We start from the raw sequence: 144,179 nt of genomic DNA, 5'->3' as shown, positions 1-144,179 counted from the left end.
TAAAACTGAAGAATGCTATTTACATTTCTGACTATGTATTTTGGGCTTTTATGTTAAGGTAGCAGTAACAACAGAGAGAAAAATATGTTTGATGAAGTTTCTGTACTGTTTTGTGTTGCATTCATTTGTAAAATAAGGCCAGAAGTCAGGCAGTCTGGTAAATGTTGTTAGTGGGAATTTTTTTAACAAATGCCACTTGTAATGGTTGTCTAGATCATCATGGACTGTGTGAAAATAAACCATTTTATTTTCTATGCATGCTCTCCTGCTCAGGTTTTCTGCTATTTTAATGCTTTCCGAGTAGCCACTGCCTTAGCTTCTTGTTCAAACAGAATATCAAACTCAAAGATTAAACAAGCAAGAGAAATGAGCTCCTCTTTCATCTCTAGAACAAGCTCCCACACACTAAGGCCAAGGCTCAAGGAGTGAGGTGAGAAAACTAACAATTTACCGCATTCATTGCACTACTGAAATCTTTGTTACTATTATATATTTTTCTAATCATTACATGCATGATTTGATAATTTAAACTTTTAGAGGTCCTATTACACAATAATTATATAGAAAAGGAGACTAACAAAGAAAGAAAAGAAAAGGAGAGAACCAAGGAGTCAGTGACAGCTGAATGTTTTAAGACATTTGCTTCTGAAATAATCTGTGGAAGCAATTTGATATTATTGAGTATCAGGGTAAGCTACATGACTTCTGATCTGCCATGCTATAGAATTAATTCCCAAAATAGGTTGAGGAAATTTTACTGCTGAGACAGAGTGAACACAGAAGAAAATGTAATGAAAGAAATAATATTGGCAGGAAGATAGAGGAAGGATAAAATTTAGTCTACCATAACTTACACATCTAAAACTTAAACATCTAAGACTGAACTACTCACCCTAAGCTCTCTTTATAGTTGACAAGCAGAAATAGGCAAAGACAGATTCATTTCATGTTCAGATAGCGACTGAAAGACAGGTCACAGGAATCACCTTGTTGCTAGCTGCTGACTATAAGGAAAAGCTAAAATGACTAGCTCAGACTGAAATGTCCATCTTTTAGACATTTAAAGTTAAGTCAGATGACTCTTAGCCTAGCTAATCAATGGTCTTTTTTAATGAAACAAACCTTATTTTAGTGAACAGCTTGGAGTTTGTTGAAGCAATAAGTGTTTATAAAAGAGCAATACAGTCCCTTCTGCTGAGCTTTTTTTCTTTTGATACTTCTTTTTTCTCTAGTTACTTTAATTTTAAATTCAAGTTCAGTAGTGTTTTGGGATGAATTAATATGCCTATCACTACTAAACTGAAGTTGCTCAGTGTCATGTATGATACCCACTCACGGAGCTGAAAATTTAACTTGACTTAGCACACTTGCATTACACCATTTGGGGCAACTTAGTTTGTGTAAGTGTAGCTGTACAGTGAGGCTTTCAAACTATCCAGAGTTGTTTGGTTACCAAAGAGGTCAGAGGAGCAGGGTGACTCCAGCTAGTTAATGAACTGTTGTTGCTTAAGCTGCTGTGCCACCCTTGCATTACTATTTGACTAAAGCCCTTCTGTAACCTCTCCTGAAGCCCCAAAGCTATAGGCCATTGTGCAAAAATACAAGCTACACTGGAGCAAAGCTAATATTTAGAGCTCAAAAATGCTGTCACATGTGCATTGCCCCATTTTGCCATAGTCAAGATCCCACTGGATAGCCCACTGAGACAATAGCATCCTCTATGTAATTCTTGTCAGGCCACAATAGTTTTCACAGAAATTTCTCTGTATGTTATCTCCTGTGTTCAGCAAACACATCTCAGTGTATAAAAAAACCCAGAAAGTTCTTCTGACTGAAGAGGTGTTTTAATGTCTAAAAGGTTGTCCATATTTTCTAAATATATCAGCTTTCTGTACACCTTGCTCTTATGTCTTCACAGGTGCTACATCACAAGTACTACTGCAACTCTTACTGCAAATCTCATAATTCATTATTGTTCTTTTTAAGGCACAGGAAAATTAAGCCTTTCATTGGCTTTAAGAAAATCTCATGGGGTAAAAATCATCTCACCCTAGGAAACCTGAATTTGTTTCCTAACTGAAACTTTCGTTCTTGCTTACTGAAAGCAAAATTGTTCTGTAAGCACAATTCCGTCTGTGCTGATTTGAGTGAGAATGAATAAATCCCCAACACTGCAGAGCAAAACAGCTCACAGCAGCAGGCTGACATGTTATGTGTCTCCAGGCAAAGTAAGAAAAGTCTTATGACAGTTCTAAAAGTTCAGTACATGGTTCAAAACATTACTGTAAGTATAGTAAATAATCCATTAAAGGAAATTCCAAACTTATCGTTTACTTAAACTCTTAATACAGCTTAGCAATTAATACATTCATTCTTTTCTATTGCTCAGTGGCTAGAGCACACCTCACTGAAAACAGAATAAGCAGAAATAGCAATCAGGTTGGCCCAATGGGAGCAACTATTTCTTTTGTTGTTTACGGCTTTTTTTCCTACAGCAGAGATAGCCTCTTAAGAAAAGAACGTCATGGTGTTTTTAGGATGAATCCCAAAAGATTTGGTCTTCTTTCACTCGCCCAATGGGTCCTAGATTCGCACAGTAAGCATTTTCCCAGTTTTCTAGGATTTTCAGTTTTACTGATGGCTGAGGGCATCTTAGTGTTGCTTCACTTGTATGGATCGGGTTATTCTGAGAAACCACGCTGGATACACTGCTTTTCCTGAGCTCAGTTAGTTACTGCTGAGCTCTGGGTGAGGCTGGAGGGATTCCAGCACGCTGCGCTCTGTACACCTACCGCGCCAGTCAGTACTGCATCAGGTGCTGAATCGCAATGCGAACCTGAACATGCACCCTTTAAAGCTTGAAAGGTCTACACTTCCTAAGCCTGTGGCTATTTGTTTAATAATATATTTGTTTTATCTCTGTTTTCGCACATCTCCCGATAGCTGCCTGCTGAGTTGCTTAGGGAAATGAAGCCTGGGCTGGTTACAAAGGTTGTGAACTACAAGGAATTATTAACAACAGTCAACTGAGTCTGGAGCCTGTGATTGCTTGACTTTCGGCCTGCGGCACGTTCCCGTGAGACAAATAGTGCACCCCAGGAGTACAGCGAGTGACCTGGGATGTGAGGAGGCATGACAGATGCGCAGGTGCCATGTGTTTTTTGTGACACGTGGCAGCTCTGACTGCCCTTCACCTACCAGCAAGATGCGAGACCTAGAAAAACAATGACTCTCACAGATTTTGGGCCTGATGCCAGTTGTATAGCTGAGTTTGAAGGAACAACTTTTCCCCTTTCACCAGCTGATCTCCTGACCCTACTTCTCTCTCACCCTCTACCGCTGGAGAAAGTGAAAACAAGCAGGCATTTCTCCCCTTTTCTCCACATTGCCAAACCTTCCAAAGGTTCATTTCTCTGGACACAAATCAAAATTTTCCAACACTTGCCATAATACCTCACCCTGTGTCCTCTTTTCACTTCTTCAGTCTTCCAGCTCCGTTTTTTGGTGTGCAATGTTTCTCTCTGCTAAGATGAATTTTACCCTGTTGAGCATAACCCAGCTAGCACCCTGCGGCTGCAGGGACAGTCATCTGATGTCCCTGCTTTTTCTTGGGGATAAGGGGAAGTGCTGCCCAAGTAACGTGCACAGGCAGCCCAGACACCTAGGCCAGTGTGAGGGGTGGGCACATCTCTTTTTCTTGCATGATTCTTAGAAGGTAATAAGAAGTTTGCTTGCATGAGAGAGAGCAGAAAACAGAAGTAGTCTGGCAAAGCTCTGAATTGCTGCTGCCACTGTTGCAGTGGGAGAGGAGTTGGAGGCAAAAGGGAGCCCCTTAACCTGGGCTCAGCCACTGCCAGTCAGACCTCCTTGTCACTCAACAGGACTACCAACAGTTGTAAAATAAGTCATAGATGTTTTTCATAGATGTTGAGGAGGAAATTCAACTGAGTGAAATCCCTCCCATCTCGTTTATTATTGTTTGTCGTATTAACATTGTGTATGCTCACGTCCATCCACTAGATTCCACCTTCCTTTTCCACTTTTCTCAGAGAATTTTTTGTAGCTGCCTTTGGACCTGAGAAAATGTTTCATTTTTGCAAAAGTGTCATTCAAAAGTGCACATTGTGGAATGTCACTAAAGCAGGCATCTGTGGTACAGGCTTTTACAGATGATACCATGGTGGCCTAGAGTGCCCTGGTCATAAGAAGCCCTCTAAGAAACCTCTCACATGTTTTCATAGAAGAAATAAACCTTTTCTTGTCTATATAAATCAAATTCAAACGCAAACCACTGAGAGCTTTGTTGGCCTTGAACTAGTACATTCAGGGTTCATACACTCCAGTACTATATAAATAAGAACAAGATTTGAATGTCCTATTTTGACTGCAATGGCCTTCAAACATGCAAGCAATACTTGTGAAGAATGTGCCTGGCTTATTTACTTCTGCTGAGATTCCTGGATAAAGCTTCCCTTTATTTTCTTTTCCCAAATTCCACTCCTCATCAACTTTCAGATGCAGTATTCTCTTTTTTTCCCCATTGTCTTCTGAAGTTGCAGAATAATATTTGTGACATGCTTTGGAGATTTGAAGTGCACTGTATCATTGTTCAAGTCTATAGAGAATGAAGCAGCATTAAACAAATGTTCATGTCGGAAAGTAGTGCACTTAAAAAGCAGAAAATGGTAAAAAATACATGTACCTCCACAAATATAATTTTGCTCCATATACATAAGCATCAAAACACTCTTTAATAACATGTTCACTCCCTGCCATCCTCTTCTGGATTCCTGCCTCCTCCTTCCAGTGTTAGTTCTGGCTGGTGCAAAATAAACGTAGAGGCAGATAATCATGTTTTATCCTAATTATTCTTCATTCATTGTGTTCAGGACAGGCTCCAGATCTGCTTTGTTCAATGACTAGTAAGTGCTCTCTGTTTCATAAGAAATGCAGTAAAACAGGAAGATTAACCAGGAAAGAAATAGCTAAGGGGAAAGTAATGCAAAAATGTATTTTACCCAGGAAAATACAGTAACAGAGTTTACTGTCCAGGGTTTTTTTTCTAGCTAAAAGAAAAAGCAGGATAGCAACTGCTGGTTGATGGGTGATATTTACTGAGATAAGCCATACAGCTGTTTAATTGGAGGGAGGCAGCATACAAAAGTAGTAAGTTAGTTCATAGTTATGCATGCTTGATTTACTACAGGTCACAGATCATGCTGTGCACAGGAACATGTCCTTGAAAGGGCAAATAAATTCAGTCAGTCTTCTGATTTCATTCTGGCATAACAAACTATTAGCTGTAGTGAGAGATTTTGAATGCATCTGTACTTCCTTAGGGAACAGTCTGAATTTTATTTTATCTGCTTCTGGGTGATCAATACAGGAGCTGGAAAAGAAGTCTTTCAATATCTCTCTAGTTTTTATATATGGGCATGTTTAAGAAATAAAAATATCTAAATCATAGTGGAATTTTATTTTTTTCACATAAAATATTAATCACTTGAGGGTGATACTTAGAATTTAACATTCTCAAGAAGTCAGACGTGTGCGCTCAGTTATAATACAGAAAATATTTTTTCCCATTGATTTATTTAGAAATGTGAGCAAATGAAAGTAGGTATTAGAGTAGAACTGCAGGCACACTATGTAACTTTTGTCACTGCATATGCTTTTACATTTCTTATTCATCTACATATGGAAGAGAAAATGAAAAGTTCTCATGAATGGTTTTCCCCACTGTGGGAGTGGGGCAAGCACAGTATTCAAATAATGGTTAAAACCTGAACCCTTTCAGATGACTAGCTTTTCAGGTGTTGAATTTTCTTCACTTGCCTAGGAACCTAAAACTAGGTTGGAAACTCCACTAGGTAACAAGCACTGAAGAGTACTTGACCCCAAAACCTCGAATCTAAGTAAGTGACCTTTCAGAAAATATAGGCCATGTCTAGGTCTCAGGAAATTACAGTCATGAAATCATTGTGTTTATTAACTTTCATCTGAATTTTGTTCTTCCTGGGCTTCAAGCCAGGGTAGTTCTGGGGGAATTCCATATTTGGGCCGAGAAGAGGAAACACTTGTCTATATTACACATCAAATAAAAGCAGTACAGGAGAACTATGTTAATCTGTCGCAAGTCTGGAATACTCTCTCTCTGAGAGAGATAAATTGGTATGCAAAAAGCAAATACATAGGCAAAGGTACAGCAGACTAAGTCATATATATCTTCTACCTGACACATCCTTGAATTTCTGCAGAGGAAGTCCCTATTGCCATCATTAAGAAAATAAGAAACAAACTCTTCACGTATTTATCTTCAAAGGAGATACCAGTTCACACTCAATGTCACTATGCAGAAAGTGTTTTGTGGCAAGACACTGATTTTTTCTAGTTGGAAGATGACTGTTGTTGAGGTATTTTACCTCATATATGGACTGCGGTCTGGGCTTAATTGCTGCTTCAGTAAAGAGTTTCTTCACAAAATGCTTTGTTCCCTCTCTGTGAAATGGGGATTTCTCACTTTGTTTAGCCTGAACTATTGAGAATGGAAAACAAGACTTTTTCCCCAAGTGTACATAAAATCCCAAGAACAGGACTGAACTGGACTCCATGTCAACATGTAAATAACAATAATATTTTTGTTTACGGTTGGCTGGTTCCTCTGAATAGATTTTCCTAAGGACACAGCATAATACACCCTATATTTACTTAGAGTGCTTCAAATGATCCCAATACGGGGTGAAGCGGGAGGAAAACTAATAGTCATTAACTTCCTCTTAAAAATCACCTTTAACTTTGACTCACAGAAACCATAAGGATAGATCCTCAGTACTCCACTGCGATGCCCTTTTAGGCATGCTACTGATCTGAATCACCTTTTGTGTGAAAGGTTGAACTGGTAGCAAATATACAGCACAAATTTAGGCTATACTTACTCTCTGTTCTTTTTTCTTCCTAGAAAAGCAGTTCATTGCTGGCCAAACCACCACAGGACTCAAGCAAAGACGACACTATTTTTGAAGTTTTTTCTATAGGCATTATTTCTGTTAGGGAGGTATGAGTACTTTTCATTGCTGAAACTGAGTTTATTATACCAAGTAGCAAATGGTACATTTGAAATGGATACTAAACCTAAACGTTAAATAAATATTATATTCGCTAATATGCATAAACACTCAAAATATGTTAAGAACATTTAATCTAGGGTTTTAATATTCTATGGTGGAGATTCTGTCTCAGTTTACATCTGCCTGTAAATCTACCAAATTCACTACAGAGGTCCTGTATAACAGTATAACTGAGAGAAGAATCTGACCTGTTTTGTCTGATTTTGGGGACTGTTTGTAGCCTTGAAGTCCTCAGAACACAAATATGCTCAGATTTAGACTAAAAAACCAGATTAATCCATTCCTCAATCAAGAAAGATTAACACAACCTTCTGGCAATTTTCTCAATTGTTCTTTTTGTTGGCATTGTCAGATGTTTGCAAGATGTCTGTGAAGTTAAGAAAGTCTCTCTGTGTGGTGGCCATCCTTCCCTGAGCCACTGGATCATCAGCTGTGGAAGAAAAAAAAAGAAATATAAAAGCTGCTTGAAGGGTTTGCCAAATACAAGATACATAATATACTTGCATCATATCTTTTGAATAGTTTGTGGGATTGGAGCCAAGCTGTGGTTGCGTATATTTAAATTTAAAGTGATAAAAGACAATGCATATCTCTCTTGATATCAGTTTCCTCATTAATGACAAGTAAAGGACAGTTAACAAAAAGAGGAAGAATCAAAACTGGGAGGAAACTACCTAGGATTTTCTATAAAAATGTTACCACTCCTTATACAGATTATAGCCTGAATCAAAAACACCATCTGGTTTAGAGTTCAATAGAAGAGAATAAAAGTATTATTTTAGTCTTGTTTTCTGTTTTTGCCATCCAGGGTCATCTCACAGAAGAGAACACAGAACAATGAAAGGAAAGATGTTCTCTAAAAAAATAGCCCCACTTTTTCTCCTTTTTTTTTTTTTTTTTTTTTTTTCTCCTGGTGGTGGGGGAAGGGGAGATTGCTTTTCTGTTGTGCTCTCTCCTTTTCTGAGAAGAGAAAGTGACATTATGGAAATTAAGGAGACAAAACACTATAGTACCCATAGTAGAGTCCTGTTTCAGGAGAGAAGCTCCTCTTCTGCCTGTCCCTTAGCAGTCTTTTGTTTCTCCTGATCACCTGACTTACCCACAGGAATGAGTAAAGGCTTTTGATAGATACTACCAGTGATTCACATGATTAGACAATTCTTTTCATTTCCACAACACAAAACAAAATCCTCCAAATGATTAATCTTGTTTACCTACTTGGCAAATGAATCTGAGTGAAGGTGCAAATTTGAAACAGCTCTCTGACACTTAATATTTTGTGTTTATTTTGTAGCCTCTGAGTAGTTCCCAAGAGAGAAATAGATAAGAATAGGTTTGTTTCAAGTACCGTCCCTAAGTTTTCACTCATTATAACCCTGGTTTCAACACAATAATTAGCTGCTTCTATAGAAATTTGATGTTTGTTGGCAAAGCTATAATCTAATACAAGAAATACTAGCAGGATATGAACCTTGGTGTAGGATTTAGCTCTCAAATCAAGACACCAAAACTGAGTTGTGCAGGCATTAAATATGCATCTAAACTCTCCTTGTAAAGAATTGGGATTTGGTCACTACTGTCAATGGAAACTTAAGAGCGATTAACCGAACTTATGTGTCTAGGTGACATCTTGGATGTTGACATACCTAAATACAGGTGTTTTCCTTTGTGATCTGAATTCTGTCCTTAGGGTGGGATTCAGCTACCAAAGCACGAGCATACAGTGTTGTTTCTCTTGCATCAGGCTATAGTTTTTGGAAGAAGATTGTCTCTTATAGGTCCTATGTCACATCCAGCTGTCACTGACTGTCTAAATGCTGAAGTCTCAAATGGCATATGACAATATTTTGAGGCAACTCAGTCAAGCCTTTCACAGAGTGAAGTTAGTGACACTTGTGCAAAATTTGGAAATTATCAAGATAAAAATTGTTGGATGCACCCCAGTATAAAAGGATCCTAGTTTTGAAAACAATTTTCATAGCTTTTGCTCCATATTGCAGCAATGTCTTATATAGTTGAAGCTTGGGACTAACTCCAGACTAGGGGGTTTGACAGAACTGCTTAGTGTGATAGTTCTGTCAGCCTTGTGTAACCAACCCATACATAGACTGATTAAATTTTACACTGACATTTAGGATTTGTTCAGCCCCTGCCTTCCTCATGCAGACATGTTGTTGCCAGCTTGGGACAGCTGAAACTGGCACAAAATTCAGAGCAATCTGTTTTGAATTGTATTTAAATTTCTCATAACTCTAATTATCATTCTATCACTGCTACTATGCAAAATCCCTTGTTTGTTTTGGGTTTTTTTTTGTTTTGTTTCCCTCAGACATTTATCTGCTGTTTTCTTAGGATACAGTGTTTAGTCTCCCACTGGCATTTAGTCTTTAATGACACTATGAGCAAAACATAACAGTATAAAATCCAGTGCAGAATAATTCATCTGAGAATAGATTTCATACACGGCAGATAAGGCTAGCTAGGGCAGTGTCCATCTACTGGCCTGCATTTGTTTTCAGATGGTCACCAGAGGTCAGTTCAACAATGTCCCCATTGAACCCTTTCTATCCATTTAACTTTCACTACTACAAGAACAAAATTCCAAACACACACACAAAAGAGAGAAGGAAGAATGTGCTCATTGTGGTTCAACCGGAATTCACAAGCACAGAAAAGATCTTCTCTATTGGCTGTTTCCTCCTGCATCTCGACTTCCGAAATAGGGCTACCCTTTTGTACAAGATACAAAAACAGAAATGCAAAAAAATCCCTCCAGAAAGCATGTGACTTCCAGAATTGCCTGTAGCTTTCCTGGCACTGGGTTGAGAAATATTTCTTCATCTCATGTTACATAATCATCCTTGACGCATTGTTTGTTCCAGCTCAGTGATGTTTTCATCAGATAGGAACCACAAATCTAATGGAATACAAGGAGTGTCCCCCTGACTGTGTACGGAGGACTTTTTGCAGCTTTTTTTTTTTTTCCAAGTTTCATAATTATGAAAGGTATTTAAAAATATGTGCTGGAACAAATACTTTTTGAAACCATATTTCTTGTTAGCTAATGTTCTTCTTCACAGTGCACGTTTCCTGTCTTTTTCCAGTAAGCACAGTGTTTACAGCACACTGAGATCCCATTTAAATGAATGAAAGGAAAAACGAATAAATGAATGAATGAATGTATATTTGACATAACAGACCCTTAGGTTAAATTCAATTTACTGTAATAAAATTACACCAAGGATTAATTTATCCTGTAATGTTTCAATGGCACACTCTAAGGGATTTACTCCAAACCACATGAAGTCAATGTAGCTTTTCCATTGATTTCAGTGGGTCTGGATCAAGTTTCAGAAGGATTAAACAACTGCTTATTACTACTTCTTTTTTATTTTTTATTCACAAAGTGAATAATTTTATGCAGGTAAACCACCTCACTGGATAATCACTCCTTGAACCTTGGCATCTGTCATTGCTATCTTTTCCAACCTCTGCAAAGACATCTCTCCAGTCTCCCTATCAAACTGTGACTTCTTTCTGTCCAGTTTTCTGTAAAGTTCCATTGCTCAGACATATCCTCACTGTTAAACTTTTTCTTTCTTAGGCTAAAACTAAGTGAATCCTTTCCTTTTGCTTTGTGGAAGAGAACACCACAACCCCCTTCACAGCTCACTTTCTGGTCCTTCTGATTTCCCTAATGTCTCTGACCTCTGTCCAATATTCAGGGTTGGATCTCTGTCCAACATTCAGTATATATTCTTATTTTAACCCCACTCTGCAGTCAGGGTTGCTCCAAATTTCATTCAGAAAACCTCCCCTTACACAGGCTCAAGGAGCCTTGCAATATACTTCATGTACTTTCATTTAATTTTCTAATGTTGATTTCTTCATCTTCCTTGTCACCATATCACAAGCTCTATTTAATATCTCATTGTATATGATTTGATCCTTCCATGAAAAGACTTACACTGGACTCCATTGTATATCTAGTATAGCGGCTGATCACACTGGTTCAGAAGAACATGAAAAGCCAAGTTGCACCTGAATCATTGTCTGACCACTGGTTGTCCTCTTGTTTCAAGGGTGGAGAAAAGTAAATTAGCTCAATTTATAAATTATCACAGATTGTTCTCTCACCTTCATGTTCACCTTTAAATGTAAGGATGCATTTTGTGAAGCTTATCAAATGTGTGTCTTGGGCCTGATACTTGATATTTTCACTAAAAAAATCCTGAATGACAGAAAAAAGAGTATGTTTATTAGATCTTGAGACAAAATCAGATTGGAAAGGCCTGAAAGCACTTTTGAAGATAGGACCAGAATTCAAAATAATTTTGATTATTTGAAGAAATGACCTGGAGAAAAAAATGTCATCCCTGTAAGAACAAGACCAAAGTTGTACTGTTGGAAGGAATAATCTAGACAAGGGAGGAAGGGGTAAATAGGTTGTTCTTTATAAGAGGTGGTAGAAATTGCATTGAGTTACCACCTGAACTTGAATCAGCAGTCATGCTATAGGAAAACAAAATCAGACAAACAAGAGTGTGATCTCTAAGATGAGGGAAGGCTAGCACTGGCAAGGTCTTGCTTTGAGTATTCTGTCCAGGACTGGACAAAACCCTTCAAGAGAGGGGTGGAGTAACTGAAGGCCATCAGAAGGAGAGCAACAGGAATGAATAATTGGTTAGAAAACATAGTTTAGGAGGAAAAATTGAAAGAACTGGGGCTATTTAGCCTAGATAAGGGAAGAGAGAGGAAAATCTTAATAGTAGTCTTCAAATACTTTAAAGTCTGCCTGCCCAGACAACATGTTCCACATGCATGCCATTATGACCAAACACAATGGTTTTAAATTTTAACAAGAGAACTTCATTTAAGATGACAAGAAGAGTTTCCTAACAATAAAGTAGTGAAATACTGAAATAGATTGCGTTGGACGATCATGAAATCTCCAGTTTTGTAGGTCTTTCAGAATAAATTAGATAAACTGTCAGGAGTACTATAGATAGAGCTGATTGTCTCTTGGGCAAGGATACAGACTGAATGATCTTTCAAGGTGTTTTCTAGCTCAGTTATGTCAGTTATGCCTAGGACTGTTCTCACCTGGCTATGCAGGCTTTTGTGCTGCTGAATCCAAGGCTTCACCTACATCTTCGTGCTGTCCAGTCATGTTCCATGTATCGGTGTGAGATAGGCAAAAAGAGCTATTAAAAGCCATGATATTCAGACCTCCAATTTGGGCAGGATGGAACCTTAATCAGAGAACAAGTTTAAATATAATTCTTAAAAATATTTATTAGTATTTTACATAAATATTTAACAATAGAACACATAAGGGCAGAATATGTTTGATTGATGCAAACCCACTGCAGTAAGGAAAATAATATGATTACCAGTCTGGTGAAATGTTACATCTGTGGAGTACTCCATTGAATATTATCTATTAATGTTTTGCCTACAGTAAACCCCTTGTGCTTACATTTCTAAAAAAAAAGAAAAAAGTCAACCCAAATAGCTGAGCTGTAACACAGTGGGCATATATGGACATAAGACCATGTATGAAGACCCTTCATTCACCTTCATGCTGACAAGTCTGAAGTCCCACATAGGCTGGAACTTACCTTACCAAGGAAATGTAACTCATTTATTGTCTCTGGGAAAGAGAGTTACTATTTTTTCCCCATCTCCATGGTAAGGGAAATAATGGTGTTGGAATTCTCTCCATTTCTTAAAAATAAAAATCCATGTCAAAAAGAGATACACGTTAGGGTTCAAATTTGTACTGACTTGCAAGATTAAGAGAATCTTATTTTAAGCAAACTAAGCTCTCTGTCCAGAAGCATGGACAGAGTTTAATCCACAAGATAAGCCAGTCGTGGATATGCACAAACCTTTGAGTACACAGGATCCCATTTGACAATTTGAGGTGGTAGCTTTGTTCTGCTTTTTTGTGAAACCTAATGGCATATCAGAAGGAGAACTGGTAAAATCTAGAGAAGCTCAGGTCCTCTTTTTAGAAAAAAAAATATGTTGAAGAGTATGTAAGCAGACAGACAAGTAAGAATTTTGGTCTGCATCTCAGGTGTTAAAAGTTGGGAACTGAAGACCAAACACTACTTGAAAAATACTATGAAGGTATGAAGGTGTTTTACCATGTAGTGGAATCATGAAGACACAAATTTGAGTAGGTCAGTGCCTCTTTTTTTGTTCCTTGAAATATATTATTTTTACTCAAGATGGTATGGTCCATCTTTCCCACTTTACTATAGATATTTTCTTTATGTAGCCGGATACCTGAAAGAAAAAGCTGCTGGTTTATAGGCAATTACTATGGCTATATTCAGATTAGGAGAATACTTCTATAAAAGATATTTAGGTCTTACTAGAGGGTGACTTTTCTGAACTGCTCTTTCAGTCTTGCTCTTGCACAGTTACTGTTCAAGGGTACATTTTTTGCCAACGATACAAGTAAACTGAAGAGACTGAGGGTTGCAAAGGGAATCGTATTGCAACGGGTGTCATCAGAAGGAATTCTGGCTGAGTCATCCAAGGTTTCTTTTGTTGCTTTCCAGGGTGGATGTACCAAAACCAATAGCGTCATCACCCTTGGAAAGGGTCCTCAGCAGTTTACACCATCAGCATACCATGCAGCCAAGCTATTCATCAGGGACTATCGCACTGGTTTTGGACACTTAGCCAAAGAGCTAACTTCAAAAGATAGGTTCTCAAAACCTCTACATTTGCTACCCAGCAATGACTGAAGTCCCTGGGCCTCAAAAGTTTGTCTAGATAGTGCAAGGCAGTGTCATATGGAGATACTGATGATGGCTTTAGATGAATTCGCTCAGGTGCCAGCAGTTTTATGATCCATAATTTTAACCCAATCAGAACTTTGTACTTACTTGGGTTGCTCCCAGTATCCAAAATGGATTGTTTAGTTAGCTCAGGTAATTGTGCACAATACTGCATTATTTCTACCACTAGCAAGAAGTTGTGCCTGCTACCCTTTTCTAAGAGGGAAAGAGCACAGTATGTGTTCTCTGAACTGTGTATAATCTAGAACAATGTGCAGGACAAAATAATAAATTTTGCTATCAACACTATTATTTTCTAAACAGTCCTACAAAATTATGATTAATAATAGACTGATTCTGATTTACACACACTGAACACCTGAGCAATATGTCCTTAGATAGGGCAAAAATTCATTTCCAAAACCCATTAAAATCACATAGTAAGGTCATTTCCACATAAATAAATGAATTAAAGAAATGTAAGCAAATAAATACAGCAATATACCAGGGCAAGAGACCTACAAATAGTGATAGCCTGGGATGGATTTTAAGCCAGACTTCAGCTGTTACAGTCATGTTGATGAATTTAGATGCTAGAAAATTGATCACAATGACTATTAACAATATTAACCAAACTGTGCTCCAACCTGCAAGCTCTGTTCTGCTCCTGGCGAGTACACACTGACAGTAAGGATGTCAACGTTGCCCCTGTTACCCATGGGAGGAAGTTAAGCAGTGTCTAACATGTAAATTAGAATAGTTGCATGTCATGAGGCTCAGTTTCTATAGGCTCTTATGTTTACTTCTTTTACTGCACCAGTTCAGAACTGCACAGCACAGAGAAATGCAGAGGAGAGGTTTTGTAACCTCTAATTAATAAATAGAGGTTATGATAAATAAATAACCATGAAATAAAATGAATAACCAGTGGTTAGCAGTCCTTATTTCTAAGCTTATTCTTTGAGAAGGAGGTTTGTATGCTGTCTGTGGGGCAACACTTCTCCTGGTCAACAGATCCACTTTTCCTCTGAGGAGAATCATGTGCAGCCTTCAAGCAGAGTTAGAAAATCAAGTCATCTCTCTGATATTAGAACATAGTGGAGGGGAGGCCTCAGAAGCAAGCCAATTTTATTTGCTAAGCTGACAGCATGATAGGAGTTGCTGTTAAAAGGAGCCATTGGATGATAAAAAAAGGTCCTCCACATTCCCTGCCAAATCCTCCTATCAGGCTTCCATGAGTTCATATCAGGTCACCATGGGATTCCTTTCATCTCATAACACTGAATTCATTAGTTTCCATGACCTATCTGAAACAGTAGCATATATGGAAAAACCCCTAAATTTAGATGTATGACTAATCTGCTTTTCTTTTTCCTTTCCGGGATCCTTTCACACACAAAGTGGAAGTTCAACTTTGCTGCAAAACATCATTTTGTTTGTTATATTTCTAGAACATTGGCCTTATATCTGGTGTTCTTTGTGCATATTGACACTAATTGATAGTAACAGGGCTGTGACACTGCAGTAAGTTTTCCCACAGTACAGGCAAAGCCACTGCAGGTTGGGCTGCCAGCCAAGCCAGTCAATGCTTCCCTTTGCATTCCTTTCAGCTCCCCAGAGAAAAGCCATCTTACTGACACCTGGCAGTTAAAGGTCCAGGACATTATTGCCTCTGTTGTTGCTGCTAAAAAACTTACCTAGAAATGGTGTCACTGCACAATCCTATTTCAGAAGCCGTAACTCATAAAGAAAAAAGGATCTGAAAGGCTTCAGCTACATAATTTGTCATTAAAGCTTTAAGTTAATTTAATTAAAACTATAATTGACCATTTTAAAAAATGACAGCAGATATATTGCTTGACCTAGGGCTGATAAGACATAGTAATGGGATGAATAGAGTATATTCTGTGTGCAGATAACAACTCCACGCAATATCAGCTGAATATATGACAAACTTATTCTTCTGGTTTTTACTGTCCCTGCCTGTACTGCAGTTCCAAGACAAACAAAGGGAAGTGAGAATAATTGAGTACCTGGCTCATACAGCAGTTAATGAACTTGATGTGCCCCATTTCATGTAACTGCACTTGTTTATTAGTCACTGCCCTGGTATCTGTGTATACAGATTTGTGTGTGTCCTCAGAGTAACTCTAGTGGAAAAAAAGTCTCAAAGCATAAGCATCAAGTCATGTGATGCCTTTTTATTTTTGTTTTCCCATCCCTCAGATCAAAATTTGAGTATATATAATTTGACCTACTTTTTTTCTGCCTGACCTGAAAAAGCTTTTACATACACAAACCAGACTGTTTTCTCCCAGACAATCAAACTCTGGATAAGTTCCCAAACACAAATACAGAGATTCCTGAGATTATAACATAAATATTGACATAACAATTAATCTGCAGAGGAAAGGAGTCAGAGGGGTCCATATTCAAAGGTCAGTCTTCTAATAATCCTAAACCACACCACTCCCAGAAAAGGCACAGTAGGTAATAATTAAAGCAGAAAACTGTAAAATCAGTTCCAGGTTCTATACCTGTTCAGTGGGGGAAGTAATTTTCCTCTTTCATGGCTTTTAGACCCAAGGCTACCCTTTCAGCACCAACATGCAGAAATCAGGGCAAGTCAGAAATACTTCTAATAGAAGACATGAACAGTTCAGAGATAAAACTGAGAGCAAAAATAATAAGAAAAAAATCATTCACCTTCTCACCGTAGAAGACATTTGCTCTGTACAAGCCTCCATGTTTGACTTTTGTACTCCTTGGGTGCCAAGGAATACATGTACAGACTGCATGTACAAACTGTGCCAGCACAGAGCGGCTCAGTCACTAATGCTCCCTGAAGCATTGCTGGAATATAACTACTAGTCATTACTTTACCTAAATATTTTTTCTGGTGAGGTGGGGGGGTGTCAACCCAGTAAATGGGCTTTGAACATACCCATACTGACAGAATTAAGCTTCTCAGAAAATGCATCTGCAAGCAGCACCTCTTCAAAAGAGTGGGTGTTGGGACAGCCCCTCCAACGCACATGCATGCTCATATACATGCACACATGGACAGGCTCCCTATTTCCCTTTTCTAAAAGTGCCAAATTATCTGAGATTTGTCTGTAGATGTAAGCCAAATTCTTTCCTCAGGCAGACAGGGAGCTAGTTGTGCAGTTCTGCATTCTACCCAGTTCACTGTAAAATATGTGAGCCTGTGGGGAGGGACAGGGACCCCAGGCACACTTCCTCCAGGGTAGATACTTAGATCCAGCCAGCCTTGCACTCTTAACTCTCACTAAGTCCTGCATTCCCACCTGAGAGGTGGAGGCTATCCTCCCTTAGCATTTGTTCACAGTTGAGATTATCCTGGGAGAAAGGAAATGTAGGAAGACCTAGAATATCAAGCTGGGCTCATACTGTCACACAAAACAAACTCAAGCATGGCACTGCTAGTCATCCTCACTACTTGCCTGTTAGCATAGCCTGGCTCACCTTCTATGCAGTTTAGACAAGACCACATTTGCCCACATCTTCAGTCTCACGCTATAAAGACACTGCTCTGATGGGTTGCACCACTACTCCCCCATTTATTCAGGCACTTCCAGTGGGAAAAAAATAAACTTCAATAGAAAAGATTCCATGTAGGGTTCTAGGAATACCATTGTCAGCCAAAGAAGGATGCAGAGCCAAGTGGTATGTTATGTGGACATGATCAGTCTGTACAAGTTGGTCTCAGAGACAGATAACAGTCCCATGCCCTGCTTTGCTTTGTGGTCTAGACCTGGTTGATGTCTCCCAGTTCTGAATGAGTGCTCCCACCCTGAAACTATCACTTGAAAAAGAGCGCTGCATCCATCAGCTGCATCTCTTTATAAGAGCAATACCTGCCTGGTTCTTTGAAAGGACAGCTGACCATGTGCCTACTCTCTAGAAAGGATGAGATAGAAAGAGGCACTCATGACTTCCTGCATCTCCAAACAAGGAGCTCAGTTTCTGAGGAGGGATCAGCTTTCTCTATTTGCTAGCTGTAAGCAAATTCCACCTTAGAGTGAACTTTATTCTGAGGTGCCTACCTTGACTTCTGCATTCAGTCTAGAACCTTGGTGCCCTTAACTGGGTCTGGGTCATCTTCTCAGCCTGACTACTAAAATACTAGTTGCCTTAGTGTTCAAGGTTAATGCAATCAGGTCTTTCATTGGGTCTAACCTTGCAGAGAACACTAGGAAACGGTCACTAGAAACAGTAGGAATAAACACTAGGACAGTAATGTTTTGGTTTCACCAGCTTTCCTGCTGCTCTAAGCATTGCTGACATCCAGCAGCCACTTAGAAGTGAGTGTGCAGGTGGCAGCCTGACAGAAGATAATGGGTGGATTCCCCCCACCTGCAAGCCAAAACCCCAGGGGTTAGGAGGAGGAACCTGTGGATTGGTAAGCTGTATCTCCTCTAACGGCCATTTCCTCTTCAGCAGGGAAATCCACAGCTTCACAATTAATGCATTTTTCCAGCTCTTGTGAGCAGCCAGAGTGATTTTTTTGGTCTCTTATAGTGAGTGTTAATTAATTCTCCTCTGCAAATATACTCTTCATTTTATTTGGGGCTTTTATTGGGTTCTTTTTTTTAGCTGTCTTTCCCTTATCTCCTTTACCTCCACTACTTTTGTTGCAAAAATGTTGTTCCTCCTTGTAGTTGTTACTGATCTATTTGTACCATCCCAGTGTTTGGGAAATGTGTAGGGTGTCTAGGTAAATATATTGCAGAATTCCCATGAGGCCTGTGTCTGTTACATATATGTCATTCCACCTCCTCTCAGTATCTTAGTCCCTGGATTATGGCAGTGTCACATGGGCACTTGTCCCTCCACCATGTTGCCAGGCCTGCTCAGCCATGAAACAGATATGCTGGAGAGACAGGAATGAGGAGGAGGAGGTTCTACACGTTGCTTCCTCAAGCATAGAGTTGAGGCTGCAAACTAGTTGATTCATCTGGAGTACACAGAGTCATCGTCTATCGGATCCATGTGAAAGCTTGAGGGAAATTCCTTTTTTGAGGAAAAGGAGGAATGCAGTCAAATTCAGAATCTGGTTCTTTTTACCAGGTGTGTGCTGATGAGCAGGTGTTAACACAAGCTCTTCTGCCTTCATGGTCATCTGCGCCTTCTGGAAAACATCCATAATTCTATATTTGAATCTCCTACAAAGTTTATAGTCTTCAGCAGAGGAGTCTAAGAGGAAGAGGTAAATTCACCAATGCTTTGGTGTTATTTGAAATACAATGGTCTTTCCTGGTCACAGTGGGTCATTGTCTTCATAATTTCTCAGGAAAGAATAATAGTATAGTCTATTGTAATAGACTCTACTACCTTGACCCTGGATAGAAAGAAAAAAGCAACGGGAAACTGTGTGACATGCCCTTGGTACACATATTGTAATTCACTAAAAATGTCAAAGTGGGATCCATCATGGAAGATATAACCGTCTTTTAAAATTTGTGGACGTCCTGGGGTTTTTTGTTACGTTTCATGTTTTTTGAGACTGAGCTTTGTTCCAAACTAGCTGCTGATGGCAGTGTTTGGAGAAGTCATATTTTACTCAGCTACCATAAAGAAAGCACAACCACAAAAAGAAAAATGAGCATGACAAGATCCTTGCTACTGCACAATTATTAATTTATTTTCAATTTGTCAGAAAACAGTGTCATGGCAAAAAGAAACTGGGGAGTGTGGCAATAAAATGGGATAAGCCCAGGAAATTCAGGAATAGAATGAGATCTTATGTATTTGTGTTTGCCTTTAAGGCTTTTTAATTTGCAGGGAGATTACTTCCTTCTCAATCCAATGCAGAAAAGCAGTTATTAGTGGCTAACAGCCATGGGCCAAAAGTGTCTAAAGGTTTTTAAGTACTTGGCATAATGTTTTTCAGACTTTTAATTTTACATCTAAGTAATATATTCTCAAGTAGATCAACATTATTTAGAAGTATGTGTTAACATCTGTTAAATAAATTTGGCTTTTAAAATGTTCCTTTTCTCTTAAAGTTACAATGCTTTATTTCAATATTTTTTGAAAGATACATTTCTATTTTTTATTTGGACATGCTTCATTTAGAGTTTGGAACACTGAACAAGAGTAAAAAAAATAATAAAATTATATAAAAATTTTAATCTACCTGAAACCATGCTCACATCACTATTATCAATGATACATTAAGGAGAGGTTCTGCAGGGTAAGGGACTAAGCTTGAATTGGGATGCCCTTTCCCAGTCAATCTTGTTGCCGGCGGCTGCAGCAGAGAAAACCAAGAAGTAGGGAGTTTTTAGTCATGATTATTTTGACTTAAGAATATTTTTTTCCCATTTGTGAAAGCAAGATGAAATAAATGCTCTATTTAACAATTCATTCTTGTTTGCTATCAAGAACGGCAAGTTCATTTGATTAACCAACAGTTTCTTCCATCAATACTCAGATTCAAAGCAGCAGAAAACAAAAAAATGATAAATTATGAATCAGGAGAGTAAGCTTTGTTTACACCAACAGACTCACAAAATAAGTTTCCTCTTCCCTGCTGTAAACTTCAAGAAAAGGATAAGTAAATACATCAATGTATCATTTATCTTGTGCCTGAAATGAAAATTAGGTTTAATAGGAAAAACAAACCTACCATCTTCTGCTTAGGAAGTAAAAAACAATCCATTATAGCATAATGTTATTTGTTTGAGGATTATGAGGCAGTATAATTCTTTAACAAGATCATGCTGTGCACTGTTGATGTGGAGAACATTGCTAATTCCATTTTGTCTAGTCTCCCACACAACATAACTTGTGACAAAGTATTGTGTTGTCTTTTTTTCTGGAGAAGTCACTTGTTGGTATAAGTTACTTTAACCCTTCAAGCAATAAAAGCAAAAAAATACTGATAAACCTCTGCCATCTTCTTATGAATAAAGGAGAGAGCAGTGTCAATAATGCCATATCATCAGCCACGGGAAATTTGTGTGATCTCATTATCTATATTTCCATTCCATCAGGGTTTGTGGTGAAAGCTGGCATGAAACTTGTCTTTTCAATCAAAATGCAACAGGAAAAAAGGAACCTGTGCACTCAGGTATACTCATTATGTGTCCCACAACTGGAAAATACTTGTAGCAGTTTCTAGAACATGCATCTTTGCCCTCCCATAGTGTCAACAAGAATCATTTTCCGTGGGCTATTTCTTGAGTACATTTAATGATCATGCCAGAGGTGAATTCATATAAGCCATGCTGGCAAGAAGGCACTGAAATGCGTGCAGAAGTTCTAACAGGATGCAGAATGCAAGCAGCTGTATGTCAACACACTGTTTCATAATGCTTCTTTCGGTCTGCTCATGCTCCTGTCAGGATTTTTTACACCACACAGACGCTTTTCAGTCAGATCTGAATTGCTATATTTATTTCCTTGATACCTGAAGGAGATTTAGGTCTAAATCCCAAAACTGAAAATAAATATGATATGCACATTACATATCTGATATGCAAAACTGATAAGCACATTGCTCATCAGTCCTAAAAAGGCATGCAGCCAGCTAAGAAGTTCAGAGTCAGAACTTCCAGAAAAACAGTTTGAAGCGGAGGGGTTTCTTCCAGCCTTGGAAAAGTCAAGCAAATGCGACAGAAGTGTTTCTTCTATGTATATGAAGACAGACTTGTAGAAACTCCTATTAAAGGGTTGCTGTCCATTCCAGAGTCAGGTGGCAAATACCCTCCTGTGGTTTTTTTGACATCAAATTACACATTCTGTAAGTCTTAAAGATAGGTCCTGCTCCAGTACAGCTGCTGACTCAGACTGCAGGGAGATAGGGTTTCTGTTTACAGAGACAACGTAGATCTGATGGGACGACCCAGTGACATATTGAAGTTCATCTGGGGGAGGAGGGCTTGAAGTGACATTGCATGTGTTAAACTGCCATACTGCAGATCTTAAAAATAGAAGTGCTGTGAAGCAGATGGTTTGCTTCCACCACAGACACCATTTTGATAGGCACAACTGAGAAGTAGCTTCTGATGATATGCACATATATGCATATATACACACTGTGCGTATGTGTGTGTATGCTAGCAAGTATACCTTGAATATAGGCTATGATACAGCATTTATGCCTACTCTTGTATTCGTTCATGGCATACATGTTTTTTTAGACAGAATATGTCTTTATGAACAGTTGTTTTCAATTTCAGCCATACACATCTTGCAAAATTTCCATTCTCCCACTACTCAGCAGCATACATGTTAACCACTTGTGAAAACCCCTTTTCTCATCACCTCAGCTCAGGGCAGCAATCCATGACCTTTGGAACAAACCTCAAAGAAAATTCAGGGATTTTTGAGTGGAGGTGCACGGCCACAAAACTGTTGGCAGTGGAGGTCGGGGTATGGCTGGCAGGAGGTGGCTAGGAGGCCCTAGGAGACACAGGCTTCCTCTGCCCACCATCAAGCTGGGGAATGCTTTATAATTTTTTATTGAGGTACCATCCTCCTCCTCCTTCTCCTCACCACAACTCCTGGTTCACCCTTGTCAGTCCTTTCCTTTAGCACCTTATGGGAGCAGAGGCCAGGACTTTGCTGGAGAGGCAGTATAGGGATGGAGAACAAGGGAAAACTTTGAGAGTTGTTGGGTTGGAACAGATTGTGAACAAAAGAGTTCCCCAGTTCCCAGCCTGCTTTGTCCTACTAAGGCAGCAACAAATGACACAAAGCATTAATGTAAGGTGTATTGATGGAAAGTTGAAGCATGAGAACTTGCTTTAGTTTGTTTGGCTGTTTTTACTTTTAGCTTGTTTGGCTGGTTTTACTTTGTCATGCAGTGCAAGAGTAGTAGAAAAATCACTTAGCACTCAAAATCCAGGTAAAGAAGCAAATTCTGTGGGTGTTGCCTCAGCCACGTATGTCTATTCCTTGGACCCAAAATGAAGAAAAGTAATTAATTAATAGTGAAGTTTGTTATAGAAATAGATTTCCTTAAAAAGTAATATTGGCAGCTAAAAAATCAAAACATGGACTGAAAAGCCACCATTTAGAATTATTTTGCAAAATGAAATTTTGAAAATGCTTCATTACTGGTCATTTGACCGAAGCATAAATCAAAAGCATCTTGCTTAACTCTTTTGTGGTTAAAGTTTTATACCTTTGAAGTTTAAAATAGCAACCAATCTCTAAATGAAGAAGAGTTAAAAGGGAAATAGACTTTAAAAAATGCATTTTTCTGATTTTTTCTCCAAATCAAATTTCATCAACACTGACATGTTTTAACAAAAATCTTAGTTCTCTTAAAAAGACATTTCTTATGAAAGCCAAATTGCTAAACTTAGAAATTTAAGGCCATGTCTACACTGAAGATTATAAATTGCCCCTATACTTACAAGGAGATGTTCAAATTCCTGACTGGAAGCTGTATGATGGTTTTTGGGTGATGTTGTACCACTTTGCCAGGAACCAGTCAATATGTCAAGTCAATTCATTTGATCAACTTTATCTCGTATCATGTGATCCTAACAGCTTGTATTTTAATTTCCTTGGGGCTCTCTCTGTTAACACAGTTACTTGCTCTCTCCCTCCTCAAGTATCAAGCTACCTGTCAAGCAAGGAGCATCCTGTGGGTTTTGCTGCATAGGTTGCATGTGCTTATCCTGGATTAAGTTAAGTTCTTTATCACGGTGAAACCCATTCCCACGTGGCAATGCACATGTCCCTGTAAGGACACACCCTGCCTTTGCACCCCAAGCCCATCGGGCCACGTGTGAGGCAGCAGCTGGTAGCCCTCTGACACGGCACTCACTGGAAGTTGCACGAGGACACCGGCTGCCCAGTAAACAGGCCATCTTATGAAGCACAAGATCCTTTGAAGCTGTGATGGGAATGAACAGGGAAAGCAAACAAGTGCAGATATACATCTGCTCCGGGAAAGTATGCAGAGACTGCCGGGATAATAGCCACATTCCACAGACACCATGATGCATTTCAGAAATGCTCTGCGTGCGTGCTCATGGACAGTCGTGCGTCTGTACCAGCAGAGTCACACAACTGCAACTTGTCATGATAACCCAATAAATCTTTAGGAGGCCAAGATATAACTTTGTTTCCTGATCTATAATTACAAACTTTCTCCAGTCATGCTGTGTCTGTTCAATAGCTGGATAACTTGTGTTTATTTTCAGCACACAAGAACTAAAGCTATACCTTGGGGTACTTATCTCAAATTCCATTCATAAAACATTTTTGAGAAATCACTCCTGGATATAATTAAACTCCCTTCCTGCATACACAGACTGAGGTGTAAGATTCAGAATACCTGGACTTAGTGTTTGACTTTGTTAACAAGCTGAAATCAATGATATTGTATGTATGACTTCGTTGTGGGTCTTTTTCTTTCTAACCTTTGTCTTTTGAGGAGCTGTTGATATTGGTCTTTAGCATTTATATATAGATTGAGTCTAGCTTTTAGCAAGAAGGGATTTTTTAAGCAGGAAACTTCCAGGCTGGAGGGGACTTTCAGTGTGGGAACCAAATAAATTCTGTGACTTCACTTCATATAATATGCAGCCTCATGATTTTAAGATACATACTATATTATGGTGCATAAAAGTTGTTTGGAAAGTCAATTCAGTCCCTTGCAAGGAAAATTGCTCTACCTCTGCATTACACTATACAGATCAGATGCTGACTGTAGCTTCCCAACAGAAGCTCAGGACAGGGTATCTAACCTTCTCATTTGCCCAGTTCATTTATACTTTAAGCTTGATCTAGACCATTTAAAATATACTTAAGTATGACTACATGAACTGAAGTCACCCCTTTGAACTCCATTGCAGACATACTCTGAAGAATATAAACAGCCAGCTACAGAGAGCTTCTTAGGCTGTGGTAGGTAACATTTCTGTAATATACTGTAATCAACAGCAAAAATTGGTGTGGGGAAATAGTTGGGTTTGGAATTTGGAAATGTATCAGACTTGGGACTGCAGTTTCCTTTTTATAGTAAGCCTTTCTCTGGTCTTCAATATTGAAATTAAAAATTATTGCATATTTCACTTTAAACTGTCATATAACTATTTTCTTTATGATTTCACATAAAACACTCATGGAAAAACATCAATCATTAGAATAGAAAGGTAAACATCAATCCATGAATTTTGCTTTTTTTCTCCGTCTACCTTACTTTCAACCAACTCAGCAAATCCTTTATATTTTTATAAACTGCATTCTAGCACCAAAGAAAATAAAGCACTATTGTAGGAAATTGTGAAAATGGAAACTGTAATGACACAGGCTTGACCTGGCTCTCAGAAGAGGAATTAAATTACTCTGAATATTTAAGAGCTTATGTCATACTATTACATAAAACTATATAAGGAACAGAGTTTCCACACTAGGTTTCTTATGACCACAAAATAAAGATAAAATTCTTGTCCCATAAAGATTATCATCTTGATTTCCAATCAGATGCACCAGGCACACGAAGGGGCAAACAAGACAAGATAACAATGCAATATGTGTTGTGGGGAAGGATCTCAGTCCAACATCTGTTTAAATTGGTATATACAAGAGAAGTTAGGCCAGCACTTCACAGCCCCAAGGCAACTGCAATCAGTCTGTGGATAACTGCACCCATATTAGGGCTCCTATGGAGCCAGACAAGTGCTCGTGAGTAGTTTCAAGTGACTTCAGTGTTCCTATGGCACATTCACTTTGGCCTCCACTTCAAGTCCTCCAGAATAAATCAGAGGGCCACCAGGCTGTGCTGCCCAGAGACCAGAGAGTGGAGCTGGGAGCAGCATGAGAAGTGGGGAATGACAAAGGACCTTTAAAAATCCTTTGGAAGCAACCTCTTGATCAACACTTAGCAGGGCCCTTGGATCCAGAATCTGGACCCTTATGTCCACAGAAAAAGAATTCTTAACCAATTTATTTTATTACATTTTATGTAATAAAATTTATTCCATAAATTTGATTCTTGGCATAATCTGCCAAGGTTGGTAGCAATTTATTGTTTTTCTGAGGGATGCTTTTCTTCATATTGCTAAGAGTTTGTTTTCCCTGAAATTTTCAGACGAAAGCACAGTTCCTACAAAGGGATTTGAAAATATGACTCGGTGTTCCCCAGTCTAAATGTTTACCCAACAATATGCATACAAAGATTGCCTATTCCAGCTATCTCTACCTCAAAAGATCTCGCTGTTCCTACCACAAGTACATGGCAATAGTATAGATCAGCTGACTGTGCTTGAACAGCACTGGCTCGGGCTAGAAGTAGCTTGCTCACTGGATAACATTAACATTGACATTTACTGGTATCTTGTAACTCCTGCTCTTTCATTCCAGCTTTGTCTGAGCTAATAGCAACTGCAGAAAATATGACCTGGTGTGTGAAAGTCAGTAAAAAGCAGTCACTGAAAGGAGTGTGGTAAAGGTTTTGAAAGACCTGGTCAAGACTTCATACACAACTTTCTCTATTTTAAGTAGGGGTAGAGCATAGCTGAACAATTCACCTACAAGTTTCTTGCTTAAATTTCTTCTTCCTGTACACCTGTGTGTACAAAATATTTTTGCAGTCAGAAGGAAAAACCACCTAAACTTAAGGAGATAAAAGAGAGGACAGAGATTAGTAATGCTGTTTAGTTATATGCCCACTGGTCTGAATATGACTTCTTCCACACATCGTATGTACGACTGCTTTCCACAGAGCACCAGATCAAAAAAATTTAATTTATCATTTAGGCACAAGATACTAGAAAATTTTGTCTCTGGAGCTCTTGAAGCAGGCCTAAAATTATCTGTGAGGTATTGGCACACAAGAAATAAACAGATATTTTGCCTCTGAACAATGAGTTTTCTTCCTAGAGACAGCCCCACACTGTGAATACTAAACTGGGTTTTCTAGGTTAATGGAGGAAGGTCCTCCATTTCTACTGAACTCACTGGAAACTATGTGTAGACTTTGTTCTACAAACTATGAGATTTTTGATCAAAATACACTGCAGTGACGTGTTTTCTCCATACAAATGCCTCATCTCCTCAATGTTATTCCCATCACAGGGACTGACATATTTTGCTGTTGTAGTGTCTATATGCAGAACCTCTCTAATATACTGGATTTCTGCTCCATCCATGGATGTCTCTTACAGTCAGTGGAACCAGAGCCCAAATAAGAACCCTAGATATTTATCTCAGCCACCAACTTCCACCACAATTTTCAGCTGCTTGCATCTAGTTTAGACCAAACCACCATTTAAAAACCTGTTAGTAGTTTTGTTCTTTACCAAAAGCTATAATTTATTGAATTGAAAATCCTGGAAAACTGTTAAAATGTGACAATGACAAAACATGGCTGGAGCATAGTAAAATCTTTGTTCTTACTTGCTTTGGTTTCTTTAATTGCTTAAAATGTTTGGGACTGCAGCTTGGTTTTTTACCACACAAACCAGCAGTCTTGCCATCCACCCAGCACTGGGTTAATGTTGACTTCACGGAACAAATCCTGACTCAGTCACCACCAATGAATTATTGTTTCACTTGGGGATTTCCTCTGAATTGTCCCACTCCAAGTCATCATGAAAAAGACATTCTACTCCTTTGATATTATAAATAAGAATCAAGCCAAAAGAAAAGAATCAAATGATACATAGTCACTACAGCATAGGATATCTGCCCAGTTCTTGAATTTCAATATCAGTTTTACAAACTACAGTACTTTCTTTTGTGGCTTTTTTTTTTTTTTTTTTTTGAAAGGAACAAAGGCTTTTTAGAGCATTCACTTCGTGTGACAGTTTTACAGATCACTTTAATCACTTCAGAAGTTGTCCATTTATATAAGCTATAATTGTTCTCCCCTTAAGCAGTAACACTGCTCTCTGAGGTGTGCTGTTAATCGATCCTGCTAAAGACATGAATATTTCTGCTAAATGCTAATCTGGAAGAAGTAATTAGATCAACAGTGGTAAAGGTGGGGGTCTGTTGCCGGGCAGAAGCAAAGCAAGAAATGAGGGCGCTGATATAAAGAACAATTAGGAATGAGCAATGTAGGCAGCAGGAACTGTGGCAGAGAGAGGCAAGATGAATATTTTGGCCAATGCACGGTATGGGGAAAGGCAAGGACAGTGATTTACAGATAAAAGGAAAGAGAGAAGAGTAAAGGGCAATTTGGATGGAACAGACACCCTAGAGTTCAAAAACCACTCAAAGAACTTATGTATTGCTAAAACAGGAGAATGAAGTGTTTTCTACTGCATTTATTATTATTATGGACTATAGATTATCTGGGGAAAGTCTGTAGTTTATGATATTTATATAAAATTGAATATAACATAGTTGCTGATGGTCTACAACATAGCACAGCATAGCTTGGAAACGTAACATGTATTGATAAAACAACATACTTTTGCTAAAAAGCCTTCTGTAAGGGCAATTTTCTAGTTCTGGCTCAGTAAAGAGTTGAGGCAATCCTAGCAGATCCTTTTTTGGGCACGTCTCTGTCGGCCCAGGTTTCTCTGTATTTTGCTCTGTTGCAGAATAACAACATACCCACTGAGAATTTGAATTGTTTTTCCTATGTGTGTGACTATTAAACAATAAGGTAAGTAGAATGCTAGATTCTTGAAGTTTTAAAAAAAAAAAAATTCAATTCTAGTTCTGTAACTTTTGGCAGCTAGCAATATGACTGAGCTTTTATACCACTGTTTATGCTGAACACACAGTGCCCCAGCATGGTCCTAATGTGAGGAATGGGAGACTATATGCACTATGAAGTAATACCTAATAGAAATATCAAATTTTGAGGTTCTTATATATATGTAATTGTTACATATTACATAACAATATAGTATTTAGTGGTTGGCTTTTGGTTTTGTTTTTAGTTTTTTTTTCTCAAGGGAAGTGTCAAATTTGTTCCTGTTTGCTTAACTGATTTAGAATAGGAGGTCAGATCATGCTGAATTTCCAAACAATACAAAGCTAAAGGGGTTGTACACAACCAAAGGCCCAGGGTTAGCAAACATGACTGGTTCCAGGGAAGCCAGTGGGCTGGCAGGAGTCCATGAGTTACCTAATGGATGAATAATCCAAAGCAGGGATGCCCGGTGGAGTGGAGCTGCTTGGTAAAATGTTGCATTATGAAAGCAAATTGGAAAATGGTTAGTAAACTGCAATTTACTGTCCTATGCTAAACGTAGTGCTCTCATGAAACAACCAATAATATCATGGGGTTTGTGCAACCTGGAGTATCAGAGATGTTTATTTTTCTACAATTTTAGCATAAAAGTTTTCATTTTGGTCTCTTACTTTTTACTATGCCAAATAGAAAGAAGCTCTTAACCTGATCTAACATAACCAATCTTTAAAAATGCAATGTTTTGCCTTTTCTTTACAACCTTAACTTTTTTTTTCCTTAATAGTAAAAAGCAGCAATAAATGCATAGCCAAGCAACAATCCATTTTCCAAGTCATTAGTAGATTCCAGTGGACAAATTATCACGAACCAGATTTTCAGTTTGTATGAATTTCACATGTGTATCCAGTGAGACTCTTTTAAAGGCTGCCTCCATTTTATCAAGGATGTGCAAGAAGCCTTTAGCAAAATAACAGAACAAGAAACAATATCTAATGCCAGCTCTTCTGCTGATGAAAATTGTTTTAAATTAGTGAGAACTTATGTTCAAAGTGATTTGTAATATGGCAGGTACTGGTAATATATGTGGCAAGACTTTTATTTCTTGATTGTCCAGAAGGGATTGTAGGCCGATTGTCTAAATACAGCAATAACCAATTAAAACTATTCAGAGATATTGTAGCCTTTAAGGTGTGGACACCCATTGCAAGTTTTCCTATAGAGTCTACAGCCTAATGAGAGCTTCTGACTGTGCTCCATGAAACTAGGTTGGCCACCCCTCTGCTATGCTGACAACTTTCCTCTACTTTGCTCTCCACCCAGGTGCTCCAACAAAAAAGAAAGGTTCACTTTGGAAGAATCCTGCATCCAGCCAGAAAGGGCAATGACATCTGGTCATAAAGCAGCAGAAAAACTTTTTCATATGTAACTCAGTTCTGGCTATGTGTAAGAAAATTGTGATGTTCAAGGAAAATACTGATTCCAATCACCAGCCAGATAGATTTAATAACGCTAGTAAGTAGCATTGAACATTCGGGACATGGTTTAGTCTAGTCTACCGTTGATTGGCTTAGAGTAGACTTGGTAGTGTAGGTTAATGGTTGGACTGGATGATCTTAAAGGTCTTTTCCAACCTAAACGATTCTATGATTCTACGATTCTATGATTAATGCCACAAGGGGTATTCCAAGTCTGTTACAGTTGGTACATGTAACTTCCTGCAATTATATTAAGCCTTGATTAATAAAACTGAAAATATAATTAAAAGAAATAGATTTTTTTAAATTTTTAAACCTGTTTCAGACTAATTCTTTCCTTTGTCTTTTATTTCAATATGAAACTCTCTAATATTGCAATTTTTAGGGAGGTTTTCTATTTTTCAATATTCAGATCCTATGACTACAGGCAGGCAGCCTTTGAATCGGACAAGGTTTGGTCTTCTTTTTAATGTGTGTTCCTTAATTATGCTACAGAAACTGGTTTTCAGTTAAAGTAGATTCAAGCTTAGTAGCAGGGTAATCAAGTGAATGTTACACCAGGTTTGTCCATCTTACTTTCAAACAACAGAAACAGAGCTTCCCAAATGATATTGCAATCATCCCAAGGCTTAGACCAGTTGCTAATACAGTGATGAACAAGTTGCAGCCATTCTGCAGCACCCGCAGGTGTGAACTGGGACTCTGGGAGAGACATTTCTTCATACTCTATTTAATCAAAACCTTCTGTAGCTGAAAGCAACACCTTCAGCTGTTTGGGTCAAAATAGGTGCAATCATTTTGACCACGCTTAGCCTGGATAAGATATTTGAGCTAACTTCCAGTCAACAAACACAAGACTACATTCTCAGCTGATGTAAACTGACTTCAGTGGAGCTACATCAATTTATATGAGGTGGGGATTTAGCCTGAGCTTTTGTTTTCTCTTCAATCAAAGTCTGACGAAAGACAAAGCCAAAACCTGATCACATGGACTCGGAGCTTGTTGACATTCTGTGTAGGTGTTGTCTCTTGTGACCGCTATATTGTCTAAATATGAGACAGAGCAAGAGTGCCTCTGTGTTTATTGACTGTACTTGTCAGCAGTGTCGCTGCACAGATACAAAGCTAGTCAGCCTGTTTGTCTATAGGCAAAACAATGTGTATCTTGCAATAAAGCTCACACAGGGAAATAAAAGGGAAGTGAACATGACATGTGATCCTCTGACGCAGTAGCTGAGCTTTAAAAGACTAAGGATAAAGCAATCATGCTCGATTTCATTAGAGATCAAAAAATTATCAATTTTGTAAATGGTATGAAATGGAAGTTATTCTGTGAAAATAAAAATTTTTAATGGAAGAGAGTATGAATGTCTTATTAAAACCTCAAAAAAAAAAAATCTACTTGGAGAGGGAGGTCATTTCATTGTGACCAACATATTACTCAATAAAAGCCAGAATCAACTATACAAAGTCCCTCTTGAGATCACTGCAACCATTTACTAAAGCACACTGATATGCAGACTTGCTATCTAGTTGATACCAGCAAGAGATTACTGTCAATCCATCTCATCATCATTAAGATATGCCAGCTGAGCAGCCTAGAAAAAGAGCAACCAGGAGTGTAGTAACGTATTTTGCAGTAAAGTAGTTTAGCAACTGAAGGCAGAAACTAAAAATTAGTTTAAATCATGTTTGATTCATCGTCCAACTTTGACAAGGCCATTGCAACAAGTGTCTGATTGTGCCCTGGCCAAGGAGTAGCAGCAGTTTGAAATCCATCTTCTTGTACCTGTGAACGCAGTTACTGACCTTGGGACCATGCATCAACAGTTAATGGCCACTCACAGAACTATGAAAAAGTTTCTGTCATCCCAGAGAAACAGTGTGAAAAAGCGTTACAGCTTCATTTTAGACCACAATAACCAAGGAAAGAAGCAGGGAAACAGCAGTGTGCCCATCCCCTGTTCTGAGGAGAATGCAACCTGTGCATCCTTCCATCCTCAGCACTGTGAGCTGAGAGACATTTGCATTGTGATAACCATTTTATTTATCTTTGAAGAGTGTTCTAAGGTTAAAGGTATTATACAGTGACAAATTAATACTTGTGATTTTTTTAATGAAAAAATGTGCTTTTAACTATAGTACTCTCGCAAAGTGAAAATTTCTGTCCATACATTTTGGACCAAAATCATATTTTAAGACCATCTTAATCTATTTTCACTTTTGAAATTTCACTCTATTTTGCATTTTTAATTTGATTTCTTTCAACTCTTCTGCATAGACACATGTGCAGGCTTGTGTTTGTGTGCATGCATGCATGTGTATCAGGATCTGTAAGAAACTTCAGAAACTCCGTTAATCAGAGAAAGTAGCAGCATATGCTGTGCCATGAAAACCTGAATTTGCATTTGCCAGTATTATTTAGGGAGTTGTTTTAAAAAGAAAAATAACTTCAGAACCAGAATGAGAACATGTGATCTTAAAATCCTGCACTCAGGTTAATTCAGTTCCAGTAGGAAGAGGCTCATATGTCACTTTTAGTCCCTCTAACAGTAAAAATAGCCAGTCCCTGTCTAAATCACAATTCAGTATCTTTAAATGAACTACAGACAGAAGGCAAAAGCTTTGCCTTGTGAAATTAGTGGTAACATCTGAATACTGTTTCACTAGCACACCATTAGATCTCTGCTGAAAGGTTTAAGAGACTCATACTCGGGTCGTCTTGCTTTTCCTAAGAGATTCAAGATATCTCATCATCCAAGGTCCCTTGTCTTATCAGATGAATATCAGCATTACTCTTTACTACCTCTCCTTGCAGGAACAGTCCTCCAAGGCAACACAGGTTCTGCATCACACAATGCTTTGAAATCCCCATGCCGAATTTCTCTCTTGCCCACAAGTCCTCTTGGGATAATTTAGACAAGTTACCATAATGATGTAAATCAACTACATTTCTCCCAAATTCTTATCAAAGCACGTGCACTGCAGAGCAAGGTTGGGTGTCACTAGCTCTGCTGCCAGATCTCAGGAAAATCTGTGATCTTTGCTGCAGCAGAAGACTTCACTGATTTCTTCCTTATAACAATTGGGGGTTTGAATGATCTAACTGTCCTTGGGCAAGGGCATCTGCCCAAGAGCAGAGAAACTGTGGCTCAAGTGCTCACAGCTATATAGTTCAAGAGCCAGTGGGACACTTACAATCCAGCCACAGCTCACAGATTACTATTGGTAGCCAGAGCTGGTGTGTGGTATGAAGCCAAAGGATGATTTTGTAGCAAGAATTTGAGAGAGCGGGAGCCCCGCAGCCCTGTCTATTCCCCAGCCTTATGGTATGAGGACCTCAGGCAGCCCCTGGACCACGGCTTTGCTTGCATACTAGCTGTGCATGTAGCCTGTGTTTAGGCTGTCTCTTCTGTAACAGAGATCAATGGTTTTCTGCAGTTATGCCAAATGAAGAATGACTGACATACCTACTAGATTTAATATGACCCAATTTTCTTTCCCTGGCAAAGCAGTACATTGCACCTTCTCACACACTTCAGCTGACGCCAGGCAATATTGCCACAGTATTTGCAGTATTCCCTAGGAATTCCCTGTAGGCCAGAAATAGCATAGCAACACTAGCTGCTTATCAAAGGAAAAGTGGCGAGGTTGGAAAGCTGACCCCTGTAATAGAGAACGTCAGATTCTGGTCTGCAAGCAGAGTGCCATGTGTCACCAGCACTCAACACATAGGTGTACAACCCCTAAAGCACAAGCCCTAACAGAAGGAGCTAAAAAGAGAGTCTGAGGACAGCCTATTGCAGCTGCTTGCACCTCCCTGCAGCGCTGGCTGTGGCAAACCAAACCAAGCGGTCACATGCCCTGGACCATGGAAAGAATGTGTGATGCCTGGGACAGAGAAGTGTCACTTCGTGTGACTCCCTCACAGATGGTGTTTGACAGTGGTTAACAGAGCCGTCTCCCTAGCTGACCCCTGAGCACGAAGGTGTCCTCAATAGATGCAGTACCCTGCCTGCTTTTCAGAGTTCATCTCTTGAATGCCTAAGGTGGTTATTTGATGCTAAACAGCAGATCTGCAGGCCATATTGGAGTCTGGTACAGGGACCCTCAAGCTACCACGAAGAGTGGTTCATTAATTCAGTGAAGGGAACATTTGCCTTGAAATGCAGCACAGTCATGTTAGAAAGATCTTGCACCCAAACACATCAGTCTGGGCAGACTGCCATGGTCATAATATCATGGAAAATAAGACAGAAAGGACCTCAAGAGGTCATCCAGCTCATCTCTCTGCCCAAAGGCAGGATCAGCTCTGTCCAAATAATTTCTGACATACATTTTTCTAGTCTGTTTGTAAAAGTCTCCAGCGATGGACTTCCCATAACTTCCCTGAACATTCTACTACATCATTTAACTGTTCCTAATATGCTACACATTGGTTCAGCTTAGCTTATTATTTCTCATTCTAGAGATGGCAGACTTGGCAATATTTATTTTCCAGTTTATTTCTTGATTTTCTACAGCAGGTTTTTTATATACCTGGAGATTACCATCTCCCACCAATTTTCCCAGAGTAAGCATCACCGGGTGCTTCAACTTTTCCTTCTATGGCAGACTCTTTTAGTCAATAACCTGTGCATCATTGCCACCTCCTTCTTGACTCTCTCCCATTGTTCTCACACTGTTTCTGGTTTCAGATAGAGCTTCGTGTAGACAAACCCTTAAGTGTTCTCTTAGGGAACATATCATGAATATATTTTCTCTGGTTTTCAGTAAGATAAGCAGAGGGGAGCTAGTGAGCACTTAACAAAAGTTTCCAACTGGAGTTTATAACACCTATGATTCGCTGTCACTGAGATGTCTGTAGTTTTGTCAACTAAAGCAATTTAAATGACCTATGTAGGAGAGTGATAGCTGCCACAAGGGACATAGCTGAGACTAGCCACCTAAGCACTTACACAGATCGTCAGGAAGCTTTCATAGTAAATAGCCCACACTATCACATCTGCCTTCCTCCCAGACCACCAGTTCTAAAGCTCAATTGGCCATGACCGTACAAGTGTCTGTCCTGTTTACATTAGGTCCATTCAGTGGTGCTGAACAGTTACACAACTGTGCAGATTCTCTTCTGGTGAATAGATATCTGAATTTTTTAAAAAAGAATTTTCTTCAGCCATGTTCACAGCTATTCTGAGGTTACCTTGTGATCGCTGGAAATGATCCCATTCCCGTACATTTGTTGAAAAGGAACAGTTAAGTGTCTACGATTCTTTGTTCTGAAAATACCTCACACTACATCAAATGAGAAGTGGTACTGTGCAATATATAAGCCTGAGCTGGCCAAGCAAGATAACTCAGATACGGACTATTCACAGTAAATCCTTAATTCAAAAGAATGGCAACAGTGGAAAAAAAAAAAAAAAGAGAAGGTACTTCTTAACTTCTTTTTTATTTGACCAATATACACATTCAGAACATATCACTTCCATCCTGCTCTGAGAAGTCACACAGCCTGGACTGAGCCCCATATCCTTGGGGCTGGAACAAGTCTCAGGAAAATGCCCACTTGTGTGTCAGAGCCACACTCATGCATGTGAGAATCACACCAGGTTTATTGCCTAAAAGATCAATCATTGTGAGCATGGAAGTGGATGCTATGTTTAGCTACAAATGAATTTGCTTCAGTAGAAGTATTAATTAGATAAATGGATCAGAATTGTGTTACATGTCAAGGTCCAATTCCTAGATTTACCTGGAGCAATGGCTATAATTTATGTAACAGCAATACCACAATGTAGACTTACCAAAAAACTTCATGTTATTCTAACAATGTAGCCCTAATCACATGTATAACATTAGGGTTTGAGAATAACACTTCTTGTCCTTAGACAAAATTCTTCCAATTCCTTTCTTATCTCAGCTTATCTCCTCTCTGTTAAAGGCATATCCAAACACTTTCTGCCACATTGTTATTTATGTTATAGTTAAAGACTCTTAATAACTTCTTAAAGGGAGTGTTCTTTTTCAGTTCAGTATGTACTCAGATGACTGCTCTCAGAATGAATGCAGTCGTACATGGTTACACAAACACCTAAATACTCATGATTATATTCTCACTTCTGATACTTGTTTAATTTCTTATCATTCCTATACCTTCACCATTGTTCTCTGAAAGCACACAAAGGGTTCCTGACAAAATCACTTATATTAACAGCATCTTTACAATGCTCTTGTTTTTCAGAAAACAAATGTACTTCAAATAAGCATATAGTTAAAGGTGAAAGCTTTACTTCTTGTCCTGTTTTTTCAGAACAATTAAGCATCTGTGAAATAGTCTGATTTCAGTTAGAGATATGACTAATCTGTATTTAAATATATATGTTTGTCAGGCCCTGCAGATGTTTTAGTCAGAGACACATATATGGAAGCAAAAAAAATTTTTTTTGCATGCCTCAGGATAATGTCATAATCAACACCACTATGAGAGAAATGTGCTTGTGATAAAAAATAATTCTTACTGGGGAAATAGCAAGTATAGGTAGGTGACATTTGGGCAATGATAAGGAAGGCTGGAGAGACAATAGCTTCCAGCCAGTGTCGTCCAGAGAGGGGAACGTGAGTCCAGGCATGCTGTATGTCTGCAGGCACACAGCTTCTCAGCCCACACTGTCTTGGCCCCTAAACCAAGTTGTAAGAAGTGATCTGCTGTTTAGAGACCCTCTCCAAGTGATCTGCCAGCTCTGCATATAATAAACACAGTTCTGTGATCAGCTTCAGACTCTTGAATGGTGGTTAACTCAGTGCAGCACTCCTGGGATTAGTTTGAAGTAAAGGCATCAGCAGAAAAATTAAAATTAAGTTATCCAATATGTCATTGGTTCTCAAGCTGTGGTCTGAAACCATGATGGTTTGCGAGAGAGCCTATGGAGCGCTGTTAAGCAGCAAAATTTACAAATGGGTTGATTAGAAATGTGATAGTAGACGTACACAGTGGCCCATGAGAAATTACAAGGGTTGGTCCAACAAGTGAAAATTACTGTCACAAGAATACAAAAAGCTTCTTCAGAAAAATACTTTTTCATCAGTAGCAAGCATGTAAGCAAGAAGTGCTATAGCTTTCCAAAATTCCTCCAAAGATTGGAAGCTTTTATTTTATTGTAACAATAGCGTGGGAACAAACATTTGTTTTCTTTCTATTTCTAGAGCTACCCTAGTGCTTGGGTGGGAATGGAATAAAACCCATGTGAGAGATCTGCAGTTAGTTTTGTTTCTGGGCTGACATGAGTTCAAATTATGGTGGCTTGGATTTGAACCCAACAAATTATCACCTATATCTGAACAAATCTTGCTTCCTTTACACCAGAATGCATTCCCCATACGTACATGACTGAGATGTCTAACCATACTCCAGAAAAATAAGCAGGCAGATAATTTACTAGGCACATCTTTACAGCTAAAATGAAAATCTGCAGAAGGAAAAATAATCTTATACTTCAGACAAAGCACTTATGCATGATGCAGTTGAAAAGAGATAAAGGGTTTAAAAGAGGTAAAGGATTTAACTAGTCCCAAGATGTTTAAAAAAATTGTACAAGGCAAAGAAAGGGAGGCCAATGCTAGAAGTGAGTGATTGCCCCACTGGGGCCAAAGAACTGTCTTGTCTGCCACTCCCACCACGGCCACTGAGGTTATGCCTCTAACAGTGAATAAGAGAAACCAAGGCATGTTTTTTGGCCTTGTAGTCAAAAGGCACAACACAACTTCTGTCAGAATAGCTAAGTTCTCTGGACTTGGGTCTCTGCTCTGGCTCTATTTAGTTTACTAGAATAAATGTAGCCTAATAGATTAAGGAAAGAATATAGGAAATAGATAATTTCTCCTCAATCATCTTTTCCAGTTCTATCTATTTAATATCTGCTTGTATAGAAATTGTTCTGTAGCACAGTTCATCCGTGTTACCCTCCTCTGTGCTCCCTAGGTCTATTGCAGCCTTTTAGAAATGGATTACCCAGAACCACATTTATTGTTCAGATATGGGTGTACAATGGATTTACACATCCATCTGAATTTTTTAATTCCTCATTCTTTTCACAATAATACCTACTTTAATTGCCACTTTTTTCTTGCAGAAGACACAGCAACCAAACATTTCACTGTTTTCAGGGACTTAAGGTTGATTTCAAGAGTAGTAATAGCTAATTTAGAGTCCATCACTATGTATGAACCATGAAGGTTATTTTTTTCTCAGTGCATGACTTTCCATTTATTGACATTGATTTCATCTGTCATTTCATTGCTTAATATCATAAGACTGTTCTCTCACTCCTCACATCTAGCTTTTGCTTTTACTATCCTGATTAATTCTGTATCATTACACAAAAAATCACCTCTCAGCTCACCACCTTTCACAACATTTATGAATCCAGATCTCTGGAGTGTTAATGGTTCCTTGCTGTGAAAAATGATTACTCACCCTACCCTTTGTTTCCTGTCTTTCACCAAGTAATCTGGGAGAGGGTTTACCCTCCTAACCCATGACAGTTCATTAATGTTGTTTCTCTCTCTTTGAAAATCCAAGTTCATAAGTTTGAATCAACATTATCCAAACAATCCCTGACTCCTTCAGAGAATTGCCATGGTTTTGCAAAGCATGGCTTTCTTCTACAAAAGTTGTTCTGATTCTTGCCCAATATATCATCTTTACCATTTTGTCTACTAATTATTTGTTATTATAATGTCTAACAATTTTCCTGATAAGCACGTCAGACTTACCGATCTGCTGGAGCAAAGAAGAGCCCTGTTTAACAGCTGATTGCCCATTTGCTACTTTCCATTATTTTGATATCAGATTGCTAGGTATTAGTCTCTTCTATTACCAGTCACACTGACACAGTCCTTGGGTTTTTTACCTATAAAGAAAATTTGCAGTATAGGTAACTCTTTAATCTTTCCTATAATGACCACTAATGCAAAAAAAAAAAAAAAAAAAAAAAAAACCAACCAAAACCCAACCAAAAAACCATCAATAGTCTTGTACTAGGTTCTTTGTTTAGTACAGTCCTATTCATCAATGAACTCTGCCATTAGCAGACTTCTTTGTTTCCAAAATATTTGAAATACTTTTCCCTCTTGTCTTTTTCTTTTTGGGATAAACTTTGTTCCATTTCTGAGGGATGATTTTTTTTTCTTCTAATAATGCCCTGTCCTCTTCTGTTCAATCACTAGTTTAGGGAAGAAAAACTGAAGAGCACTGTCTTTTTACAAGTGTTTCTGATGAGTAATGCATGTTCTCCAAGCTTCTAAGATGGTATAAAAATATAAGAATTTTACCCTTTTAGCTAGCTATTCCTTTTAACTAGTTTTCTCAGTTTAATGCAATTTTATTTTTTAATCATAAATATTACAAGGGTGTGATGAGATTTTTTTTGGTACATTTGTTCATTATTGTTATTGTGGGTTTTTTCACACTTAAAAGGATGTGAAATTTGAGTATTCTTTTGTCCACTATTGCATGGCAGCTCTTGGGTAACTGTTATCTTTAATCAGATACTGTGCATTAAATCCTGAGATATAAATCTAGAGATAATCTTTATTTTGAGGTTTTTTGACTGATAATTGCAATGTGCAGTCAGTTACAATGATGTTCATAGTGAGTAAAGTTTATCAAATGTGGCTTTGAGTTTGTTTTTAATAATCTAGACACCTCAGTTGTGCTCTGCTTTGGATGTCTCTTCTTTATTGGATCTTGGTTTCTCTGTTCTTTAGTTCTCCATCTGTTAAATGGGAACAATAGCACATATCTGCATTGCTTTGGTATTAGGAAGACAAATATACTATAAATTATGAGATATAATTGGGACATGCAATGATAACAGAGTTCATAGAAGCAGTCAAGATAAAAAGATGAAACCTTTCAAAAACACCTGGTTTGTGCATATGGTCCTGTACCAAATATTGTACCATAATCAGCATTAATGCTTATAGGTTGCATGTCTACATCTCTGTTAATCTTCAGTATTTCAGTAATATGCAAGTTGTTAGGCTTTATAAATACCTTATGTGAATACTTATCGTTATAGAAAAATATACATACTAAGAATAGGAACAAAGGCAAAAATATACACGAGATATATTTCATACTTTGTTCATTTTGTTTTTTCATATTGTGAATTGATGACATACCCTTACATGCACTTCTATAAAGCAATTTTTATTTGGTTGAATTTTGTAACCATATTGACAAAAGTTTGTATTGAGAAGCAATTTCCAGGAGGAGGGAGCTGCAGGCCACATCAGGAGAAGAATCCCAGGTGAAGAGTTTTTCTTGGGAGACAGTGCAAATGGAAGACAGAAAAATTAATGAAGAGAAAAGTGGATACGGAGTCACTGGTGTAGAAACAGGGATAAGAACAACTGAGCAGAAGAAAAGAATGGTCACGGAGGAAAGGGATGAACTCTGTGGAGACCTCAAGGCAAGGCACCGATTAGATGCACCAGTGAAGCATAAGGCACTGAGAGAAATAAAAGGGAGTTGAGTCAAATGGATGAGCCAGACAGCCCACAATGATCTTTTCAGTGAGGTGAACTGGGGTAAAACAGAGACATCTCAGCGCCGGCCTCACTAGTGAACAGGGCTGAAGAGCCCACAGTGACAGGGTGGTGGCTTGTTGCAAGAGTCAGGAAGATGCATTTATAGTGTATTAACCATGTAGCTAAGTGTTTGCAGAACCAGCTAATACTTAGATGACCAACATAACTATGGAGTAAATAGTGTTACAGTCCAGGTGATTTGAGAAATTGTAAAATATTATTATGTCATGTACAATCCATTATTGTATGTCCTGATATGTAGTGAGCAATGACATAACCCAACGGTTTGACATATCTGATTTAGGAGGCTAACTTAAAAACCAACTGTTTTATTATAAAAGAATGTAACTTAACAATCAAAAAGATGTGTTGTGAAATACTTTTCTATATCAAAAAGAACATCCTAAGGTAGCTTTTACACAACTCATAATTTCAATATCCTATTGCACAGGACTGGAGAGAGTTTCATAATATATACGGATTAAGTTCCTGCATCTACAAATTTTTTTGTCTTATTTTATCAATACACCATAAACTTCTGCTAAATCACAATTTTTATCAGTCATTAAGATTAAAGGTATGAATTTTATGGGCAGAGGGAAACAAAGCAACATATAAAGAAAACAGATGCTTTTGAATCATTCTTAGCATTATTTAATAGTCTGAAAATAGTACACTTATGTTTGTAATAAAAATCAGGTACTGTCTAAAGTTTATTTGGGTTCTTTAATCACTCTCAGAAATTGACTTAAGATTTAGTTATAAGAAGTCTTGAATAAATTCTTGCTCTATGTTTTATCTATCTCCCCTTCTGAAGAAACATACTGGAGGCATTTGTCTCACCTCATTTTACACAACTACAGTGTCAACAACTTTACCTGACCTATTTGTATAACTCCCTATTATTTTCAGTAAGATATATGGGCATTTCCAGAATGCATCTCATCCCAATGAAGAGATCTAAAACGAGTCAGATGAGTCACAGTATGAGTGTCTATTCCTGTGAATAGCTGCCAAGGGGAGCCTGGATGAGCAGTTCAGGTGCAGCCATGTAAATATGTGTAAATAACTTAGCGGAGATGAAACCCATTCAGGAAAGCTGGTGACACTAGTAGCCAAAAAAAAAAAAAAAAGACGTCATTAGTAATAGGAGACTATAGCAAGTAGGATAGACAGATCTTCATGTGACAATAAGAGTTACAGGAAGGAGCAAATCCAGGAAAGAAAGTTCCTGAGAAGCTGATGGACAGGAGCTCAAGCCACAGATGCCAAAAGCAGAAAATGGCCAATAAAGCTTCATGTCAGGCAGCGGTGAAAGAAAGGAAATGAGGAGCCTATCAAAATGCTCAAAGAAAAATGGGAAATTAAAAACATGGGATAAAATGGACAGGTCTCCCTTTGCTGACACCAGGGAGAGTGGGCATACCTTCTCTTTTCCTTCTTGCAGGGAAATGATTTGCGCTTTTCTGTCAGGTTTATTGGGAAGGAGAAAGCAAAGAGGCCGAAGCACCTCTGCCCCATCGACACTGCCTGGTGAAATATGTGAACTCACAGGCACAGGGCAGGGTAGCAACTATGATATTATGCAACTTCCCTTCCAGTAATGCTACCACCTCTAGCCTGTAACCCATGGTCACTTTAATAACAGCCTCAGCTATCTGATTTGCTCTAAATCTCCTTATAGTCAAAGGGTGTATTTTTTTCCTTTGGCTTTCTCTGTGGTCAACTACGTTATTTCTATAATAACAGTCTTTATCAAGATCCTGATTTTGATCCAAATTTTCTGTCACAGTCATGCACTTCTTTGCTTATGTGGCTTTATTTCACATCCTTAACATTAATTAAATGCAGAGGAGTGGTTTTTTCACATTAATTTTCTTTTTCTCAGATTTGTTCCTTTCTTTTTTTCTCAGTAATTGCAGTAGGATTAACTGCATTGTTAGAGTTAGAGTTCTGAATACAAATAAGAGGGCTTTTCCCTTTCTCTTCCCTGACTACATTTCTATTACTGCAATCACAAGTATTGTTAACAACATTAAAGCCTACAGCAGATGTGAACCAGGCTATAGTGAGAGAATATTTTGATTCCACAAAAAGGTTCGGTGCTGAAACATAATGTTCTTGCTTCCCAGCTATTACAGGGCAAACTAGCATGAACTTTTGAAAGTTAATGTCTAATTTTCTAGATGCCTGCTGCCAATTTGTTTTCATGCTACTTCAGTATAGTAGGCAATGAGAAGGGATTTTGCAAAGATTACTACTGGGCTCATTATTATTGCACTAGTAGTTCTGGAAAACAAAATACCAAAACTCAGCTGATGATGACATAGTTATACAACAAAACCGGCTGCCGAGAACTCAGAGCCTGGAATGAGCCCCTGGAGGAGTCCCCGGGCTCACACCCTACAACTTAAGTAACTCCAGCTTATCTTTTATGCTATGGACTTAGTTTTATTGCAAAACTGGATTTATGTTAGGAGCTGAAGGGCTATGTGGTCTTTAACCTCTCTTTTTGCCCAGTGTTTGGAATACAAACTAGGCCAGGAGTGACAACTGCAAGCTACTGCCATCTGATGGCTGCAAGGGAACCCGTGCAGAAAAAGCTGCCTGCAAGCAGGTGGAAATCTTACAAAGCAGTTACTGCCACTGCACAAACTAGATCCCTTTCAAGCGCGCATGGCAGAGAATATCAGCGATTGACTGGTCATGGCGGCTGAGGAGCTATCCTCACAGCCTGGGCACTGCTGCCCGCAGGCTCCTGATGCTCACATGCACCTTGTGTTGCATCTTCCCTCTCTCCCTACTCACCCCCTCAGCTATCATGCAGGCAACGAATAAAAACAAAAAGGGAGTTGACTTTTGTAACATTGTAGGGATTACCAATATATTTGTACTTTCAGAGTGATTTGCCTCTACCAGTTGAGACAAATGGAGCTGTTTGTTCCAGGACAGAAGAAAGGACATTCCCTTTTCCCTGGAAGATTTCCTGCAAAAAGTGGAGGTTGGCTTGGTCCCTTCTGTTGCTAGAGGTGATTTACTAAATATGACTTGGAACTATATTTGAATTTCAAGTTGACAAAATCTTTAAGTTTTATATCATATGTAGTATTTTGGTTTGACTATATTCCAGTTCTTATTCAGCCTTAATCATTTGATTACCATAATACCCATCTGAAATGTACCTCAACCTTTCAAGGCTGAGGTTAGGACAATCGTGATTAACCAGCAGTTAATAAAGAGTAGGGAGAATTAAGAAAAAAAAAAAACAAACAGTGTTAGAAACCCATTCAAAATCTGGAAAATTGCATGAAAGGATTGCATGAAAATTGGTCCAAGTTTAAACCATAAAAAGCATTCTGTAATACCTTCTCTACCACAAGTGGGTATAAGGTAAGCATGTTCAGTAGCCCTGAAATGCTGTTTCCTTTTCTAATTAAGGAAAATACCTTTCTAGGGATGTCTACAGAATAATACAAGATGCTCTGTTTGTTTCCAGTGTGAGTAGAAGCACTTGAGATCCTAGTTGCTTAGAGGAACAGAGATATCAGATGCTGGCACAAATGCTTTCTGTATTTCTTCAGACAATTCAGCAACCCTAGATATTTTACTCTAGGCCATTTTTTTTTTAAACAATATTGAAATCTAATGAATTTATTAAAGTCCAGGATCTCTGTGAAGGAAGACTTACATGACCACAAACAACCCAGTTACTGTGTTTTGAGGAGATACATTCCCCATTTTCAAGAGGAGCTGAGCCAGCTGAATGTGTGCATGCTTCCTAGTCCACTGCAAAGCAAACAGGCATTGATGGGTCTTTTCCCAGTTTTGACAGTGTGCTTTTTGCAAATTCTCAGTTATCTTACTTATGACATGGGTGTAAAATGATTTTTTCCTTCATGTCGGATAAGAGATATCCATTAAGCAAAAGTGCTTGTGAAGGACACAAATACACTTGCACATGACAAAGGAAGACCTGGGAATTGAAATGTCTGATTTCCGGATCAGTAAAATTTCTTTAACTGGAGCGTTATGTAATAAAGACCATCTTTCTAATTCTGTATTTACCTACCTCCATTCATTTCCCTCCTCGCCTCGGAATGTGTTTTATAATGTCAAGCTTCAAAAATAAGTACAATAAACATCCAAATACATGAGCTGAAAGGATAAAGGAAATGTAATTATGGTTGCTGGAAAAAGGGGAGGAAAGGCATGATCCTCAAAAATAGTAGTATTAAAGCTTTGAAGAAATAATCAATAACATTTTAAAAGCTCTCCTACTCACAGTACATTTGTTTCTGTAATTGTGATACACTAGGAAATTCAGTGCTCAATTGCCCTGAAACTCATTTGCAATCCCTTGGTAGCAGCTAAGTAATTCCTGTGCATTCCCAATGACAGAGAACATTTTTAACCTACATTTCCATATTAATCCGGTAATGCTTCCATACTCTTTCAGGGAAAATGCTGCTTGCTCTGCAAGGTCAGTCCCACGAGAGCAGCTCAGAAGTGACAACGACATATAAATGTACTCCCTGCCCCTGTGCACCACTTGTCTTGTTCTTACCATTCCAGCACATCCTAAGAACAGATGAGTAGCTGAGTCCCAAAAGTCAGAGAGTGAATTATGCAAATACCTAGGACTTTTTATTAAGGGTGGAGGACAAAACCTTCTTCCAAGTAAATTCTTATTGCTGAGTTTGTTTGCTTTTTTTTTTCCCCACAAGTTCATACTTTTTTATCAAGATTCTTCAAAACGGAAGGGAACAGGAAATCTGTGGTTGCTGATCAGAGAAACCAGCCTGTTTAAGACATCTCCTTCTATTTTCAGAACTTCTACTAAGCAAGAAATCTTTACTCGTCTCTCTGTTGAACCTGTGAGTTAATTTTAGAGCTGTTATCCTGGAAGTCCCTCAGTGCTGGAGTTCATCGACAGCAAACACACAGCTAAGAAAAAAACCTGTTCTTCTATGGGAATGTTGGGAATTACACTGTGCACTTAATGGATCCCCTGGCAGCATTTATATGACCCAGCTTAGGTAAAGTCAGTGACTCTATCACTGGAAAGAGGACATGCCTAGGTAGCTAAACTATTACTCCGTGACCTGTATAATGGAAATGGCATGCCCCCACAGAGTAGGCCAAATACCTTTTTTTAAAAAAAATTCAGAGAGCTTCAACACTCAGCAGCTGTATCTTGCTGCTGTAATCTAGACAGTCCTCTTTGATATCAGATGACTACTTTTCTTTCATATGTCTACCCCTCCAGGGCAGAAGTTCTCAATTCTTTGGTCCATGGAGTACAACAAGGCATGTCTCAGTTGTCAACTCCTGATATTTAGTACAAACTGCTTCCTACCCCAGATTGCTAACTGTAATATAAAAATTTTGATTGATTTACCTAATAGTCAAATGGTTAAAACCTCTATTTGCTACTGCACTATACTATTTTCTGCTCACAACTATTTCATGCTGGGCTTTGCTGGATTTTTCTTCAGCTTTCACTGAACCTCAACCAAACTGATGGGAGCCATCAATTTTGGGAGCCGTCTGGGGAGCATGAAGGAGAGTAAGTTTCTCAGTCCCTGGCCACCACCTAAAAATCAATGCATTATGTACTACAGTAGATAATTTCTGAATGCTTTCTTGTAAAGATTTTGTCATAGTATTTGTTTCCTATAGTCAAAAACCTATTCAAATAGATCATCTGCACAAAATATGACAGGATGTCAAATAAGTCTGTGATAGCAGATATTAGACTGTACCCAAAGACTTTTCCCTTTCAGAGAAAAAAGCTCATTTTTATATTGAACTACAAATTATGAGATGAAAATATTTCTAGGGAGAAAATATATTGTGCCTGTCACACAAAAAAGCACTACACGGTGACTACCAAAGATGAGGTGTGGCATTCAGGTATTCAGGTTTATTGAAAAAGCAGTCCATGAAAGGAAGGGTTGAAACCACCTTTCACTGCTACCTGTGCAAATGAAGAAATGTCCATGTAAATGAAGTACTTTACTTCTTTCTATAATAAATGTGAGAGCAGAATAAAGCACAAGATGTGTCCCTCCCCAAATGAAGATGCTTCAGAAGGCCCATGAGCTTTTTATCTCCCTCGCATACACTTACATTTTTAATGCCACAAGGCGTACATTAAATTAAGGATTCTTGTATATGCAATTAAAGCATTTTAAAGAGTTTGTTCAGCAGCTGTTGAAAATAAGTATCAGCCACTCCGGGCAATTAAATTTCATAGCTCAAAACGACAGAAGGAGCATTCTCCATTAGCACAAGCGGTAGGGAAGCAGATATTATCTGAACTTGGAAATTATTCTTGCTAAAGAAAAACTGAAAAGGCCATTGTCACTTGCCAAATAAAATTATTACTTTTAAAATAAATATTAATTAATGTTATACACTAGAGGGACAAAGAGTTGTTGAAACCATTAACTGCTCTGCTTAGCTGTGTTGGATATCAGAACATTTACCTAGGTTTTCAGGAACAAGGACTTTCCTTTTGTCACTTTTTTGTACCATTCCCAGTAGAACTGAACTGTAGTACCTGTTGATGGACCCTATAGTCTATTACAAGACTGATTCTTTCACCAATATAATGGTAGAAAAGCTAATATGGCTATTGTGTTTTCTTAGTTTTCATTTTCACAACGGAACAAGAACTTCAATGAAACTAACCAGACCCCAAGAACATTCCCACCTTCCCTAAATCACAGGTTGTCTAAACATTATATATTGTTTAAAATTATTTGGTTAATCATGAAAACAAAGTCACCATATGTTTTTCATATTCAATAGATCTCCAGATGGTATGATTAACAATGTACTGTAATTACATGATGTACAAAATTGACATTATTTACATTAATTGCATGAAACCATAATTAATAAAGGAGAAGGTGGAAGAGATGCTTTATGGCATCAGCTACTATCTTGCCATCGAGAAAGACACGTGCAATATCTGCCCAGCTTTGTGTACAGTTGCAGGTGAATAAATAGTGTCACATCATCTCTTGGAAAATATGTAAGGCATACACAAAAGATACGGCATGCACAGTTTGAGTCACAGGCAAGGTGGGATCTTGAATGTAAAGCTACCCTAAAAGTAAAAATAACGTAAAGGATCTCAGCCATTGCTCAACCCAGGGGATGTGGGGGGTGGGGTGTAGGAGGGCTCTGTTAAACGGTTAGCCATAAATCAGGAATGGCAAAGCCCAGCAGTGGTAGAGACTACACAAGTAGAGCAACATGTGCCCCAAACCCAGGGTGATACTGGAAGTCTTGAGCTTCATGAACTGCTCTTGGGAACAGGCTATACAGAGGCAGGGGTGCTTAACACATTTATCTTTATTCCTTTAAAATTTTTCTGTAACGTTGCTTTCCATAGACTAAAACTATATCCTGCAATATATATGGAGGAACCAGGCTACCTCATGTTAGTATACTTGTGCCTTCCCATCCCTTCTGCAGGACACTAGGGTGTGCCAGCCCTGAGCAAGAAGAGCTTGGTTCACTCACCACCCCCCCCGACCTTAAATCCCAGAGAATTCCAGCTCCTAAAGTCAGTACCTATGGCACATCATCTGAATAGAACCTTTTGTTCCGACTTTTAGCACACCTTCAGAATAACATGCTTTCAGCTAATATCTGCAATGCACTCTGGCACTGCCTGCCCATGATAGGAGTACAGGGAGAAACATTCTCTATTGTACTATTTTACCTCTTATTCTTACAATTTATACTTTTTTCCATCTGCCGTGCTCTGGGCATAAAGATCAAGCCCAGAATATTTAATTTCTTACAAAACAGTTCCTTTTTGTGTTTTCTCTATAATTTCAGGCTAATAGCTATTCTGCAAAATTTACTGGTCCATTCTCCACGTGCTATCTTAGGATTTGCATACATAAGTCTTATCTCTGTTAATGGTGCTGGGAAGGATGTGCATAAATCCCCACATAGAGAGATGAAATAATGGGACTCTCAAGGCTTATTTATTTCACACTGGAAAACATGTTGTAGTTATTGCAATAATCTCTACAGCTCTGATTTGGTATATGAAAGAAACAGGTCTTCCATACATTGCTGTGTAACTTCATTCAATGATTACTGTAAAATCCAGAAAACCCTTGCTATCAAAAAATTTTGATACAATTCAAGTCCTTCTTATCCATTATAATATATATTTTGACTGGTAATTAATACTCCCTTTTTTCTGCATATATACAAAATTCTTTTTTTTACTTTCTCTTTCATACAGTCTAGGTACAGTGTATGCTATTTTAGGTTAATAAAATTAGACTCCTGCAATTATTCTTCACAGAAGCCAGTGATAGTATTAATCATTCTTTCAAATTGTTCTTCCAGACAATGTAATGTTCTTCCAGTAAAATGTACAAGATGTTCTTATTGAACATTTCATTAACTAGTTCCCTTAGTGCTCTTTGGAGTAGGTTTACTATGACATCTGTGTATATGTAAAATATTTAGAACTTTGCTTTAAATACTTCATATGCTGGTCTTGATACATAGATTTTCCACTTTTTTCGCTGCTGCAAAGTCTTACGTATACACTATACCATAGGTACGTAGCCCTGTTTTGAATTTCTACTGTAATCTACCCATTTCTTTTCTATATGAGCAGCTGAAAAATGTGGGTCAAGGGTAAATCTTAGCCTAGTGACAGTGAGGAGTGAAAGCTGAACCTATCTGATCTGGTAGGTGTCTGTAATCACGTGAGCTGAAATTGCTGCAGATCAGATTCTATCTGAATATTTGGAGAATCAGCAAAGTGAACTTGTTGCTAGCTGATAAACATTTGTAAACTACAGTGGTTAATTTTTAACTCAGGGGGAGGTCTAAAGGTATAGCAAGTTATTAAACCCTTGTTTTTTTAAAGGAAAATGCTTTTCTGCTTTTCAGTAGCTGATGACAGCAAATCAATACCTTAGGGTATGTTCATATATTCATGGGTTCAGCAAATACACTTTCTTGAACTTTAATCTGCAGGCTATCTAACTTCACTAGGAAGTATGGTTAATAGGATTTAGAAAAACATTACCACCTGAAAACATTTTCTTTTCTGAAAAACAGAGGGGTGTTACCCCTTGCCCTTCGTTAAGATAGTTGTTCAAATATTTAAGTTTCTGTATGGACTCAGAGAGCTTAACCAGTAGATACCTCAATCCCAAGTGTGCCCCCATCTGTGTCACACCATCCCAAAGATGTTTGCAGGCACTCAGAAGCAGAGGAAATTTTCGAGTTACACTTTTTCAAAGATGTTTGCTCCAAAGTGGGAAAAGGAGCAGAGGATCTTTGAGCAGCAAGGCAAAAAGGCCAAAGATGCATTCAGAAAAAAGTGCAGAGAATCTCTGTGACTGACAGAGAGAAAGAAACATCTGAACTCACTGCTAACGGGAAAAGAGGTTGTCTCTCAGAGCTCCATCCCCACCTGTACCTGGTGCTGGAGGGCACATGGCCACAGCGGTGGCAGGCACTGCACCCCTGTACAGGCAGTTCCCTTTGCCAGTTGTCCTCACCTCTGCGACAGCTCATCAGCAAGATGGGACACCTGCCCAAGCAGGCCACCTTGCATTTTCATAATTGGGACTTCTATTGGGGAAATGGATGTTGCAGGTCTGAGATGCTGCAGGCTGCGGGGCATGCCGAGCGGCGTCCATGCTCTCACCCTGCCACGCAGGTGCAGAGGTGCGGGCCACCACCAGAAGTTTGACTCAGTTACAAAGCCCCAATGACACTGGGAGGTTTTCCGTGTTAGGCAGGATTTAGGGAATTTACGAAAATTGTCACAGAGTGTGGATATGACATGAGCGCCTGTCTCACCAAGCAGGGTGGTTTGGAGCAAGCTTGAGCGCTCTATAGTACCCACTAAAGGAAGCTGCAGGAAGCGGGAAAGAAGGACCTGAGATGTATTGGTGTAGAGAGGAGCCAGCAGTGGTCGTGCTTACCATCTACGACGTAAGTCGAATGAAGGTATTTCTGTTGTAAGGATTCTGTTTCATAGGATTGGATTTAATCTGCATGATCTGATTTGCATAGGTGGTGAAATCCTGCTACTTTTTTTGGCTTCAATATTTAGATCAGGGATATTATATTAGACTACATGACAAGATATGGATTGAAAAAAACAGAATTTGTAACAACTGTCTTCCAGAACTCTCCTTTGATGCAAATGCTTATTTTGATACACCTACACAAAAAGAGCCATCTCCATAGAAACCTCCTAAACCTTATGTCTTAAATAACTACTTTAAAGGGCTTATCTTGAGAGTTATTGAGGACATTCAGCTCTCACTGTCTCCTAAAATAGCAATAACTCTAGAAACTGCAGTGCTATTTTCCACTGTGTATTGACAAAAGTACAGCTATTCAACTCAGATTAATGTAAAGAGTTCAATATTTTAATAAACTTAAAAATAAATCCCTTTACATATCCAAATCTTCTTTAGCTTATTTTGTACATTTTTTCGTCTGAGCACATTCAAATAATACACATACAAACTTAAGTGATTTTCCACTGAATTAAACATCAGATAGTGGTCTCAGACAATCAACTCTTTCTCTGTAGTCAATGGAGAGAATCAGGTACTTGCAGACAAATATTTATTCTGCCTAGTTCAGACACCTTCTTTGTGCAGACTATCAAGGAGGCCTCAGTGAGTAACACAGATGATTGAGATGCCTAACTTCTGGATGACAAAAGTTAAGTGGGATGAATTCTGTTTCTTGTGCTAGTCAACTGCTAGAGCCACAGCCTCGGTGATCCCAGCTAAAACCAACATGAGGCATTCAGCTGACGTTGCTTGATTCCTATAAAAAATCCAGTAAACAAAAGGTCTTTGTAAATATATGTGTAAAATAGTCTTCAAATACCAGTAGTAAATACATGTGGTGAGTAGATAGGATTCTTTACAAATCTGTATTACAAGATCTTTTCTTGGTTGTGGGAAAGTTAAACAGCTTATTCAAATCCTTTGTGTATCTCTGTTTACCGGTTATGAATACATACTCTTTGAAACCAGCAGGAATTTAAGTGCTTCCTGACAGCAAGGTAATGTAATACATAGTGTAACATAGGGCCTAACATTATAAGGTATCAAAAAGTGAAGTGTTGAGTGCCTTCGGTTCCTGTTGGCCTAAACAGAGCACGACGGATGATGGGTCTCGGAGTCCTCCAAGCTGAGCTCTTGGGGGGCCTCTCCAGCATCCTCACCCAGGATGTGCCTTCATAAGAATTGACTGGAAATTGTCAAGAGCTTGGGAAGAACTGTCAAGGCAAAGCTTTTACCATTTCATGCTTTGGCCAGTAGCTTTATAACAGCCTGTATTACCCCCACTACAATACTAAACACTATTAGCACAAAACAACTTGATTAAATGCAGTGCCATTAACAGTAACTTAAAACCAATACCCTCACTTTCCATCGCCTTTTGTAACTCTGTTAGCAAGTGTCCTCTGTTAATACTAATACCAGGTGACTATCCTCGATCTCCTTGGCTACTCTGAGAGTTTCATCTTTCAAATTGGAGATTTTCCTTAGTCTGAGAGCTAAAGTCAAATCTCACAATGCAAACTGCCTGAACAGAGGAAAGACTGAACAGAAAGGGTGGCATTTGCACCACCGGACAATAGGTGCAGAAAAGCTAACCTGGGCTGTATTTACCACGACAGCTTCTCCCTGGTTCTTGGAGGCCTAGACTTGTTCTAGAGCATCGTGCCTTAAGTAATAAGCTGTACAGTAAGCTCTCAAGAAGCCCTGAGTGACTGTTTTGTATCATAAGCAATGTCTCTAATGCTTTGGGACGGGAGCCAGTATGTCTGTGAGGTGACGCTCTGCGCCATGTAGAATTACTGGCAAATGTCAGCTTTAGTTTTAGTTTTAGATCTGTGCTCCGTATCCACAGCAATGTGTAGACATGCCTGGCGGTTTGCAAAACGTTCATGGGCCAAATTATTACACCACAGGATCACTGAATACTTTTTTTTGGAAGAGACCTCTGGAGGTCATCTAGTCCTGGCCTTGCTCAAAGCAAAGCTAATTTAAAAACTTTAAACATGTTGTTCAGAACTATGTCCAGTGGATTATTTTACTAAAATCCCAAGGATGGAGATTTTACAGCCTCTCCAGACAACATTTGCCAGTGCATGATGACTGTTATTGTGAAATTTCCATTTTAAAATAATTAAATTATAAAAAAAAGAAGAAGAATAAAGTTACTTCACTGGCCACCTCCACAAAACAAAAGTGAAACAAAATTTTCATTTCAAACCATCTCTATTGTCCGCTCCTAAAAATCTACACAGCTTAATCCTAGGGCAGCTAAAAGCAATGTAATACTCAGTCTCAAGGGATAAATAACAAGATCTGTAGATAGAATTAAGTACAGAATTGAAAAACTATCTCAGATTTACTTCTGAGCAAGGATTTTCCTCAGACTCATCCTGATGTCATTACTCAGGAATGCTCCCCCCAGTGACAATGTCCCAAAACAACTAGTATCAAGCTGCCTGGAAGGCAGGCAGAGCGGTTGGCCATGCTGCCATGAGCTCTAAAAAGAGAGCAATAAAGTAGATGTCTGCTCAGGATTAGAGGGCACTGGAGAAGTAAGTGTTGGTGATAAGTATGCAGGAGCTTATTCCTGTAACATCCAAGCAACTTCAGAGCATATGATCATTTTCTGCTGCTTTTATTTTAAAGAATGTAATAAAACGTACGTTCAATTAGGTGGAGGTTTTTTAAATTGATTTGTAATTTGATTGTCTGGCGCTTTTCAAAGATCTCACTGACAGGCCCATTTTGAGAAAGTATTGAGCACTGGCCATTTGGAATTACCCAGCCCTTTCTACTTGTTGGGAGCTGTACATCCAAAAACACTGTTCATTTTATTTACAAAGAGAATTTATCTTGTAAACATAAGAATACCTGTTGGTTTGAAAAAAAATTACTCTCAAAGGGTAGTAATGCCCTCTATGAGTAGCTTCAGGTATCATCTCCAATAAACAGCCACTCTTTTGACCCAGAGGATAGCAGCTTTCCATAATCGCCTGCAAGTCCAGTTAATATGTAACAACATATGTGTAACAAGAGACTAAGGCATAAAAGGGAAAGGCTAGCTCTGCTTCAGAATAGCTTTGATGATGCAGTTTCCACAATCTGCTCTATTGTTTTGGAAGTGCACACACACATTAAATTTTACTTTCCAATTCCACTAAGGCTATGTTAAAGTGAGTATGAATAAGTTTTAATCACCAAGGCTAAAAAGGGAATGTTGTTCTTAATGTTTTGCTTAGCCACATCAATGTTTTACGTATGGCTTTAAACCCTGAAAAGACTTCTTTTGCATCATCCCAAAGAAAATGCAGGAAGATGATGGGATAGGCAGGCACCATTTTGCTTAAACCAAAGGTGACCTTGCTGTAATACAAGAGCTTATTTTGTCCCTTCTATCTTCTGGTTGTCTCTGCCTTTTGCTAGATCACAAACTGCGAAGGGTAGGAACCATGTCTTTCTCATATTTTTGTTTTCTACTTAACACAGCAGGAGCCAGGAGCCTGTAGACATTACCACAAAACAGTACTGATAAATGTTTGTTTGGGTACCAAGAAATGTGACAGCAGTAAACACATTTTTAAATGTTTTGCCCTGCAGTTAGAATACGTGTTTGCTCGTCTCAGCAGAGCATGTTAGCTGAGGTTCAGTGACTCACTAAACTGTAGTCACGTGGGCTTTTTGTGAGCTTAGAGCATGGACAGAGGTTGCTTGTGTGCCTGCAGTGCACGCATGGATGTACCCTGAGTCCTTTGTGGGTCTTGGCCTAAATTCTAGAGCGGCACAAATAATGGATCTTTTTCAGCATGGTTGCTGTCAAAATGCACGTATATGTGTATGTAGTGGAGGGGGGAAGCCAGCAATGTGCAAGCTATGTTATTTCATTCTGCTTTAGTGTGAAATGTTTCATTTGAGGGGAACCCTTCAAGTCAAGTGGCCTTATTTCTGACAGTTTTGGGGAGCGATCATGCTTTTGCAGGGCTATAAGCTCTGGTCAGACAGTAGCTTCAAACAGGTCTGTAACTTCATATTGCAAACAAGACCAGCTACTGGCATTGCAAGAAGAATCTGTATAGCCGAGCTTCATGCAGGGTTAGAAAAGGTGCAAAGTGCAGCTGGCACTGCAGTGGTAGCTTTTCTGTTCCACCAGCTGCATCCCACCAGCACTGCACATTCATCATGTTTCCAATGTAGATGCAACCAAGAGCAAATTTACCTCTAGACGTTCAGACTCTTCCACTTTGGAACTGTGTGGTGCAATGAGTGGTCCAAATTATGAAGTAGGAGAGCCAGTGCACAACCCATCTTTTCCTCCTCTTACATTACTTTTACCTTGCCTTATGCAGCTCTAGATGCTTCTGCTTTTGAGCAAGCATAACTCCAGAATACCGACTTTCTCAAAGCCACTTAGAGAGGATTTTTTCTGCTTTATGTTAGTAGGACAGCTTTAATATTAAAACCACCAATCAGGGTCCATTCTTTCTTCGTCAGCTGTTTTTCTGATAAAGCTATCACAAGAGATGCGCAAAAGAGCCAGAGTTTGTTCCCAACTTCATGGAAAGGAGCTCATAGGAAATGCTGTTGATTTGGTAAATTAAGCCTAACGTACCTACTGCATTCCTGATCGGCCAGTCAGACCCATCAGACATGCATGTAAAAACTGCACATCACCTGTTCTGGGAGTTTCATTTCAGTGCACTCATGATACAGGGTTGTCTTGAACTCATGCAATAACTCCCAGTCTTAAAAATTGTTGTTGCATGAGCAAACACTGTATGCAGCTTGTTGAAATCAGTTTGTGGTTTAGGACAATTACCTGACACTCTTCTTGGCATCACTGACCTCCTTCCCTTTGTCATCACTGACATCTACATATAAAAGGGGTAAAAAAAGAGTTCCTGACATTTTCAAGCTACTATTCTTACCAGATTGCATCATATTTCCTACAGGCAGTGTCAATTGTTTGGCCAGCCCAAGGCAGGCTCTGCCGAAGGCACCCAGGGTGCTGGAAAGCCAGTGAGCTCAGCACCCAGCATGATTTGGCCCTGCTACAACAAGGTGACCTGACAAATGAGCAACCCATCAGCTAGCATAGGTCTTTGAAAACAGGTGGCAGCGTGATCATGTCATTTCCTTTCCACCAGCCTGGCAGCTGCCCTCCATACTAGACCAGGAGCTCTGGCCTCTGGCCAGCACAGGTTTGTGAGTTCCTACTCTAAAGGTCAAACACAGTTTCCACCAGCAAAAAAAATGCCTCCCCCAGAGAAAAAGAAAGAAAAGAAAAAAAAATACTATTAAATGCTTTTGTCTCAAAGGGAATGGGCAGCTGTGTGTTAAAGGTCAAATTCCAGTTGTTGCAACTCAGTTTTGTTGCAATCTTGCAATACCAGCAAGCAAAAAGAGGGGAGAGTTGGAAGAGTGATGTGACTACCATTTGAGGAAACCACTAAGAAACTGCCGTATAAAAAACTCTTGTTCCTGCAAAACTATTAATGGAACAAAAAGTTATTACACAAAACATACCAGAAAATGCAACAAACTAGGAAGATTTCTTCACAACCCTACATATAACTTGCAAATTTTTGAATAGCATAGTTAAACCATTTATGATAACATTTTTAGAAAACAAGAATTCTACCTGCATATGATCAAATAGTCACAATTTCATCACTTTGTTGGTTTTGGTAGTAAGATTGCCCAAAATTTTATACCCTAAGATTCCATGGATTTATTTTTTATAGCGTTTCCAAAATTACTAGGAAAAGTTTTCTCCTCAGACTATGGGTCTTTTTTATTTCAGCTAATATAGTTCAGCTATTTCAAAACAAACAAAACAAAAAAAAAGAGAAAAATGCAAAAATATCTGCTTATCTTTAAAAATTGTTTAAACCCCTTTACTGAAAGGCCATATCTCTGAGCAGAGTCCTAAGGATGGTATCATTGTATTTGCAAGGGCATACTTTTTCCTATCCAATACACTGCCAAACCTACCTAATCTGTATTGCGTAATTACAAAATCTTGGTTCAATGGAATCTTGAAATCTAACAGCAGAATTCTCTGAAGATTTTGATTACAATGAACACTCATTGTCCCCTCAAATTCCCCAGATGTCTATTTGTCAGAAAACAAGTGGAGCAAAGACCTTATGAAATAAGGGTGATTGCTTAATGAAATACAGAGCATCATTCACGCTTTCCAAAGGATTGCATGAGTGAGTTCAATTCTGGCATGCAATCGTATCTTAATATCTGCTTTCTGAATGGGGCATTTTAAATATTTTTATTATTATTAAGATTGTTTAAGTAATGTGTTTGTGCTGAGCCTAAGTACAGATATATCAGAAGTGAAAGGGTTATATTTATATTGTACTATGCTGGAACATGAGAAGACACCCCAGCTAGTGCCACACAAGCTAGGTCTCAAATTGGAAGCCAGGTAGCTGTACTAGCACTAAAGTTGTGCTGGCCATAGAATTATGCCAGTGCAGCTCTTCTGGGATTTACTCCTGTGTCAAGTCTCTACATGGTGCTGACCAGACATAGCTAGACGTAGCCAAAAATAACATCAGAACTGAAGTATGAGACTTGTATTAACGGACAAAGATAAACATATCAATGCAGGATACAGATATACTTTGGCCTCTCAAATGTAAGCAAACTTCCTTATGTATACAGACAAGATTGTTATTTCCTATGTCAAACCATGCAAAATTTGAAATTAGCCTTTGGGAGAAATGGGATTGGACCTTTTGAGGAGATGTAAAATAAAACACAGTCTCTAATATAACCTCTTTCAGAACGCTGAATGCCTCCTAACATCAATAGGAGTTCAGATTGCAGGTAGAGATCTCAAAATAATATAGAAATTTAAAGACTTCCCAAAAGTGTCTAAGAAAGCTGAATAACTTTCTTTAATCAGTTAGATTATATGCTGCTGCTAGAACAAGTGTGGTCCAAGCCACATGACTACTGTAGTCGCAGTAGATGAATGGATGAATGACTGACTGAATGAATGAATGAGTAAGTGAATAAGTAAATCATTACAAGGTCTATTACGAGCAGACTCAGTGTTATAACAAAGCCTGGAAACAGTCTGAGATTTCTTATGTACCTGATTACCATTAAAATGAAAAAGAAGCTGTACAGTCTTTTACTGTAGGAAGCTTTTTCCAAGCATGTTTACTTTTATATTTAAGATTAATTAGCAAAGTCAGATCACTATGTGTTTTTATCAACAGTGAAATAGTGTCTGTAAATAAATGTGAGAAAAAAACCCAAACCTTGACCTTAAAAATGTGTTTGAAATCATTTCATCAAAATTAAAGGTTTGACGGATAAGATATTTGAAGATGTCAGCTTTGTAGTTAAAAGTCTCTATGTTAAAGTAAAATAGGTAATTCAGATTTTACTTCTTGCTTTACCATACCAGACTTGTGCAACTCAACCTTTCTGGACAGGTTTCTTTGGCTTTGTTCCGTCCGTGCCTTTGCCGTAGGCCATACATTGCTCAAGCCTGTAATAGCAATTAAGGTCTTTGAGACATGACCCACTCTTGAAATTAGTTGAAAGTGGTCGATAGACTCATTAATGGTGTAATCCCATAAACCTAATTTCTTAGGCTAAAAATACACCACTCATGGCAACTATTGAGACTGAAACAGACTAAAGATGCATACATACACGTACGTTCCTGGTCTTTACAAGGGTTTGAGGGAGAGAAGGGCTCTAATCCTCAGTCTCTCTTTCTGACACTCAGAAGGTAGAGGTCTTTGTGTCCCAGCCATTCTGGAACCCAGGAGAAAGTCTACGTTTCCTGAGAAAAACACTCATTGACTTCAGGGATGGTCCATACCACAGTGCTTATTCAGGCATCTACTTTGAATTTTAGAGTAAGAAATCAAGACACACAGGAAGAAGGTCTGTTTAATTTTGTTTGTTTTTTCCAAGAGCTCTAAAATTTCCATACAACAGAGCAAGTGTTAGGTTGAGGGAACACAGTGGCACAGAGAGTTCCCAGATGATCAATTTCTGAACAATGGTGGAAACATTTCATTTATGTGGAAGTAGCTGTGCAGAGAAATATGCACATTTATGCTTACTACAATGCTCTCAGAAACACACACATGGTGAGAGCTGTCTATTTAATCATTACAAAGGTCACATTATTTTTATGTTACCAGATATCTCAAATGAAAGGCTTGGAAATTTGCAAGAGGTTTACCACTTACATTGGCTGAATGAAATAAAAAGATAATATTATTTCCTTATAAATATTACAATTTGAGGTAGCATCAGAGAAAACACTACTCCTGGAGAGCAGTTAGCTGCTTTGAATAGCAGAAACTAAGACAAGTAACAACAATTCTCTATACCAGTTGTGGAAATGCTCAGCTCACTATGCAGCTATGGTTACTGAATGAAATGCAGCAGTGATCAATAACTGTTTGCTTCTGGAACATTATCAAGTTTGTTTTGAAAAAAGACTTCTTAAAATCCTGAATTTAAAAATATGATTTTCTACAAGCATAAACATTGCTAGTTGTCGTCATCTTTGTGTTCATTAAATGAAAAAAAAAAAAAGACAAAAAAATCACTTTTCATCATCACTCTTTTTGTTCTGAGAACAAGGAGGTCTTATAGTTGTGAAAAAGGTCAAGGGCCTCCTAAGTCTTCAGCACCTAACACATGAAGTGACACTCCTCTGATCATAAGACTAAATCAAGTCACAGGATGTGTGCCCTACGGATATTGGTTAAACTGTTCTGGATCTGAGTGGATTAGACTGGCATGCCACGTTTTACTTGAAAGTGTACTATGCCAGAAAGGTCAACAATGTTTCAAGGAAGTTGTTAATTGAAATCAACCAAATGAGACAACTCTCTTCCTGGAGGAAAACTTTGTTCAGCCCTGCTTTGCCTTCAGGATAGTATGTATCAGAACTGGCATTTAGGCATTTTGACCAGAAGTTTTGCTGTTGATCAGCTTGCACAGCAAAAACAATGGTTCATGCATTTTAGCAAATCTCGCCTGACCTTTAGAAAACTACAGCAGTTTTTCTGTATATCTCATTACTCTTATTCAGGAAAAAAAATCAGGATGACTTACGATAGCAAGATTTTACTGATTGTAAGTATGTAAACTTGCAAATATGACATCTTCTGTCATGATAGTTCTTGCAGATAAGATTTGGATTTGGTCAATGCTTTCTGGGTACTTCCCAAGGAGGAGCTCACTGGCAGTGGTTGCCAGCACCAGCTTTATAAACTTTGTATTTGTAGGAGGCACAGAAGTGTTAATTCTCAAAGGGAGTATAAAGTGGAGGCTGTGACCAGTTGCAGTCAATGCCTAGGGTCCTTTTTTTTCCCCCCTCAGGAGACATGAAAACTGTCTTCATTTCTGGAAAAATGCCAACTCAGTAAGCCTTATCCTCTTTGCCTACAGCTGAGAGCAGACTCGGAGAGCTGGGGCCCTTGGGAAGGTTACAGGCAGTCCCTATATCTAAGCCATTTCCAGGAGAACGCAATTGCAAATCGTCACTGATACAGGATCAAGGCTTCATGCATTTCCCCCATGCTATCACTGTGGCAGCTGTGTTTCAGTATTGAAGAAGTGATTCCAGTCTAACCTAACTGTGCTGAGTGGTGAGTGGCTCAGTTAATGAATTTTTCGAAAGCGCTTTGAAAACCCTTCATGAAAGGTATGCCATTAACACGCTGCCCTTGTTAGAAAGAGTTGTACTGGCTGCGTCATGGCCCAGTTGTTGGCTCTTTGTGCCATGTCAGGGCCAAATCATGCCAGGTGTATATTCTCCTTGTAGTTTCATTTCTACCAATAAATAGTTGGCAAAATGCTACAGTCAGAGCATCCAGCGTGTCCTCCTGAATGTTCATGTCTTGGAAGCTGGAGAAATAACTTAGTTTGACTGCAGTTCCAGTGAAACCAGGTTCCTGGAAAGAGGTAACATCTTCTATTAGACCAATGGATACACCTGCAGAAAAAAATACACAACTTTTTGTACACAAATCTTTTCTCTGTACTCTTTATAATGAAAAAAGGATTTGTACTTTTCTGGGGTTGAACGGTGATTCCCTGATTCCCTACTCTCCTCTGAGTTTTCACCTCATAAATGTTGCTGCTTCAGAGGGAAATTGTACTTTAAAACCATAGTAGTCTATTTCTCTTTTTTTGTGCTCCTTAAAACATTTCTTCTCAAGTCTTAAATTATTTCCATGTCACAGAATTGCATTGTGATTTTCCGAAATTCATACATATGCATAAAACATGAATAAATAAATATTCTTCAGAGATCTTTCTTCAGAATATTGATGTAGAGCTTCTTGATATCTGAATGGTCCATCTGGGGTCATTCACATATCAAGGGGAATTAGGTTCATCTCATCTATTTTTTTATGCTTTCTATATTATTATTGACATCTGAGCTAACAGTCTAGACCCTATTTGTACTAAATGGACTGTAATTGGCATTTCTACAGCATGACTGATTTGATATGTTTTAGATATTTAATTTGGGATGAGCTGAATAGGATTCTGGAACTGCAGACATTGCTATTAAAGGGATTCCAGGTGTGGAGTTTAAATACAAACCTCTACATTACAGGTGTTTAAAATTTTGCATTTAATCACACCCAAGATGTCAGATGAAATAGTCATAAAAATCTTCTTAATTTCAACTTGCCAGAATTCAGCCTAAAATTCTATTCCCAGCCCTTTTTGTTGCAACATAATAACCTGATTCACACCTGCCTAGACATCTATCAAAACAAGAGCATCTTGAGAGAAAACTTTGGGCTTGGAATAATGTTATTTTCTGTTTACATTGGAGCACTCTGGCACTGACACTGATATCTAGACCTGTGTCTCCAGAGGTGTCTGCCAAAGGTCTGGCAAAAGTTGTCAGGTGGCTGCTGAATCAGAATAATGTATGTGTTTGCCATGAACAGATAGCAATTTTTTCCCCTGCGTTCTGTTAAATGATTTTGCAGATTCATGGATTGCTGTAAATAAATCTAAGCATATAAGTCAAAATGAAAATACTGTTCTATGAAGGACTAGATATCATTATCCATAATGGTAGTGTTGTAGTTTAATTGAAGAAAACAGTGTTAAATGGACAGTATCAACATCTATCCCAGAATTAGTAATAAACAAACTTCAGGAACAACCTTATTTTCCTCACTCCTTTCAAAAACGGTCTTGCTGTCAAAATGCACCTGTAAAAGCAGCAGCCGTCAGTATAAGCCAGAGAAATATGTGTACAAACCAGTGACCATCTCATATCCCCATGAATTTCTTTGACTTCTTTGCAAAACTATGATAAATGTACAAGTAAATATCACCAGCAAAGGAAAGTGAATATGAATCCCAGATATTTTAAAACTAAATTTGCTTTAAGTTACACATGCCAGATGCTACCCATGGGTGTCTTCCGAAAATATATTAACTCAAGCCAGTAGATTTTAGTCATTGACTACCCACAGCATTGAACAAAATGTTGCAACAACAACTCCTATCAGTTAGAACTCCCTGGTTATTAAAGTCTAGAAAACCAATTTTTCAAATTAGTGACAAAAAGGCTTTTGTTACCAACATTGAAACACACAGTATTTCCTCATATTGTCCCATTTCTGCACTGTTTTCCTTCTTTGTGACCAAGAAGTGGTGGAGAAGTTTGGCTCAATAACCATGACTGACAAGTTACACCAGATTATTTATAAAAAACAGCTGTTCTAGTAAATTAGCCACCGGAGTGAACATAACCCTGTGAATGTAATACAAACATGGTTACAGTAGTATATTGTCAATTAACTTCACTCCTGCCAAATGCAAAGAGTCCAGCAACAGCATCATAGAGCTGCTGTGCCACATTGTTGAACAGATCCAGTATATCATACTTTTTTCTTTTTAACTTTTTCTCTTTAACTTGTTTCAAGCCTTACATGCCTAGGATTTAATGAAAAATTAGAGCTGTTCTTGTTTCTTCATCAAGAGTGCTCTAGTTAACTAGATAACAATAGGAAATAGTGACACTGAATTTCTACTAAAGCAAAATATTCTTTTCCCATTTTGTGCTTGAAGGTGAGGCATCTAAACCCTTGATATTTCCATGAAATCTCATGCAGTTCATCCCTTTTCTTTTGTATGTGTTGAAAGAGAAGATTGTGAGAGAAAAGACGCAGCACAATATTGGAGAAAAAAACTGCCAGACTTCCAAAGATGAACTATCCACTAAATGAGAGTACTTTGCTTTTAGTCACAAGATCATCCTAGCACATGAGTTACCTAAGTGAGTTAAGTGAAGGAGAAGGAATAGCAGTGTAAGTAAGGTTCATTATAAGCAATAACTTACTTAAATAGAGTGTACTGTGTGAGACACGTCTGTCACAGCCTCACACAAAGGCAGGCTGCCAGCCTCTGTAATTACTTTCCTAATGATTTTAGTTTTCTATAAATTTAGTCCCATATGAGTAGTAGCAGCCAGTGTTCATCTGCTTATACTGCTACTTGTTGGTGTCGTTGCTCTCTGTCCTCTCAGATGCCTCAGCAGGAGCAGGCAGCCCACCTCACAGGGCATCTGCCTGCTTGCCATCTGGCATGCGGCATTACTGTACTTAACACTGTTGCATGGCTCAAGGATCTGTCTGTACCTTCACATCTTCATGTTTTCTGCCTACAACTATTTCTTTTTCACAACTATTTGCCAGAAAGGTGAGGGCGTCGGTCCATCTGTGCTTTAGCTCCACTTCCCTAAATACTCCAGCGTAAGTTGTGTTTATTTATATGTTCCATACCTACAGCGTGGCTTCCTTCAGAAGGACAACTTAATGACAAGGATGCTGTGACTAAATTTTAAATACTAACAATCTTCCTAAATACAAGGTCTGACTAATGTGGGGGAGCTATTAAATAACTACATTAAATGCTAGACTTGAGTGCTCTTTCTATCATATACGTGGGTGAGGATTTTTCACCCTTGACATTTGATAGGACAGCGGAGTTTGCCTCTGAAAAGAAAAAAAGCCACTGTTGCTAGAGAAATGGTTTTAATGGCTTTCAACTGCTATTTTCAGGAAACACCCAGAATAGTTTGGATAAGATGAATCAGAAAGACAGAAGCAGTTTAAGACATCTCTGTTGCCAATTCAGCTGGGGGCATCCAAACACCAAAGCTCTTCCCAGATTACTGTATTACTGTTTCTGCGCTTGCTGCGTGTCTGGGGACACGACCGGTGGCCTCTCTCTGATAAGCACTTCAGCACTCTTCCCTGGAAAGCTGTGTTAAGGCTACAGTAGTCTGTGCAACACAGGGAATAAGAGCAGTGGCTTAGCAGGTGCGCGCAAAACCTAGGCAGGTTGAGGTAACGTGCAATTGCTATGCACAGGGAACTCAGCTGAGGCTTAGCTGTAGCGTTAACACGTGTACACAGAGTAACAGCAGAGCTCCTAAGGACCTCACTTTCCATAATTGCTACATCATTGTGACTTTATTTTAAAATATGTTGTTGATTTAAATAATCAAGGACTTTAATGTAAAGTATTAGTCTAACATATGTACATATGTAATGTATTTAAGTGGTACGAGGAAATTCTTTGCATGTTAACTGGTCAATGTCTGTGAAGCTGAGCTCTGCCCTGAGAGGTGCACAGGAGAGACCCACACCTGGGAAGATACCTCTGGAAGCAACTGAGAGAAGGGAACAGCTACCCTCCCTTCCATGGCAAGGGGTATCCAGATTTCAGGCATTATCTCAGGAGCATTTACCATTCAACAGAACACCTTGTTAGAATGTCAGCATGAATCAGCCCCAGCTGCACTGGCACACTCTCAAAAATTAAGTCTATCTGCATGTGACACTCTCTGAACTACCACACACAAACATTCCTGGTCTGAACCGCTTTCAGGCATTCTGCCACTAGCTTCTGCAGGCCTGACCCGAATGATCCTCACTCCGAATCACATGTTGGTCACTGCAATCATCTGAGTTTAAAAAAAAAAAAAAAAAAAAAAAAATTCCAGAGTACAAACTGGAATGAATTCAAGCCTCATGTGACTATGTCCTGTTCATTGTATGCTTCATTGACTTTAGCACAGACACACTGTACTTGCCACAGATATTTTGTAAATACCATCAGCAACATAATTTAAGTCTGCTCAGATAAGGGTGGAAGAATTTTCTTATGTTGATGGTACTTTTAACTATCTTTTTTCTGGAAGGTAAAAAGCTTAACTCATAATTTCCTGAGAACGCAGTTGGTCCCATTAAAAACAATACATGCAAGAAATGAAGGTTACATAGTGACAAAAAATCAGAACTTTATGTTTCATTAATGTAAGTAGCATTTTAGCACATGCAATTAACTATAAATTACTAGATAGAAGTAAATACTCCCACTTTCTTAGTGAAAGTAAATTTTAAATCGTTACAAAGAAATACACCATATTTCTTGGTTTGTACTCCTAATGATGACTTTTTTCCCCTAATTTTTTTTCTTAAAATCCATCTGAATAAATATAGTTCTCTCATCCCCTTCGCTAAATTGGAAAACACAAAGAGTTAGGAGGTAAAATGATTTTCATTGTAAGAAAAACAAACAAAAAAAGAACAGCAAAATATGGTCACTCCTGGCAATGTAAACAATACCAGCAACGTACATTGATCCAAAGTCCATTCTGATTTACATTACCGTTAATGGAATTATTCCTGTTTTACACTAGTGTGGCCAAGGAACAGGATTTGCTCCATTCAGAGCTCAGTTTTGTCTTTCGACCAGCAGCTGTCCCTTCTGAATATTGGCCTCTGTTTTCCATAGACTGGCATTTGAATGTTTAATAATTTCTGTGTAGCCTGAGAGAAAATTGAGTAAATATGCTAACTCACTGTTCAGTCAGGATGGATCATCAGTCACTCTGATTAGGCACATTGACTCCACCAGCACTAGGGAGATAAGAAAGAGGATGGGACTCATCCAGGAAATACTAGCCATCGGAAAATCAAGCATCTGGTCTGACTAAGTAATTGCAATACAACCAGAAGTGAGAGACAGGCATCTCAAGGGTGCAAGTTGTTATACCTCTTCTAAAATCTTAGAAAGGAGTGAGTTTCCCTTTGGATTCATCTGCACCTATCTTTCTTAGACTTTCTCCAGTGACAATAATCTGAGTTTGTGACAAGATCTCCTTTTTAAATGTCTGTGCTTAAGTGACCAAGTCCCGCCTGAGGTGCAACTACTGCTAGCTCAGTGTTTAAGGATATCAAGTCCTTAGAGACTAGGTGAAGGTTTCAAATTCTCTGCCCATAGAAGTAAATGGACTGAATCACTAAAAATAACTAAAAAGGGGCAAATGGGAATGGAAAATTACTGGGACACAAACAGTACCTTGGGGTATAAATGAGTTGCTTGTAAATATAGCAATCCTTTACTCACATGTACAAAGTGAACTGATTGCCAAATCTGTGGTCAGGAAGGCATTCTTCCCAACCTCCCCCCAACATATTGGAAGAGATCTAAATATTGTTGTTGTCTTCCTTGGGCACACTGAGTCAGGCATCATCTGCTCCATCAAGTGGGCAGGTCCCCATGACCAGTATCGGGTGATTCTAGGTAAGAGTGCAGACAGCTGGGCACGGCTTCTTCCACATCTCTCAATGTTTATGAGTAGAGACTAACTTAAAGGTGATGAAACTAATATAAAATAGAAAATAATAATAAAAAAAAAGACTTTTCACAAATATGCTTTACATGCTATTCTTAAAAGAGCACTTTGCTTCCACAAAGAACATAGGCAACGGCATGAGGAAGTTGCTTTGGTTCATAAATTTAATTAAACCACAGTTATGCCAATTTTTCTGACTAATTGGGAATGATGAGATGTTGGCAAGTCCTTTAAGCACTCCACTCCCAGACATGTAACCCTTCATAGACCAAAGGCACCACATAATAAATACACATTTTTACACATTACACTCTTTATTTAGGCTCATGAAAAAAGGGAACTGCAGGTTTACGTAAGTTGCCACAAGAATTACCCATAACAAGAGTAAATATGATGAGGAAAAAAAGACAGAGGGAGGGAGAAATATAGTGAGAAATTATTTTCTTCATTTGCTGCTGAAAAATAAAAAAAAATACTACTGAAGGCAGAAACATTTTTCAAAATTTTTCTTCTTCCAGCTATCTCACATATGGCTCCCTGGTTAGTGTGTTAACTATCCCACTGACAAAACTATCAAATAAATATCCTTTTCTTCTCTGACCTTCTATTACCATAGATATTACAAAGCTCTTAAAGCAAGCAAAAAAATTGCATAGTTTTTCCATCATACATTTTCAAGTTTTGAGTTGGGTTGATTAAGACTAATCCATGTGTCTCTATAACTGATGGACAACTCCAGTTTAACCTGTTATTTATCAGATTTTTCTGGATATAGTTGAAAACAGCTGTCCTCAGAGGAAGCTAGGAACAAATTAGTACTGTAAACCAACAGTCTGTTCACTGTAGGGTCTCCATTATCAAGACTTAAGTTGTCGCTCCATGACAAACCTAAACCTGCTATCATTAGTAGATTAGACAATAACATTGCTTACCACCTATGATCCCAAGGAGTTAAGAGTTAGTTTGGAGCGCTATGGTCAGGCCCAGTTCTCAGTTAATACAAGTCACCTTACATTCCTGAAAATGAGTGGAGATAACTCTCTATACACAGTTAAACATTTGACCCTTAAATAGCACAGCTGAAGAACTGAACTAAATCACTTGTAAATGAGCTAAAACAGATGTTCACAGACAGTTCTGCATGTTCAAAGAACAGTCCACAGACTGCTTTAAAGTGGTATATGTCCTAGCATTGTTAGGATAGGAAGGATAGGATAGGAAAGGACAGGACAGGACAGGACAGGACAGGACAGGATAGGATAGGATAGGATAGGATGTCCTGAATTACAGCATCTCCTTTTGAGAGGTGTCTTATGCTCACTGACTGACTCCCAGTTGTCAGAAAATTTGCCACATACCTTCACACAATGTTCCTGATAGACACTTCCCAGTGCCTCCTTTAAAATTCCAGTGTTCAGTAGAAATAAGAAGGGATCTAACATATTTTTGTATTCTTTGACAGCTTTAAAACTTTTATGAGCTTTCCTTTACGTTATTTCTCTCTCATAACAGATATTACACAATTCACTTTTGTTTTGCAAGTCTTTAGCTAGGACTTCTGGATAAATTATGGACTGTAGAGTTCAAAAGTCACTCTTCCATAGGATGAGCTTAGAGGAGGGATGTGGGATTTGACACCTGCTGTCAATCCAGTGCTGAATTTCCCATTGATCAAATATTAATTGAAATTATTTCACTGTGTAGAAACTATATTTCTTCTCAAAATAATGATGCACAACTGCATCCATCCATTGATTAGGGCAAACAAGTAAAATGAAAGTAAATTAAAACACTTGAAAGCCTCACAAGGTGTGAATATGCCACAAGTGAGACACTACAATGTTTTACTGCTACAGTCTTTGCACTGCCTCTCATCATTCTCCTTTGCAGCTCTCAACTTCCATTCACTGTGTCTAGGCTGTGAATTGTCTGGTGTGGGAGCTGGGTCTTTGTTCTGTTCTTTGCAGGGAGATCATATCAATAAATTGTAGGGTAAAATTTCACACTGTTCCCACTGCTGTCAATGGGCATTTTACATTGAACTCTGCATGAGAACAGTATAACTCATATAGTGCACTTCTGAAAAATCCCAGCCCTCCATGCATGAATAGTAGTAAGTACAGTTTAGTTTGTTCCTTTTCCCTGTTCTGATCACTTTAACTACTTTCAACAGAGGAGGAAAGAAACTTTCACAATCTAGTTTACAGTTGACTCTAGGTTTCTCATTTTTAGGTAATAGTGCTTTTGCAAACTAGCCCTGTTGCTCAAGTTCATTAAGCTGATTTTACACTATTATTCATTGTTGTGCTCTTCTAAGAAGGTTGTGAGGTCTGGTGATTTCAGCAAGTCTTAGAAGTAAAAGGTCAAAATTTCAATAAAGGAGAAGAGTTGATTCATTGAAAAACCATGACTAAACCATCTCATCCTCCTGTGTCACAGCCAACTCCACTGTAAGTCTGGGAAGAAACATTATGAAGTATGACTGTTTGGGTTAGACTACCTGATTCAAACACGTTGGTTGAGATTTCCAAAGCTAATGAGGGAAATCCCCTTACTGGGTTTGAAAACCTCAAATGTTTTTTAGAAATCTATTTACATTTTATATCTGGAAAGTGTAGTGCACTTTGTGGATCATTCATTGCATGCTGCGTTCATTAAAAGTGCAGGAATTTGGTGTTCACTATGAAATACTTGTTTCATATACAGCCTTGTCCTTTCATAGTGCCCTTGCAAAAATGTCATTGTCAATGTGTTTTAATCATTATTAGAAACCAGCATGTGAAAGCATAGTTAAACAGAACTTGAATTTTTAAAGGTGACCCTCAGGTCTTTTTGCATATATTGTGTTGGAGTGGGAGAATCAGGGACATCTTCACTTCCAGCTCATTTCAACTTTCCCCAGTTGTCATGCAATTATTTACTAGGAGGACAGCAGGAATGATGATTCTGCCACAGAAGTCGTGCTTCGTACACCTACTTATTCAGTAAATACTCAGCTCACTTTTCAGGCAGACAAAATATAACAGAATTGGTTAGAGCTGGAAATCTCTGCAAAGCTATGCTCTTTCCTGCAAATTCAGATTCAAGGCAGGCAAAGCCTGTGAATAATGGAGACTGTCTGCAGGCATAGCTTTGCTTACAATGGAGGGAGTATGAATCAGCAAAAGAACAGGCACCCACTTATGTTCAAGACTGATTTACACAAGCCCATAAATCATCCAAATGAGGAAAGCTAGAAGTGGAAGTCAGGAATGCCACATGTGCCATGACACATGGAGCATTATTTAAAGATCATCTTACAGAACGATTCCAAGTATCAGCACAGCTATCCAGAATAGGGAACTGAGTCAATTAGAGGGCCACTGAACTCACACTTACAAACGCTGCAAATTACTCACCATCATACTGTGGTGATTATGGAGCTACTGAACTAGGTTATTAGCAAGGTTTCCTGACTTAATCCTTCATTTACAAACTAATGTGTTTGCCTATTGTGAGCATGGCCTTCCAGTCTTGGGGCAGCAATTAATGTTGCCTCCTCCAGAAACATTCAGTGGAGGTCAGGGCCCTGGGGGAGGTTTCCAAAAATTCCCTCTGCCTGGACACTGCTGCCACCCACAGTTTAAGAGACAACTGATTACAAAACCAGATATTTTTCAGCAGCTTTTGAGGTTCTTGCAAGTCTTGATCATTTTTCTAAGCACAGTGATTGCTTCTCACAGCAGAATGCCTTGAGAGTCAGGCTTTTCACATGGGGAATGGGCACACAAGAGTAATGTACCCTGACCATGCTGCTTCTCATGGTGTGAGGGCTCATCTTAGCACCTCGATGCGAATTATGTGGTATTTACAGAGCTAACTGGTATACAGACTATGAAAACTCCTTGCTTAAGTTGCCATCATATCAATGAGGAAAAAAATATGGGAAAAAAAACCAGGAAGTGGAGTCATAGTTAACATAGATTCACATATATTGTAGATGGGAATTTATCTGTACTCCCAGCGCAGTTTCAAAGCAAAGCACAGAGGTTTTGCTACTTGAATTCCAGTAAAATTGTTTGAATTTGTGCCTCTAGAGCCTCACTAAGCTTTTCAAGACTTCCTCTGTTTTCCTTAAAAGCTTTATAACAAACAGTGTAAGATCTGTTCTCTGGGATATTTCAGTCCCCACAGGGAAACAGTGATCTTTTTAAAAAACTATTTATATCCATCAGAGAATGAGCACCTTGCACAACATGCTACCCATGGGTCACTGTTCAATACAACTGCAGGGAATCTCAGCTGTGGGCCATCGTGCAGGGGGAAGAGGGTAGCAATATTTTCTCCCAAAGGCCTGAGAACAGGAGGAGGCTGCAGGAGGCAGACTGCTCAGGCTCTCAAAGGGAAGCTGTAAACCCATGCAGGCCAGTGCCTAGATGCTGTAATTTTGCACATAAAGTTGCATGCTATTTATTTTTCTTATTTACCATTTTATGGCGTAAAGTTAAACCTGAAGATGATCTGCTGCAGAACAGATCTGCAAGTACAAAAAGGCCATCTTACTGTTATTTGTTATTTGTCATTGCATTTTGGCTTCTGTTTTACTTCTCTGAAGTGCTGGAGAAAATGATCTGAAGATGACAAGAATCTGTGAAGCATCTTAATAACTGTCACCTTTGCAATATTTTCCCTGCGTTACCTCAACCTTAATTTTAGTCTTATTATTATTGCTTGTAAGAAGTTTTAAATAAGGAGCCTTTGGGAGTTATTTTGGAATTAAGAAATGCAAAAATGCACAAGACCATATAAAATCTCTTAATAATGAAAAATTGTAAATGTTGAGCATTATAGTCTATTACTTTACTAGTACGGCTCTCCAGTTATCTTGTTTTCTATTCATTTTATCTTTAATCCTATAAAATTCTTATGTAATATAAAATTATTTTACCTGTCCCTCAACTGTCTATGCTGAAAACATACATCACAATGTGCCTTGTGAATTAAATCAAGTTTACAATTGAACTAGATTCTTTGATAGCTTACATGAGCATAGATCCACCAACTGTGTGCTAAGAATCTGGCTTTCTGAGGTTTTTTAAGGTTTTGGTTGGGGGTTTTTTTGACAAATGAGCAAAAAATTGTGAGGTACTAAGTCTACTGTTGCAGGACACTTAGTACCATTTAAAAATATTTTGCATTAATCACTGACCCTTCTGCCTGGAGACAGGCAAAAACATGTCTCAACCCACTACCCTTTGTTATTTACTGTATACCATGCTTAGCTTCACACAGAAAAAATACAGATTGGGCTGGAAGTAAAGAGACAAAAGATTATCCACCTTCTTCCTGGAAATGATCAGTCAGACTATTTTCCTTCCATAGAGTAAAAAAGCCTGTTAAGATACTATGTGGAAAAGAGATTGTGACTTTTGTTTTCCATTGCATTGTTTTATATAAACCAGTTATTTCAAAAATAAAGCATTCAAGGAGGAAAAATAATTAAAAAAACCCAACAGGGCCTTAAACAACTGCTGTGTTTAAAGAAAATTAATGCAACTTTATGGGTGAATCTAGCATATAACATATGTAAGCAATACAAGAAGTTCCATATTTGTTTTTGCTTTGGAATCTGTAGACCCCACTCTGGTAGCTCACTGCACTTGTAATACTGCACAGCAGTGGCTCTAGCTCACTGAACCTCACAGAGGATCAGAGTTATATCCTGCTACAAAAGCACTCCTGAGCTAAAGGAAATGCAAAGACAGTTGAAGAGTACTGGAATTCACTCAGTATTGGTGGGGAAAAATAGTGATTTCTTTACCTGGCTTTTTCAGGTTTTTTTCTGAATTTGGGATGAAATGAATAAGCTTCTTTCATGTTTGAAGGGTTCATTGCAGTCATGATGTCATAAAGAAAATCTAAGTATACAATCTGGGCTTTTTAAGGGGACATCATGTCTCATATGATGAGTGATATATGTTTGAATGTTAGCAGCACAGAAAGGCACATAGGATATGTCTTCACATTCATTTTAGTTCCATCCAAGAACCCAAATTCCATATTTTTCCTTGTATTTCTGACCTGAACCACTTATATTTTTCACAGAAGATGAAGACCCAGGATTTAACAATATAATTTAGATTTACAGTAGCTTAATGTGACACTTGAGATTTTTCATCACTTTTTTTTGTCAAAACAACACATGCCTGTTCATTAAGACTATTATTCAAATGATATAGCACTATGTCTGTATTAAATGAAAATGTTTATCTGATTACCCATCAGAGTCATGTATCAGCATTAAGATCCTCATTTGTGAGAAACCAATTTACACAAGAAATTTCTTGTTTTATATCAAAGAAGACAAATCTTTGGCGCTCATAGAAACTCTGGCAAAAGCAATTCTGCTAGAGCTCTTTGTGTTACTGGCTCAATATTTTCCAGATGAAATGCCACCTGAACCTGTTTGTTTAAAAGATAGCTAAAATCATAAAAGATTTCAAAAGCCTTAAGCATAACAAAATGTTGATAGTCAAATTAAATGATGAAAGATCATTTAGGGAACAGAGAATGAAGACCTGCTCTTCTAAGCCAGGATTAGGCCATGTGAGTGTAACCCCGTGTTTTGGGGAATTCGTCTATGAAGTAGTTTAAATAATCCTGGTTCTTGTCATGAAATTCCTGTGTTGTTAAACTTCAATGCATAGCTAGCCATCAAAAGACTAATTTTCCAACACCTCTCCCCACCCTTTTGGAAAAAGTTACAGCACAAACAAAAATGTCATTAACAAGTGGATGGACAGGGGTTGAACTAAAGAGAATAACCAATGGAAAACCACTTTATCTCTGGGGAAGTACACGCAAAAAAATGGAAAATCCCCAAACCAAAGAACAGAGAAGTTTTCTGTTGTAGCAGAGGGGTGCTTTTTATTGAGTGGACAGTACAAGAAAGAGAGGGAAAGAACATAGGAGAGAAAAGGATTCAGGAAAAAGACTTTATGTGGGAAGGGGAACTTGGCCCAGCCTTACAGAACAACAAAAGGCAGGCAGGACAAATGTTTGGACCCAAACTCATAATTATGCTGATCTTGCTGCAGCTACATCGAGGAAATAGCAGCAGAAACAACGTGCAGATGTTTCTCTACTTTTTGGTTTTCTCTTTCCAGTGGAGTAAACAGTGTCAGAGAATGTTCCGAAGCACTGGAACTTGCTCCTCTGCATCCTGCTGTGCTGCCAGTATGGTCCCTGGGATGCGACCTGTGCCAAACAAGAGGCTCCCCTAGCATGAAAGGTGCCTTTCCAAGTAGGCAGTTTGGATGGGGCCACCCTATCCTATTTATTGGTAGAGCTGTGAGCCATGCTGGCTGCAGAGCCTAAGAACACCACCAGAAATTATTATTTTATAGGTAGACATGTAGTCTTTGCTTCCAGAGATCTTTCCGGGGTCCTTGGTCCCTCCCCAAGCTCCCTTCTATGTTCTGAAGAAGAAGCATGTTTGTTTAACTTGCCATGGCAATGCTATGCGAGCTATCCACTAGCAAGTTTCTCTTCATAAGCACACTGGCCTCTGCCTTATTTTGAATGGATATTTAATAATACTAATAAAAAAATGCAAGGTAAATCAGAAAGAGGTGCTTTCACTGACTGGCTCTTTTGTTCCTCATGAGAGTGTGCTTGCAAATCTTTCCGTGAAAGAGATGGTCCAAAGCTCTATTTGCATACTGTCATAGATGGATGGTGCTGAAAAGAAAAGGTAACGTACAGTTGCTGAGTGGCCAGTCTATGATATTAACAGGTTGGAGACTGTCTTTTAATATCTCACTTTGCCCCGTTTCATTCCATGCAATTGTTTCTTTGTCCAGACTCTCAACATTCATGGTACTCTTCAACACACTTCCATGTAATTTCCAATTAAGAAATAAATGGTTTCCAGTAGAATTACCAAAACAGTCACATCTATCCAAATATGCAAGCAACTTAACCTTCACATCCCAGCACACTGAGGTCCCTTTGTCTAGCTTCAGGAATAGCGTGTTCTTGATACTTTACTGGAATGCACCCCACCAGCCCCCAACATCACAGTAACCTCTGTTTATGGCCCTGTGTCGAGCTTCCCAAAGCTGGTGGAGAATTGTGCCACCTCTCACTGTCCCACTGCAGCTGGTCCCCTGCTCCCTCCCTCCCACCCACAGCCACCACTGTTTCAAGCACTGTCCAAAGTCACAGGTTCTGCACGGGGAATATGGCTCACTGGCAGTGTTCTTCTCCTCTTTTTGTCTGTACTCAGAAAAGTTGCCTTTCATACTGTGGTGGTTTGACCCTGGCTGGATGCCAAGTGCCCATCAAAGCTGCTCTATCACTCCCCTTCTCAACTGGACAGGGGAGAGAAAATATAATGAAAAAGCTCATTGGTCGAGATAAGGACAGGGAGATCACTCAGTAATCACTGTCACAGGCAAAACAGACTCGACTTGGGGAAAATCAGTTTAATTTATTGCTAAACAAAACTGAGTAGGAGAGAGAAGTGAGAACATGTGTAGGGTAATGAGAAATAAAACTAAATCTTAAAACACCTTCCCCCCACCCCTCCCTTCTTCCCATGCTCAACTTCACTCCTGATTTTCTCTACCTCCTCCCCTCGAGCAGTGCAGGGGGACAGGGAATGGGGGTTGCAGTCAGTTCATCACACGTTGTCTCTGCTGCTCCTTCCTCCTCAGGGCAGGACTCCTCACACTCTTCCCCTTCTCCAGCATGCGGTCCCTCCCACGGGAGACAGTCCTCCACAAACTTCTCCAGTGTGGGTCCTTCCCAACCTCTGTTGCTTGCTTTAGACTCACAAATACATGCAAGCTTCCTCAGACGAGAAAAATAATTTAATAATGTTCAAGTGGTAAATGAATAGCTTTGCAAATGCCTTCAAGTCCTATACCTTTGTTGCAGCACCCTTTCTCTTTCCTTGCCGGCAATTCCTCATTCATATTTTCATCATAGCTTCTCATTCCTGCAGGCCTGGGGCATGACTGAAAATTGCTGGCATGGTTCTCCACCAAGAAGGATGTTGTTTTACTGGGCGGCCCTTTGACATCCAAGCTAGTGGCATACACATTGACACAGGTACCACCAGAGACTGGAGGCACTCAGACTCCCAGGTGTGGCAGAAATAAGGGAACAGTCAGAATGACGCAGGGGGAAAGAGATTGTCCATTACCCACAATTTTCTCTTTGTTTTATGTTTTATTCTCCTCATTTATATGTTTTATTCTCCTCATTTGTGCTACCTGGACAAGTTGAAAACTCCATCCACTGTGCCTGTAGTGTGAACTGCTTTTCCTGTGATATACTACTTCCACAACCCATAGTGTATTGCATCAAAAGGTGCCAAAAGACCTACATGGTCTTTTACCAGCAAAAGTGCAAATAGTGAGGACATGCAGTGCTAGTACAGATGTTTTGACCTGTGGTGCTCTTGCAACTCAATTTCGTCATCACAGATGATGAATCAGCAGAAGTATGGGTGCCAGCTTCTGTCACAGAGGAAGTTTGAGTTAAATTAAATTCAGTTCTCATAATATAAATTAGCTGGAAAATAATGACAGAGATAATCTTTTAAATTATTACTGTGAATCACACCCCAAAATTGACAACAGTCAATTTTAAGGGGACAAATGTTTTGTACCTTTGGGTATACTCATACTGGAGATAATGCAATGCTCTCAGTTAATATTGGTTTCTCACAGCCCATAGCCTCTCATCCAGATGACTAAATCACAAATGCATGCTTGAAACTCCAATTTAGACTTCGCTTGGCTGTCTCTGTACACACTGTATGTCATGTTTAGCTACTGCTGATATTTTGCTATCAATATGAGTGAATCATCATCTGAATCACTTCAGACTTTCTCTCAGAGCTCTTTTAAGATCCATTATAATACTGTTAGTCTGAATGTCAGCTCTCAATAAACTGAAAGGTCTGAAGTCAGTGTTAAGACTCACCAGCAGCTGGAAAGGACTCCAGATATCACATGGTAAATCAGCTTTCCAGCACTCCTCTTTTTATTGTTTTCTCCTCCATCTGTGACTTTGTCTCTTTGCTTGTCCTGCCCAGTATGCCAGATTCATGACTTTGGGGTGGGGAATTTCTCTTGTTACTGAATCTGCAAAATACTATTGATGCCCAGTCTAGCACAGACACTGGCAGTAAGTCTGAAAGGTGAAGATAGCACCCCACCCCAGCTGGAGCAGGCATCTTCAAGTTCTTTGAAAATACTTCCCTGCAAGTTTAAAATATAAAAGTTTACCAGTTGAAAAGAAACTGAGGCCGTGGTCATGCAGCACTGTCACCTGAATTTGAACCCATGTTTTAAGATCAGCTCTGATTCCTAACTGTGTCTTCATTTATCAGCCTTGATTTCTTGCTAGTTTTTTTCTGGAAGACCGGATGTTTGTCCAACATTGTTCATAAGAGAGACACTCAGTATGTAAGAGCTAGATGAAATATTTGACAGAATACATTTTAATAAAGATACGCATTTTTACAATAGTCATAAATTTCAAATAAATTTATTGATTTCAATAAATTTTTTCAAACTGAACAAAAAAAATCAATATTGTGAAGTGATTCATTAGTGGTCTTAGTCTTAGGATTAGTATTAGAAGTAGTATTAGAATTAGTATTTAGTATAGCAAGAGTCGTGGCTCTTTCAGTTTCTGGGCTGGAACAGTAATGCACCAGAATTTCCTTTAGAATTAAAAATGTAGTTCCACGTAACAATACGCTGGTGGAACAAACCATCCTAGGGAAGCACCTTTTGTTTTATGCAGTACATACAAGAAATTTGGCCTAAGGCAATAATCCATGGCATAAATACCAAGACACCCAGAAATACAAGGCTGCAGCCAAAGAAAGTTAATGTTTCCAGGATGGTTATGCACATATGGATTATGTTCAAAGGCTTGCCAGGCCCACAGAGTGCTGTGAGTAGCAACCTGCAGCTCTCAGGGTTGCTGCTTCTTGTATGGAACTCGAGAACGCACAGGGCAGCTGGAGGGAGGCAGCCTGGCACACAGCTTGACCCACATCGGTTCCTCCTACTCTGATATATTCTATACCTCTGCCACTATCTATAAGGTATCTTTTCAAATGACCAGCTACTCAGACCTCAGCAAGGAACAAGCAGAAAGAGCTCAGCAGCTGATAATGCTCTTTATCCTATCTGTAAATCTCTCAGTTCTAAATTTCAGTTTCTGCAAGCTTTACACGGCACATGTTAAGAGGTTTCACTGTGCCTTCCATCGCTCTGAATTAACAGTGATAATAATAATGCTTAACCTTTGTAGAGTTCTTTCTATCTTCACAATGCTTAACTAACATTAGCTAATCACATTACAATAGCTGGGCTGCTTATCATTCCTACTCTTTACAGTGCCATGAATAATCTGATAATTATTTCTTTAGCTCATATAAACAGCTTGTCCACTCTACTGTCATTTTCTATTTTGCTTAAGCTATAAATACCTGATATTAACTGAAGAAACTAAGAAGTTTCTCAAGCTCGCCCTAAGCTAAAGCATATAATTATGTTAATATGGTAGATCTGAGAGTGAATAAAGCATGTTCTTTTAACTCCGTGCATGTTCTTTTACTGTATTTTTACATCTATATCCCTAATTATGGGCATCTGATAAGGATTATATTGTTTTAGCATTAAAATATGTGAACTAGTATATCTGGAATCCGGTCATATTGATTATTTAAAAGCGCTCTGTGTTTATTGTTTCAAACATTAAGTACTGACATACTATGCCAATACTATACTGTAGTAGTGTATACGCTATAGTGGGGAGAGACTGTGGTTTAAGCAGCTTACAGTTCAGTATTTGAATTTTGTTTTATTGTTGAGAAGCACCAAATTCTGTGTCTTTCCCATACCCTCATCAATAAATTTATAACTTCTAGCCTCAGATAATCAGCAGAAGGATCAGGAAATAGAATTTCAAACTTCCCACATTTTACCCAAGGTTAACTATTCATGTGGAATGATCATTCTGTAGCAAATAAATAAATTTATTTCCATATTCAGAAGTTAAATTAATTTCTTTGGCAAATAGCTATTTCTTTGTGCTCTCCTTTTTCAGTGGAATAGCACTATCGCATAAACTCATGATATCTGCTGTGGTTTGGATCATGGTTGCTTGCCATTGGTATTGAGATTCACAGCTGGAGATAATGCAAACTGTTTGCATTGATGGTGCATTTTCTTTGGGTCCTGACCCTTGATTTCTATTTTAAGATCCAATTGCTTTGAGCTTTCATCCATGGGCCTCTGTACTTTACACTCCTTGCATTATCAGTCCACAGCCTTATCCAAGATAGACACAAACTATGCTACATCCTTACTAGCATCTGTAACAGAATCAGTTATCCCTGCGTCAGTCTCTAAGAAACAAGCAGATCCCATTATTATTCCTTCATTAATACAGTTCTGTGTGCATGGTGCTTTATAAGGAAAAGATGAGTCACTGAGAGATCTCACCCTATAAATTAGATGTGGCACATTGAATGATGACAATAAAATGATTGGGGAAGGAATATATTTTAATGTATGCATTTATTGAAAGGTTTTGTGACAAATTCCCTTTATGTTCATATCTTGTTTGTCCAAGATATACAACTCAAACCCAAAACATAAGGGACTATGCTCAAAATGGGGCTAGACCCATTCCTCCTGCAAGCTCAGCTCTTCAGTAAGTGCAGAGAGGACAGCACTTGTTCTGAAAAAGACACTGTAGCACTTTGACAACAAAATTTATTCTTAGCTACCAGAAGAGATATTAAAATGAATAATGACTCATCTCAGCAGGCACTGAACTGCAGCTTTAATCCCAGTCCTAGTGGGAGAAGGATAACAGTCATATGCTCCCATTTGTGAAGCAAATATTTTTACAAAATTACAGGTACTCCAAAACCACAAGTGAACATTTGTCTTGCTTCAGTCTGTGAAAGAACATCCTCCCTCCACTGTACGCCAGGGCACAGGGATCTGACGGAAAACCTATTCCAAACCTGGAGGTGCTCCCTGTCTATGCTCCCCTCAGCCACCCAAGTGCCTCTGCACCATCTACTGGTACAAACCCCTGCCAGCAGGAGTCAGGACAAGAAAAGATAATTTTTACTTTGAAAGGCAAACCTAACAATTATTTATTGGGGAAAATGGCAGTTTTGGCTGTCCTACCTGTACACTGTTAGTAGCTGGTACACCTGTATGTATGGAAAACAGAAAGCACTTATTTTCCTAGTTATTCCTTGTCATGGTAAAGTCAGATGTACTTTAATCCTTCAAGCCAAATTAGTACAAAGCAAAGTATTTCAGTGCTTGTCACTGAGCAGTCACACAGCTTACCATAGGAATGTTTTGTTGAAGATGTAACGAGGTACCTAACCCCTGTCACCATGAGGGTCAAGAGAAAGCCACTGTCTTGGAACACCTGGAGGCTGGAAGTCCCGTGATCACACATGACTGCACAGTTAATTAAAGGAGAAAGAGAGGATTTTAGAAAATGAGCAGAGGAAGAGAAGGTGACATCAAGAGGAATCACCAACACTCTTGGACAGTTTCTGTCTTATTTTGCTGTAATAGACATCTACCTTGCAAGTCCTCTGTGTAGACCCATCGAGAGGCTACTAATGCAGCCAAGGCAGACTCTGCGGGATGCAGAAAGGCACGGCAGAGGAGCGGCTCCCAGCAGCACATCATGAGGCTGCCTGCTCTATTTCCTCTGGCAGATCTGGAAGAAATTCAGCCTGGGATGAACATGGCTGAACTATAAATAAGACGAGTGTGTGTGCCTCTGTCTGAAAGGTTTTCTGTGTACAAGACGGTCCTGCATGAAGCACAGTGTTTCTTCAGGACCACCCTGTCTTGTTTTGCACGGTGTTCACAGAAAACTGAGTGTGATGGTAGTAAACAAAGGGAAGGCTGTGGCTGTGTCAGGAAAGCCAGCTGCTCCCAGCCTGGAGAAGCCCTCGCTCTCTCACTAATTGGCCATGTGCTTATTTTGTGTTCTTACATTGCCACCCTCTGACAGCCCAGTGGATTAAAACACTGCTCTTCAACAGACAGCTGAAGTTTGTGCAAGGTGTGTTCATGAAGTACAAGCCTGAATACAACACAGTGAAAATGCATTGTTACTGCCATGGGTTGGCTTGAATGTAATATCTTTCAGGCTCTTTAGTAAGTCTTCCTGGATGTTTCTCATCTATTTCTGTACAAGAAAGATTTGTTTAAAAGCTGATTTGGGGATGTGTAGCAGAGAGAGAACTCATCTCAGTGCAAAAACCTAAATCAGTCTCTATGAGTGTTCCCTCAGCCCCCAGAGGAATTAGAGATGAGAAATGGTGTTATCCTGTGTATGCTAAAGAAACTAAGTCATTGGTTATACAGAATAAGAGCAAAGAGTATTTACTGAAGGTTCATGGAAGCAGGAATACCAAAACTTTAAGACCAAACCATCGAAGTAGATTGTACACAGACACTGAATACTAATCCATGTACAAGAGCAGCAACTGCTGCATCATCACATTGAAAACGTCTGTTTCCCACATATTGGGGGATATATTCTGTCTTCCTGACCTACCTTCCCACCGAAAGCTTACTTGTGAAAATCTAACAACATTTGTATCTGTGTGAATGTCAAATTATATGACACCTAAAGGGCACAAAATGCAGTGCACAAAGTAAACGCGTTTTCTCATATAAAACGTGAAAGGTAATTTTACATAATGATTACCTTCAGCCAGAATTGTTTACATGTGAGAGAACAGTGCATGAAGAACAACTGAAAAGCAAAAAGCTATGTATATGGTTTTGGAACAGGAGGGATTATATATGCCGTGTATGGCATTTTACTTCATACCTTCTGAAGAGCATCTTATTAGTAGAAGAGAGGTGTGGACAAACTGAAAAGAGCACAGCAGAGGTTTACCAATGCAGTTATGGGGTCAGAGCATGACATTGAAGGAACTGGTGGGACAATGCCCCGCACAATCTGGTCTAGTATTGACATTAGCCCTTCTTCTGTCTTTCAAGGTTAGACCAGACAACCTCCAGAGGTCCTTGCCCGCTTACATTTTTCTGTGACTATGACGTACTTTCATGGGCATATGGACAGTGTTGCTCCACCTTGTGCATCTCAGGTTTGCTACACAGCTTATGTCCCTTCTCCTCTCAGACAAGACTTGTGTTGCCAGGTAGGTCCCTGCTTCAGCACCAGGGACAAAGATGAGCTTAAAACCTTCCAAAAAAAGATCCACGGCAGATATGGAACATTGGTCATAGGATAGAGGGCTCCTCGCTCCTTTGTTTTGTCAGGTTGTTTTAACAAAATGCAAAGTTTAAAGTGTAGAATGTCCTTCAGACTAGAAATGAAAAATTATGCAGCTTGGTTAGTGGTCACAGAAAAAGCCTGGAGAAAAAACTCCCTTCAAAAGTGACATTTTTAATAATCTATTCCTCATCAAGATAGGGAGCTAGGTCATACAAAATATGCTACACATTACAACTTTCACTTCCATCATGGATGTCATCTTAACTTTGAGTAAATAAGATGGTGAAATTTTGCATAGTATCCATAGTGGGTACAACTCAGAAATAAATATACTCCCAAATAACTGTTGGGGTTTGGGGTTGGGTTTTTTTTTAGTTGTTTTGTTTGGGTTTTTTTAATTATTCCTTTTCTGTGGTTTTATTATATCTTTGGAAAGAACACCTAAAGCATCAAAAAAGCATTCCTGGACAGAGTTTGTATGAAATTTGAACATGAGTGAATGGAGACCCTTAAAAAAAGACAAGCATAGAATATGATTGTGAGGCTCAAATTCTAGGAAGTGGCACAGTCCAGTAGTAAAAAATAAATAAATGTGACTGCTAAAAATAGCTTGATTTCCTTTGATTATAAGAACAGGTGTTTCTCTATTCAAGGGAAAAATGACTAGGTTTTTTACACTATGTTTATTGCCATAGTATTTAACTAGAGCTAAGAAAATTCTGTCACAATTCCCTTTATTTACCCATATAACATTGTACTTGTTTCTAAAAATTTTTGTATACTTGAAAGCTTTATAAGCATATTGTCAGAAAAAGCAGATGCTCAGGACACTGAAATTAAAATCAGTTCTTTGGTTAATAAGAAAGATTTTGACTGAAATGAGAAATAAGTTTTACAGCTTGAGACATCTAGTAAAGCAATAAAATAACCCTTCTAATTAAGAAAGATCAATGAATGAGAAAATTCAAATAAATAATAAAATAATTAAGGATAAATATATACAATATTTTTATGAACAACTTTAAACCAAAATGAAAAATGCATTTGTTTGAAAATAATTTAGAATTAGAAAATACTAGTATGACTGTTCTTAGTGACTGTCTTAAGCATTAGAATATGGACTATTCTAATCTCAGATATTATATCCGAGAAGATGCTTATCTTCAGTGTTAGCCTTGTTTGCAGTTAAAAGTCGGCATCTGATTTTCTGTCATCTGTAGCTGAAAGTTGACATGCCTCTCTGTTTCTCAATTTGAAAAAAAATCTAGATTTGTGAGATGGAACATATTTGGCAAAAGAACAGACTATGCAAAGGATATTTCTGATATGGTAAACATGGCTGGTGGAAATCCAAGTGAGACTAGAGAGCATTATGCTAGATAGATAATAATGAATTAAGATCCTTCTCCCTCTTGGGTTGTCTACAGCTGACAAGACACAAGAAGACATGAGACAAGACAAGATTTGTCTTCTTTTCCTGTAAAAAGAGTCAAGAATGAAGGAGTGAAGCTGAGCCTGGGAAAGTGTAGAGGGTGGGAGGAAGGTGTTGTTTTACTTTGTTTCTGACTATCTGTCCTGGTTTCAGCTGGAATAGAGTTAATTTTCTTCCCAGTAGCAGGCATAGTGCTGTGGTTTGGATTTAGGATGACAAAAATGCTTATAACACACTGATGTTTTAGTTGTTGCTAAGTACTGCTTATGCTAGTCAAGGACTTGTCAGCTTCCCATGCTCTGCCAGGTGCACAAGAAACTGGGAGGGGGCACAGCCAGAATAGTTGATCCAAACTGGCCAAAGGGCTATTCCATACCATATGACGTCATGCTCAGTAAAGAAACTGGGGATGGGGGTTGGCCGGGGAGCAGCGATCGCTGCTCGGGAACTGTCTGGGTATCAGTCGGCGGGTGGTGAGCAGTTGCATTGTGCATCACTTGCTTCGTGTATCATTATTATTATTATCATTATTATATTTTTATTATTATCATTACTATTTTGCTTTATTTCAATTATTAAACTGTTCCCAGGAGTGTTTCTCACTCTTACTCCTCCTATTCTCTCCCCCATCCCATCGGGGTAGGGGGAGTGAGCGAGCGGCTGCGTGGTGCTTAGTTGCTGGCTGGGACTAAACCATGACACTATCCAAACCTATTTTAATTGGAAATAAGTTAAATTGATTTTCCCCAGGTTGAGTTGGTTTTGCCCATGATGGTAATTGGCAACTGATCTTCCTGTCCCTACCTTGACCTACGAACTTTTCTTCTTATTTTGTCCTCTTGTCTTGTTGCAGAGGGGTAGTAAGAGAATGACTGGGTGGGTGTCTGGCCACCAGTCAAGGTCAACCCACTGCAATCACAGAGGATGGCAAAGTCATACAAGAATATTAAGCAATAAAATTTACTGGCCTAATCAGGATGAGGGAGCCACTGATACTGACACTCAAATAAATTCTTCTGAGATTGGTCTTCAGTGATAAAGGGATTACTTCTAAGCATAAAAAATATAGCATTCTGGAGACAAACAGAGAAAGAAAAAAGGTCTCCAGATAAATAGCAAAATGGTACTCATAACCAGAATAGAAAAAGAAAAAGGTGCATGTCCAATGTGATTATTGAAATTATTGTTTTCTGACATTCTGTGGTTTTAATTGCATAGATTTAATAATGTATTGACAAGAGAAGCAAGAACTATATTTACACTGTTTCAGCATGAAAAAAATAATGTATTTTTTTGGCTTTGCGAAACTAAGTTGTCTAATTTTGTTGCCTTTACTAAGAAAAACTCTGGTCCAGAAAGGATTCATCATAGCAAAAATCAGTCCAAACGTCTCTTGCTTTGGAAAGCTATGAGCACAAGAAAGCAGGAGGAAACTGTTTTGCAACTGTAACTACAGTGGCCTAAATGAATGCCTGCTTTTATGTGCAAAGATGTCCCAGATGAATACTTCTACTTTAGAAAGTATCATTGTGTTCGAATCCCAGGCAGCTGAACAAAATGTCCTCGGTGTTTTCACAGCAGACAGTGCATAGTCTCAGTATGTTGTTCTGAAATGGGAGAGAGTAGGTGTACACCAGGGTGTTCACATGATTTCCTGTTTGGGGCGGTATTTGTCTGATGTTCATTTTAGCATTCTACTTAGGGTAATTTTTCTTCTAAATTCTCCAAAGCACATAATTAAGGAAGAGGGTTAAACGGTTGATTTAATTAAGTTAAAAGCTCTATTTAAAGTGTGTGCCAGCTACCAAAAAACATTTGGAAAAGCTTCAGTTTTATCCTTACTTTCCGGAGTGGGCATTCTTCCAGCCACTGAATCAAGAGGCAGAAAAACCTGCTTAGAAAACCTTATCGAGTCAATACACATTCTTCTCCCACATCAGCGTCTCCCAGACGCCTTGAAGCACGAGCTTTAGCAGCTTCCTACCTAGCCCCCAAAACTGGTAATCTTTTGAAGATACTAGTAGGAGGAGCATTGTAGTAACATCTATAGTATTCTAGCCAAGGCTAGAGGATCCCACCACATTATGCCCTACACAAACACAAGAAGGTCTTGTTCTACAAGAGCTACAATCCAAGAATGACAAGAGCAAAATGTTTTCTCTCAAAGGGCTTAACTGAAGCAGAAAGTTTAAAGAACAGGAAGGACAGGCACATGTACTCTGTTGTACATCACCTTGGGAAAGCATGTACAACTTCCCTCTCGAATGAGTGGAAGAGGTTAACAGCCTACAGCTGCTGCCATGTGGATGTGCCTGTAGGTACAGGTACGTTGGGCTCCATCCCATCTCTGCTTTGTCTCACTGTTACCAGTTGTTAGTATAGTATCCCAGCCAACCCATGTCCCACCTGGGACAATATCTACACACTGCCAGCTGCGACTTTTGAATGGCACAACTGAATGGGAACATACAGCAGCATGGGCAGGGGATTTCAAGAGCAGAAATGGCAGTACTGACCTCACATAACCTGAGCAGACCTTCACTTCTCTCATCCTCTGCTAGATGACTCAGTGTGGCATTGGCATCAGCGGTCCTCCGTGTTGACCAATGGCACACGTGGAAGGAGAGGGAGGATTCAGAAGTAAACAAGTATTTAGGCAAGGGAGCCTTTTTAAAGTTCAAGACGCTTTGCTTATACTGTGTCTCAGTGGGAAAGGACTCAGCTGAGAAGTGAGACTTGAAGGAGATTAGACAGATAAAAGTTGAAAAAAGAATAGGAAAATTGTGTGAAATCAAAGCAAATAGGACAAAGCAACAAACTGTCAGACAGAAATGGAGGTCCAGCAATTAACAGCTTCAAAAAATACAAGTAGGCAGTTAAAAACCAGAAACAGGAAAACAAGCATTCACATAGGCAGACTGAGTTCACCTCCCGCTGTTTCTTTCTCTAACTCTGGTATCCTTATTAATGGGATTACAACTAAAGCAATGTACTAAGAAACCCAGCAAGGAATGCCAGGTCTCAGCTCCCTCCAGATGGAGACCTGCTCCATGTGGGTTGGATCACAAGGTTTGTTCTGGGGCGAGGAGTGTGCAAACTCATTTCCCATGAAAATATGGAAACTCCACTCTGTGTGAAAGTATTGGGAATCTATCTGAATACATAAGTCTCTTTCCTCTAACATATTTTTCCATGAGAGAGAGTAATCCAGCACTCTATTTTTTAACAGTATACCCTGTCAGTTCTTCCTATGGATACGCATACTTTGAGGATCAAAGATAGAATGTGAGAGAAAATATGTTTATTTCATTTACAATGGCAAAATATAATACCTTTGGCCTCTTCAAGTTTCAAATACGGATTTGTGTGAGCCACATCTTACATCTGTTTTGGGCCCCAAATGGGCATTTTTAACCTTGGAAACCTTTAGCTAAAATACTTGTGTTTCAACACCAGCTGGAACAATGGCAAGCTCAAATACAACATACAGTTCAGTCTGGAAATTTAATGACTGATACAGGTCACGAGATGGATGGAGAGTAATGAATATGCGCCCACTCATGTTTGAATTGCCTGTAACAGAAGAATTACAAGGGAAAGATAACAATAGTTTTCCTACTAGTTGGCTTATGTTGCAAAAAGTTCTAGGACAAGGGGTTTTTCCAGAATATTGTCTGAAAACCAACTTCTTTTTTGGCTGCATCCATATCCTCCTTACAGCAATCTTCACTAGTGAAGGGAAATCTGTTATACCTTCCAGTACTGGGAGAAGAACAGAAGTTAGTGGAAGAAGCAACTGACAGCTCTGCCTCCCATAACAGGTTGTAGAACCATTATTTTGCAGAATGAGTGCCACTGCTGTTCAGATGAGAGGTCAGAGCTGACATGGCAGGCTTTACTGGCATGACCAAGGGGAGGGTGCATATGGTGCTTGTGCTGTCCGTAAAGTGGTTGCATAGCAATTCCTTCGATAATTGGGGTGATGATGTTGCTTAGAAACATCAAAAGGAACTTTTCATTAGGAAATCAGTATTCAATCCAAAACATGGTTAATGGGTTGTGGTACTTCTACTTTCTAGGTAACCTCCTTTGATTTTCACCTTTTTCTTTCTTTCTTTCTTTTTTATTTTCTGTCATCCCAAAACTTGTCTGGAAAGTCAGGGAGAAAAACACCATTAAAAGTGAGTGAGCTTCAGGCCTGCAGTGCCAAACTCTCCTGAATAAAAAAAAGGAAAGGGACTGAGTCATTCTCAGTGGAAAAGCTGGGCAAACTTTGTGCCATGGTGGTGCATTCAATTTGTAAGGGTTTCTACAAACATTTAAACAGTGTTCTTGTGAACTCCTAGTTAGAAACTTGAATAACTGCCTTATACCAGTAATTCAGCAATTGACATTTCCCCTTGTTTAAACAGTGAGACCAATGTGGTTTAAACCAGCATGGTTTATTGGGAACAAAAGGAAAACACAATAACATGGCAGCTCAGGGAAAGAACCAAATGACAGCATGCAGGATTACCATTTTCTGCCCCAGTTTCCCAGTCCTCTCCCCACAGCCAAGGTAGCTAACTGCTATCTTCCCCTTGTCATTGCACTCATACTTAGTTCATTGCCTAGGTTGGCAGGATTTCCCATGGTATGGATAATTTTACTGGGCTTCATGGGTGATTTCAGCTGAAGTGATCCAAATTCTGTGACGCGTGCTGGTACAGTGGCTGCCCTGCAGCTGCTCTGCTCCAGCCTGCTGGTGCTCTTGTCCATAGGTCATTGCTCAGACCCTGAACTGCTGGACACATCTCCCACCCCTCCAAGGTTCCATATATTGTTCAGAGTAGAATTAAGGCCCTTAGCAAGCCCTCTGCCTCAAAGAGAAATACTTCCCTAGTCAAATATTATTTTCTTCCTCATTTATATCTTCTTTTAATTTTCTTCTGGCTTTTCCCAGAAGCTATCGCTAGCGGGCAGGGGAACTCCCCCACCCAGGGCATGTTTGCCTGTTCACTTTCAAACATAAATGCCAACATTATATTCACATCAATAGTAAAACTTCACAGCTTATTTTTAAACAGAAAATTTATAAACTGTTACATAACTGACATGCAACAGATCCTTGCCTATCCAGCTAATTCCTTTTTTTCAAAAGCAGATGCAGGCAGAGCATTCACCAGCTTGACAGGGGCTTCCGTACCTCTCCAGGCATTCTCAGCTACTTTTCTCCTACTTCAAGGAGTAAGCTCATCCTCTTTCATGGCTTCAGACCACCAGGTTTACAGCAATTTATAACAGCTTTAGTATCTCCAAGATAAATAGATTATATGTAGTAACATACACAAGTGATTCCATGCATTCCTATGCCCTCTATAAGTGATAGGGATGAAGGCTGTCCAGAGGCAGAAGAAATATATGGAGGAAAGCCTCACTCCCACAGAGCAGCGAACCAGGCTGAGGTAATTCACCATGTGCCCTGTAAAGTAGCTTCTTATATGAGAAAAAATCCCTCAGTTCCGGCAACGATTAGTGCTTCTTAACCTCCTTTGCATGGTGAGGGCAAAAAATAAGGAGGGTTTGAAGTACTAGAGTAGTAAACCGTGCTGTCCCCCCCAGCCTGAAGCAGGGTGAGTAGGGGTGTTACAAGGGAGAAGCAGAAAGTCCAGGTCTCCCTAGAGAGCTGACTTAATGGTTGTCTGCGTGATCGTGGTTTCCAATACAGAATCAAAACAGTTTCTAGTAGCAACTAGTTGTAAACATTTGGGATCCTGAAGGTAATGAACTCACTCTCCAGCTAACAAACAATAGAGTCATCAAGTACTACAATTTCAGTCCCATAAATATAGCACCAGTGGATATTGGTGAGCTGCTTCAATCCAAACACCTCACACTGGGCTAATGCTTTTCTTTAGAAAACAAACACACACAGATGGGATTTGTTGTCAGAATAGGATCAGGACTGTAAATGAATGAGGTCATTCACAATAATGCTGCTGCTGTAGGAGCAGGCCCTTGCTAGTTGCTGGGAAGAGCATGTTGTTTTTTATCAGGTAAACACATAATGTTAGTCTTCCTCTGTTTACAAGGAAAGAGGACACAGAACCACTTAGTGAAAGAGACATGTGGATTACTTCTCAAACCTGTAAGGAAATGTCTCTCTTTTTATAATGAATTTGCATAATAGGCGTAATTCTATTGCCCGTGAGTGGTAAATACAAATCTGCTGTGACACAGGACTTCTACTTCCACTCACCCCATAATAATCTTCTCAGAAAACTGAGCCTTGTTACATCTGAAAGCAGTGGAGCACAGCAAGGCAAAGTGACCTCCCAATGAAATGCATCTGGCAGCATCAGTGGCAAAAGCAGACTCCCACATCTCCAGAGTCCTGAGGCACTGCTCCGTCTATTTATCACATTACAGTGTGGAAATCCTTTGGTAACTTACAGTTAAAGGTGCTGGGAAGAAACAAGAATACCCATTCCCAGCAGCTTTTTTTCTTAGTTAATGGTGTACAAAGAAAAATTTTCCTTTTTTCAAGACAAATAAGAAGGTAGTAAACCATCCCGTAGAAAAGACCATAACTAGGTTTGCAACCAGCTTGAGAAGATCCACGTTCTGTGAGCCCAGGAGAGCATATATGTTTCAGGTTTACCTCTCCATCCAGCTCACTTCACCAGTTTTTCCTAGTTTCTTAAATATGTTCCATAACCAAAAGATCTTATTTTCAAACAGAAGGATTAAATTGAAAGCCAGACAAGTTTGGTGTCTTTTATAAAAAAATCCTGTATGAATGTGGGATATAAAAGTCCCTGTCCCAAAGAGTTTATGGTTGATCATGATTTTGTGCTCAGACCTGTAACCTTTATGATCAGCTACCTAGACAGATACCTTATGGCATATCAATCTGTTGGCAGCTACCTGCTTTGAAAATTAGCCCAATTATGCCTGGATTCACCTTACCTGATTTAATGGATGAGTCAATGGAGAGCCAGGTGATATAAGCGAGCAAACAATTTCCTTTGGAGTTGTGTGCCTCTCTCCCTGTTGGCTGTTGAGGGAGCCTGAGTGACTCTGCTTCTAACTTTGATGTTCCATGCTGTACCTGGCTGTAGGTGAGTATACCTGGGCCCAAATGTTCAAATTACATGGGCTTGATAACCAGATTGTCACACAGATAACTTCAACAGAGCTATTTTTGTGCAAAGAAGAGCACATCAAGATTTTAAGGGAGGGTGTTCAACATATTTAGGATCACTGAGGAGATGAGCCTTAGTTGAGATTTCCCATGAGCCAGATAGTCAATTACTTTCTCACAATTTACCTGGCGATTCAGCTATGCTGAAAAGATTTATTGGCTAGTAGCATCATGCACATCAAATGGTCTAAGCTGGGAATGCCTGTTTGTGAAAGTTAGTTTGTTCAGGCTCTCTGGTGCAAAGGGCTGTACAAAAGCTAGTTTTTCCAGGAGGGGCAGTGATGAACTCTTCCCAGGCCTCTTGGAATCTCGCATAACATACTTCATATGGGTGCAGCACATTCTCCCATCCCACTCCATATCTGGCTGGATCTGCTACAGCTTCTTTTCATTCTTCCCCACTTCCAAATATGTCCAAGAGTGGACTGGGAGTGAATGCAGCTATCAGCTCTCTTTAAAGAGTGATGGAAAATGAAGGTTTCTGAACAATCTTTTTTCTTCCAAAATTGTACAAGGACACACTATAAGTCTGGCCATGCTTAATGTTATAAATGTCAATGGAGACCACAGGAGTTTACTGCTCTCTTCAAGGGCAGTAACAGTTGACCTCAGACTGAGCAAAGCCAGAGAGATGCAGAGACAAGAGCTCATTTAAGGAATGCCTGACAAAGAGGTTGAAGGGAAGCTGGCAACAACAGTAACTTTTGCCAAAAGATTCTTCCATGAAATAGGACCTTACCTGCCTGCAACTAATAATGCCAATAGATTTACAGATCACATAAATTCTCCCCAGGATAGGTAAAGGGCCAGCTCCAGGCTTATCAGCATCTCAAGAAATTAGTACTATGCCACTTCAAGAGCCATGGGCTCTGGCTGGGAGAGGAAAAACAAGGCAGAACAGACAGACAGCTGTCAGGACAACACCAAATGTGGGGCTTACTGCCTCTGGCGAGGACAGCCATCCTTATTTCCCATGACCAGCCCTTGGCTACCAAAACCTATGCCATCCTAAGACTAGTGTGAGTCAATGGGGATTTCGAGGTCTGGCTGCAAGCCCAGCACATAGCCGGGACTCAGGCTGTTTTTGCTGTCCTCTGGAAGTGTATCATTTTCCAAAATTCCCTCCTCTGACCAAGCCTAGTCTCAATCTTGATGCTGTGTAAGCCATCTCAGTCATGCTGCCCAGAAACTCCGTACATATCTTTTTTTAGTAACGTGCAACTTAAGCCATTTGATTTCTTAAAGTAAAACCAGATCTGTCTTATTACAAGCCATAGAAGTGAGAAGAGACCTACATGAAAACCCAGTCTCAGTTGTTTAGGTCTGTAGATGGAAGTCATTCTGCACTGCTACACAATGTATGGTGAACACGGCATCCTGTGCAAAAACAAAGTGATTTTATCACATATTTTGAAAAACATGTTTGAAGGGGCTGGCTGCCAAGGTTATCAATTTGAACACAAAAAATTATTCATTCTCTGGTGTCAGGATTATTTTAATATTGGCTGGCAAAATTTGCTACTACATAAAAATAATTTGGGGATTTAGTTCAAAATAAACAGTGCAGAGATTTTGGAGTCACCATAATAAATAACAAACAACAGTCAATAACACTTGCAAAAATGAGGAACTATCCTAGCAAAAAGGTTAAAACACATCATTCCTTATACACACAGAATTAAGCACAACATCAGTAAATCATAAATTCACCAGAACAGGCAATTTAGGTAGAATAATTTGGGAGGAATATTGGGGTACTTGCACAAAGCTGCCAAGAACAGGTGGTCCCTTCCTTTTCATCCTACTGCATGCTATCCCATGCAGCAGAGTTCATCTGCTGCGTAGGTGACATCTCCTGCATTGAATCCCATATTCCAATGGCTGAAAACAGTAGAGGCACCCAGCCATCAGAGTTCAGAAATGTCTTTGTCTATCTGTCCCAGCCACAGCTAGAATATATAGCTCTTAGATTTTTTTTTCTGTTGTAATAGAAAGAAGATGCACTGAAAGAAGATAAAATAGGATGTTAGACTTACTTAAAATATGACATGCATAAGGGCAATGACACCATAATTCATTAAATATAAATTCTACAGTGATCTGCAAAGGTTATTCCCTCAAGATATGTCTTATATATTATGTGTAACCCCTTAGTCAGCCACTTCTGGAATCCCACCATTGTCTCACAGAGTGCTGGGAAAATTCAAATCTAGAGGGTAGGTGCATGGGGAAAGGGGAATTAAATTCTGGAAATTTGCTGGTTAGAGTCATTCTGATATACATAGTGTTAGCAATCGGTACCAATGTATCTTATACCTTTGTCTGAAATTTTCTATCCTCTCATTTTCTGCTGTATTTTGCAGTGACAAAATACTTTTATTTGTGAGGTTTCAATGCTCTCATTTGTGTGTGTGTTTTTCTGTGTATGAGTTGACTTTTTAATGTTAATGTGAGATCAGTTTGCAGGCGGAGTGGCGTGGTCACACAACTATAAGTACCACAATGATTTCAAACCCCACAGAAAATGCAGGGTCCCCATTACTATCATGCTGGATGAGCCACATTTACAGAATGGCAGCACCAGTGTCTCATCACTTATTTTTTAACTTACTACAAAAGGGTCATATCCTTGTTATCGAGCCTGCCCTTTGGGTAAAGTCTCTGCACTGTGGACAACATTTTTATATATATATATATATATATTTGTATGCACTACACATTCAGAAGAAACTTAGGTTATAGCGTTTTTATAGCAGATCTGTTATTGGATTATGCTCTGATTCAGTGCATTGGAAAGAATATAAAAAACACAGTATTGTCAGGAATCCTGACAACTGTATCAGTTTTAAATTATGGAAACATATGGAGGGCAAACCATTTACAATGGACACAGTGAAGCATTCAGAAATATTGAATTATGTGACAGGATGTGACAGGATGTGGGGGAAGGAGTATGGTCAGCAATTTATTTTGTTTCATGTATATGGTCAGTCTCATCTTCTTGTAATACAGTCGGGAGTTACCATGGTTTTATTTCAAATCTTGTTTCAAAACTGAGGTATTTCATGGTTCTTTTGCCTAAAAACACACTTAGAAGTGTCCTGCTGTTTAGTTCACAGCTTGGAGTAATAGTCAGTTTTATCACAAATCTAAGTTTACATAACCAAATATTGAAAAAAAAATTACTAACAAAATTTTATAAGTGTGGGTAACACACTATCCTTTTCAAATACAGAGTTTCCTATCATTTACTGCACTGACACATCTTTTCTGTCAGAAATACAAAAGCTTTACTGTTACAATTTAACCTCTCTTAATTTCTCTGCAAAAGAAATACAATTCTATGAGAAGCTGAGAAAGTTATAATTCTGATGAAGAGATTTCCCTCCCTCTTTTTTTTTTTTTTTTTTTTTTTTTTTGACAGCCAAGTTGTTAAAGTTCAACGATAGAGCTTTGGGCTTAATTATGCCATCAGATAAGCAGTATATCTCTAAGACTCTCTAGCTAATTTATACACAAGAGATGCTTAAATTGGTTCTCTTGTGTAACTTAACATGCACTGAAAGTTCTGCCATTGGGAAGAACGTCAATCAAATCAAGAAGATCCGTGCAGAAAGCAAGCACAGATGGTAGGTGATGAGTGCTGATTTTGGAAAACAGAGAAAGTAATATAAGAGAGTTTTTCCCTACTAAGCAAACTACTTTTGTTCTGACTGTCACCATTTGATACGTAAGCAATTTTTTCTATTTGATACATCTTTTAAAAGTAATGGGTTAAACACAGTTTCTTAATCAGCCACTCAGAAGTACCTAGATTATAGATTAAAAATTACTATGACAATTGTATACATGGGCAAGTATGTGATACTGAAATCTGCAAGAACAGAGGTAGCTTTTTCATGTCATTATTAGGGCAGTGCTGCCAGTAATCCTCAAAATCAGGAATGTCAAGTATTATTCAAGCAAAATACAGAATAAATTAATTCAAAGTGAGAAGTACATTCTGTAAACCGTTTCTGCTTGTCTGAAACTTCACACAACTTTAAATTTTAGGGTTATAAATTTGTGAATTTTCTTTAGACACTGAATAAATTATTTAAAAAATCTCAGAATTTGGTATAGATCACCATGTGCATGTGTGGATCTTACATGCAAATACTCTGCCATGAATGAAATTAGAAAGACTTGCACTTTGTAGTCCAACATTTCTTTTTATAATTCTTTTCCTCTTCTGCAAATACTGTAGAAGAAAGAGAGTCCTAGGGTCAATAAAAAAAGCTGGAGCCACATTATCTGATCTCCATTCCTAACTGCCATGCAAACTTTTTCTTGATTATTTGTACATGTTTTTCTCTGTGGCCCAAATTTTCTTTAAGCTAATATCTGTCATACTGGTTCTTGCTCTAAATCCCTCCTTTAAAGTGGCACACCTTGTAAGGAAGGTGTTGCAGAAGCATAAAGCCAATCCAAGAACCCCAGAGCAAAGCTTCAGGTGTCAGCTCCCATGGGGTAACAGATCACTGTTACACTATAGTGTTGAACAGACTACCTAAATCTCAGGGAACTGATATGAATGTCTTGTCAAATACTTACCCATAACATGTAGGAAAAAGAAAAAGTTATCATCAATAACTGTAGTGTGATAGATACTTCTTGAAAGTTCACATGGCCAGTGAAAAAAAACTTCTTTACTACTTCTGAAAACAAGAGACAATAAATTTTCTAAGGGTCCCGAATTCTGCAGAAGGTAATTATGCAACATTGGATCCTATTTTATTGCATGAAGGAGAGTTGGTCATTAACCTAAGAATACATGGCTGTTCAAGCACAGGTGACATTTAGTGATATAAGTTAAATATCCTACTGCATATTGCAGTAGTCAGTGATACATATCTACAGGGATTTTAACAGTACCAATTTCCAACGCTTAAAGACAAACTTAGACTGATTTGTATTAAAAATACTATGAGTTGTTGAAAGACAATTTGCCATCCAAAATCCTTGATTCTACTAGTAGGAATAAATGTAATGCAGGACAAAAGACATCTTACACAGAAACATGGAGGTAATGTTAAAACACCAGCAAAAATTGGTATGTAAGAATGGATAAAAGGAAAAAGTAAATAGGAAGGACTACTACTTATTATTTTGGAAACTTTATGAAGTAAGTAAAAATAGAAAGGTATTTTATAAACAAATTGTAACAAAAAAAGCCCCTAGACAATAATTTAAGTATATTGTTAAATATACATAGTGAAACTGAATGAAATGAATTTTTAAAAAAGGTAGAAAAGCTGTTTCCCATGATCTAAGAAGAACTCAGACAAGTACCACCTCAGTGGAACAGGAAGCTTGTCTTTTGAAAAAAAACAGGATGCAAAGAAGCATCTGCTAAGCTTAAGGAATTTTCGAACAGTGTGTTCATACTTCAACCGAAATCTTTAACGAAGTGGCTGAGAAGCACTACCAATGACTTTAAACAAATTCAGGAAAACTTCAAAGGCCTCCGAAATCCTAATGTTCTTCCAATATTTAAAAGAAATAGGGGACATTTATTAGCTGTGGATTGATTCTATGTGAAACTATGAAGTGGTAATTAGAGACTCAGCAAAGAATTTCAGGTTATAAATATAAGCAAGAACAGTTAGGTTTATTTGCAGAAAGTCTGTCTGATCTGACAATCTTGTTATGTTTTCTGGAAACATTATAAATCTAGCTAGAAAATGTATTGTATCCTTGTATTTTTCTGAGTTAATTGAATTATTACCTGGATATTTGATTTTAAAAAAACATTTGCAGTAAATGGCACTAGCAAGGTGTATGTTTGAGAGACTAAAAACATTGGCTAACTGAGAAATCTTAAAACACAGTCATTGATGAGTAGGACTTTTTCTAGCAAAATCCCTCAGATATTATTTTTTGATCCTGTGCACTTTTATCAGTGACATAAACAGGGATAAACTGCCTTTTCTGGCCTACCTAGAAGACATAAGATTTGACCGGGTAGTAAATAATTAGGGAAGCAAATCACTGTAAAAGAATAATCTGAATTGTATGCCTAAAAAATCACAAACAAGCAAACTGTGTTTTATTTAAACCTGTAACCAGTTCATTATAGGAAGTGGTGGTCTCACTGTGTCTTGACGTGGTCACTTTAAGGTTAACTTTTTTTATGGGTTTCATTCAGTTTCTGCGGAAAATCCTTAAATACTGTGAATTCAAATGTTTGGGCAGGATGGTCATGACAGTCTGGCTTGGAAATATCTAATTGTGGGAAACTATGAGTCCCTCTCAAGAGCTGAAGAGAATGTAAAAACTTCACTGCCTTTCATATTCTCATCATTTCTGAAGCCCTGTAGTATGAAAATGCCTGTATCTCATCTGATCCTAAAAGATCCTGGAGAAATTGTGTTTCCTCCAATAGCTAGATGTACTGGGATTTTGCCACCCTGTGGGTGATCAGCAACTGCAGAGGAGAAGCTAGAGAAGCAAGGTGTGACAAAGGCTGTGAATTGGATAGAATAAATTCACTCCCTGGGCCCAGAGCCTCATTGAACCCTCCAGCACAAACTAATCACCATATTTCAGGTCAAGAACCAATTTTCGTAGTTTAGGTTTGCAAGGCTGTAAAAGAAAGGGTACATGGGAGCAGCAGAAACACACTCCTGTGTACAATGTAAGAGATCACCCATACACGTCTGACAGGCCATTTCTAGTTGGAGCCTCTACCAGCACTGGGAGCTTGGCCCAGCAATCTCATGGCTAAAAACCTTGCGCCTGAGGGATGCTACTGTGCTTCACAGGGCATTCCCCAGCTGAGTGCACAGAAGGGATCAGGCAAACAGCTGTGATGGTTCTTTCTGACCTCCAATTCTGTTAAACTATTCCACTGTCTGCCCTACCGATTCTGGAGTTTAGGCTTTCTTTAGGTCTTTCCTGCTTTCCCCTCTAAAGACAATAGCTGATGGATTGTCCAAAGTATATCCAGCCAAAAATTAGGCAGAAATAGCATTGGATTCAACCTGTTTTCAGAAACCCAGGTACTTGGTAAAAAAAAAAAAAGAGAGAGAAAGAGAAAACAAAGTAAAAACAACCGGAAAAATATTTTCCTCCTGAAATCTCTTTCAGCTAATTTACTTGCATGTAGTAATAGCAGATAAAAATTCAGGCTGAAGTGTGGCTTTGAAGCTGGCAGCATCTCTCCTATTTTTTTTTTTTTTCCCTAGCAGTATCAGAGACTTTGATTTGGAATGTACACAACAAAGGTATAATCTTTCAGATTCAGATTAAAGAAAACCAAAACCGCAGTTCTTCTCATGTGAAGCCGGTAGATTGTCCAGGCTTTTGCTTTTGTATCAGCCAGAGTTGGTCACCAGAGATACAAAATTATAAAACTCTAAATCCTACAACCAATCACTGTGTCTTTTAAGGGGGTGTTGGTTTCACGTGCTGAAGTGTGTACGCCAATTTATAACAACTAAGAAAAGCTCCTTTCTGTTTGCCATAAACTGAGTTGACTCAAGTAGCTACAGTAAGGTGGTTGTTTAAAGTGGGTTTCTCCATGTGTGGCATCTTGCTCAACATCTGTTTCTTGTTAACTTCTTTTCTGAGGTTTTTGTGTACCTTGCTGTGTTGAATCCGTATTTAATTTCAAAATAAGACTGAGTACAAAGCTAGAAGTTCACCTGATTTGTACAAAGAAAAGGACCACAAAACAAATATTATTGCCCAGTTTGTGCTTGGAGAATTAGGTGCTATCACATGGTAATTTTTGTCCTAAATCTGCTGCTTGTGATTTTTGCTAGAAATGCTCATTTATTATAACCCTGCCTAAGGGTGCATTGAGGTCAGCTTTCTCTGAGATCTTTTATGCACCACGTTACATAAAGTAAGTTTTCATGTGCTATGACTGCATGCAGCTTTTGTGTCTGATAGAATCAGAAACCAGCATTTTTGTGGAATAAAATTGAAGTGTAGTGGTTTATTTCAACTTTTTATGCAATTAAAGATAATATATTTTTACTGAAAAATCATGTTACAAATCATAGTTTAGCATCTGATTTAGTCTTGTAAAAAGCTAGCATTAACATAAAGCACATATTCATCCATACTTCAGCTGGCTTAAGCCAGTTAAGCAACCAGAATATAACCTTTTCAATGTACAATCACATCCCACTTCTGTATCTGTTGCCATGTGATTTTCAGTGACCTCAGCATTACAACACTTCAGCTCATCCAGACAGCACATCACTTCTGTCAATCAAATGGCTTGACCTTAACCTAATGAAGCATCAGCGTACTAAACTGCAATTAAACCAAACCCTCCAGAAGACATTACAATATATTTTTCCTGACAGAACTTAAAAACTTACTTTCACAAATTTCACATCCACACACTTACAGAACCAACAATCTAGGTTTTGTTTTATTAATGTTTTTAATTGTTCTTTTCATCTCCTAATCTGCCCAATTTTTCACATGAATTTCCTGCCACTGCAGACCATGCTTGCTGCACACCACAATCAGCAATAAAAGCACATACTTAGTTTAGCAGCAGCAGCAGCAGCAGAACATAGTTTAAGGACATATAAGGTTGCATTTTGTTACATAGTACTTAAAGGCTGAAGTACTGAAGGGCAAAGGGGTCCAGGAAGGCTGGGCCCTCTTCAAGAAGGAAGTCTTAAGGGCGCAGGAGCGGGCTGTCCCCGTGTGTCGTAAGACCAACCGGAGGGGAAATCGACCGGCCTGGCTGAATAGGGAGCTTTTGCGGGGACTCAGGGAAAAAAGGAGAGTCTACCGCCTTTGGCAGAAGGGGCGGGCAGCTCAGGAGGAGTACAGGGATCTTGTTAGGTCCTGCAGGGAGGAAATTAGAAAGGCAAAAGCCCAGCTAGAACTCAATCTGGCCAGTGCGGTAAAAGACAATAAAAAATGCTTTTATAAGTACATCAGCAATAAAAGGAGAGCCAAGGAGGATCTCCATTCTTTGCTGGATGTGGGGGGGAACATTGTCACCGAGGACAAGGAAAAGGCTGAAGTACTTAACGCCTTCTTTGCCTCTGTGTTCAACAGCCAGACCGGTCATCCCCAGGGTACTCAGGCCCTTGAGCAAGAGGATAGGGATAGGGACCAGAATGGAGCCCTCATAGTCCAGGAGGAAGCAGTTAATGACCTGCTATGCCACCTGGACGCTCACAAGTCTATGGGGCCGGATGGGATCCACCCAAGAGTACTGAGGGAGCTGGCAGAGGAGCTTGCCAAGCCACTTTCCATCATCTATCAACAGTCCTGGTTAACAGGGGAGGTCCCTGATGACTGGAGGCTTGCCAATGTGACGCCCATCTACAAGAAGGGCCGGAAGGAGGACCCGGGGAACTACAGGCCTGTCAGCCTGACCTCGGTGCCGGGGAAGATTATGGAGAGGTTCATCTTGAGCGAACTCCACAGGCAAGTACAGGTCAACCAGGGGGTGAGGCCCAGCCAGCATGGGTTCACAAAAGGCAGGTCCTGCTTGACCAACCTGATCTCCTTCTATGACCTGGTGACCCGCCTGGTAGATGATGGAAGGGCTGTGGATGTCATCTACCTCGACTTTAGCAAAGCTTTTGACACCGTCTCGCATAATATCCTCCTCGAGAAGCTGGCAGCTCACGGCTTAGACAGGCATACTCTTCGCTGGGTAAAGAACTGGTTGGGTGGCCGAGCCCAGAGAGTAGTGATAAATGGTGTTAAGTCCAGTTGGCGGCCGGTCACGAGCGGTGTTCCCCAGGGCTCTGTTTTAGGGCCAGTCTTGTTCAATATCTTTATCAATGATCTGGATGAGGGGATCGAGTGCACCCTCAGTAAGTTTGCAGATGACACCAAATTGGGTGGGAGTGTCGATCTGCTGGAGGGTAGGATGGCCCTGCAGAGGGACCTGGACAGACTGGATCGATGGGCCGTGGCCAACTGTATGAGGTTCAAAAAGGCCAAGTGCCGGGTCCTGCACTTCGGGCACAACAACCCCATGCAACGCTACAGGCTTGGGGAGGAGTGGCTGGAAAGTTGCCTGGCCGAAAAGGACCTGGGGGTGTTAGTAGATAGCCGGCTGAACATGAGCCAGCAGTGTGCCCAGGTGGCCAAGAAGGCCAACAGCATCCTGGCTTGTATCAGGAATGCTGTGGCCAGCAGGAGCAGGGAGGTGATTGTCCCCCTGTACTCGGCGCTGGTGAGGCCGCACCTGGAATACTGTGTCCAGTTTTGGGCCCCTCACTACAAGAAAGACATTGAGGTGCTGGAGCGTGTTCAGAGGCGGGCAACGAAGCTGGTGAAGGGTCTGGAGAACAAGTCTTATGAGGAGCGGCTGAGGGAACTGGGGTTGTTTAGCCTGGAAAAGAGGAGGCTGAGGGGAGACCTTATCGCTCTCTACAACTACCTGAAAGGAGGTTGTAGTGAGGTGGGTGTTGGTCTCTTCTCCCAAGTAGCTAGCGATAGGACAAGAGGAAATGGGCTTAAGCTGCGCCAGGGGAGGTTTAGACTGGAAATTAGGAAAAATTTCTTTACGGAAAGGGTGGTCAGGCATTGGAACAGGCTGCCCAGAGAGGTGGTGGAGTCACCATCCGTGGAGGCGTTTAAAAAACAGGTAGATGTGGCACTTCGGGATATGGTTTAGTCTGGTCTACCCTTGATTAGTCTAGAGTGGGCTTGGTAGTGTAGGTTAATGGTTGGACTGGATGATCTTAAAGGTCTTTTCCAACCTAGATGATTCTATGATTCTATGATTCTATGATTCTAAATGTGTATGTACAGTAGCTGTAGTGACGAATTGCTTCCTATTTCCATGGTTCCTTCTTCCTTCTGAACACAGTGATTTCAGGAGTTCTCTGAACTTTGTCTCAGCTTGCCATCATCTACACTGATTTTTCAATAGCAGTTCTTCTGCCTTGTTTTTCTGTCTTACACCTCTGTCCTTCTGAGAATTTGAATCTTGTCTCACCAATTGCTTCTTAACTCTTAGTTTCATTATTGTGATACTCATTGTGTCTTCTGGACTACCTGACTTAATTGAAAATACTTTCTCCAGCTGCACCTCCTGGAGATCTACAGGCCAGTCAGCCTCCCTTTGATCCCTGGGAAGGTGATGGAGCAGCTAATCCTGGAAACCAATTCCAGGCATATGAAGGACCAGCCTGATAACCTTCCTTAATGAACTAACTGGCCTGGTAGATGAGGCTCCCCCCAGCAGTGAATATTACCTACCTAGACTACAGCAGTGGATGTTTGACTACAGTAAGGCTTTCAACACTGTCTCCCATAGGATTCTCATAGAGAAGCTGATGAAGTATAGCCTGGATGAGCAGACAGAGAGGTGGATTGAAAACTGGCTGAGCAGCCTTGGCCAGAGGGTGGTGGAGCACCTCACACATGAGGAAAGGCTGAGAGAGCTGCAACTGTTTAGCCTGGAGAAGAGAAAGCCCAGAGGAAGGATCTCATCAATGTTTACAAATATCTGAAGGGTGCAAAGAAGACTGAGCCAGGCTTTTTTCAGTGGTGTCCAGTGAAAGGACCAAAGGCAATGGGCACAAACTGAAGCATAGGAGGTGCCGTCTGAACATGAGGAACACTTTTTCACTGCGAGGGTGACCAAGCACTGGCACAGGTTGCCCAGTGAGGTTGTGGAGTCTCTCTCCTCAGAGATTGTCAAAAACCATCTATTCACAGTCCTGGGCAACTGGCTGTAAGTGGGCCTGTTTCTTGCCCAAAGGGAATGAGTATTTTCCTTATTGGAAATTAAGACAAATATCAGTCAGGAGATTCCTTAAGGGATATGGAAGCAGAGGTGGTCAAGACTATGAATAAGAGAGAAATTGTAGGTGAGCATAAATGGTTTGTCGGGTAAGGGGAACCATTTCACTCCTTTCACTGTGGCCCTTGTCAACCATACACCATTGCTGAGGGAGACCTGCCACCCACAGCCAGCAATGCATCAATGAAACTCAGGAGTGTGCAAAACACTGATCAGACTGACACGGTGGCCACATCTCAGAAATATCTCATTAAAACAAGGTCAAGCCTTATGTTATAAGACTGTCAGTTCCTGAAGACTACAGTGATGAAGTCTTTTCTCCTGTAAACCTATACTTTTATCTCAAAGAGGTGAAATGTCTTTATAACATTAATGAAGTAAATATGGCTTTTTTCCTGCCTGCACAGTTTGGGTTTCCCCAAGACAGCATGTCCTACCCCAGCCCTCACAAGGGAGACTGGATTTCCTATGCCTTTTCCTTCAGTGGATGCTGAACTTCCTGATATAATGGAACATGTTTGATTCTCAGCAAGTAGTATTTTAAAATCATAAACCCAACATCATTTTATATTTACTGTTCAGTCTCACTAGAATGTCAAGCTGCTTAAATGTCCTGTAAAGACACTTATTATATCTTTTGATTTATATTATGCCTACAATACTAATACAACTGATAAAGTAATGATATCTGTCAATAACAGATAATTAAAACAACTATTTTTTAAAAAGCAAAAAATATATAAATATGGCAATGCATACTCAAAAAATACAAATGTGAACAAGGACATTATCTGTTTTCTATGGAACAGCCAACCACCAGTTTATAATGGATATATAGTGCAAGGAAAACTGAATTTATGATTCAACTGAACTCAAACTAGTTCATCAGCAAAGGTTTCAGATGAAAAGATGTGTGTATTACAATATCGGCTTCTAGACCTCTGGAGTATGTCACTCATTAGGTATGACAGAAGTATGTCTGCTTCCATGTCTGGAAGCTTCCTGATCTTTGAAAAAAAAATTTAAAATGCTTAAAGGCTTTTACATGGTGGATGAATATCACCCAACTGTTTAGTGCTCCTGACTTCACTTGAAGTATCAGCATGAAGAGGGCTTTGCAAAGTAGACTTTCGATAATCCTTAATATCAGACAGGTCTTTCAGCTGCAGGTGGAAACTTACTTGTTAATAAATTGTATTATGAAGAATGTGGTGTTATGTTTGTACTCTCTCTTACAGAACATCCTTTTGGGGTTTTTGGTTTTTTGTTTGTTTTTTTTTTTAAAAAAGGGTGCTGCAAGAACTGGCTTTATAAAATGCATGGCTGACCTGCTGGGTAGAAGTAGACAGCTACAGTAGTCTGTACCGTAAGAAATGGCTGTGTCTAGGTTTGTTTGGTTTTATTTTACTTCCAGACCATTACTATGAGAAAGCAGCAGCTTGAGCTTAATACAATTGCCCTGGTGATTTTTATAGAGCTCTTGCCATTATTGAAATTTGACTCACTATTTCCCTCCAAGCATATGCCTGAATAGCTGAAAGATCTGTGCATCAGAGTGGAATTAAAGAACGGGTAGTCATATTTAAAATGGTGCATAGAATAGGGGAAAAATAATACTTTTTTGCCTTCTCCTATAATAATAGAAGGTCAGTAAGGAGACAAGTATATTTTTTGCCTTTGCTAGAGTTGAAACCAGATGTAGATATGACTTGGACTACAGTGAACAACCCCATAAGAAAGATGAAGTTTTTGGAATCTGTAGTTACTTATTTCTAGAATATCATTGTAGAAAGTATGTTTAAATCAGATTCTCCAACTTTTACTCAAGAATGATGCCAGCCCATGAGCTCCAGGATGTCTGCAAACACAGGAAGTGTCAGGTCATCTTCAGACTATAAACAAAAATCAGTATGTCTGAGAGTAGCTTAAAAATAGAAAAAGTTTCTACATAATTGCAGACTTTTACAATTGACAAAATATTCTTCATTTTAATTAACCTCTCTCCTGCACTGGTTCCTGAAAATAACCCATCTGAGACCTTAGTCATCTGCCTAAAAAGAAGCAAAATATTAAACCTACAATTTCACATTATGGAGGTCACCTTCTACAAAAAACATACTGAACCACTGCATAACATCACAAAATGTTTTGCTGGCAAGGAGTACCTACTGGTACACAGTATTTTCATGTGGAATAACCTGAACTTTGAGGTAAAAAAAGTATTCTCAGATAAATACCCTAATTATCAGTCTCATATGACTGAAAAGAATGTGAATCTGATCTGTAAACTCATCAAGGTCTTAACTTTTCTATATCAGCTTTTGTTAAAAAGCAAGTTGTAATTAAGGTACTTTCTACACTATTATTCAGAATGCAGTATAAGATGGGCAGGACATAGTTTATGGTTCTTTCAGGAGTTCATGAGAAGGTGCAATAACTAGCCAGTATAGCTTCAATGAAATATTTGTCTTATATATTTTATTTCCATACTCTGATTTTTTAGTTGGTTGTCCAAAGGAAAAGAAAATCAGAAAATAATAAATAGTGAGGAGAAAAATCTTTCTATTTTGGGATATTGTTTCTGTACTGTAAATCACAGCTGGAGAAAACTGTTAGAATATTCTATCCCTCTGCATAAAAGCATGATTTTTGTCTATTATACATTAAGTATTTTCTTTAATCTAGTCTATGCATGTCAATCAGAGAGGCTTTCACCATCTCCTTTGGGAAAATTCTCCACAGACTTTTAGATTTTGCTGTCACAGAGGTTATCCAGACAGTTAACATTTGCCCTTACTTAACTCCATGCAGTTACTCATGCTTCTGCTCTCCATTCTGCTAAACTGATTCCTGCCCATTATTGAGAAAGCCTTTAGAAATTTGCAGAGAGCTAAACATCTGCTCCTTCCTCCTGCCAGTGGGTTTCAGGCTGCTATATTGTTTTTCTGTTGTCAGTGACGCTTCTGAAAGCAGTCTCTTCAAAATCAAATTTGCAATAGATTTGTGATTAAATTGTACACTGTGGTATCACCCAGTGACCCCAGCTAGTCTTGTATCCTGTTGTGTTAGAAGCTGTACAGATGTGATGGTGGACATGAAACCTGAGCCAGGGATTTTTCATGATCAGTGGAACTTCTCGGCTCCCACATTACTAACATGATCTGGTAAATTCAGAGCTTCCTTCCCTAGATCATTACTCCCTTTCATGAAGAGAAGGAGATCACAGTGGACAAGTTTTACCTTCCATTTAGGTCAGTGCTCAGGGAAGGACAAGTGTGAGACCCGAGGGCTCCTGAGCACTTTGGTAAACTCTGGGGTTAAAGTTATCACCTCATAGGGTTTTTTTTTCTAATAGGAATTGGTATCTTTGCTGATAAAGCTTGATTCTCAATGAGAAGTGATGGAGGAAATGTCCTCCTATGTTGAATTCCCCCCGCTGGTCCATAGAGCAACTTCATGCCCAGAGTATGCAAACTGCTATTAGTTATTGAAAATATGTGACTAATGCCATGGACAAGGGCTCAGAGGGTGGAAGGGTATGATCCAAAGTCCCAGACCCTGTATTCAGTCTGCGTGCCAGCCACAGTAGCAGAGAGATGAAAGGAGGTGCTCTGGCAAGCCCTTCTGAGGCAATGGGGAGCATGGTGTTACACTTCCAAAATGAACCCATGGGAGCTGGTGCACCCATGAACACCACAAGCATCCAGCTAGTGGGCCACGCTGCCCTAGGGAGGCTGCCTCTGTACTTTTCCTTCCCTTGGGTCTTCCCTGTGGGAACCAAATGTTTCCATTATCCCAGACAGCCCAGCCCCACTTTCCCGTGTAAGAAAGAGGTGGCTGTTTACCTCTTTCCCTGAACTGGTCTTGCCTCAAGCACAGGGGTTTGCTACCTCTGCTGCAAATGGTCATTTTGTATTTGTTATCCCATTTTCTGCAGTTGTTCAGCCCCCGTTCAATGCAACATCTACCAGTACTTGCTCTACCCAGCAATGCCACGAGATTTCAAGCCAGCATAAAGTCTTTGAGAGGTCTGAGACCTCAGTCAAATAAGAAACAGTGGGCTCTGCTCTGCAAGCCTTGGCCGGTCCCCTTGAAACTCTCACATCTACAGATCATCTAGTTACAAATGCACAGGAAAAGTGGTCAGCCCTGCCCATTGTGTTTATGTGGCTAGTAAATCATATTTTATTTTCATTATTAATGATTATACTTCATGGGATCCTGTGTGATTTAATTAGTAAGTAGGGTGTTTTTTTTTGTTTTTTCCTGTTAATACTATGTCTCACTATATCAAATTTAAAATAAAATATATTGTACCTGCAATCACACAATATAGAGCTGTTAAAAAATTCCCATGCAAAGTCTTGTTGAAGAAAAAGTGTTGAGGGGGAAGGTAATATTTTGAGAGTAAATCATAAATTTATATTGAAAAATAACACTGATCCAGAAATTAAAGAAATAGCCTGTGTTCCTTTGATAAATGTTGGGGTACAATCTTTAAGACATACTCTTGAAATCTAGTATCAGCATTAGAACATTTCTGTGTGGGTTTTTTTCTTTTTCTTTCCCCTTTCTTTTTCTTATTATCTGAAAGAGAACCAGGAAAAACTTCTCATAATTTCCTCATAAATACTCTAACAGAAGGGGTTTACCTCAGTGTAAATTGCCTACTTGCACCATTTTAATCTGACAGGCTGTTCAAAATATTTTTAAAGCCAGCTGAGGGAATGGAATAGGTACATTTCTCTGCAGCAATGAGTCAGTGGAAACAGACCCAGTGACTCCAGGGGAAACAACTTACATGCTTAACTGCCTTTTGAGCAGGTATTAGTTATCTGGCAGAGATTACAAACTTGATAGCCTGACCCTATATTAAACAGGCATAGTAGCTCTTTTTAGAAGTGTGTTGGTCATTTTTCAGTGTGTTTGTTCTTTTTCCTATTAGTTGTATGGTCACAACTATATTTCACATGATTGAAGAGAAATCTACTACTTATGCCACCTGAAAGATGACTTTAATATGTCTTTTACAAATTATTTACTTTGGATGGCTTGTCTGTACAGTTCTTGCTTTAAAAGGAAATGCTCGCAAAAATAAACAAACAATCCTAAGAGTTTTCTGGTTTAAATATAATTCTCCAGCTTCAGGATTCCAAGGAAGTGTGCTGAGGTGAATCCATGGCTTCCCCAAAGTATTGCAACACTGAATGAAAATGTGCAGAAAATCTTGAGATATATTCTGAGCTCCCTGCATTCACTCCATGGAGGGTTACACTTCTACCCCCAGTCCAACAAACATGAATAATTTGATTATCTGTGCATACGCAAAATCCCCCTGGGAGTTGATGCAAACATAAAATTCACCATGTGTTTTCTAGCATGTGAAACCATGCTCAGATCCATGTGCAGCCAGTAAAAACTTTTGAGAAAGAGATAGTAATTTTAAATCTAAACCAGAAATTCATCCGTCTGTTTCATATTTGCAGTCTACCAAGTTTCATATTTCCAATCTACCAAGAGCCTTTCAGTGCCATCATACTCCATGTCATGGACAAAGTCTGGTTCTCCAGTATGGTGTTCACTGAAAACCATAAAAGATGCTGGAAAAAAAAGATAAATGTAATATTATAAAAACCTTAATTTATTGAACAGCTAAAAAAGAATTCTGTAACTAAACCGACATATATCCATATATATATATATTTTTAGTGAGGGAACTATGCTTTGCCAAGTATTTCTCATCAGACAAAAAAATCTTATTTTGACCTTCATCTTAATGTTCCCATGTTTTCATTGCTTACAGCAGGCCTTTGAAATTCAGCAAGAAGAATGCTTTGAAAGATAAATATCTCTAGTGTCTCCCATGAAATTCCATTTGTCTGCTTCCCAGGTACAGGTGTGATGTCATTCCCACCTGTCAGAAAAGCCATGGCAGCATGCCAAAACAACAACTGAACACGAATGCTCGGACACCACAACTAAATAACCAGCAACACCTGCTACAGCAGGAGCTCTGATCAGAAAACCTCCCTTACAAGGGAGCAGGGAGGGAGACCTAAACCGCCTTCCCTTCCTTGCAGACTTTCTCTCTCAGATGTGTTGCATGGCTTCAGGGGCTCACCCTCAGCTCTGAAGGAACCACGTGAACAAAGTGTTTCTCCACCATCTCCATATAAGCAGAGACTCAAAACAGGCTTCTCCAACCATTTCATAAAGGCAGTACAAGGCTCTAGTATACCTTCCCTCCCTAAACTCTCTCTGGTTACTCGGAGTTCAGGCTAACTGTGGATGCTCAGGGCTTGATAACACTGATATCATTTGATAATAACATTGCCACGTATACTTGCTACAAAATTATTTCCAACCTGTGTGAGAAACATAGGTGATGTATCTAACAATATTAAAATAAAACTATTACTCTGGTTGCAAAGTCAAAAATCTGTCAGTCAAAAAAGGGCAAAATCGTGATCATCCAACTCATCTTACTTCAGTCCTCTTGCACCTGTAACTGCGACATTCCTTCATGACATGGCATGATGCTTTTCAGCAGTGTCTGTACTTTTGCTGCACAGGTGGGACAGTGCAAAGGATGGCTGAGGGGACGATGACCATAGCTGATGACTGAAGGTTTCTCTGGCACATTTCTTCCAGAAGGCTAGAAGGATTTTTCAGGAGGAAGGTCACTTCTGTGGCTCCTGTAGATATTGCCATACAAAAGAGCTCTGGTCTGTTCTTGCCTGGGTCACAGCTTTCTTACATGATTCTGTACAAGTTGTTTTAATATAAAGCATTGGAAAAGATTGCCACCAATGTCCCACTCACTGTCTGAAGGTCTACAAGCAGGCATGTGGGAAGCTGACCCAACAAGGGCTTCACAAGGACCTCTTGCTGCAAAAGAGATCAGTGGCAGTTCTGATTGTTGAGTACTTTGGGATAAAATAACGCATTCCTATAGTAAATGACTGGAGGGGGAAGAAAATCTTAAGGAGGGTTGGGTGGGTATGTTGAATTATGCAGTTAATTTAAATAATTTTTTTCCTGCAGATACATTTGGAGATGATTAACATATACATAGACATTTGGCACCCTGGCTGCAGTGAATTTCCCTTCAAGGAAAGTAACAGTTCTTTTACTTCTTTTCTTTCACTGAGGTCCACCAAATAAAAAAGCACAGAGTGTACCTGGAGCCTGCAAAGGACCCCTATGTCCCAAAACAGCGTAAACGCCAGCTTCATTAGCACACATCATTAAACGTTTCATACAGAAAGGCACCATCTGCTCTTGAAAATGCTGGGACCTCCGCACATAAGGTGTTTGATTGCCCTCAGCCAAGAGGGACAGCCTTTTGACTTAACCTACTAGACTTGGAGCTGGGGTTATTTTGCCAGTGAGTGTTTTTCTCTGTTGCATTAACCACTTCTCCCCTGATCTGGGTGGATATCAAGACATGTCTCCAGCTCCCTCCCACTGGTTCTCATTGGGTCTCTGAGGATGGGAAGTCATGCACTGGTTGGATAGTAATATTCTAAATTATCTATTATATATCCATTTTCCCTCCTGTAATCTCACAGTGTCAGGTAGCTCCATCCTTACACCCCACTATACAAACAGCGTTTTCAGAGGCTTACACTGAAGCAAACGCTGGGGTTATTTTCAGCACAGGTTTCCCTTTCCTGATCACTACCCCAAAAGCAAGAAGGGCAGGGCTAACATTACGTATGGGGTCTTCACTGCCCCAGCTCTGTCCTACCTCACTGTGGCCAGGTTAGCAGGTAGAATATGCTGCAGTCTCCAGGGATGTCACAGCCCATGGACTGTGTGAGTTCAAAATGCCCTGAGAGGTCCTTCGGACAGACTGTCAGACCAAAGATCTCCCAACTGAGTGATGTGGCTAATTCCATAATTTTGTGCTAGATGAGTGAAATGGTACATGTCCCTTTTCTGGTTTGTCAGGAAAATGGACACGGAAAACATCTTTCATGACACAGAAGACAAAACTTTCATGAAGCTTGTATGTTCCCTTAATGGCCAAGAGAACAATTATAGTTAGGGACAAACCATAATTTATAAAAATGTTCATGGATTTATTTGGAAGAATTGTATCATATTTAAATGACCAGAATTTTATACTGGATTCATAGAATAAATCAGTAGTGTACACAACAGAATTCTGGGGAGTTTCCTGTGTTTCTGTAAAAATGAGTGTCATGTTTTTAGGAAATCCCCCCAAAAAAGAAAGCTACTGATGAAATAAAACATGTATAATTTTGTTTAATAGTGTACATTACTGGAATAGTGATTGGGTTGGGAAAATAAAATCAGCTTTTGAAACTTGTAAATCTATCATTCAAACAAAACAAGATAGTCCCTGAAAAGAAATTCTAAATTTACTGAAATCATCTTTCCACCTTTTGCACAATCATGCTTGAACTATTCATTTTTACATCAAATTACTTTATCAAAACAGTGATACTGTTTGAAAACTAAAAAATATTATGTCTAATGCCATGAAAGTGACCATCACTTTGTATAAAAACAAATGAAAAAATTATCATCTAGGGGGTGCATCCCTGGAAATGTCATCTAACACCACAGTCTTTTCCTGTTTTCCAACTGCAACTATTTTCATTTTTTCATAGTTATCAGCCTAACAGCTCCTGTGTTTTTGTCTCTTCCTTAAAGCAAGACAAAAAAAAAAAAAAAGAAAAAGATAGATGAAGTTACTCAGCAGCTGTTTTGTTCTACCTTTCATTCACCCAGTTACTTGTTATGAACTTATGGGATTATCTGAAATACAGAGAATGTTTTTTCCTACGTCATTAGTGTGCAACTGGTTTATATCCCTCAGAAATGCTTCATTTTTATTGCTTTTTAAAAATCATTACTCTAGACTGAAATATTTCCATTTGTAATTCTGGAAATACTTATTGACCACCAAATTATTGACATCCTTTTCTTCTTGCTGAGTTCTTTGCCTGCCTGACATCTGTCTGCAATGATTCCAGCACTGCTAGGCATGTTGCAGTGTTTTATTCGTAAGAGTTCTTTACAAAATTGTGGGGCCATGTTTCACAATGTAATGTTCATTTTCCTAATGTGTCTTTACTTACCAAAAGTGTATTAACACATCTGGGAAAAGAAAAAAAGAAAAAAAAAAAAACAGTCATAAGCTTTCCTGTAATATATATATATATATATTTAAAAATATTGTCAGACTCTTCAAGACATTTGGTATGTAGCTGTGGTGCACAGTCATTCCTAGTCATTCCTAGTAAACAGAGAATTAGCATTCCTTCAATTACTTATCTTTATAAGAATTAAAATTCTTTCCAGGATATTTAGTTCTTAGAGCATTTTATCACAGCAAGTTTCTTTTATAAACATGCTCTTTCTTGTTAGGAATGACACTAATTTTCCAGTTAGTTATCAAAGCAAATTATTCCTAAATTTATAGCAGTCTGACATAGATTTACAGAATTAGATCATAAATCTTTATTGCTATCTTCAAAAACATAGGATGACACGTGCATTTGCCCAGTCACAGTATGTAACCAGATGTGCTGGTTTTTTTAAGAAAAAAAAAAAATTCTTCTTCTCCCTTCATCTGAATCATATGTGTCTGTAATTTGATTAATATGTTCCTTTAATTGCATCATCACCTTCCTGACAAAAATATTTTCTAATGGGGAATACAAGACATTGACAATATTGATCTGTTGCTCCCCAAATTTGTACTATAGACATGAAGTGACATTGAATTAAAGGCTAAAATAGCACTACTCTTCCTCAGAAGTACAGAACTAAAGAAGCTAGTCTGCTATGAGGATAAAGAGAATACTACAGTGAAAGTTTAGGGGAGGAATAAGCCTATTTATCATTTCAGTAACAAGTTTTCCATCTCTCGGTTTCCCATCTCTCCCATGCAGTTGATTTGCTATATGCTGATGATTCATTGTGATGATTCTTTTGCCCAAAGCAAGGAAAGCTCCATCACTGCAGGACAAAAGAGAAAAATTCAAGCAAAACACTTCTCCAGCACTTCTGAGGCTCAGTCACTCTTCTCGCTGTAGTTCATCGCTAACACTATGCTCACAGTCATGGCTCTGCTCTATTACTAATTTTAGCCCTTGGATACTTCAGCTGTGAGCCATAGACTCTTTTAACCACAAATTACTTTATGGGTTCCTATGGGCCTGTTCGTGTTCATGTTTTTCTCTTCTGACTCTCCCTTCCCCCAAAGGGGAGTGAACCTCTACTATCCTTTCATGCAATGGCATTTCTTAGTTGATAATTGTTTTCTTGATTCTTTTCCCATCTCCACTTCAACCCATTTTCTCTCCTGACTTCTGTAATGTCTGTTACAGACTTCTGTCCTTAAGAACATTATCTCTAAAAAAAAAGGGAATAGAAGAGGCTACAGTTTTTGACTGAAAATTTTCCCTATTAAAATTGAGTTGGTAAACTCAGTAAAAAATTAGAGAGAGAGAAGAGGGAGGATACAGAGAGGAGAGGAAAATATAAGACATATTATTTGACATTTTCAGGGGAAAATTTCTTATGCTAATCTAAGTAATGTGTTTTGGAGAAGTTTTATGTATGATATAAAGAAGGGGTAAGATAGTCTTCTTGGCCAGCCCCCTAGTAGAGAGAAGAGCTATTTCACATACAGTAATGGTCATCTCCAATATTGACATTAAATGGACAAAGTTGATGATCAACTGGTCATCTCATACCTGAAGCCTAACCCATAAACTCTCTTTTTGATGAGCTTCTATTGTCTTTTCCTATATTTTTTCAGGAAAATATCTGGTGCATCACTGAATAGCGTTATAATAATACGTATTACCGTGAATGAAAATGTAAGTATGAATATATGAAAGCAGGGTTTAAAAAGAAATTATTCTGAAACCCTAGCTCCAGCATTTGTAGAAAGGATGTTTTGAAAAATAGAAGAAGGTCAAATATTTGATAAGAGTTTAACTGACTCGAATCTCTATGGAAAGATTTGCAGTTCTTTTATATGGAAGTACAGACACACAAGCACACACACGTATATGTGTGAGTGGGTGTCTATATACCATTTGAGTATCTAGCATATTTAAACTCAAACAAAACATAAAAACTTCTTGATCTGTTATCTCAGGAAGCTCAGAGCTTAATGAGTAAAGCATAAGATGCAATTCAAAAATAATTACTCAGAAGAACAACATAGGCATCTTGTCCCTTCCTGAGGTAACCAAAGATAAACTGGCAAATGTCACAAAACGTTACTACTGCATTACCTTTATGATAATTTTCTGTTCTTGGATCATCACTATGCTAGTGAGTCAAGGGGCATTCTAGCATTAAAATACATAATGTAATGTAAAAGCTAAACTTTGCATAGAGTCATCTTCCATCCTGCTGTGGCATATAATATCAGAGGTAAATACCTAAATGGAATATCTGATATATTAGGAGAAGACTTGAGGGGTGAGCTAGCCAGCAATTTTTCGTCAAGGTTATTTCCATTAAAACAGAAAATGTCTGTTCTATAAAATTGAATTTTCCAGTGGCTATTTTCATTTTTCTATTCTGTTACGGAGAAGAGAGCTACAGCTACCCACGTTCTAACCCCCTGTATTTCAGCCTTTGCGGAAAGCCGCAAAGCTGACAAAACTCCCTGAATGGACATCAGCAAAGAGGAGCAGAAGCATGAAAAGACTTCATGTTTAGCTGCTAGTAACCCCAACTGAAGACTAATGATTTCACTTGTGGAAAGGAAGAGGAAACTGAGCAGTACTTTCTGGGCAAGCAGACAACTAGGAGGCCAAAACTCTCTGTAAACACCTTTTTTTTTTTTTTTTTTTTTGAGAAATGTCTTTCTTTTGAAGTAAATAAAAAATTACATGTAATGTTGGGAGCAGGAAGAGGGAGGGAGGATTGTTCATTTTACTTTTTACCCCAAATCAGAAGGCAAATATTTTCCAAGCTATTTTTTTTAAGCCAAATGGATCTCTGTTTTCCCAACAGATCTTGTTGTGATCACTCAGATTTCTGACCATGCGCCAAACACACCTCTTATGTTTATGTGGGGTCTCACTAGAGGTTCAGTAAACCCAGATCCTCCCGGCTCCCACCAGCTCTCCCAGAAACCATGTACCACCCATTCAGGGGCCTGATCCTCATCCTCCCTGCTCAGCCCACCCTGCTCATTTCTACCCCCAGAGGGACTTGAGCCTTCCCTCCTCCCTGCCCCCAAACTCGTGTGGCCCAGTCCCCACACACCCCAGTTCTGCTGGCATTTTGTAGGCATCTACTTGTGTTTCACAGGTGTCACTATTCTTTACTGATAGGGAAAGGGGTTTTTATTCACTTTTTCCTTTCTGTTTTCTTAGTAAATGTCAATAGTTACGTGGAAGTCAGAAATGAGTCTGTGGTTTAGTGGCGTTCTGAAATAAACAGGTTTATATGACTTCTGTAACTGACTTTTCTTCATACTGCAGTGCCATTTCAGTGTTTCATGCTAGATTTTTATTCTATGGAAAATTTCTATGCAATTTTTTTATCTTTGGGTGTTTTTTGGTTTGTTTTTTTTTTATTTTATTAAAATGTATATAAACTTAGTTTCTTGTCTGGTCTTTAGCTGTCAGACTCCTTGTTTTGAGAAATATATTTTACTTTAAAAAATCGTCTTTCTATAAAAGAATTAACGATGAAGGGAACACTGAGCAGAACTGATGCAACAGGTTGGGCTCAAAATAAATAAGGGGGGTTGCTATGGTTTTTCACAAATAACATTTTGTGTAGTATCAACTGAAGCATGACCTCAAAAGATGCCTTCCCTCAAAGTAGCTGTGTTTTCCTATTGGTAAAAGGAACAAAGATCACAAGCTGCCAGAATCAAGCTACTACACAGGTAGCAAGTAACTCTTTCAGCACAAAGATGTTATTTAGTTCTTAATACATGCTTACTCTGATAGCAGAGAATGAATTAATAAAATTTGGGAGAGAAACAGTATTTCTTCTCCTGGCAGACAAGAAGTCAGTCAAAGAGCTTTACATTAACATGTTTTTCCTCAAAACTGGAGCAGACACAAGATCAGTTATGTTGACTCAATAGATAGGTGACAACTTGTTAGGTTACCACAGCTCAGCTGTGTTCAGCTATGTGCCCTGGCCTTCAGCTTATTAACAGTGTTTCCAGCTGTCTCATTCATTGTAGTATTAATTCTTTAGTTATGCTATTGATATTTCACATTTGTATTATGCAGACCTTCCACCTGAATAGTACCTGCTATATCTGGACTAACCACTCCAGTCCACTGCTGGAAAACATCAGTAGCTGTCACATTTTATAAGCTCCAAATGCATTATAAAGTGGGGGATTATAAATTTATCATATAGGTGTAAAACCACTAACTCAGAAAAACAAGTTAATGTTCATTACTGTGTGTTTACCACCACGGGCCCCAACACATACAGATAGCTGTATCAGTGTGCAAAAATAAACATTATGTCTTGAATTTTTTATGAAATAAAACATTTTCCTTCAATGTGTTTTATGTCATAACAAAATCTTCGGGGAATCTGTGTTCTTACAGATTTTAGTCATTCAGTTGAAGCTTAGAAAGCCTCACAAAAGGTTGTAAACTAATGAATACACTCTTAGATAAGGGAAAACCAAACAAACATTGGCTTTTGTAGGGGGTGCAAATATATTCAGGAGATAATTATGCTTGACACTGTCAGAGTTTGACCTATTGGAGCCCCCAAAGCAATCAAGTACTTGACTGAACAAGGGAATTCTGACTTAATCTCATGAAAATAACAGTTTAATAAATTATAACTTATACAGTGAGCTATAGCACGTGGGATTTAGCTGCCCGTGGTTATATATTTAGAGCAACTCAGGTTAAACAATGCAGCTCAATTATGTAAAGACTCTTTATGTCTTACTCCCACAGATCAAAAAAAAATCTGATTTTCTCAGGACTAAAGGAAGAACACACTACCAGGTAGGTTTACCTACCCTGAGCAAAGCACCTCCTAATCCATCTCAGCTGACACCACTGTAATCATATTAACTGCCATAGTCACACATACACACAAGAACAGGACAGCTTCAAGCACAGATCTGCATTTAAAGCAGCTTCTCTGTTAGCCTAGCAAGATAAAAAGAGATATCAAAACAACTTTTATAAAGTCTTTGCTTCGTGCCCTGCAGTTGTAACATCAAGGCAGTCTATAATTAGAGTGCACAGGGACTAGTGACTAATGCACATGAAGGTACAGTGAATTAGCCAAAGTGTTTTCATTATTTTTGCTAGTAGACGGGAATACTAGACGTTCAATGTTATTCCTCAGACTGCAGATATGGGCACACCCTGCTCAAATGCAACCACACAAACAAAATACAAAAGAAATTAAAAAAACACCAACCCAACAGCAGATGCCATATCTTCTCCTACAGTATTTACAATGTATATGTTCACACCCAGCGTGACCACCTTTCCAATATAAAAATCCCATGCCCTCTCTGCAGTGATGCATTTATGCGTGTGACTGCTAATAAAAAGACACTAGTTTTCAACTTGTTCTTGCATTGGCTTTGCTGTCCTCTCCCTTGCCTTTTACATTTTCCCCATCTGTAAGACCTTTTTGGTATCTTGGACCATTGGCTGAATACAGTAGGAGACATTAGATAGTAGTCATTACTATTCACTAAGGCCTGAAAGATTGGCCTTCACTCTTGCTTTCCCCTTCAAACCAAGTAGTATCTGCACTACTAAACAGTTGCTGGACTGTCAGCTGCTTCTTGGTAAACACAAAGCTTGAGTAAATATTGTGTAGTTGCGAAGAGCATGGATGTTTTGACCGATTAAGTGGGAGGGAGGGACAGCTGGCTAGGAAGAATTGTCCAAAATATGTGAACACAAGACAAAAAACAATACATTGTCACAGCAAAATCAAGCTAGCTGGTGAGGATTGCTAAGTGTGTCTGTACCTGAACACGCTCTATTATTTTTTACACAAATATATAAAATCTATCAGTTGTCATAAGTTTTGGACTTCAGTGAAATCCCGCTCAGTGCCAGGAGCCAGTTATAGGATCAATGCACCTTTGAAGTAGTGCCTAGGTTTGTGTTGACCTTTGATAAGAGGATAAATTTCACCCTGTGTCACTAGTGCTGCCCACAAACATAAAAGGGATATGTTTGCCTTGCCTTAACATCTTTGATATTTACCCACTGCTTTGCTTGAGATATCAGGTATAAAGATGACCCTATCTTTCCTGACTATGCTGAAAAGGAGAGATATTTGTATTTAAAATAAGGTTCAGACCTAGGCTGGAGAGAGAGTTCCAGCTCTTGCTGAACTTTTTCCTGGCATAGTGCAAGAAGCCAGTATAGGTAAGCTGATGTAACTTTACTGTAATAAAACAGAGTTCAAAAACTAGTCATGATGTGTCAACCCAGAGGCCAAAACTTGTCCTGAGATAGAAGGCCACAATACCACAGAGATCAGACATTACCCAGTGACCATGATACCACACCAGAGGAGAAGAAAAGCTCAAAACTGCATTTTTCCAACCCGTAACAAGGGCGTGTGCTGCAGTGGGTGAAGGTTAGCCCTGTCCGCAGGTGCAAACCTCACTGTCCTACCCAGGCCACCTCACTGAAGCGGGTAGTCGAATTCAGCTATGACCACTCTGGGGTAACACTGCTTCTCCTGCCACTCACAGCATGTCCCTGGAGCCCTTCCTCTGCTGTGACTTAATTTGGGGAGTGGGAAACGCACTTTAGATACAAGCACTGCTGTTATCCAAAGGACAGATGGTAGTACTTCTAGGCAGCTTCTCTCCTCCCCAAAAGAGGTAGGTCCCATCTCTTAATCTTCTCAACCCTGCCTCCTCTCATCCGTATACTTGCTCATAAGTTAAAGGACATCTGAGGGCTGGCCAGCTGACTGACACGCTGCAGACGATGCAGACTGCCAGCAGAAGCTGAGTGACCGAGGCCATATCTGCTTGTCAATAAAACAGGCCTTGACCTGCCCTTTCAGGCTGGTACATGTGGGGCTTTTGCATGTGACTAAGAGGCACGTACACAGGGAGGGTGAAAAATGAAACTGATTTGGGGAAATTGGTTCAAATGGTGCCTATATGTTTGGGATCCTTAAGAAGGAGGGTAGCAGGTGAGCAGACTAAGGTCCAAATTCGCAATGTGACAGACACACACAGATCATGATATTCTTAAACTTGGAGTCTTTTTTGACGGAAAAGAAAATACAGGAACATGAATGTACAACTACACATATTTTGTAATAGGGTTCCTTAAAAATAGTTGCCGGTAAAACAGGATTCCTGCTATGAACAAAGAATCATATCTGTAGTCAATCTTCTCTTAATTTAGCAGCCTTCAATTTCAAGAAACGGGGGCTATGTCCCTAGGAGTTCCTCTGGCAAAGATTTCCCTCAGAATCTGGAAGATTACCCAATTACAGTTTAAAGAAACTCACAGTAAGGATGACTGACTGAAGACAGAAGTCTCCGACCGTGTCAGGAAAAGAAAAAGATTGTGAGAGGGTGTGGGGGTGTGTGCAAGAGCACTTCATAGAATCATAGAATGCTTTGGGTTGGAAGGGACCTTGAGAGATCATCGAGCCCAACCGCCCCCTGCAGTAAGCAGGGATTGAACCTGTGAACTTGGTGTTATTAGCACCATGTTCTAACCAACTGAGCTAACCCAGCTGGTCTTTCTCATGTAAGTAAAGTGAGGAGAATTATTCTTGTTCTTTAAGTTTTGCAGTGAGTGGAGTCAAGGTCCTGCTTGCTTCCCTTTCTTTCTTCTTTTCTTCTACTTCCCTCTCTCTTTTGCTATGTGCAGACCCCTTATTTACATGAAAAACTTAGAATCATAGAATCATAGAATCGTTTAGGTTGGAAAAGACCTTTAAGATCATCCAGTCCAATCATTAACTTAACACTACCAAATCCACAGTAAACCAATCGAGGGTAGACTAGACTAAACCATGTCCCAAAGTGCCACATCTACCCATTTTTTGAACACTTCCAGGGATGGTGACTCCACCACCTCTCTGAGCAGCCTGTTCCAATGCCTGACCACCCTTTCCGTAAAGAAATTTTTCCTAATTTCCAGTCTAAACCTCCCCTGGCGCAGCTTAAGCCCATTTCCTCTTGTCCTATCGCTAACTACTTGGGAGAAGAGACCAACACCCACCTCACTACAACCTCCTTTCAGGTAGCTGCAGAGAGCAATAAGGTCTCCCCTCAGCCTCCTCTTCTCCACACTAAACAACCCCAGTTCCCTCAGCTGCTCCTCATAAGACCTGTGCTCCAGACCCTTCACCAGCCTTGGTGCCCTTCTCTGAACACGCTCCAGCACCTCAATATCCTCCTTGTATTGAGGGGCCCAAAACTGGACACAGTATTCCAGGTGCAGCCTCACCAGCGCCGAGTACAGGGGGACAATCACCTCCCTGCTCCTGCTGGCCACACTATTCCTGATACAGGCCAGGATGCTGTTGGTCTTCTTGGCCACCTGGGCACACTGCTGGCTCATGTTCAGCCGGCTGTCAACCAACACCCCAGGTACTTTTCGGCCAGGCAGCTTTCCAGCCACTCTTCCCCAAGCCTGTAGCGCTGCATGGGGTTGTTGTGACCCAAGTGCAGGACCCGGCACTTGGCCTTGTTAAACCTCATACAGTTGGCCACGGCCCATCGATCCAGCCTGTCCAGGTCCCTCTGCAGGGCCATCCTACCCTCCAGCAGATCGACACTCCCACCCAACTTGGTGTCATCTGCAACTTACATTGATTCTTATGGACTCTTTTTAGATTTACGTGTGAGAACAAAAAGGGCCCCTTAACTTAAAAGCCATTTTGGGCAGGATGGAAAGAAAATACAAGATTACTGTTAACCCTGGGCTGAGACAGGGGAGTGGTAGATGGCTGCTTCTCCTGGGAAATAAAAGGAGGTGCCAGAGACATGTTGCCTCAGAAATCCCACACAGAGCAGGATTATCAAGAGCTACCAGCACTTTCAGGAGCTAAGGACCCTTCCTTGCTCTCTTCCTAGCTAGTGGGAGTTGTCCATAGAAGGAGACTGTATTATCATACCTGGAACGAAGATCACTTGCTCATGCAATCCCATCCCATGCCCATAACATGTATTACAATCCCTGAGCTGGTACAGGAGACTGCCCAACTCATTCAGAAACATTTTAGATTGACTGATCAAGCCCATTTGCTCTTCTTTATTGCTGGCATCTCCTGCCTGACTCACCCTCAGGTGTGGCTGAGCAAACCTTACTGTTTAACCCTTGCAGCTTCCAACCTGACCTTCTGCTTCAGCAGCATGGCTGTGAGCCAGTGCATTGCCCAGGCATGCACTGGGAGCTCTGCATTGCCAGGCTGAGAGCAAATAGAAGCAGCCCAGCTCATGGCATAAAGCTAGGATCCCTTACCCTCCCCTAAACTGTGTGGTCTCACCCATGCAAGGAATAGTATCAGGCCCATGCTATCCCACAAATGGCTCCAGGGTATTATCCCAGGTAGTGGAAGTGAGCCAAAACTCTGCCATGGGGCTTATTTACTTCTGGTATTAATAGTTAAACCATATGGACAATTGTAGGCCAGATCAAATCTGTGCCTTAACTGGTTTACTGGCAAGTCACAGCCTAACTGTCCCAGTGGTTACAGAAAATGTTCATTTTCATCTAGGAGAGATCCCATAAATCCTTACAAAAGCACGTGAAAGTTTACTCAGTTAAAGGGTTTATTTGGTTTAGGACAGTTCCCACAATTTCTCAAACAGTAGGGGGAAATTAGGTAAAGCAATGAATAGACCAACCAGCAGATAAATAGCTAAATAGATATGTTCACACACTTTTCAAATAATTAATAATGTAACAAAGCACAATACTCATTAGATACACCCGGGCTGTCTACATTTCAAAGAAAAATAGGTCTTCTCTTCAGCTTTAGTAATAGTATCATTAGTACTTATCAACATCCAAAACATTGATCTAACTCATAAAAATATTACAGTAAAATTATTTCTAGAAAGGGACCCTACATTTTATATAAAGAATCCTGTAGAATTTTCTCTCTCCTCTTACATTGTCAATTATTTACTCCCTAATTCTACTCTCCATCAAGTTCAAGAACATGCCAGGATTGCATACTTGCTTGAAGAAATGCTAGCTTGAATTGTAGCTCTGCACATCTTCATTAGCATCAGCTCAAAATAATTTCAGATCAGTGTCGATTTCCAAGTGATGCTGTGATGATGTTGAACCTCACTGCCTGGTAGGAAACTCAAGAAGTGGTTACACCCAGGTCCAGCTCTTGGTGGGATGGTGTCGTCTGCTTCCCCTGGCTTACCTCTCCACCTCTCAGCCGATTCTACCCAGACTTCATCTCTTTCAGGGCAATGAGTCCTCCGAGTCATATATGAATAAAATAGACCATATTATCCTTATGTAGTGAAGACAAAATATTTCTGCTATACTTCTTGTACATACTTGCTAAGGCACCAAACACGCTGGTTTTATAATATTGGCTAAACACATAATTAGAATGGTGTATGTCCATGTTTGATTGATTGATACTAATTTCCTTAACAAACACAGTATTAAGAAACTTATTTTGTGGAGGAATTGGATGAAGCATGCCATAATATTTAATGATGTTACTTGTTCCAGTGCCTGAATTAATGACATATCACCTTGCTGAAAGATGGATTTATTAGGATTTAGCTTCAGCTCAGTTACTCTGTTTATCATCTTTCTCAATGGTTGGAAATATACTGTTCAAAAAATGCCACAATAAGAAAAATAAATAAAATTGATGATGACAGTTTCCCAATATAATTGTCCTGAATGTTTTACTATTTTGACATCTGCATTATTAAATCAAATGGCTTCATTTTCATCCAGTGACTGCCACTGGAGTTGCAAATCCTGCAAAAGTCAGTGAACAACATGCACATGAAAATTCCACTTCTTTGTGAGGTACAGTCATGTCCTTGGGCAGATTAACTGTACAGTGGGCATTGGCTGACTCAGCACCATGAAAACAGAGATGTGCTGTTCCTCAGTTGTCTTGGGTCTGGTATTAGTGTTATGCTTTTTATATGACAACCTGTCTGAACTAATAATCTGTCCTGGACTTTACTTGGCTTTGTGAAGGACAGGCAGCCTTGAAATCCTTTCCCAGAACTGGGAGTCCATAAGAAAACAATGTGCAGACAACCAGTGGCCTCCAGACTGAGTAACTATACATGCGGTTTGGTTTATTAACTTATGCTTTGTATGAGATCTCAAGGATTTAGTGGTAGATGGCAGCAACTCCAACTGCTGGTCGAAGCAAAAGAAGGTGACAGTTAGTCTCAGTACCATGTTGCTCAGGGTGCATTAACTCAGTTGTAGAGCATGACAAGTAGTTCCGAGTGGGACATGGTTTAGTCTAGTCTACCCTTGACTGGCTTAGAGTAGACTTGGTAGTGTAGGTTAATGGTTGGACTGGATGATCTTAAAGGTCTTTTCCAACCTAAACGATTCTATGATTCTAAGTGCACAGCCTCACCTGGAAACTGGTGCTGAATGTAGTTATGGAATTTGAAGCACTGGGAAACATGGCCATGTGGAAAGCCATGGACACGGCTCTGCATAGTTATAGCTTTACTGTGAGCAAGGAGTAGGGACACAGTCACTGAACAATTCAGTTTGGAAGGGACATCTGGAAGCCATTTGGTCCAAACCCCTTCTCAAAGCAGGGCCTATTCTGAAGACCGATTGGGTTGCTCAGAGTCAGATATTGCATAGCACCAGTCAATGTTAGAATCATAGAAACATGTTGGTGTTGTCTGGAATTTTCCACTTTCTGGGTGTCCAAGATCCTTTATATTGAATAAACTGGGAAAACCACAGGATAAGTTCTAGAAGTCCTAAACTCTGTCCTTCAGCCTTATCGCTGACAGACAGCTTCATACCAAGATGAACCCAACTCTAAGTTTCCTTATTCCTCAGGAAGTCAGTAATAAATCCAGTAAGTAAGAAGTAGGTCCATAACGTGAAATGGCTATATATAAAAGGAAAATCAAGGCCAGATATTCCTTACAGCAACAATTTTATGGGAGGGAGACTTCTCCTCCATGATTTTTTCTCTCAGCCTTCTTCCCCAAGGCTCCACCCAAAGTTTCCCCTCTGTGTGGTTCTCCAAGCCAAGAGTAGTGGAAAGGGCTCCACAGCAGTGTGTATTGATCTCCTTCCTAAATCAAGAAACTTCCCAATAACTTCATTCCTCTTGCTTCATTTTACTCCATCCCTCACCTTGCAAAGCCTGGAGAGCGCTTTATGAATGTGTTTGCTCTCCATGTATTCAGGGATAAGGTGTGCTGGTTCTGTCAGGATGCAGGTTTCTGTATTATAGAGGTCCCAATACCCAGGTTTTCTCATAAGTGTGTTCTGCTTATGTACAATAGACTACCTTTGTATATAAACACCTTTACAAAGGTATAACTTCATTGTACTAGGTTTACGCAACATAGATGTTAGGGAATAATTACCTCTCTAGTTTAAAAAAGCTTAATTTGATATAATTCATTACAAAACAAATAAAACAGTTACTAAATTATACTTATGAGTAAGTATACCACACTTGGATAACCCTTAGCAAGACAGCTGGAGCTGGAAGAAATCTTACAACAGCAGCATGGAGTACTGCATAATGTAGCTTACCAGATATTAACCCCTTCCAGCAGCACGGCAAATCTGTCTGTTCCTGTCCTTCCTACAAAATACACTGTAGACAAACTAGCCAGTTGCAGTCTTCTTAAGTGTTTAAATCAGGGTGGATTCACGAGGTGTGTAGATTCAATACGCAGGGAAAGACATCATGACAATGCAATCCAGCCCTCATAAAACGAAAGCTATATATATAAAGTAGCCCATATAAAATTCAGGGTTAATTATGAAGGAGAGCACTTTGGAAAAAAAGTGGCAAATTGCTAATAACTTTAATAGTGCAAACAACAACATAAGTTCAGTTAGAAGAACTTCTAGTACATCTGTCCCAGGCAAAATTAGGATGAGGAAATCTATTAACTCTGAATCTCTATGCATTTATTATATTTTCAAAGAAGTTTTGAGATCCTTCATGGTCTATTTTCTTCTCTTTTTTTGTTGCCTTGTGAACTACAATAGCCAGCGAACAAGCAACAAAAACTGTAGTTTTCTTCTGGACAAATGGTTTTCCACATATTTTTTGAGGTTAAGAATCATTTTTGCATGGATCTGGCCTAGAGAAAAGAGTTCAAGAGAATAGAATTTAAATAAGCTAGAACTCCCAAAGCAAAGATAATCAGAGGCTAAGAAACACTTGTGGTTTAAACAGAGTTTGAAAAATCCAGTGAGAGACCTCAGGCACATCACAAAGTCCTTCTCTCTCTATTCTCCAGCTGTAAAATAGAGATAATTTTTCTCCTCTAATTCTCCAGGAGGTTATAGCATAAATTCATTAACATTTGCAAGGCATTCAGATTCTGTGTGAATATCTGAGAGCAAAACAGAAAACTGCTGCTGGTGAATGAAGGCCTTATAAATTGTTATATAGATAAATGTTGATCCCTTCTATATTTCCCATGGAAATTTGAACTTAATTGTGGAAAAGAATGCAAGGATAGAATACATGTTTTTTGATTTCTAAAGCTGGGGATCATTAATATCTCTAAGGGTGGGAAGGACTAATAAAAGGACCAATACTAAACCCTTGTTTAAAAAAAAAAAAAACTAATATTTGCAATCCTAGCTCCTATCCCTGTTCCCTTTCATATTACTTCTACCTTTTCTGTTGCCTCTCTACTTCCATTATTTATTACGTGTGGTAAGAGAACCCTTCTATGTAATATAACATCAGGTTATTTTAATGACACTGTCTGAAATTTACTTTTGTTAATAATGAGTAAAGATAAGCAATGAAATCTTGGCCTCACTGAGATCAGTCGGATTTTTCTGTTGACCTCAGTAGAACCTGGACTTTATGCAGGCATCAATGCTAATCCCTTAGACCTGTCGACAACTTTGATATATCTTTGAGGAGAGTGCATTGACTTTGCTGCAGATCCTAATAGGAAAAAGTGTTTTCAAAATCACTCTTTTAAGGGTTAGAATCATAGAATCATAGAATCATAGAATTGTTTAGGTTGGAAAAGACCTTTAAGATCATCCAGTCCAATCATTAACTTAACACTAACAAGTCCACCACTAAACCAATTAAGGGTAGAGTAGTAATTTCATGTTTCCTGATTTGGCGGCTGGATTATTTTTTAATGAAAGTAAAAACTAGGAATCATTAAGGTTGGAAAGGACCTCTAAGATCATCAGTCCAACCATCAACCCAACACCACCATGCCCACTAAAACATGTCCCAGAGTGCCATGTCTACATGTTTTTTGAATACTTTCTACCCATCAGAAATAACTGGTACCCAGGACAACAGTTCATTCAGCAGGAAAGTGGTCTCACATACACTTGTCTGATTCCCTTAGTAGTCGAGTCATAAATTAAGGTAATTTTGAGATTACTTTTGACATCTTTCCTTTTACAGTTGAATGGCTGTTCATAGGCAAATAGTAGAACATATTAAGTACAAGGAATATCATCTGACTGGAAGAAAACATCTCAATGTAGCCATGAAAGATATACTGCCGCTTATTAAATGATTTTTGAAAGTCTCATAGATTTCTTACCTTGTCCAAACTGCTGGGCTATAAAAGCATGTGAAAGTCAGTATGGTATAACCAAAATCCACCATGAAGAATAAGTATTTGCATCTGATATTTACAAGGTCAACAATGAAAAAACCTAAGTACAACATCAAGATAGATCAACTGTTTGAAACACAGCCAGTAAAAGGTATTAACAGCTTCCCTTTCATTTTCTTCTTTGCTTTTTGCTTCTGTATCCAATAATATACTTCAAGCAGTGACTTATAAACAAGTAAATCATTGTTTACCATGGGGACTTTTTTCAGATGCAAGGAGCTAAACATGTTGTCCACGTCACAAAGGGCACGCAGATTATTTTCCTGTATTTGATGGAGGTTCATTTCCCGTCACCTATTTGTTAGGAAAATTATTCAAAGACAGACATTCATTAAACTTGTCCAAATTAAAATGTGTCCCATCTTCATACGCAGACACCCATTGGATTAATTTGGGGATAAATAGAACTCTCAGCAGTAAAAATGGTGCCTGACACATGAATGAAAAAGTATGCAGATTTTGATAGAAGACTATACAAAATAAGAATGAAACCAGGATTTTTCATAATTGCAAAAATACTACATTTCAGGGAAAGAGATTGTGTTATAGTACTCTTGCTGTTACAAATATGCTGTTTATTTTGATCTTTTCAACATTGTAGATACCTAGGACCCAATGTATTGACTGACATTCCTTAGAAATGTTCTAATTGAAGGATACACTTGTCACCTTATTGAACTCTTCTCAGTGCTTTGCAGGTTTTTTGCCTGATTTCAGTGTAAAACTATTTTTTCAATATAAATACATGACAACCTGGGCCACTTTTATTCCAACTAACTTTGTAAGCATTTTGATATAATATGATCAGTTCTGTACAAATCAATATGTCAATTTTACCTTTATTTGTTGACCAGAGCTCCAGTGAAAATATTGTATATTTTCTTTTTTTTTTTTTTTTTCTTTTTTATGGGTAGGATACCCCTGTGCTTTCTTATTATTTAGACTAATTAAAGAAAACAGAATTATCCGGCTTTTTTTTTTTTTTTTTAACATAAGGGTATCTTCAAGTTCCTAGTAGTTTTGGGGCCCTGATTTAACCAACATTGATGAGTATGAGATGAACTAGACCATGTCAATGAAAACATAAAAGGAAAACTTAAGGGGTACCAAAGAAGATTGTTAATTTACTAATTGGAAAGGGGTAAGTGTAAGAGTCACCCCTGCTGAGGAAGGCCTGAGATCCCAACTCCATTTTGACTGATGCCAATTATTAACTTTGTAATGTTTATTCACAAGTACCAGACAACCCCAGAAAAAAACTAAAATCAATTATGATATTCAAATCAGAACAGAAAGTTCCCATGGCCCTATGCCCAGAAGTTGTTCCTGTAGATGCCCAGAAATGTTTTGTTCTGGGGACCAAACAGTTGCCTAAATTCTGTAATAACACAGTAACACCCTGTTATTATACTGTAAAACACAGTTACTGTGGGGTTTTTTACCAAAAATCTGTTGCTACTTTACCCACCATTTTGGAGTTTCACCGTAAAGCATTTAGTGTTTACCAACTGCTCTGCTCTGCTAACTATTGCTATTTTCCCACTTTTCTGTCCTTCACCTTTGACTGATTTAATTGGCCTTGATAAGAAGATAATTGATGATGACTAGGATGAAAATATAACAAATTATAAAGACGCACCAGGAACACATGCACTAGAAGATTTGTGTCAAGCATTCAATCTTTTGTGAATTGATAAGCATTTCCAGAGCGGTGGCCCACTCCAAGAAGGACTGGAAGAGACACCAGGGCACCACAAGATTCAGTCTCACCTTGTAAAGTGAAGTACCAATCAAACTCTCAGACCAGTATGTAGATCATATATTGAGCTATGTTTTAAAATGCAAATCGGAATTTTAATCAGCATCCTCAGCTGCCAGAAACTCAGCTGCTGAGAAGTCAGCTTCTCTTCCAGCTGATTGATCACCCTAAGGATCTTGCTTCTGCCTCTCTATCCTCCCCATAGCATACTCTGCCCCTGTGTATTTAACTTTTGTGCCTTTCATGACTTGCTAACCATCACACCTGTCAGGAGCACATCCTCTACAGATAGCAGGGTGTACCTGTAGTGCCAGTAAGCAGAGTTTAGAGATCTCTCTGCTAAACTGTTCCATGTCCTTCTTGCTACAGCTAGGTTACCTGTCAGCTGAGAGAGACTGGAGGGGAAAACACCTTCTCTAAGTTTCTTGAGAACTCCTCTGGCATAATTTTACAGGTGAGAGTCACGAGGGAAAACCTATTAGCAATAGTTAAAGCAGGAACCAGAATCAACTTCTTTCTCTCCCTTTCTCCCTCCTGTCCCTACCCATAGCTGATTTTTCTTTGGTGGACACACAAGCCAACAAGGAGTTCTGGTATGCTCCAGCCAGGACTGTGGTCTAGACAAGCCAGAGACTAGATCTGGAGGGTACAAGAAAGCCTGGTACAGCCATACCTCGTATGCCGACTCACATAGCTGAAGCCATCTGTAGAATCTGTTCACATCTACAGTATGTGCTGAGCAGGAGAGAAGAGCAGTGAGAAGTATAGAAAGGCATGGACAGTGGCCTTAGCATTTTTATTTTTAATGGAGAACTGTCTGGCCCATCCCAAACTGCAGGAACACCAGAAGGGAAGGATTAACAAGGGTATAAAGTCTGTCAACACAAACTAAAATTAATCCTGGCAAAGAAGGGTGAATTTCCACTTCCGTCCTCAAATGCAGTGACATTTCAGCTTGCCACAGCAGACATTGTCCAGGAGACTCTGGGTCACCTTAGCATCCTTTAGACCAGATAGCTTAAAGCCAGTGAAGGATTCATTTGTTTCAACTGGCATTCGCAAAGGACTATGAAGAGGTAACTGGAATACTCGTCAGTGGGGGAGCACTTAGAGCTATGGTGCAGGGAGGCAGGCAGTCACTTGCAGTTTTTAAAAATTATTTAGACAGCTGAAATCAGAGGGTGTTCAGAGCTAGTGAACAGGTATGTTTGACTGCACTGCAAGAAAATAAAATACACATCTATGAGGTAGAGTCAAAGCAGACTGACAGCACACAGATGCCCAGTGCTGGTCCTGCTTTGCTTCCTCTTACATCAGCTAAAGCCAGGACTCATCCCTAGAGAATTCAGCAATCATATCTTGTGACATTGGGGCACCAACTTGCCCTATTTAACATTACAAAATAGATGTAAACTTTATCTTTAGGAAATCATGCCATTTGCTATTGACAAAGATCAAAGCGTGACTTCTGGGTCACATGTAAAAATCTCTAAACAAAACTTTAAACCAGTTAAGAAGAGCACGAGCAAGCTGCTATTGCACTGTTTGAAGCGAGTAAACAAGAGCAACTTCTTGTTGCTATTTCATAATGTTTTTAATAAGCAACCATTTGAAACACAGCATTTTACACTGAAAAGGCAGGAGAACCATGTTTCATTAAGAGCATTACTTTATGTAATCAGAAACAGCACCAACTAGATCAAAGTTATGGCTCTTTATTGATTAGTTCTCAGTGTGTGTTTAATCAACGACTGGCCTATTCCAGGTGGACTGAGGATAGTAAATTAACACAGACACTCATCTGTTCTTGGAAATATCACGTTGGACATTAGGAGGTTCTTTAACTGAAGTGCAATGTTTTTAAAGTGAATTCACATGACCATGGCCTAAATTATCAGCAAGCAGAGGATTACAGATGTGCTAGTTAACAACTAATGAACAAGCAAACAAAACCTTTTTGTATTATTTAATTATACATTGCCTTGATGGTAACCTTAGTCCTTTCTTTTCTTGCAGTTATTCTCTGTAGCTAATGAAACCAAAGCATACTTTCAATTGAATTTATGAGGCTCTGTATTGCTGTTTCTATGTTGTTTCAGTTACAAGATTTCTGTTGCATAGGAAGACCCAGCAGGGATTGTAAAAGTTTAAACAGCAACAAAAAGTGGGAAAAAAAAAAAAAAATCAGTCTTAGTCCCTTTTAAACAGCTTTACTCTCAACAAGGTGTTCTCTATGCTCATGCGTTTTGAAGACAGGTCCAGCCTCTATTTTCAAAGGCGGTACAGCTGATCCACAGAAAATGTTCACCCAGGTTTTATCAATCTGTATTACAATTATTGTACCAGAAAGCCACATTGACTACCCTGGCCATCAGCAAGCCAGTATGTGCCATCAGTGTGCAGTCTGTGTGTCTGTAAAATACCTATGACAGACTACAGATAGGCACTCTCACACAAGGACCAGAAAAGCTCATTATCCATGTGATAGAAGATCCAGGACTCTTGTTCCAGGAATCAGCTTTCCACCATGACATGGAATCAGCACAAAGGCAGGTGGGCAGGAGGATCAAGGCCAGGCTGACACAGCACCCTGACCTGTGTACGCTGCAGGTCTGTAGATGCTTAGCTCTCACTTCACATTTGCTAAGCCTATGCTCACCATCCTGCACCTGACAAGTCTGGACTTGATGAGGTTCACACCTATATTTATATAGGATACTCATAAGATAGAGCCTATTATTAACCAAGCTGGAACAGGTGCTCTTATGATGGTAAGGGAAATCAAGGATGATATAGTCTCTCTTTTTCCCATAGATGTAGAAAATGCAATTCTCTGTGAGTTCAAAGGCAGAGACCCTTCACCCCCAAGCCCCTCTTGCCTGCTCCTAGCATTCCTGCATGGTCTCAGCTGGTGCAGTCTCACAAAATAACTGAATTTATAACGTGTCTTCACTATCAGCTGAGTTCTGCTTATATTGTAAATGCAGTATGTGCAACTCATTTGCAGCTGGGACATTTTTTTTTCAACTTTACAGAGGAGTTTCTTTTTGTGATCTTTCTTGCTACTTTTTCAATGGGAAGTGCCTCAAACCAGAAGGAAGTTTTGGAGTTGAGAGGTTCACTCCAGTAACCTCTTAGAATTTCACATTCCAGTGAAAAAGGCAGGGTCTTTGTGACTTTGATTGTCTTTGAGGGCTAGAAATAGGGGGGGGTTGCATGTAAGTGAGGCCAGGGTGTAGTCTTTATTTGAGAACTTGTTTGGTGCTTCTAAGACAAGCGGATTTTTTAAGTTCCTCGGGGAGTTTCAACCTTCAGAACATATTACTGTTAATGCTACACCAGCCTGCTCACCACCTATTCCCTGGAGGATATGCCAACAACTGCTTAAACAAGAACCACCACCCAAACTGTCCAACACCTCCTGGATTTGCACACAGCTTAAGCAAGACACGGTGTGGGCTAATTTCCCTGCTGTGATAAGGGTAGCCACACAAACTCCCAGCATGAGAACTGATATCACTCCTACCCTAGCCACAGTTACAGTAGGGAAGGGTATTGAACATTTCATAGCCTGAAAACGGTCTAAAAAGGTGGGGAGTATTGTCACTGTTTTGCAGTTCAGGAGCTAAGATAGAGACTGTGTGGACTGACCTGCATGACAGAAAATCCGAAGCTGAGCAGGGATTCAACCCGTCACCCTAGGCTTATGTTTGTGTTTCGGAGGGGATTTGTTTCTTGCCTGGCTGTGTAGTAACATGGAATACCATACTTCAGACATAAAAAAACCAGCAAAGTGATGATAAAAACTCATCCCAGAACAAGATCCTTATACCCTTATTGACAAAATCCTTTCTCGGGGCAAGAGTGTTACCTGACTGTTACCCAGAGAAAAAAATCAAAGGGACAGTTATATTGACCCTGCCATATTGAGGGGGTTTCAGCAAATATGAAATGTAATGTAATCACTTCTAGGGCAGTGCTTTGGCTCAGGGCAAAGGAAGATGGGAACAGGAAACTCTGAAATTGAAAAGCCAACCCTTCAACTGACATAAAACAGCTGGGTGAATTTGTACCAGTCAAGGTGACAGCACTATTAATAATATAGGCAGCACTTCATTTGGAAATAAAAAGAATTGTGGATGTATGATTAGCAAAATACCTGTAAATCCTGTCTGAATAGAGGGGGGAGCTATGTTTTGTCTTACAAATCAGGATCTTAGTTGCTGTGGTAATGTTCCTTGTATAACTTGTCTACATAAATGAAACTCAATGCCTGTTGTCTCAAGACACAGAGGATTATAGAATAATGAAAACCAAAACTAAACCAAAGGAACTCAGTCAACTGAAGCCTTATGATGAAAAGTCTAAGTAAAAGTGAGGTTTAAAAATAGTTGGTTACTACTTTATGGGAACACAAACAGATTTGCTCTTTTTGTTGTTTTAATTTCACTAAAACAAACTTTGGAAATACTTTACAACTGGAAAACACAGCATTGATTTTAAAAAAATCATGAGCAGCTGTGCCTGTCTCCTGCACCTGCCTCTGCTGCCTTGGGTAGATGTCTTAGAGAATAAACATAGAGGCGCTGACTAACAGCTGATGGAGAAGGCAGCCAGGGATGGAGATGAACAAAGGCTGGTGTCGAGTATTACAAGATTACAGGACAGATTTGAGGTCAGATAATAGACTAATCTTGCAGTAATCGATTACACATAGTAATTTTCTTTCTTTTAAACCTACAAGGCAGTTGAAATCCATGTATCCTCAGTACTCTGGAAAAAGTACTGGATGAATATCTGGAGAGACATTCGTAGTTCAGTAAATAGCACTACACCACGGCCAATGTTTTACTGACTTTATCACCACATGTAAAGTGTTGCACAAACAGATTGAGCCAGTACATAATAAAGCAACAAGTTTGTCCTGAATGTAGCTGCCACCCTACAGTAAACAACCCTCGTCTAATCATCAAATATTATGAAGCCTTGGGAACAGTTTTTGGAAGACACAACATAGCACTTTCTCCAAGTGGCTGAAGCTGTTAGCTATGGCATGGCACTAGTTCAGGTCCCTCAGGGAAATCTGTCTGCTTCCTGACGTTCATGTCTTTCTTGGCTAAAGAGGGGCCAAAAATAGCAACAGCAAGTGAACAAATGTCAGGATTGTGTAATCAACCACCTTATTATTTGTTCTTTTTTCCCTCTTCAGCAAAAAACTAGAGAAATTAATATAATGCATGCAAGTCTTGAGGGAATGTCTTATTTCTCTTGGTAGAGGACATGGATTTAAACATGTCTTACTAATGTAGGATTTCATAGGCCATGTCTAACCACAGGGCTATGCTGACATGTAACTGAATCTTTAAAAGAAAATGAAAATCCCTCTACTGCACCCCTTTGTCAAAGGCAAAATTTACTGTTCTTATAGCGCTTACCCAAGATGCCTGTGTTGCACTGATCGGCATTTGCTATTAATCACTGAATGCTCTCTCCACCTAATTACCTACATCTCTGTCTAATTGTATCTAGGAAGCCAGCAAATACAAAGTAGAGAAGCTTGTATTTATTTATCTCATATTTGCACCTGACTAGTAGTTTACACGCGGACTCCTCCCATGGTTGAGCTGAAATGGCATAACATGCTTTGCCATAGAAATTGGATCAAGAAGTTGGCTCCCTTCAGACTGTGAATCGGTGCCTTACATGCCTTTCTCACTTTGGGATGCAAAATTCTATAGGTGTCCCTAGATGCTGGGATCACCTAGTGGCTCCCTCTGATGGCTCACACAGACTTCCAGAGAAGAACTGTACATGCAGGCAGTGCTCAAACCCATGTCTGAGTGGTTGGCAACTGTTTCCAGGTGGACTTGACTGTTCATTTTGGATCTGTAACTCAGAGGCTTGAGCTTTTGTCTCTGCTGCCCTGCACAGAATAAAGAAGTGGAGGCAGAAAAGTATAGGCTTCCCTTCTCTCCTCTCCTGTCATTTGTATTGGAATATATAGTATGAAAGAGACCCCTGGACCTGTGTATAACCCAAATTCTGACTGAATAGAGGAAATCAGTATGCTGCAACATCTCACAGCTGAGAAGAGCAGAGATACTGGCATTGGAGCTGACAAGGACAAGAGGAGCTCTTTAGCAGAATTGCTTCCACATTTGATTATAAAACCTGTCCCATACCCCAGGTGCAACAGAGGCTAGCTTGTCTGGCTGCTTTTTAAGAGGGTAGGTTGGTGGCATTTCTGAGCATACTATACGGAGTACAGCTTTTTTTCATCTATTTTTTGAGGCAGTTGGAGGAAGTATGAGCTAAAGGCAAAAGACTGTGGGGGAAAATATTTGTAGAAAACATTTTATATAAGCTTAGAACATATTTTAGAATTTGTGAGACAAGCAAGCAGAGACCTAGATAAGTGATAAAGCTGCATTATCAAAATTTTAATAGGTAAACTTATTAACAAAAATGCTGTGAAATGGAGAATCAGCTGGTTTTTTTAACATAGAAGAGATCCCTGCCTCAACCCACTGCCAACATGCTTCAGGGCTCAAAGTTGCACATAACTCTGAGCACCACAACTCATCCCATTTGTCCTTGCTTCCAGACTGCCAGAGTGCAGGTCAGTTCATGGTCAACAGTACTGGAGGCAGCTGACACATCCAAAAGAATCAGAAATGACACCTGATCTTCATCCATCATTGACAAAGGATTGTCAGCCAACACAAATATGTGCTGTGACTTCTGTATCAAGTGGTTTGTAAATAACCATGCATTATGGACAGGATTTCAAGTGAGCTCAGTGTTGCCCTATCCAAAAAGAAAAGCTAAAGTAGAGCACTAATGTGTGCTGACATGAACTTACGCAAATTCAGTGCTCATAGCATATGGAGGGTAGGATTATCTGGCCATCTACTGAAGGATCAGAAATCTAACAGAAGGATTTAGGACCAATTTCCTACAGAGCAGAGATATTTAAGGAAACAGATAAGATGAAAGTGGTGTATGTCATTGTGTGGAAGAGTGTCTGATATTAAACTTGGATTTATTAGGCACACTTGTTGTGCAAAACAAGTTCAGAAGCACTAAGTTTCAGTCTCTCAAATCAACAGTCATGTAGAGAATTTTCATATGACACAGTAATTCCCCAGATCACTCAGAATTCAAGTAGTTCATTACTTTAGGGGTATTCTCTGTGTTATTTAGCCCAAAAAGGGCTATTGTAATTCCTAGGAACAGAGAATAAGGGAAGGGCTGATCTTTGCATGGGGACAAGGAGGCAGTTCTCTGTGTGTGTGCCTCTGCTCTAACATCAGGCTCCAGATAAGAATATTTGGCAGGGCCCAGATAAAAATATTCCCCAGACTGGCAACCCTAACCTCCCTTTCACACCCTACTGTCCCCAGTCCCTTCTGTCTCAGGTCTCAAATCTCCCAGTGCTTCCTGCCTAAAAACTCCTCTAAACACCTTCTGTGTTGAGGGTCCCCTCCCACATTGTCCTTTCCCAAGGTCTCCGCTGTTCCAAAGCACCTTCTTCCCATACCAAAGCCACTCATCTTCCTCCCCTTTCCTTGTTTAGATTTACTTCATCTCTGACAATTATTTTTCCATACTTTTCACTAACTTAATCTCCCTTGCCGGTCCTTGCAATCCCCAAACCTCCAAACTAGAGAAATAAGACCCTCCTAATCCTTTTTTAACCCCAACACTCCTTTCCCATTTGCCACCATTCTTCTCCAAACCCTTTATCAAGTATTTCCCCAGACCTTAAGTTCCCCCTCTATTCCTGATGTCCATTTCCTCTCCTGCAGCACCTGAGCTCCACACCCTCAGCTCAGTATTCCCACCCTGGTTCCCATCTCCCAAATGGTGCTGTTCATTTATTACCCCCCTGTTGACTACCACAAGTCAGTACTACCTTCTCATCAACCTCTGCCTCCAGCTGAGCCCTCCCCTTCCTTAGGTCATCCTCAGAGAAGCTATGTGGAGAACCTGGACACAGACTTCACTCATCAGAAATCAACCTAGGCAGGACTCTGAGAGTGGAGGAAGATATATGTAGTCTTGCTGAAGGTGTTATATATAAAAGTGCAATTTTTATTGTTACTTTATTGCTATTATTTTTAAATAAGAACCTGAAAGTTCATTCAATTCACTTTCTTTACATAAAAAAAAATTCCCAAATACAAAATTGTCATCATGAATATATATGAGGACAGGGAAAACATAAGGATGAAAATAAATACTTTACAAAGTAGAAAACATCACTAATTATTCTTTAATACACTTTACACTTTTCCATATACTGTTTAACTGCATATCTATTCCTATTTAGTTCTGAAATATTCAGAATTAGTGTTTAAGTATATACCTCACTCAGCACCAACAGATTAATTTCAACTTACAATTAAAGCATACTTATTTCTGATTTACATGAGAGTAATTATGTTGTAATTATAAATGGAATCATACAATAAAATAAAGTTTCTTGCTATTATGTCAGAATAATTACAGGACTGTAAAATTCTGCTTTTGGTTACATCTTCATTAAATTCTACTGACCAAGGAAAGGAAAGTAAAATTGGAAAGAAATGCATGGCAATTCCAAAACTCCTGTCTTACCAATACCAAACAAAACTGAATCTAAGAAGTTTTCAGTCACATTATAACTCTAGAATCAATGACTTCTGGCTGGGAACTGGAGCTAGCTCAGAAATAGATGTTCATAGGCACATGCTTCAGTCCAAGAATGAAGTGTACATTAATGTCTGATATAGCTTCTTTGTTTTTAACCCAGTTTCCATGGACAACTGAAACTGTAGTTTCTGTGCATCCCTAGAGCTGACATGGACTGAGCAATTCAAAGTCAACCTAATTTATAAGCATGAGCAGGTTTCCTAAAGGGCATATTCTCTGTCCCTCTTGGTTGACAAGCCAGATCCAGTGGATGTGAGCACACCATGTAAAATGCATGCCTACAAGATTACACTTACAACTTTGCACTGAAGCATGAAACCACTTGAAGGGTCTTTTCCAGACTTGCCAAAAGAGGAGGGCTTCTCCTTTTGTGGTCTGTTCTACAGCCTTAACCTCCAGGTGATCTGGGAATGGCAGACATAGGCAATTCCTTCTCTCCAGGACCCCAAGAATGCTCACTACAAGCAGGAGAGCACGAAGCTGCATGTATCCAGCCGCCAAGCCAGGAAACATGAAATTATTATTCTACCCTTAATTGGTTTAGTGGTGGACTTGGTAGCGTTAGGTTGATGGTTGGACTGGATGATCTTAAAGGTCTTTTCCAACCTAAATGACTCTATGGTTCTATGATTCTATTAGGCAAAGGTGGGGCACCATGGGGATGACTGTTATGCAGGATATCAGAAAGAAGAGCTCAGAGCATCTAAGCATTTTGACCTGAGCGATCTAGCAATGAATGCTAAGGCAAAAGTGAAATAAGAGACAGACTGTATAAAATGGCAGGTGATCAGGGAGCTTTTGGGAGTGGAAGGAGACCTCCTGGAACACAGCCATTGGGAATGAATCTTGTCTCTTTGGTCCTTCCTGTGATGTGTTTCTGGAACAGCTTAATCTGGCACCAATTGAACCGTGATCCCAATCTCATGCCATAAGCAAGGATAACACTTTGCTGGAGAGGCTAAAGGAAGAAAAAAATAGACATATACACTTTAATTGCTTTGACTCAGTCAATCCCAAAGCAAAAGTTTTTGCACCCAAATTGTCTCACTGTGATAAGTAGTAAAGTCACTCTAAAACACGAATTCTCCTACTTACGATTTTGGTTATGTATGATATAGCACATTATAATGTGCTAATGGCTATGAAGGCACTTCATTGCTAATGGATTTTGTTGTATCCCTACAATCTATCAAATGACCCACAAGGAATAAAACTTTGGAATGTCCAAGCCTGGATTTTAAGGTTGTGGTGGGTTGACCCTTGCTGGATGCCAGGTGCCCACCAGGTCAGTCTATCACTCCCCCTCCTAATGTGGACAGGGCAGAAAAATATAAAAGGCTCATGGGTCGAGATAAGGACAGGGAGGGATCACTCACCAGTTACCATCAGAGGCAAATCAGACTTGACTTGGGGAAATTAATTTAATTTATTATCAATCAAATGAGAGTAAGGTAATGACAAATAAAACCAAATCTTAAAACACCTTTCCCCCACCCCTCCTTTCTTCCTGGACTCAACTTCACTCCCCATTTCTCTATCTCCTCCCTATGAGTGGCACAGGGGGATAGGGAATGGGGCTTGTGGTCAGTTCATCACACGTTGTCTCTGTCACTCCTTCTTCCCCTGCTCCAGCATGGGGTCCCACCTGCAGGAGACAGTCCTCCACGAACTTCTCCCACATGGGTCTTTCCCACAGGCTGCAGTGTTTCATGAGCTGCTCCAGCATGGGCTCCTCTCTCCATGGGTTCACAGGTCCTACCAGGAGCCTGCCCCAGCACAGGCTTGCCACAGGGTCACAGCCTTCTTTGGGCATCCCCCTGCTCCAGCGTGGGGTCCTCCCTGGGCTGCAGGTGGATATCTGCTCCACGGGCTGCAGGGGCACAGCTGCCTCACCATGGGCTGCACCAGGGGCTGCAGGGGAATCTCTGCTCTGGCACCTGGAGCACCTCCTGCCCCTCCTTCTTCACTGACCTTGGTGCCTGCAGGGTTGTTCCTCTCACATATTCTCACTCCTCTCCTCCAGCTGCTCTTCCCCAGCCATTTTTTTTTCCCCCTTCCTAAATACGTTATCACAGAGGCACTACCACCATCACTGATTGGCTCAGTTTTGGCCAGCGACGGGTCTGTCTTTGAGCCAGCTGGCATTGGCTCTATTGGACATAGGGGAAGCTTCTAGCAGCTTCTCACAGAAGCCACCCCTGTAGCCCCCCCCGCTACCAAAAACCTTGCCATGCATACCCAGCACAAAGGTATTTATTCAAGAAGTGTGCACATCAAGTTGCATTTTCCCCTTCAGCCAGTGGGAATTCAAACCCATTTCTCTTCCTATTTTGATATTAAGTAGTCACTGGATAAAGTGAACAAATATTCCTGGAAGTGGTAACCACAATCAAGAAATATTTCTACTCTCTGTGATGTTTATTTTATGGCCCCTAATTTTCAGGATTGGGTCCCCTAATATGCCCTCTTTTTTGTTAGTCTTTTTTTGTTTTTTTTCCCTGTGACATATTCCAGCTTCAACTCAAGAAGATGTGATAAGAACCACAGAACAACCTGCATCTGAAGAGTTCTAATGCTCAATTGAAAAATGAAATACTTTGAACATTCTCAGTCTAGCCAAGGAAGTCTTAGAGACCAAATTTCAAAATTTTTGCAAGTATTAGAAGTGCTATCTTATCATATTATGAAGAAATTAAAAAACTCCCTTCTGGTTCCTTTAAAAAAAATGCATAATTGTTTTTTTCAAGCAGCACACTGTTCTCTGTGTTTGCTAGGAATGTTCTGAGAATATTTTACAAGTCAAAGAGAGACTTAAGGGAAAATTCCTATTTCTGAAACCTGATCAAGTGTTGAACCAGCTGCTGAGCTTCTCATACTGGGGCAATCTGAGATGGGCTGCACAGAACTGAATTCTCATAATAGTAATGTTTAACATCAAACAGAGAGGCCCCTGGTGAGTTTCGGTATCTATATTGGGTTAGCTGCAGCTGAGCAGGGGATTTGGGGATCTTAATTACACTCAGCTACACCCAAGTTTCTCCAGAACTTCCTCAACTCTTTATTGGATCAACCGTGAGTCCTTTTGCAGATCTGCCCTTGTTTTGATTCTTTTAAATATTTTTTTGTACTATCAGTGCTCCAAAATCTCTTTCATATCATTCTCAGAAACACATGATGTTGAAGTGTTTTTCTCCTTTTGTCCTCCATACTTGGACAGTGATTCAATAACCTAAGAAGTCTTTATAGGAGGGATTATGAGATGCTGTCACAGCAATTTACCAGTCGCTGATGAATATTCATGCCGTCTACTCGCAAAAGCCAGAAACTCATGATGAGGCAACAAAAAACTCTGCAACTGGATAGAGAAGAGAGAAAGGAAACCCCCTCTGCCAGAACATTTTTCCATTGTGAAGAAAGGACCACCAGTTACTGGACTATTATCCTCTGTCAGGGGAGCACAAAAGGACAGCACAACTTCTTCTCCATGTGCCCAGAGTGCTGAGATTCCCTCATGTCCTCAAGTTGAGACCTGTAGCTTCTCTATGCAAAACTATTCCAGCTGGGGTGTGGTTTTGACAGTTGGATTGACAGCCGTCCACTGGGAAGTGACTGGGATGTCAAAGCTGTTACGCAAAGGGTGACAAGGAGCTGTCAGATAACCATTGTCATTGATTTCTGTGTCTATGTTTCTTCCAGTTTACACAATATTTTAACTGTGAAATATCGTGTAATTGCCTACTTCCTAATTGGGAAAAATTGTTACTTTTTTTCATTTTTATTCCATGTAATAGAATCTCCTTCCTGTGGTTTTCCTTACACCTCCAAGCCTTGCAACAGTAATTTAAAAGTTGAGTAACTAGCACTAAAAATAATGGACCAAATTCATTCCAACCATCACATCCATGTTAAAGGACTTACATCTGGGAAAGACTTGGCCCTCCTATTTAAAGTTTTAAACTGGTAGTTGCTAAACAGAGCTTTTACAGCAGCCCCCACACTGTCTAGCAAACTTTTGAAATAAAGCTTCAAGTCTCTTAAAAATCTGTTTTGCCTAAACAGCACCTTTCAATTAGGTAATTGGTTTTGAGACCAAAACCAGTGTGAGTAAATAAACATTACACTGGGATACATCACTGGCATCCCCATTTCTTAACCTGCTTAAAACCTAAAGAAAACTTTTAAATGGTACCTCCCTGAAACAGAAGCTAAATCATCTCTGCAACAATTATCACTCACTTCTGTAATACTTTCTGAAATAAATGAATAAGGAAATATCTATCAGAGCCATGATGAGCTGCAAAGTAATTTTCCATTTGTTACCTCCCCAAACAGGATTCTGGTGCTTTTCCAATAAAAGTTAAATTAAATGTTCTATAAATCTCTGCAAATGGTTTCCTTTCATTTCAATACAAGAAAGATTTCTTCACTACTAGTCATGAGAATAGGCCCGCTTTGCAGTGAGCGCTTCAGATAACACCCAAATCACTCACCTTTTGCTTCTGATTCAGGTAATGCTGACCCAGTAGTGCCCTGAGCACCTTACTGCCCAGCTGATTCCCATGTAAGTGATGGTCTGACTAAAGGGCTTGTTGCAAAGATGTTCCATGGTTCATTGATAGCTTCTACACAAATTGCAGACCTATCCTCTCCAGAAAGACCTCTCCTCTTGCCCACATTTAGCTGGGCTGAGCAGAGCTCTGGGGTCAGAGGAACCGGCGGGTAATCCATGCCAACCGTTTAGAAGATGAGCAAATTTGGTCACTTAAAACTATGCCTGTGCTTTGCTAGACAGAAGATTCAAAGGCTACCAACAGAACTTGAGAATTAAAGTTGGCTTATCTAGCAGCCACATTTTTTACTACATGACAACTGAAGGCCTGTCCTGATCTATTTATTGGCTATTTGCACTGATCAATGCACTGTGAGACTTATGTGGTACAAAGAGCTCCACTGTTAATTAACATTTTCCTTGTGTCAATCCTGAGCATGGTCTCCTATTTGGGTAGTGGCAGCCAGAGACTGAGCCAGCAGTGTGCTGAAATGGGAGGCAGGAATAGGAAAATCATAGACAGAGTATCATTGGGAACCGAGTGTGGTGTTATGTGCAAAGCACGACCACACATGCAAAATGCTGATTCCATCCAGACCCATAAATCCTGACTTTAAGCTGATTTAGCTCCTTTTTTTCTGCTCTCTGTTGAGTCATCAGAAGGCTTTCTCATCCAGGATTAGACCTAATCCTTCTGTGACATCATCTTTTACACTGAGTAATGTATAAAGTGAGGACTGGACACCGGTCACAATAGCTTCCACAGATTTGTAAGTCACAGCATACATAAGACTGTTGTTTCCTGTCTGTGTCATAAAATATCAGGTTTCTGTTTTCTATGTATAGTTTCTACACAACAGCTCGATGTAATTTGTTCTACTCTAGCATTTTTTACAAAACAATATGTAGCACAGCCCAACATTGGTAAAAATCATGACATTTGGCATTTTCTACAAAATACTTATTTTTCTGATATAAACCCTAAACTTTCAAAAAAAGTTCTTTTCACATATTTGAGGTGAGGTTCATGTACCTTAATTCTGACATCTAGGAGTCCATCACTTTATGCAGAGGCCCTGCTTCATGATACCTTTATTCTTCTTCTTCTCTTCATGCTTCCATTGCTCATTTTCTCATTTTGCACCCCTACTTTCCCTGTGATTGTTTCCTTTTCTCCATAAATCCTCTTGCTTCAAGATTCTCTCATTCCTCTGTTCTGGCTCCAGATAAATTTTTTTTCTTTCTTTCCCTTTGGTCACCTTTCTCTTCCATTTTTCTCTTCTTCTTTGGTGTCCCAGCTCTACCTATCCCTGTCTTAAGCTCTGTCCTTACTATCCCTATCTGTCCCTTTCCATCTCCTACTTCTTCTGGCTTTTCCTTTCTCCTTCTCTGCAAGAATCTCTTTCCCATTTCCTCCTCCTTCCATTCCTGCCTGCTCTTCTGTGTATCATTTTTCCTCTCTGATGTCTTTTCACTCTCGCTGCTCTCATTCCCTCATTCCAACCTGCTTCTTCTAAGTCCCTACATCTCTTACCATTTCTAGCTCTTCTTGCTCTACTATTTGGCTTTGCTTGCGTTTTTTTTGATGGCTTTCTTTCTTCTTCTTTCCTCCCCATTCTACAAATGATTGGCCAGTGTTGCAGGTTTTACAAATTCTGTGTGAGCCCAAAGAAGAAAAATACCTGTCCTTTAAATTGCAGCCATTCAAAGCCCCTGAAAAGACATCTTGAAAGCTGTCACAACTCTTTGGCTTCACTAGGCCATCATTAAAACACAATTTTGAGTTTAGGTGGAAGGATAGTATTTCCTTGTTTCTGGTCTTCAGGTCAGGATAAGACCTTGCTATGTAACCTCCCACCTGTGCACCCAGGTTTTCTTTGGAATGAGTGTTCATTGTGCTCCAAATGGTCCTTCAGTCTGGACAATGGACTAGGACTGCATCCATTCAGCAGAACACATGGACACAGCAGCACTTTCCAGTTCATGGAGGAAGCCAGGCTGGGGGAAAGGAAGGTGCACCTGTGGAACTCAGGTAGGTTGTGCTTTGATTTTCTCTGAGTTGTATAGTTAATTCTACTTGTTTCCCACCATACTGACTATGTACCAGGCAGCATACAGGACACAGGAGACATCACAGTTCCTACTTGAAAGTATTTAAGTGATAAAAAAGAGAAATCAGTTATCTGAAAAATAGGGAAGGAAGAAGAGAAAGGTGCTATGAGATATATGTGTCTGGAGTTGAGCAGTTTCCCCTTTTGAACAGGCCAAACAAGTTAAGAAGAAACTCTTTCAATCCTGGAAACACTGAAAGGCTGCAAAACCTGAAAGTCTAGAGCAAAATTGGCTTTGCATTCAGACTGCTATAGAAAACAATGCAGTAATAGAGGGATTTCAGCTACTAGGGTCACTCAGCATTCTCTTCCTCCATTTGGAAGCTCTAACTGCTCTGTCTATTTTGCAGAGTCATTCTTCTCTCACTGGGGAAAATACTCTTGATTTTCTTTGCAGCAACCCTAATGTGAGAAAGAGTAGAGTCCCACTCACAGCAACCATTAGGAGCTGATGCCTGTCCTCAGTTTTAGCATTCTTAGGCAGCAAAGAGAACTGAACTTTTCTCTCTTAATTCCCATTCTTATGTTAACTGCTAGGTTATGACAATCTGCAGGGTGAAAATTATTTTTTTTTAAATACAATTTGGCACCACAATATAGTTTTAAGACTGTTTTCCTAAGCCAGTTATGGATATCACCCAGAAGCAATAAGCAAAAATATATTTAGGCTCCTAAATCTCATTTATTTTGGTATGAACTTTGCATGAATTGGAAAGGGCCCAATCTGCCCAATTTTTAACAATCCCAGGTCCACTAGAGTCAAAGAGTAAATACGTATAGATAAGTAATTCCACTATAACAACAGGGGAAGGGAGAGTTTAAAGGATAAGGCTAAGGTCTGAGACGTAAAAATCTCCAGTCACTAGGACAGGATCAATTCAGCTTATCCAGGGTACAACCAATGAAAGAAGGATTGCTGTGCAAAGAAAAAATCAAGGAGCAAAGAGAAGTCTCAGGATAGAAAAGAACAATATGTAGGTGACATGGCAAAACTTACTCCTTTCACATTACATAAAAAGCCAAGGTGGCTATAGAAGGAGCCAAGCAGAAGAAAATTTCAAGCTATAGATCCTACACTAGCAGTCAGTCAGAAGACTGTCTGCTGAAGACAGTCCTTTATTTCCTACACTGTCAGTTCTTGGCACAGAGATTGCAAACACAAGGGA

The sequence above is a fragment of the Pelecanus crispus genome, chromosome 1, assembly GCF_030463565.1.
Source record: "Pelecanus crispus isolate bPelCri1 chromosome 1, bPelCri1.pri, whole genome shotgun sequence".
In the NCBI taxonomy this organism is placed as follows: domain Eukaryota; kingdom Metazoa; phylum Chordata; class Aves; order Pelecaniformes; family Pelecanidae; genus Pelecanus; species Pelecanus crispus.
The sequence above is the reverse complement of the archived record's forward strand: the minus strand, read 5'-3'. Positions refer to the sequence as shown.